The sequence below is a fragment of the Ochotona curzoniae genome, unplaced genomic scaffold (genome assembly GCF_017591425.1).
Source record: "Ochotona curzoniae isolate NIBS_2020 unplaced genomic scaffold, NIBS_Ocur_1.0 contig_4792, whole genome shotgun sequence".
Taxonomy (NCBI): domain Eukaryota; kingdom Metazoa; phylum Chordata; class Mammalia; order Lagomorpha; family Ochotonidae; genus Ochotona; species Ochotona curzoniae.
The window spans coordinates 9,181,578-9,317,500 of NW_024466389.1; the positions used below are offsets into that span (position 1 = coordinate 9,181,578).

The 135,923-nt window shown below is 55.1% G+C and overlaps 6 protein-coding genes and 1 pseudogene across 16 annotated transcripts; 3 read left to right on the plus strand and 4 right to left on the minus strand.

Annotated features, from left to right (window-relative positions):
- Nucleotides 1-872: 872 nt before the first annotated feature.
- Nucleotides 873-32,176, minus strand: ZBTB17 (zinc finger and BTB domain containing 17). Of its 2 annotated transcripts, none has more exons than XM_040987959.1 (15): nt 32,094-32,176; nt 6,094-6,300; nt 5,437-5,625; nt 4,798-4,935; nt 4,442-4,567; nt 3,408-3,643; nt 3,182-3,324; nt 2,776-3,076; nt 2,615-2,687; nt 2,408-2,524; nt 2,190-2,310; nt 1,859-1,989; nt 1,527-1,736; nt 1,343-1,432; nt 873-1,262 (listed from the first exon to the last, which is right to left on the minus strand). In XM_040987959.1, exons 1-15 carry the CDS (start codon nt 32,098-32,100, stop codon nt 979-981), a joined length of 2,373 nt encoding a protein of 790 aa, XP_040843893.1. In that variant the 5' UTR covers nt 32,101-32,176; the 3' UTR covers nt 873-978. The 2 variants fall into 2 exon arrangements, with proteins under 2 accessions (XP_040843893.1, XP_040843892.1); XM_040987958.1 differs by having other exon boundaries at nt 2,615-2,702.
- Nucleotides 32,177-41,941: 9,765 nt separating this feature from the next.
- On the minus strand, nt 41,942-50,761 carry LOC121161310 (annotated as a pseudogene).
- A 291-nt stretch (nt 50,762-51,052) lies between these two features.
- Nucleotides 51,053-56,731, plus strand: LOC121161311 (steroid receptor associated and regulated protein). The gene is made up of 3 exons (XM_040987617.1): nt 51,053-51,134; nt 56,313-56,488; nt 56,723-56,731. The coding sequence occupies exons 1-3, from the start codon at nt 51,053-51,055 to the stop codon at nt 56,729-56,731; spliced, it is 267 nt and encodes an 88-aa protein (XP_040843551.1).
- Nucleotides 56,732-63,470: 6,739 nt separating this feature from the next.
- Nucleotides 63,471-65,496, minus strand: HSPB7 (heat shock protein family B (small) member 7). Of its 6 annotated transcripts, none has more exons than XM_040987684.1 (3): nt 65,298-65,496; nt 64,709-64,824; nt 63,471-63,650 (listed from the first exon to the last, which is right to left on the minus strand). In XM_040987684.1, the coding sequence occupies exons 1-3, from the start codon at nt 65,494-65,496 to the stop codon at nt 63,471-63,473; spliced, it is 495 nt and encodes a 164-aa protein (XP_040843618.1). The 6 variants fall into 6 exon arrangements, with proteins under 6 accessions (XP_040843618.1, XP_040843617.1, XP_040843619.1 ...); XM_040987683.1 differs by having other exon boundaries at nt 64,724-64,842; XM_040987685.1 differs by having other exon boundaries at nt 63,471-63,608; nt 64,709-64,842.
- A 4,955-nt stretch (nt 65,497-70,451) lies between these two features.
- LOC121161370 (chloride channel protein ClC-Ka-like) lies at nt 70,452-83,970 on the plus strand. Of its 3 annotated transcripts, XM_040987686.1 has the most exons (19): nt 70,452-70,551; nt 71,088-71,216; nt 71,643-71,771; nt 74,120-74,259; nt 74,599-74,676; nt 74,762-74,840; nt 75,390-75,515; nt 75,888-75,972; nt 76,062-76,163; nt 76,697-76,781; nt 76,999-77,172; nt 77,464-77,533; nt 77,616-77,726; nt 78,001-78,214; nt 79,017-79,150; nt 82,370-82,458; nt 82,567-82,650; nt 83,287-83,373; nt 83,923-83,970. In XM_040987686.1, exons 1-19 carry the CDS (start codon nt 70,452-70,454, stop codon nt 83,968-83,970), a joined length of 2,064 nt encoding a protein of 687 aa, XP_040843620.1. The 3 variants fall into 3 exon arrangements, with proteins under 3 accessions (XP_040843620.1, XP_040843621.1, XP_040843622.1); XM_040987687.1 differs by lacking the exon at nt 71,643-71,771; XM_040987688.1 differs by lacking the exon at nt 71,643-71,771 and having other exon boundaries at nt 74,156-74,259.
- Nucleotides 83,971-88,705: 4,735 nt separating this feature from the next.
- Nucleotides 88,706-97,297, plus strand: LOC121161372 (chloride channel protein ClC-Ka). 3 transcript variants are annotated; one of them, XM_040987689.1, is made up of 19 exons: nt 88,706-88,805; nt 89,302-89,430; nt 90,121-90,249; nt 90,983-91,122; nt 91,462-91,539; nt 91,625-91,703; nt 92,113-92,238; nt 92,626-92,710; nt 92,800-92,901; nt 93,444-93,528; nt 93,743-93,916; nt 94,208-94,277; nt 94,360-94,470; nt 94,745-94,958; nt 95,456-95,589; nt 95,714-95,802; nt 95,909-95,992; nt 96,617-96,703; nt 97,250-97,297. In XM_040987689.1, the coding sequence occupies exons 1-19, from the start codon at nt 88,706-88,708 to the stop codon at nt 97,295-97,297; spliced, it is 2,064 nt and encodes a 687-aa protein (XP_040843623.1). The 3 variants fall into 3 exon arrangements, with proteins under 3 accessions (XP_040843623.1, XP_040843624.1, XP_040843625.1); XM_040987690.1 differs by lacking the exon at nt 90,121-90,249; XM_040987691.1 differs by lacking the exon at nt 90,121-90,249 and having other exon boundaries at nt 91,019-91,122.
- A 1,871-nt stretch (nt 97,298-99,168) lies between these two features.
- On the minus strand, nt 99,169-112,809 carry FAM131C (family with sequence similarity 131 member C). Its single transcript, XM_040987618.1, has 7 exons — nt 112,788-112,809; nt 101,663-101,775; nt 101,533-101,568; nt 101,182-101,275; nt 100,220-100,402; nt 99,963-100,085; nt 99,169-99,431 (listed from the first exon to the last, which is right to left on the minus strand). Exons 1-7 carry the CDS (start codon nt 112,807-112,809, stop codon nt 99,169-99,171), a joined length of 834 nt encoding a protein of 277 aa, XP_040843552.1.
- Nucleotides 112,810-135,923: the final 23,114 nt, after the last annotated feature.

Here is a 135,923-nt window from a genome sequence, read left to right on the forward strand (position 1 = left end):
AGTTAGCTCAGAAACCGCAGCAGGCCCCAGGTCTCCTCTCTGACACCTTTCCTCCCTCTGGGCGAGGACTGAACCTGGTGTTGGTCCCTGGGGCACAGCTTGGTCCTTGCTCCTGGCAGGAGGGGGTGGACTCAACATGAGACGGGGAGCACAGAGCTGGTGGTCTCATGTGCCGAGTGTCACGGGGGCTTTGGATCTGAGATGACATAGACAGGTGGCTGTGTACACACTCCCTCCTGCACGTGCAGAGCTGATTCCGCTGCCTGGGGCCCCTGCCGCCAGCCCCAACACCACATCCAGGCTCTTAGCTGGCCTGCTGCTGGAGACTCATTTGGTTGCAAGAAAGCTAACATTCTTTAGAGCTAGCATGGACTGACCTTGGTTCTTGGGCCAATGATCACTGGTGAGGCAAGCATCCTGCTCTCCTGATTGCCCAGACTTAACAGAGCCCAGCAGGTAGCCGGCTGGCCCTAGCATGCTCTCCTTTCTACCTTGCTGCTCCTCTGAAGGAGACGTGACTTCTGGGACAGAGCCACTGTGGCTTGGGTTGGCTCCGAGGGGGCTGGGCTCTCTGGGCCAGCCCCTACAACTCCTCCCCCGCTTTTGAGTACACTGGACAGAAGAGGGCAAAGTCACTGTTGGGATGGGGGTCTGCCCTGATTGCAGCGGGTGACAGAGAACTCTCGCTACACCCTGACTCAGCAAAGCGGGCAGCTTGGTCCTAGATGGTCCTGGGGTTCCGGTGTCACTTTGAAGGAGGACTGGCCTGACGATCCCAAGAAGGCCAGTCCGTGGGTGGAGCAGCCCTGGCGTCAGCCATAGCTGCTGTATGTCTACGTCCCCATCCTCCCACAGGGACCTACAAGCAACAATTAGAAAATAATCAAATTTATTCTCTCTAGGGAATGGGGCCACCCTTCTCAGTTGTGGGGCGCCATCCATCCTTAAATAAACAGGAGAAGGGCTGGGGCTGTCGGTTCACTCCGCAGGCGGTGGACACTCGGGTGCGGTTGGTGGTGTCCCCACCAGTGCAGGATGGCCCTCAGCCCCATCCCGAGAGCGGAAGACCAGCTCCCCGGCCTGCAGCACTGGCCCGGCTGGCCATGTGCTGCCCGGGCCGTACTGCTGGTAGATTTCCGCATCTGTCTGGAACATGACCAGGGCCTGGGCTGTGTGGATGCGCACGTGCTGTGCCAAGCTGTTGGCATCCAGGAACTTGTCCCCACAGGAGTCACAGGCATAGAGGATGTGGGTGTTGGGGTCTGTGGAGGTGGGAGCTGCAGTCAGAGTCGGCAGGGCCCTCGGGGCCACCAGCAGTTCACACCCCGGGCTGCCCCCTCACCTTCTTCCTGCACTTGTTTCACGGCTTTGCTGATCTCGGCTTTCAGGACTTCTGTTTCATCTGCGGTCACTGCGGCCCCCACTGGTACTACTGTGGGCAGAACAACAGGGCAGATGCCATGGGTGCCTATCCCATCTCTGTCAGCCCAAAGGTAAGGCGTATGGCCTGCCTCTGCCACCCGTACCTGTGAGCTGAGTGACGGCCGTGGCTGCCAGTGCCTCCGTGGCCAGTGTGACCATGTCGTCCACAGTGACCACGCTCACCTCCCCGCCCTCATCCGGCTCCAGGATCTTGATGCCCGCCTTGCCCTGGTGCACCGTCTTCACGTGGGAGCGCAGGTTATCCACCCGGTTGAAGCCACGCCCACATTTGTCACACAGGTAAGGCTTCTCTCCTGGAGAGAAGGCAGGGATCTCAGCTGCCTTGGGGAAGGGACGGCCTGGAGGGGGGCAGGGGTGCCAGCCAAGCTAAGGGCCACCTGCAGCAGGGGCCATGGGCAGGTGGCTGCATGCTCACCCGTGTGGATGATGATGTGCTTGGACAGGTCCCCCACGTTCACAAAAGCCTTGCTACACACGCTGCATTTGTGTGGGCGGATATTGTCATGGTGGCGGATGTGATTGGCCAGCTGGCTGGACTGGACGAATCTGCAGGGCCAAAAGGAGGCAGGGCTCTCATCAAACTGCGCAAGGCCAGGACCGGGGGAGCTGGGTTGGAGCCTCCCAACTCTAGGAGCCTGGGGAAGGCTGGGTTGGGACAGCAAGCTGCCAGGTTTCCAACCAAGCCTGTTTTCCGGGGACCCCACAACACCCAAGGCACAGGAGGGGAGAGCCAGGGCAGCAGGCACCTCTTGCCACAGCGCTCGCAGACGTAGGGCTTCTCGCCAGTGTGCTGGCGCACATGGGCAATGAGGGAGCTGGCCTGGGTGAAGGCCTTGCCACACATCAGACACTGGCAGGGCTTCTCACCTGGGGACAGATGGGACAGGAGCAGGGGCTGGTACCCAGCTCTCACGCCCCACGACCCTTCCCCAGCCCCGAGGTGATGCGGGGCCTGCTCACCCACCAGTGTGGATCCGGACGTGCCGCTGCAGCGCCCCTGGGTCGGCAAACTGCCGCTGACAGTGGATGCACACGTAGGGCTTCTCCCCGCTGTGGATGCGCAGGTGCCGCTTGAGGTTCCCTGTGGGGAGAGAGAGGGCGGGCCTGGCATGGGAGCCCCGAGGTGGCCAGGAACAGGCCAGCTGGGCAGCATGGACAGTCGCATGCCTACCTGAGGTGGTGAACTGCTTCCCGCACTCTCGGCACTTGAGGGGCCCATCCGCAATGTGGATCTTTAGGTGGGCCTTCAGGTTCCCCACCTGTGTGCAGTACGGGGTCAGGCCAGCGCAGAGGGGCAGCCCCCCACACCCAGGGCGGGGGCAGTCTGCGCACCTGGTTGAACTTCTTGTCGCAGTGCGGGCACTTGTGCTCCTTGTCGGTGTCGTGTGTCTCCAGGTGGCGCATCTTGGATGTGGGGTCGGAGAAGGAGCGGCCGCAGTAGTCGCACTGGTAGGGCTTTTCGCCGCTGTGCACCAGCTGGTGCCGCTTGAGGTTGCCGGAGGTGGTGAAGAGCTTGCCGCAATCCTCGCAGCGGTAGCGCGCCTCGCCCGAGTGCCGCTTCTTGTGCAGGTTGAGCAGGCTGACGAGCCGGTAGCTCTTGCCGCACTCATCGCAGCCATAGGGCTTCAGCGGGCTGCTTGGTCAGAAGGAGACGGAGAGAGGAGGGCTCACCGGGCTGCCAGGGCACCAGGGTGGCGGGGTGATGCCCGCAGGGCGAGGTGGCTGCCGGGGCAGGTACCTGTGTGTCTTCTCGTGTGCCTTGCAGGCAGCAGGGTCCGAGAAAGCCTTGCTGCACTCCTGGCACGAGAAGGGCTTCTCGCCGGTATGGATGCGGATGTGGCGCTTGAAGTTGCCCGTGTGCGTGAACTCCTTGCCACAGTCCTGTGGGTGCAGCGGAGGAGGGGCATGAGGGCGCGGGGCACAGGGGCTGGGTGGGGAGGGCCGGTGCTGCCCGCGGCCCGCACCTCACACTTGTGGATGACCGAGCCGTAGGCCTTGGACTCGGTGCGGTCGCCATAGGAGCTCGTGCGCAGACTTCGAGCCTCAGTGCCAAGTTCCTGCCCAGAGTCGGTGCCTGCCGACTCGCTCTCTTCAGGGGCCTCCCCATTCTCCAGCGGGACTCCTTCTTCCTTGACCGCAGTAGGCCCTGCCGCCTCCTCCTCTCCTTCTTCCCCCTTCCTGGCTGGCTCTACCTCCATTTCTGCCAAGAGAAGGACAGGTGGTGGTGAGGAATCTGGGAGGGTATGCCGTGATCTCCACAGAGACTGAGCTCAAAACACCCAGACACTGGGGCCTGGTGTTCCAGGTAGGCAGGGGCTGTGGCAGCATCTGGGTGTGGGGAGTGGATGGTATTTGGCATTGCCCAGGGACAACAAGCTGGGGATCTGTGTCCTGGCATGTGTCACTCAGGGGATGTAGAGACAGGGCCTTGGTCAGCCAGACAGGCACTGCTGGCCAACAGGCCCTGGGAGGCGTTGTGGCACACCAGCAGGTGCACCTACACTGGCAGAAACATGACCATGACGGGTGACCAAGACACGGTTCCTCAGATGCAATAAGAATGAGTCTGTTCGGGCCTGGTGGCGTGGCCTAGCAGCTAAAGTCCTCGCCTTGAACGTGCTGGGATCCCATATGGTCGCCAGTTCTAATCCCGACAGCTCCATTTCCCATCCAGCTCCCTGCTTGTGACCTGGGAAAGTAGTCGAGGATGGCCCAAAGCCTTGGGACCCTGCACCTGTGTGGGGTATACCCGGAAGAGGTTCCTGGATCCTGGCTTCGGATCGGCATAGCATCGGCCGTTGCGGCTCACTTGGGGAGTGAATCATCGGACGGAAGATCTTCCTCTCTGTCTCTCCTCCTCTCTGTATATCTGACTTTCCAATGAATAAATAAATCTTAAAAGAAAAAAAAGAATGAGTCTGTTCAAAAAGGGAGGTGGACGCAGGCAGCAGAGGCTGGTTGGAGGACATGCGGGAGGAGGGCCTGCTCTGGCCACTACCTTGCTCGGAGCTCTTGGACAAAGCAGCTTCTGCTTCGGCGGCAGCCATGCCGCTCGTGGGATCTGGCTTGAGCTCCACAGGCGGCGGTTCCCGGGGGGCATCGGCCTTTTCTGTCGGCTCTGCACCTGGAGGGAGGTTAGAGGCATGATTGGAACTCTCTGTGGATGGACCAGTCCACTCTCCTGCGCTAGTCAGACCCCTAGTGGGGGCTGTGGCCCTTCTGGAAGCAGCCCCTTGCTACACTAGAGCCTAAGGTGACAGCAGGTGACAGCAGGTGCCAGGCCAGGCCTTGTGACTTTCTGCTGCCACTTCCCCCATTCAGGGTGGCTTGCGGGGTCTCAGTGTCACAACTCACCACTGGCTGCACTCTCGGCCTGGCCTCCTCGCTCCTCCTTCAGCTCCCGGCCTGGGCCGGAGGGCGGGCCGCTTCCAGCCTGGTCCAGCCTGCTCAGCATGGCAGTGGCAGTTTTCTCTTTTGCTCTCTTTTCCCCTCCTGGAGGTGGAACAGGACAGACCTGCCATTTCCCATCAAGTGCCCATTACTTGGAAGGCCGAGGCAGCCCAGAACCTGCTAGCTCTTCAGGATCTTCCCAGGGCTAGAGCTAAGGCACCTGCTCTAACAGCAACAGTCCCCACATCCTGGAAGTGACATGGATGCAAATCAGAGGACAGAGCTTGGAGGGAGAGGACCAGTCCCCTGAGGTGAAGAGGAGGAACCTGGCCCCAGCGGGTAGGCCCAGGAACAGCAGAGGGTACAGGAGCAGGTCTATCCTTGTGCACAGCCCTGAGCCAGCACCACCAACGACCTCGGGGAGGGGCAGGCGAAGGAGGCTCTTCCAGCCTCTGGCTAACCCCACCAGTACCCCACCCCAAGTCAGGGCCAGCTGAGGACATGGACCCAAAGGAGGGACCCCCAACAGTCAGGCACAGGTTCATCAGCCAGAGCCGGACTTCTCTGGTCGCCTGCTTGGGAGCAGCCCACCAGCCACCTTACCTTCCATGAGGGAGGCCTCCGTGCGCTCCCCAGGGCTGCTGGCTGGCTCAGCAAGTGACTTGAGTGCGTGGCAGGCTGTTATGATGTCCTGCATCTGGAGGAAGCTGGCCACAGCCAGCACGTCATCCACATTCTCAGGGCTGAGGTTCAGCTTGGCCGTGTACATGAACTCTAGCACCTGCCCCAGGCCTGCCAACAACAGGGCACCCGTCCCCATCAGCAGCAGGGGGAGATCAGCACACATTTAGCAATAGCTCAGCCTCCTGTTTCCCTTTGCCTTCTCCTGCACGCAGGTCCTCAGCCCCTCCACAGCCTGAGAGGGTGTGCGAGTCTACCCGTGGGACCAGGGATGAGAGTGCCTGCGCTACACAGATGATGGTGCTGGGAACACCCGTGGTGCACACCCTGCCCCGCGCCCTGCCTCAGTCACCTGACACATGTCAGTTTCTGCATTTACCAATGGGAGGAACTCCCGCCCTGGCCTGTCAGCACCATCATGGCCGGGGCCTTCTGGAATGCCTCCTACTGGTTCTCCCAGTCAAAGCAGATCCCAGGCTTGGGCTGAGACCTGGTGCACCCCGCCCCCGCAGGTGCCACCCCAGGAGGGCTTGTGCAGCACTTGGCCCCCGACCAGCTGGCCCGGCCCCACCGGGGTACCTGCTGCATTACTGATGTCCAGGTGGACCACGTCCTTCTGGTCCACGAAGAGCATCTTGAAGTATTCGCTGCAGGCTGCCAGCACCGCCTTGTGGGCTTTAAAGTCTACCCCGTCCACCACGAAGGTGCAGTCACACAGCAGGCCCAGCTGCCGCTGTTGGTTCAGCTGTGCCAAGACGTGCTGGCTGTGCTGGGGGAAATCCATGGCTGCGGAGAACACAAGGCCCTGGGGTCAGCCCGCAGAGGGAACACCAGGCAGTCCTGACAGCCCACCCCAAAGATCCAGCAGACACTTCAGTCCCAAAAGGGCTGCTAACTCCAGACACACACTACAAGCCAGACCAACCGGGAGCTCCCACTGTTGGAGCCTAACCGCCAAAGCCAAATGCTCAGAGACCAGCATGAGATGGGTATGGTAACAGCATTTGAAAGTCATGCATCCCATATGTTGCTGGCATCCCATATGGACACTGCCCATTTGAGTCCCAGCTGCTCCACTTTCAATCCAGCTGCTTATGGCCTGGGAAGGCAGCAGAGAATGGTTCAAGTTCTTGAGTCCCTGCTCCTACGTGGAAGACCTGGAGGAAGCTTCATGCTCCTGGCATCACATCAGTCAGTTCCAGCTGTCGAGGCCATTTGGGAAATGAATTAATGAATGGGAGATCTCTGTCCATCCTTCTCTCTAACTCTGCCCTTCAAAAAATAATCCTTAAAAAAAAAAAGTCAAGAAACCAAGAAGAAAATACCAATTACTATAGTCACTTCATGTAGGAAAAGATATGTTCAGTTCAATGTTATTTTGCAAAGCATATCACAAAATCTTAGGATAAGGAACAGATGTTTTAATGGGACATATTTGGCTGGTTTTTTTCTTAAGAAGTATGACATTTAGAGTTTTATTTATTTGAAAGGCAGAGGTGACAAGTGCCCTCAACAGTCAAGGGCAAAGCTGGGAACCTCACAGAGGCTGGCACCTGCTGCCTCCTGCGGTGAGCATGAGGGCTGCGTCACAAATGGAGGAAGGACTGGAGCCAACACACAGCCCCAGGGACCGGTGGCCCTGAGTGGACACCTCCACCAGCCCTCCACGCAGCCAGGCATGCTGGGCTACGAAGAAACCTTTCTTCTTCTTCTTTTTTTTTTTTTGTGTGTGTGTTTTTAAAGATTTGTTTTATTTTTTTTTATTGGAAAGGCAGATTTATTGAGAAAAGGAGATACAGAGAGACAGATCTGTCCACTGGTTTACTCCCCAGTGTAAGCCAGTAGCCACAAACACCAGTGCTGCGCTGATCCGAAGCCAGAGCCAGGAGCTTCTTCCAGGTCTCCCACACGGGTGCAGGGTCCCAAGGCTTTGGGCCATCCTCGACTGCTTTCCCAGGCCACAAGCAGGGAGCTGGATGGGAAGTGGAGCAGCCAGGACATGAACAAGCGCTCAAGCAGGATCCCAGCACGTTCAAGGGAAGGATGTAGCCACTGAACAATTTCTCATTTGGGCACAGACTGGGAGCAGGGAGGGCAGGAGAGAAATGCTGGGGAAGACAACACAGAACCAACCCCTCTCCCTGCACCCGCAGGCTCTGGGCCAAGTTCATGTATCCCCACAAAGCCTTTCTCTTATTCATGCTCTGGAACTATAGGGAACTGGAGTCCTTTCTGCAGGACACTCAGGCTGCCAGGCCACGTTCCTCTGCCGAGGGCAGCCCTTACTGCTGGAAACCCCACAGCTCACATCTGTGCCCAGTGAACATGCTCAGGAAGATTTCCGGCCGAGAACCAGCTGCCCCAGAGCCGCCCGACACTCCGTGAGCATCCACGCAGCCTCCCAACTGCCCTGCCACGTGACCTCAAAACAGTAATTTTCCAGGGAAAACAAGCAAGCCCTTCTTGTCAGAAAACCAATTTCATAATGTTCCAAAACAAAATCCAGCACCCCTATCAGAGGGCATACTGCATGTGCAGTCGGACCTGCAGCTGTGAGGCGCTCTCTGCCAGCTGCCTGGAACCTGGTCCCAACCCTTCCCCGAGGCCAGGTGGGCCTGAGCCACCCAGGCTGCAGCAGGACAGGTGACAGGAACTGGCTGGTGCTCCCCACTCCTCGCCCCGCCTCCCTGGCAGCTCTCAGCAGCCCCTCCCTGGCTCTGACTGCCTCCCTATTACATCAGCCTCCAGGGAGTGAGTCACGGGCTGCCCGGAGCTGCAGTGACCATGTATGGCAGTCTGGCTTGTGATGAGCTGTGGTGAGGGCCACGCCCCCTGTGCGCCAGGACAGGTCAGCTCTGAAGGATGCCAAGTCTAGCCACAGCACTGTGTCTGGAAACTTCATAAGTAGCAGCTACTCTTTTCCTGAGCTTGGGGAAGTCACCCACAAGCTTAGGGACTGTGGCTGTGGTGACAGGCCCTCTCAGCAGCAAGCTAGCCTCTAGCTCAAAGTCCAGAGCAGCGACCCAGAAACACTTCCCCAGTTCCACACCCTCTGAGCGGCCCACACAGAGGGAGGGCTTCTCCGTTCTGATCCTACTCCCTGTGCTGCCTGAGCATGCCACGGCTCTCCAGCCATGCGCTCTGAAGTCTACACAGATGAGATGCTAGCCTGCAAGTGGCAGGCCCTCCCTGTCCCTGGAAGTCCCTGTTCAGAGCCAAGCCCGCTGTATAGCACAGGCCACTGCCACAGAGGCTGCGACTGACATAGGACCCTTCACAGGGCCTTCAGCGCTGTGTGTCTTCAGGCACTGGGAAAAGGAAGTTCCCACATGTGATGCCACAACAATCCTGCACACCTGACCCGAGAGGACCCCATGTCCAGTCCACAGGGCAAACACCTGCACCAGGGTGTCTGGACCCAGGGTCCAAAGAGCATACACACCAGCCCAGAGGCAGAAGGCAAGGGAGGCCCAAGGCAAACCCATGGAAAAGGCAAGCAAGCAAACAACCAGTATGCCCAGGCAAGGAGTGTGTCCAGCCTTTGTTCCCAGTCGTGCTCTCTACCCTTGGGCTTCAGTGAGCACATCTCCCAGTGTAAAAGGAAACACCTTTTTAACTGTGTAAAAGGTAAGCTCACCAGTGTAAAAGGACAGACTCCTGAGGGAGCATGTTCAGAACTTCCAGCACAGGCCCAGGTCCCTTGCTGCCCGAGGCTGAGTTGGGAGGGTGACAACCCAGGGAGCATCAGCCCTCCCAGGTGTCTCTGGTGGAGCCTGTTCAAAGCAGATCCCTCTAGCAGAAAAACCTGATTTGCCAGACACAAGTAAGAGATTTCCACCAACAAGGACTCCAAGAACAGGTTACATGACCTCGCCTGGGACCCACAGCCTGACAAGACTTCCGGAGATGGCAAAGCTGAGCCACACAGCTGTCTCAGTGCTGGACACTGCAGAAAGGGGATCCGCATTGCTAGAGGCCTTGGGTTCATAAGAACAGCGAAGGCCCAAGGGACAGGTAGATAGCAGTTGGGTCCCCCAGCCACCCTCACCCTCTACCCTTCCATGTCCAAGAGAGCAGCTGTGTGCCTAGAGTGTTCTACCGATTGCTGGATGCTGGCCTAGCAGAGGCTCCTGCCCACCCGTGGGTGCTGGGAGAAAACTAGCAGCCCCTGGAATTCCAACAAGGAACACACCTAGAAGAGTATCTGCCTCAAGAGAACGGCTAAGAGGGAAGGAGGCAGCAAGATGGGCAGGGAACAGGAAGGGAAGAGGCAGAGAGGAAGGCACAGGAAGACAAGAAAAAACAGCCCTGTCCCCAGATGGGCCAGCAGTTGCTCCAGCATAGCCCCCAGCAGGTTTGAAAGCAGCTTTAGGGGTCAGGAGCAGGCGGTTTCACCTACAGAAACAGGGGTAGGTGGAGCTCGAGGTGGCCCCGGCTGCTCTTCAGCTCTTGGGCACCAGCTGGCTGCCTGCTGGATGGCTCTACAGGCCCCTACCTGCCCAAGGTCATGTGCTAAGCTGCAGCTAGCAACACCACACCTCCAAACCTCAGCAAAAAACCCTCAAGTGGCCACTGAACTTTACCCCATAGTGACGGGAACCGAGCATGTGGCCTGGCTTAGAGGGGTGCAGGCAGAGTGGCCAATGTGGAAGGTGTGGAAGGGGGCTGGCTAGCCTGAGCCTCAAAGTGGAGAGGCCTGTGCTGGAGCAGGGCCAACAGGCAGAGAGCCCCGTGGGCAGGCTGCTCCCATCGGCCACCCACACTCAGGCACACAGGTGGGGATCCCTTCATCTTCAGCTTGGCAGGTGATAAACAGATGTAGGTACCAGTAACTACATCTAAGAAACACCCTAAAGACAAGGACCACAGAGAAGCTGATCTGAACAAGGCCACAGAGCCCAACAAACCCCAGGGCCTTGTTTTATTTATTTTGTATGTTTTATTTGTTTGAAAAGGCAGAGAGAGAGAGATCCTCGATCTGCTGGTTCACTCCCCAAGAGCCTGCAACAGCTGGAGCTGGGCCAGGCTGAAGGCAAAGCTCACCAACTCCAGCTGGCCACCCTGTGGGAGGCAGAGCCAAGGACCTGAGCTCACTGCTGCATCCCAGGGTGTGCCTCAGCAGCAAACTGGATTGCAAGCAGGGGAGCTGGGACTCAAACGGGCACTCCAGTGTGGGATGTAGGCACCCCAGCAGTGAGGTAGCCTCTGTGCCAAATGCCCATCACAGGAGTTCTCGTGTTAGATGCAGAAACCCTTCATGAGCATGTGATCCCAGCAGTGGCTTGGTTTTCATCCTTGATTGCTGGGCCAGGAGCCTGCCTGCATCCAGCCCAGGCCCGCCTCAAAGGAAGTCACTGGGGAATGAGAAAAGGCACTGGGGGCTTGGGGGTGAGGGAAGAGGTCCCTTGCAGGGTGACAGATGTCACACACGGGGCCCAGACTCTAAGCCGCCAGCAGGCTCCTCCCTCCACCCAGCACCCACCGCACTCCTGATGGTCAAATCTGGAAGGGCCAGCAGCATGTGTGGCCAGTACGTGTCAGTGACTCCACACCAGTTCTAGACCGACACCTAAGGAAACTTGGAAGTTTCAGCGACAAAAACCATAAGCCATCCCCACTGTGCTGCAGGCCCTGAGAAAGGGCTCTCCTTGGGATGTAAGTCCCAGTTGGCCCAATCCAGCAAGTTCCCAGGACCAACAAAATGGCACTGAGAGTCTCTTCAATATGCCAAGCCATTCGGTGCCTGGCTGGGCTCCCTCTAGGCACAAGGCACTATTTCCACAGTGTCAGACAGTGGGACTTGAGGGCAGCTTAGCCCCACAGAGGCAGTAGAACATCTGGGGGGCCATGCGGGACCTGCCAGCAGGGAAGCCCCAGAAAAGCTTCTCCCCTAGCAAACACAGGCAACGATGCAACTCCCAGGCAGTCCCTGTTCAGTGCCTGGCAGGGCCTGGCATGCTGTTGGTACCCAGCACCTGCTCTTAGCAGGAAGCAAAGATTCTCATTATAACTCTTTTTAGGTCAAAGAACTTATCAGATGATCTCTATCCACCCTTTTATCCTGGGTACACTGGGAACCCGCAATAAGTATTTGGTGGCTTGACCTGTTAAGACGTTGTAATCATAACCCATTATTCCTTCTAAATGCAATCAGGAAACACCCCTGAGCACAATTAGCAAGGAGCAGGGAGGAGGCAGCAGCAGCTGCAGGTGGAGCAGCGAGCACAGAGCCCCTCAGGGCACTGTTTCACCAGGGAGGTGCTCACGGGAAAACCTAGGTGGGCTCTGGGAAAAGCTGGGGTGCTTGCCCAAGCACCAAGGGCCCCCAGAGCCCAGCTCCTTCTGCAGTCAGACAGGCACCTTCCAGTCAGACTCTCAGCAGGCACAGAATGCAAGTGGCTTCTCTGACAACTGCTCACAGGGCAGCGGGGAGCCAGGAGACAGCTGGTCCACCCCGGAGAGCGGCCACATCCAGCTCCAGGCCCTGCCCCGACACCAACCACCCTGGGGTGCCTAAGGAATGCAAGAGCAGGTGGGATAGAGCAGCACCGGCTACTAGCTGCACGGTGTTCCTCATTTTGGAAACATACCAGGGCCTCAGCAGGCAACAACACAGGGCAAGGAGATAGGAGCTCACAGTGGACCTGCCCCCTCATCCCCATCCCAGCTGACAACATGCCCCTGGAGTGCACCCTAGAAACGCAAAACCTGCAGACACTCTCCTGGCCTGGAAAATTCTTCCTACAAGAGGATTGTGTTTTTTCAAGTTGAAAATCAAACTGAAAATTCTCACACTTCATCTACTTGTCAGAGTCCACCTTGACCTCCAACATCTTCCACCCGCTGCATCACTCCCCAAAAGGCCACAATGGCCAGAGCTGAAGCCAGGAGCTTCTTGGGTCTCCCATGCAGGTACAGGGTCCCAGACTCTAAGGTAGACCATGTCACCTAGTGGATTCTGGAGAAATTTCATAGAATAGTGATACTGGCACCAATTCAGAACTGTTGTACTATCAAAACCTCTTGAGCAGTGTCCTCAGAGCATGCCCCATGTCAGGGACACTGGGATGGGTAGGGCTTCTCCCTTTATCTCCCCCCTCACCCCGACACACACACACACAGAATGTGAAAACAATAGTCTTACCACTTTCTGTAGCTTCCTGAAGAAGCTCCTGGCTCCTGGCTCCTGGCTCTGGCCCGACCCCAGCCATGGTGGCCAGTCAGAGACTGAGCCAGCAGATGGGAGAGCTTTGTCTTTCCCTCTCTCTATGTAACATTGCCTTTCAAATAAATAAGATTAATCTTTAAGAAAAAAAAAAAGGCAAAGAAGAAAGGAGAAAGGCCCTCTTTCTGCCAAGGACCTACTTAAGATTCAACTGTGCCATGTTTGGCTCCCCTGCCTCCCGCAGGGCAGCCTACAGCAGCATGGGAAGGCATGTTTATTCCCTCGAGTCTCTGCTTAGTATTTCTCTCTGCTGAAGACAGGAACCTGGCTGAAAAGTTAACAGATCCACTGCCCACATCCTAACGGTGAGCCAGCCTGCAGTGTGCAACCCAAAATGGCAGTGGGTCAGTAATCTTGATTGCAGTCTTCACATATTTCAGGAATACAGCCTGCTCAGTTTAAAGGGCTCCCTCCCTCTGTTTCCCCAAGGTGTGAGCTTTGTTCCGGGGCTCAGCTGGAGGCTGGGGCTGGAAACCATGGAAATCCTGGGTGACGACGGCTCCTCACCTACTGTGGCTGGAGACACTGTGCTGCAGTGTGTACCTTTCTGAGGCAATGCAGTTTGTGCAGCTACTGTGTGGTGTGGGACAGCCCTGTTCTCAACAGACAACACGTGCCTGCCCTGGCTATGGCCTCTGTATTGTCTTCTACTCGCCGCATGGCTCCCTGCCTCTCCCCTTTGCTTACTGGAACGGGAAGGGCGAAGGGTCATTTCCCCTTATCTAGTTATTACTAGTTTTATTATCTAGTATTACTAGATAAGGGGGTGGGACTTTCTATCTGGAATAGAGAAGTGGGGCTCTCCCTTTCCAATGCCAGCCCTGTTGAGTGGCAGCCAGACTACTTATAGTCTAGTTAGGGCTTGATAACACTGCAACTCCTCTGCTCTAGGGTGACTGCAGGGTGCAGGGAAAGCCAGGTTTAAAATGTGGCTGGCTTTTGGTTTCTGGGTATGAATGTGTTTCTGCTTGCCAAATGGGAACCAAGAGCTTCCATGCGGTCAAACCTCCTCCCTCACTGTGAGGCAGGCCTCGGAAAACACGAGCCCTGGGATTTCTCAGTCCTGACATCTGAAGATGCTGGACCTCACCGCGGAGCATACAATCCAGGTGTGGCACTCAAGTACCCAGGTGCCCTGTAAGCCCACAGCAGTTCTTGGGATGCTGGGCTGGAGAGCTGAAGAGAAACTTTCCACAGGAGCTTACCGGCCAGGCAAGGAGGTACAGTGCCCCCTAGAGGTCGATCTATAGCCTCCAAGCTTATTTGGGGTGCTGGGAACATGCCCCAATCATACAGGTAACTTCACTCTCTGATGTGCTAGCATCTTAGCAACAATGACAGTGCCTCCTCGCGGCCAGTTACCCTAGATGCGGAGGTAAGGGAAATGCAAGAGGCAGTGGGTGATAGAATCCCAGAACCAGATTCACCTGAAGGGGAACCACCACCTGGCAAAGCAGGCCGGACAGGAATCCAGTCTTGGGATGCAAAAGCAAAAAGATTCTAAGGCACTAAGTTGCATCTGCTACAAGGGACTCAAGCCACACGCCTAGGCCTCACTGAACTTAAAGCCACCATGTCAACCTCTGTCTTTTCCAGTTCTACAGACTTTAAGCTGCAAGTTCTGTATTCATTCTTGTGGGCTCACTCCTAAGGGTACAGTTTCAGAACCTCTTCATGGGACCCCAAAATCCCATGAGCCAGATGATAAAAAGTAAAACTTAAGGTGTTTAATAATATACCCATGGTTGCAGGAGAGAGTACTCCAGCATGGGAGATAGCCGATCAGACAGCAGACTCACCAAGAAGCATCCGCTTTAAACAACATCCAGAGACCTCAGAATCAGCCCAGCAGGCAGAAACCCGGGTCTGCTTGAAAAGCCCCCAAGACTGAGGTTCAGGTGTGGAAAGCCAGGATGGTAAGCAGCAGTGTCCCTCCATGAAGGACCTCTGTGGTCCAGACACGACCCAGAGCAAGAGAAGCTGTCACTGAAAAGGGGGATCTCCCTGTCCCTGAAGGGAAGAGAAAGTTTCCACTTGCTCAGGGCCTTCTCTGAAGACTGGTGGGCCCGTGGATCTTCCACAGAGCTGGCATCGCAGGCCAGAGGCCTTGGGTGAGGGCTGACATCAGGAGGACGGCTGCTAATTTGTTTGGCTGACAGTACAAGTCACTCTGCTAACTTCCCGGGCAGGATCCCAAACCTCAGAGTTGTATTATTAACGGGGTTGACGGTGAATCTGTCTAGGAAACTTACCTTGCTGTTTATCTCTCACTAGTTCTTGGTGATACCTGTATATCTAACTTCTTTGTTTAGAGATTTGCTGTTTTCCATCAAGTTAAAAAAAGTTTAACTTAGTTCCAATTAAATAATGGGGTAGTTGTACAATATACAGACGATGTTCTCATTGCAGCACACCTCAGAGGAGTCTCACTTGAAAACAAAAGCTCAGATTTTGAACAAGATATAAACAAACTACTAGGATCTATTCTGACCCTAGGAAGGTATGCTCTCCCACTGAAGAGAAAGGCAGCTAAGGATATTCTTAGGAATGGCGGGCTTTTGTAGGATACTGATCCCAGGATATGGGCTGGTAGCCACACCCTTATGTGAGCCTTCCAGGAATGAAGAGCTATTAACAGAAGTTCCAACACTGGGAATCTCTACCTTGCACGAGCCAATCAGTCTGCTTGTAGCTGAGAAACAGGGAGTAACTCTAGGTACACTGACTCAGGAACCGATCCCACTTCACTCCGTGGCCAGTTTTTCTAAACAGCTGGACTCAGCAGCTGCAGCATGGCTTGCATGGTTAAGGGTTGCTGCAAGAGTGCTCTCGGTATAGCAAACCTCGCTGACTTTGGGCCAGCCACCTGAATTTCAAACTCCACACCAGGTGCAAGGATTCCTAGAAATGAAAGCTCATCGACAGCTAAAATGTGGATGCCTCACAAAACATCAGGGTCTTTGGTGATTGAAGTCAGCTGAGGTATCTCTTGGGCATGCCAAGTCTCCATTGAGCTACTCTACCTACCATTTCAATGTCCGCGTGCAGGCACGGAGCACATCTATTCTAACAGGCCTGACTTAGGAGATGAACCTCTGGGGAACCCAGACTCCATGGGTTTGCTAATGGCAGTAGCTTCGTGAAGGAAGGGGTTAGCAAGACAGGATAAGCCACAGTGGATCTGACATACATGACAGGAACTAATGTGTTGCCACCTAACACTTCAACTCAAAAGGCTGAACTTACTGCCTTGACTAGAAAAGACCAACAGGTTAATATTTATACAGATTCCAAATATGTTTTCCTTGTGTTAACATGTACAATGCAGCATTTTGGAAAGACACCTACTGACTCCAAGTAACATTTCCATTAAATGTGGAAAAGAGATATTAGCTGTTCCTGAGGGAGAACTGGAACTTTTACAAGTAGCTGTCACTCACTGCAAGGGACACCAGAAGAAAGACAGTAACATTAACAAAGGAAATACATTAGAGATAAAGTAGCAAAAATAGCTGCTACGTAGGAGATTCTAGAAATGGCTTTAGCACTTCAGCCATTAAAGGTAACTAAAAAATCCCAACTGTACTGACCCTGATATAGAACGAGCTCAACAACAAGGCTACACTAAAGATGCCAGTGGGTGGCGAACCTTAGACCATAAGGTCATGTTCCTAATGGTCTCTTAGTGGAAGATGATTCAGGAAGTGGATGATTACCCATCTAGGAAGAAGCATCCCAATGATAATATTCTCCAGTATTTGGAGGGAAAGAACTGCATACCGTTACCAGAGAAATAACTCGTTCCTGTCTCATTTGTAACATAATCCTGGTGGTCACATCAAATCGCCTCCTTTGCTCACTCCTATGCAAAAGAAAGGAATACATCTAGATGAAGATTGACCGACCTTACTAGCACAGCTTTAGCAAATAATGACAAATGTCTCAGTAGATACTTTATCGATTCTTTCACAGGCTGGAGAGAAGCTTTTTCCAAGTGGAACAGAAAAGGTGCAAGTATCCAAAAGTCCTATTAAAGAAAGTAATTTCCCCTGTGGCCTTCCAAGGTCTCTCCAGAGAGCCCACGGAAACCTCATTTGTGTCCCTTCTGCTCTAGGATTTCCTAACATCTCCACACCCCATGGAGCCCTTGGTCACCAGGTGAAATCAGAAGGAAATCTTGAGTAAGCCTTGCCAAGGGGACCCCGAAACATGGCACGAACGGTACCTACTGCCCCTTCTGGATGAGGACGGTACCTAAGGCCGCCTAAATGCCATCTGCAGGATCCTTCCTGCCTTCTGACTTCCTCTTTGATTTGAAACTCAAGATCACATAAGGTAATATTATTAATTCCGGTCAGGTACAAAAAGCTCTGATGGGATATGGCAAGAGAATTCTCTCAGGGTCACAACACAGTATTCAACCTGTAGCTACTGAGTCTTCTGGGAGCACACAGCAGATGCCTGCCTATCCTGGTAAACCGGCTGAAGAAATCAAACACCTCTTCAAAAGGCAAAGCAGATCAGCAAAATCTTCCTTTTGTCATATCAAGATTATTGTACTCTGTGGCACATATGTTTTACACACCTCTTGATTCCCTCAGGAAGCTGCAATCAGCAGAAAACTCCTTAGAGAGGCCTATCATCATAGCACAAGGTCCTGATACACTTCATGAAATCTTTTTTTTTTTTTTAATCTGCCTACTGCTTGGGGAACTGGTTGATACTTCAGGCCAGCTTTGACAGCCAAGTACCCAAGTCTTCAGATGCTCTAAGGTAGTCATGAACAACCAACATGGGCAGAGCAAGGAGAAGCATGGGCCCTGAACATATGTATTCTAACAACAGTATGTTCACTGAAAAAGCTACTGTGAATCTTCATGTCCAGGATATATGATTTTATAATTTGCTCAGAGGCAGCCTGCCTTGGGCTAAGCATCGGAGAACAGGTCCAGCTAATCCAATTGGGCCGGCCGAGGTCGCTAGGGGCGTGGCTAGACCCAGGCACGGGCCAGGAAGAGAGGCGGAGCTAACGCCCGGGGCGTTCCCCAGGCCCAGCCGCTTCTTGGACTGGTAAGCAACCAAGCAGTCTCCACGCTCACTCGGGGGACTGCTACGGGCGGCCAGTGTGCCAGTTGGCGCCAGGCTTTGCCTGCTGGCCGCCCGGCCAGGGAGCCCTGAGAACTTGGTTCTCTGTATGCTGCTCAGACAGCTCCATGCCGAAAGTGCGGTGTTTTGGGGACACCAAGCAACCCCAAAGATTTGCAATGACTGTAAATCTTCCTCAGACGAACCTGCAGCTAATATGGTCTCACCCCATATGTTCTGAATGACTGTAATTCCCAATATAATGCCAATTCCTTACGATACACAGTAACTGGGTGGGAACATAGAGAAATCTCTCATCTCCTTTGAAAAAGTTAGGAATCCGTGTAGTGTAACCTACAGGAACTGGATAGGTATCTTAAAGTTGATAGATCCAGATCAGCATTAGACAATAGCAAAAACTACAATGACACACAGGGGGAATTAGGAACGACCCAAACAGTCTATTAACAGGTGGTCATATGCACAGAATAGGGGAGAACCCCAGAGCGGAACAGCGGGACAGGAGGAGGCTTATCCCCCACCCACAAGGACTCCTGGACTCCCACCAAGGTGTACCAGAACGGACACAAGAACGTCATCACAACTGCCAAAGAGAACACGGGGATCTGGAATGCCTCTGGATGCTGAGAACCCAGAGGACAGACATCCCCCCTCTTTGGACAAACTACACGAGATGGAAGAAGCCTGAGTCCTTCCACATAGGAACTAACGACATCAGAACAACAGCCAGGAACCACGATCGGTCATCAGAACCAGAAGATCAATAAACTTCCTGCGGGACAATGGGAGAGGAACCTTCTCCAGTCCTTACCTAGTTCCAGCTCTGGGCCTCCACCCTCTATAATGACCAACAAGGTTCCTCCTAAACCCCCTCCCCCCATACACACACACACACACTCATATACACACACTAATAGGATGAGATAAGCAAAGAACAATAAAGAAAGATAGGTCATCAAGGACTCACATATGTCCTATTAGATGGAACACAAAGAACAAGTACCCATCAGCAAGGTATGAGAGATTTCTTTGCAACACCCCCCAAACTCGTTGCGCAACTCAATTGATGAGGTGTCATTGAAATAGTTGCAGGAGGTTGTCAAGAACTTACATGTAATTTTAACATATTGTCTACTCAATACTATGTCAGATACCACAAGTTTGCCTTGATTTAACCTGTAATTTTTGCTTGGTTGTTTGTTATTTTTTTAACCTGTCATTGATACTGTCTCAACCCAGATGTTTTGAAGAATTGAACTTGCATTATTTTTTAACATATTGTTTACTCAATACTATGTCAATTAATTCCAAAACGTTGTATATTGATGCTGATGTTTTGTAGGGGATTTTAACTGACCGGAACTTTACTCTGTTAGCTCTACCTTCAGACCAGAGAAGGTCTCCCCAAGAGGCCACTGAACTTATCTGGACAATAAGATGCTGGACTTTATGCTAGGTATATGCTTGCAATGAAGGAATCTCAACTGAACTTGAGCTGCGGTTATGCAGCAAGGTGGAGGAATCCACTATGGGAGGAGGGGTGGGGGGGAATCCCCAGTGCCTATAAAACTGTATCACATAATACAATGTTAATAACAATAAAAAAAATGATTTGCTCAGAGATAACTAATCAGTACCTACAATTTGAGAAATAGCATATATTTTCCTTTCTTAAAGGGGATAAATCCACCAAGATTCATCTTTCTCCAACTATGCTCACAGTGATTGACAAATCTGTTTCGAAATTTAGCACCTGCTCAAAGTAATGATGACCTTGTGTGTGCATGGGTGGGGTGGGGTGGAGCACAGCCATTTAGAAATGAAAATCCCCTGGCTCATGAGATAGACCCTTTAGGGGAGACAGAGATTTCTGAACCCTGGGTAGACAAGGTGGACACCCCTGACCAGCAGGAAGTAGATACAGAAGATGCAGCTTCATTCCTCAGCAGTCCTAAGGAATCTGTGAGGGTGGGATAATGTGGGATAAATGGGCAGGTGACTAGCTGAGTTCATAGAGTCCTACATTATAGCCTGCTGCCACACCCTACCCCATCTGTGAGTCAAAATGTCCACTCTCCCTTAATGCCCCTGTTACAACCAAGACCTGCATGCAGGGGAGATAAAAGGAGCGAAGATGGGAGAGCAGTCCTCTTTGCTGTGTGGACCTCCCTCAAAGGCACTGAGTCCCTCCTCCAGCACCCGCCTTTGCAACAGGCACATGAAGTGGTTCTGCTCTCCCTGTTTAGCGAATGGCCCCTTCCCATCACAGATACCGTTTTTGCTTCCTTTTCCTCCCTGGTCTGTGGGAAGCTCTCTGAGCCACTCACACCGGTCTGTGGGCAGCTGAGCCACTCGCACTGGTCTGTGGACAGTTCTCTGTCCCACTAACACCAATCTGTGGGCAGCTGAGCCACTCACACTGGACTGTGGGCAGCTGTCCGACCCACTCACTTTGTTGCTCTCTGTTAGGACATCCACATTTGTGTCTGAATGTATATTTCTTCCCTTGCTGCCAAATAAATTCTATTCCTATTGGCAGACAACACCAACTTCCACTTAGTATTTCTATCTCTGTGGGAGACAGAAATCTGGATAAAAAATAATTAATAAATTCAATGCCCACATCAGAAGGAAAAAGTGGAGGAAAACGCAGCTGGAGTACCAGGCTGGGCCAGGGATGTGGTGCTGTGGCACCACATCCGAACTTGGCATCCATCCTGGAGTTTCACCAAGACAGGGCCACATTCAACTCACAACTCTTGGTGGTCACCCTGACTGCAGAGCAGAGATGAAAGGCTGCGAGGGGAGAGCAGAAGCAGAAACTTGAGTAGGAAAGGCGTAGTTCTGGACCCTCAGGGGGTGAAAGAGGGGACAGTGTCAACCTGAGCTGGCACTGAGAAGGAAGGGGTTCAGCTGGTGTCCAGAATCTCACTCACATTTACAGGAGTTTTCTGCAAGTGGCCCTCTCACCAAACATTACAAAACTTGGGAGGTTTTAAGCACCTCTTCCCAAGTGTTCCAAGTCCCTTAACAACATTTATTAGTAATTCATCCCAGCAGAAGCTGGGCCTATGCTATCTGCCCAAAACTGTAAACCCAGGCACAAATGTGTATTACCTAATGACATTCAGGACACAATGACATTTAAGACAACAGGCTCTCCTCTCTGTAGCTGATGTAGAGGGGGCAGGGGTGGGGGAAAGGACTCCACTTTGCGCCACACTTCTGCTCTGTATGTCTGCTAAAAGCAATTAGAAGTAGTATCTATTTAAACTGAAAAAGGTAAAAAAAAAAAAAGAGAGAGAGAGAAAATGGAGGAAGGTAAGGTAGGGGGTGGCAGTGGGGAGAAGAGAGAATGAGTGAATGCCCAGGGAGTCTGTGATCTTAGCTTTTCACTTTCATCTACTATAAAACCTTAAAGACATTTCTTACACGATCTGGTGACTGAAAACTTCTCAACAGGAAAACATTTCTCAAAAAGGAAGTGGAAAATTTCAGTAATTTGCACAGAGACTGTCATTCAGAAAAGCTTTCTGAGCAGAAATCCCTTCGGGGGCTTGCCCAAAGCAGCCACCACCACCCGCATTTCCAGACAGAGATGAGGCACACAGCTCAGAGGGCAGCAGCTGGCAGCACGCCATGGCCCCAAACCCCGTCTCAGCCACTGCCGTGGGACTCAGCCAAGCCAGGAGAGGGCCATGGGCAGGAGTGCTGTACTCTCACACCATTCCTTGCCATAAATGTGGGGATGGTAATAAAAGCTCTTACTTCACAGAGCTGCTGTTGGCTATCACCACTCAGGACCACATTCAAACTCATGCCAGTCAAGTACAGAAAAGAAAGAACTGCCTAAAAACATATCCCACCTTCTAAAAACAGCCTGAGAGATCCATGCACCCAGCAATGGGAAGACTCCATCTGGAAAAAGACCAGGGAAAAACCCCAGAACTGCAAGGTACACTCCTCAAGAATGTAACCAGAACAGAAGGCCTAAGTGCCTAATATCTGAGGGCAAAGGCCACCTTCTTTCTACAAAGTGCATGACTTTGTAGAAGAAAATAAAAAAGGCTTTCATGATCATTCTAAGGAAGGATTAGTCATCCCGAGGTACTCTAAGATGAAGAGTCCCGGGCCCGGCGCGGTGGCGCAAGTGGTTAAAGGTCCTCGCCTTGCATGCCCGGGATCCCATATGGGCGCCGGTTCTAATCCCGGCAGCCCCGCTTCCCTTCCAGCTCCCTGCCTGTGGCCTGGGAAGGCAGTCAAGGACGGCCCAAAGCTTTGGGAACCTGCACCCGTGTGGGAGACCCGGAGGAGGCTCCTGGCTTCGGATCCACATAGTATCGGCCCGTTGCGCTCACTTGGGGAGTGAATCATCGGACGGAAGATCTTCCTTTCTGTCTCTCCTCTCTGTATATCCGCCTTTCCAATGAAAAAATAATAAAAATAAATCTTAAAAAAAAAAAAAAAAGATGAAGAGTCTGGGCCTAGCACAATGGCTCAACTGGCTAAGCTCCCCCTAGCAAGGGCCAGCATCCCATATGGTTGTCAGTTCACGTCCTGGTTGTTCTACTTCCCATCCAGCTTCCTGCTCGTGGCCTTGGAAAGCAGCAGAAGATGGCCTAAAACCTTGGGACCCAGCCCCCACATGGGAGACTTGGAAGAAGCTCCTGGCTCCTGGCTCCGGCTGGGGTGTGAACCAGTGGATGGAAAATCTTTGGGACGGAAGGTCTTTCTTCTGTCTCTCCTTCTCAATGTAAATCTGTCTTTCCTATAAAATTAAATAAATCATTTTTTAAAGGTACTCTTTGGACAGTGGCCTGCCACTACTGATGCAAATTCTGAATGCATTCATTAGTTGGATAACAATGAACACTTGGGGGCTCAGGGTGGTAGCCTAGTGACTAAAGTCCTTGCTTTGCACATGCCAGGATCCCATATGGGTGCTGGTTCAAGTTCCAGAGGCCCAGCTTCGCACCCAGCTCCCTGTTTGAGACCTAGGAACGCAGTCAAGGACGGCCCAAAGCCTTGGGAACCTACACCCATGTGGGAGACCAGGAGGAAGCTACTGGCTTCTGATTGGCTCAACTCCGGTTGTTGCGGCTACTTGGGGAGTGAATCAGTGGACAGGAGATCTTTCTCTCTGCATATCTGCCTTTCCAATAAAAATAAACAAATCTTAAAACAAACAAAAAAAGAATACTTGATGCAGATAGTCAATTAAGGATCCCATGCTGTGATTTCTCAAACCGACAGGAACCTCCCAGCCAGGTGACAGACAGTGGAGTACTGCTGGCAAGGGCCTGAGGGTACAGCTGCCCCTGGTGACAGAGACGACAGTGGAGTACTGCTGGCAGGGGACTGCGGGTGGAGCTGCTCCAGGAAAGCAGTCTTACTGAGCACAAGCTCTCACACTAAGCACTAAAGGGAGACTAAAGGGTGCATGGAGAGGGAGTGACTACAACCACTGCCAAAGTGACCCACCTGAAAAGTGTCACCTGCACATATGTGACACCTTAGCAGCCCTTCTGATCAACGGGAGAGGGGCTGTTAAAAGGATCACTGGAGAGGTCAGGTGACAAGGTCAAGCATCATATTCTAAAACCTGTGTTCTTTCCAATATGGACAAGAACAAAGGCTTTATGGACAGACAGCGTATTAAACAGACCCTTAGTCTGCCCCCAAAGACCAAAATTCCCTGTCATGAATAGGTGTTCAGCAGCCCTTTTCCTCACGCTACTGAGTGTCAGGAAACATGAAATCCCAGAGTCAACATTACTAAGCCTTAGTCCTAATATTCCAAGTTTGCTGCTGCCAGATAAAATACAAAAGTAACACTATGAAACACTTCAATTTCTGGAAGCTGAGCACACCAGGTGTCCTGGGGCTAATGCTGCACTTCAAACAATTACAAACACTGAAGAAAAAACGGTAAGACACCTTTGAAGCTGAATCAAAAGAGTGACAGGGGCTCAAGCAAGACAGAGAGGTCAGAACAGAGCCAAGTCGGGGCGGGAAGCGAGTGAGCTGGTTGGGTAGGAGCATCTACAGGCCTGTGTGTTAGAGCCAAAGTCCCCAGGGTGCCCCACCGAGAGGGGACTGAGCCTGGTGCTGGGAGGTCCTAAGGTCAAGAAGTCAGTCACCTGACTTCCTGATTCTCCCGAGAGGGTTGTTAGAAAAAGTCCAGTATGGGCCCACCTGCTCTAGTTCACGGCACAGAAAGGAAAGAATCCACAATGAGACCTACATATTTATGATATTTGAAGACTGGGAACATCACAGAGCCATATGAAAAGGCTGCAGTTAGGGTAAAAGGTCAAATAATAAGCGGTTTGGAAGATAATATGTAATAGTAAATATGTGCAATTATTTTTAATTTAAAACAAAAAAAAGTGGTGGTATGGTGGCTCATAAGGCTATTCCTCTGCCTGTAATACCGTCACCCCATATGGCACCGGGAAGTCTAGTCCTGGCTACTCCACTTCTGATCCAGCTCCCTGCTTGGGAAAGCAGCAGACATGTCTCAAGTTCTTTGGTCCTTGCATCCATATGGGAGATTCGTATGAAGCTCCTGGCTCCTGGCTAGCCGACCACTGTGGCCTTTTAGGGAATGAATCAGCGGATGGAAGACCTTCTTTTTCTATCTCCCCTTCTTTCTCTAAACATGCCTTTCAAATAAAAATAAATATTTTTTAAAAAGTAAAATAAAATACACTCTTATATCTGGGGATATGTTTATACATCTGAACTGGGAAGGAAGTTCTTAAAAAGAACAAATGTGCTAACAAAAAAAGGAAAAACATTTTGATGAACTGCATCAAAATTACCTATTTCCCTTTTTTTTTTTTTTAAGATTTTATTTTTATTGGAAAGGCAGATTTACAGAGAGGAGAGAAAGAGGAATATCTTCCATCCATTGATTAATCTCCCAAGTGGCAACAACAGCCGGAGTGACCTGATCTGGAGCCAAAAGCCAGGAGCTTCCTTCAGGTCTCCTATGTGGGTGCAGGGTCCCAAGGCTTTGGGCTGTCATCTACTATTTTCCCAGACCACAAGCAGGGAGCTGGAAGGGAAGTGGGACAGCAAGGACACGAACCAGTGCCCATATGGGGCCCCAGCCCTTGCAAGGAGAGGATTTTACCATGAGCCTACTGTGCCAGGCCCACCTATTTCCTTTTTTTTTTTTTTAAGATTTATGCAGTTACTACTTGAAAAGCAGAGTTACAGAGAGGGAGAGAAAGCTCTTCCATCTGCTGATTCACTCCCCAAGTGGCTAAGCCAGGCTGAAGCCAGGGCCTGTAGCTCCATCCAGGTCTTAAACATGAGTGCGGGGCCCATGCACTTGGGCCATTCCCACTACTTCCCCAAGAGCATTAGCAAGGATGTGGACCAGAAGTGGAGCAGTCAGGACTCGAACCAATGCCCATATGGGATGCTGGCATTGCAGGTGGCAGCATAATTCAGTGACCCAAAATTAACTATTTCTATTAACCAACAAAACAAGAGAGAAAAGACGAGTCACAAACTATAAGTTAGAAAAGATTAATATCTAAAATAAAAAAAATAAAAGTTTATATATATATAAGACAAAAGACCTACTAAGAAATGAACAAAAATTTTTGAAAAGTTTCAGAAAAGCTGAAACCCTTATGACTAATAACTACAAGAAAAGATTTTTCTTATAACTGATAGCCAGGAAAATGCAAACTAAAACTACATGACACTGCTGTCCCATCAGTTTAGTAAAAACGTTTAATGCGGTGGAGGGGCAAAAGGGGAGTTAAAGGGGAAATCCCCAAGCCTATGGAACTGTATCATGAAGACTACAATTAAAAAAAAAAAGTTTTAACATGGCAGCCACTGTTGGAAGAGCGCCCCATGCAGTAGTCTAGCGGCTAAAGTCCTTGCCTTGAAATGTGCCAGGATCCCATACAGGCACCAGTTCTAATCCTGGCGGACCTGCATTCCATCCCACTCCCTGCTTGTGGCCTGGGAAAGCAGTCGAGGAGGGCCCAAAGCCTTGGGACTCTGCACCCATGTGGCAGACTGGAAGAAGCTCCTGGCTCCTAGCTTCGGATTGGCTCAGCCATTATGGTCACTTGGAGAGTGAATCAGTGGACGTAAGATCTTCCTCTCATCTCTCCTCATCTTTGTACATCTGACTTTCCAATAAAATCTTTTTTTTTAAAAGAAAGAATTTGGCATTAGTTGATAAATGAAGATGCACACACCCATGCCACGGTACTACTGGCAGTGCTGCAGCCTGGGGAGGCTCCCCACATAGCTCCCAATAAGGGGTACAGTGCACCGTCTCAGGAAATACTTGGAACAACCCAATCATGCACGGATGAGAAAAGAGATAAATGGAACGTATCTGCAACATCTGTAACATGGATTAATCTCACAAATACACATAAAACGAAAAACTTCAGTCACCAAGGAAAAAATTAAATTAAGCTTAAAAAACATTTATGTTTAACAATGCAAATATCTGATAAAACCATCCAGAGAGGCAGGCATCTGGTCTACCAGTTAGGAGCCCTACATTTCACATCTTGGTTCCCAACTCCAAGCTTCCTGCTCCCACAGTCCGTGGGAGGCAGGGATGATGGCTCCAGTGACTGAGTTCCCGCCACCCATGCCGGAGACTGGATTGGGGTTCCTGGCACCCAGAGTCTGCCACTCCCCCAGTCACAGAAGGAATGGACAGATGAGGGCTGGTTGTTCCCCTCCACCTATCTGCCTGTCTCTCTCTTCCCTCCCTGTGCTTCTCAAAACAAATAAACTAACAGTTTAAAAAGCTTATCAAAAGTTTCAGAGCTAATAGGTGGTGGGACGTGTTGGGTGGGACACAAAGATAATGTACTTTGTGAACTGGGAGGAGGGCAGACAGATGTTCCTTATATCCTTGCACTTTATTCCTGAAGCGCTCTTGAATCTACCCAGGATTTAACAAAAACAATTACAAAATACACCAGTGTTTCATGTGCACTTTAAGCTGTGCCCCGAGCCGGAAGGGGCGCTGGGTTACAGTGAAGCAGGAAAGTCCCTGACAGGGCCCGTACACCCCAGACTACTGAAATGAGAACAGTACTGCTCCACTGGGCAGAACGGCAAGACAAGAACAGAATCCGCCACGGGAAGTGACTGCTTGGAGTACTGACTCCAGCCCAGGAAGTGGTTGCATGGGGAGAACCTTTGATAACCAGAGCTGAGCAGGTTCCTGACGTTACAAAGTAACCACCGCCTGCTTTCTGGCCTGCTGCCCACTCTGAGCCCCAGGCTCACCCCGAGATTTCCACAGGAGCGAACCCTCAATTCTGACTAGACCCTTTGCTTCCTTCCCTCCCAGTACTGGTCCTGAAGATCATCTGTCTCCCATTCACAACAAGCACACGTGAATACAAGAGCCCAAGCCCTGGGGTAGCCTGAAGACATTATCTAGGTCAGCCTTCATTCACTCTGGGACACTCAGGAGGAGTGCCCATGCTGAGGGCGCAGCTCACACACTCGCAGTAAATGCTGAGGTCACCTTGTGCCAACATGCTTATTACTTGTTTCTATTATTTCAATTGCTTTAGCTTGTGGCCAGCAAAAAGAAAAGAAGAAAGTGAGAGAAAGGGAAAGAAGGATGGATTATGGGTACGCAGGATAATAGCTTTGGGCACAAAATGTATCCAGACTTCTTGTTAAAGTTGGGGTCCCTCTCTGAACACCATGTCACAACACCACATCCACGTACTTCTGTGTTACTCACACGGGCACCATCCCTTGAAGAATTCCAGCACTGCTGGGAGAGGGCCACCTGCTCTTTCTCCAGGCACACAGAATTCTGGCGCTGCCCTTCCTGTGTTCTAAACAGGAACATCCAGGCCAAGGACTCGCCAGGCCTGTAGACCTCTGTGTGCAACAAATCTGAGCCACCAACTCCAAACAAAGTCCCCTCTACACAGGCCTGCATGCAGACCCATGTCCTGAACTCCGCGAGGGCATCCAGCATGAAATACCTCAGTGGGATGATGACTTACCTTCTGATGTTTCTATCCTAGGCATAGATACTATACTGAACATGGTTTTCTTCCTCAATTTCACCTTCTCTTTGTTGATCCTCTCAAGGGTGTTGTTCACTTAACACATAATACTGCCAATCACTTCATATACATGCCTCATTAACAATTCCATCCAATGACATGATGTGCAAGGTGACCACTGCACCCATTTTACAATGATCTTCTGCTGCAGGTCAAGAAATTGAGGCTTCTAGAGGTCTAATACTTACCCAAAGGCATACGGTCAGTCAATACTGATAAGAACCAGTTAAGAGCCCAGGGGGATTTGGCCTAGGCATTCCCAGCTTTAAATCACTTTCCCAAAGTCCTTGCTGAAGGCAAAGACACTGAGCAATGTCTGCAGACATTTCTGATTGTGACAGTTAGGAATGTGATTGCTACTGGCACCCCTACTTAGGGATCTGAAGCACTACAGAAAAATGTGCACAATAATGACACTGGTCCAATGTCAGGTTGCAAAGGTAAGGGCAAGGCTGAAAATCCCTGCTCTGATAGACAGAAAAAGAAACAGTCTTCTGACCAAAACTCTCCTTTTAGGCCATAGTTCACCATCTCTATTTCCCATGCCTACAGCCAAACAACCAGTAAACCCCAGCTTTCCCTCACTTTCACTGTAGCAGGCTTTACCCCTTGGCCCCCAAAGTCCTTGTCAATCCCTACTTCCAGTTCCTTTTCAGTCAATCCCAGCTGATTATCCACCTATCCACCAACACACACCCTGTCCCTCACCCTCCATGCTGGTCTACTGTCGGCGGGGATGGGTGGGAGGAGGGGGTGAGGAGAGAGCAGACAGATCAGGAAATTGAGGATTATAATCCAGTTGATGAAAATGGCTCAACAGAGATTGGTAAGGGATGCAGAGAAGTCAGAGGAGGGTTAGTGGGGCTGGCCGGGTTCAGGGCAGCCTCCTAGGAACACATGAACTTAAGGCATTATGCAAGTCCTTCTCAAAGACCCCTCACCAGTTCTCCAATGCATATGGAGGATGGCCTCTAAGGAGCCAGGGAGGCCTTTCATGAGAAGACCCAGGGCATCCTGGGAAACACAGAGCTGTCCTGGCCTCTGTGCCTCACCTAGACAGTCTCTGGCTCGGGTAAGGGTGGCACATGGACTGCTCTGAAGGGTGGGGCCACGTGTCACTGCAACCCTGGCAGGCCTCTCTGGCTTGAACCACCCTGCACCTCTGCAGCAAAAGGTCAATGACATTTAGGAAGCGCTCCACACACATAGCAGACCTTACAGAATGTACAGAACAACTCTATGAAGGATATGTCGTCACCCCAGTTCACAGATGAGAACACCAAGCCTCAATGAGGCCATGACCCTCCCCACCCCCGGGACATACAGCCAGGGAAGAGAGGAACCTGGACTCACAGTTAGATCAAGTCCTCACTACCACTTCAACCCCTCCCTGAGAGGCACTCTACAGTCACTGGAGGTGGGGTCTGGCACAGCAGCCAGCAGGCCACTTGGGATGCCCTGGTCCCATAGCCGAGGGAGGGCCTGGGGTTGAGTCCTGGACTTGCTTATGGTCCAGCTTCCTGCTAACTAATGTACACCCCGAGAGGTGACTGGGCAATTCTTAGTTCTCTCTACCACCTACACAGCTGAACCTACACAGGATTCAGTTCTGGGCTTCTGACTTTGGTATGGTCCTGTGCCGGTTACTATGGGCATTTTAGGTAGTGAACAATTTCTCTTTCTCTGACTTTTAAATACATAAAAACAAAAAATAAAAACAACACAAAAAAATTTCAGGTCATTGACCCAGAACCTTCTTCACCTCAGTTAAGGCCTTGCCCTCCAGGCAGTCCTCCAGGGGTGAGCCCCACCTCTCCTGACCAATGCCCTGCAGCGCCTCACACGGCTGTGATGAAACTTCTGAGTGAGTCAGGGACAAAACCGGTCTGCTTAATCCCTTCTGCCTCCAGCATGGGTACAGACATGACTCATTCTGGGGTAACACACCAGATGCAGCAGCTGGCTTAGGTGTGGAGACCTTGCTGTACAAAAATCACATCTCTTCAAACATGAGGATTTCAGAAGAACTGAGTCCACTCTCTGCTCCATCCTTCCCTTTTTCCCAGCTGGAGTTCACACACAACGGCAGGGACTCGGGCAGCCAGGCAGGACCATGAGACGGAAGCCGAGGTTTGAGCAGGGAGAGCCAGATGATCCCAGGAGCCTTGTTTCCAGAGGACTCCACAGGATACAGCAAGCTGTCCTACCAGCATTGGATGGGAAGTACACTCTCAGACTGCCACAGGGTGAGGAAGAAAGTTCTATTTCGTTCCAGTCACTGCACTTCCAGACTGCTTTGATGGGACATTTCCCACTGCACCACTGTTTTAAACTACTTGTTAAAACAAGGTATGAGCATGGCGATTAACACACTCCAATCTTTGTTGGATAAAACAGTAGTTAAGAGCAACAACGCACCAAACAGAACAATCAGGATTCTGTCGTTATTGCCTCATTTTGAAGAAAAAGCTACCTCAAACGGCTGATTAAAATCACTATGAGCCAGCAAGAAGGGGAGACAAAATGACCTCCCATCCCCATTTGGTTCATCTTAGAGCCCCTGGGGACACCTCCAAGTCCCACAGAGCCCAGGTGACTTTAGCAATGTGCCCCTCTCACAGCTCGCTCCCAGAGGCAGTGACGTCGGAGAAACCTGCTGAGAACCAGAGGGGGCCTGTTAGCACCCCCTGACTCATCCACGGAAGCCAGGCAGGGCTGGGGTGCAGAGTGAAAGCTCCACGAATGGCGCACTGGGTCACCACTGCCTGCCAGGCGCTGGACATCTGGACATCAGCCCCCACTGCGTAGCCCCCACTGACACACAAGGCCAAGGCTAAACTCGGGTCCTACTGTGGCACAGCAGCCCTCAAGAGGTCCTGAGCACCCTGCTGGGTACTGCCTGCCCTAGTCCTACGAGAGCAGGACCCCTCCTGCAACTTCAGAGACTGCAGCACCCTCAGACAGCTCCACTGCGTGTCTGCCAGGCGTTGGACACCAACATGTTCAAGCTTAAATCTGCCTCCTCTCCCTCAGACCTGCTCACTGTCCTGTGGCTTCCCCCAGTGCTTCGCATTCCCACCAGTGAAAATCTTGGGGTCAGCCCCAAGTCCCTCATCCAAGCAATCACCAAGCTGTGTCAACCCTAGATCCAAAAACCATCACTCCCCACCCTCTGCCTCCAACCTAACCGCAGGCCACCCTCTCTCTCCAGGATTGTTCCAGCAACCTCTTAACTGCCCTTCATCCTCTGCCTAGAATCCCTTTCTTCACCCACAAATAGCTCTAGAATGCCTTCCCAGTCACCAAGCACGCCTCCCTAGCCTTCTGTCATCTCTCTCTAGAGACTGCTTATTTCCCCCTGAGAACAAGCCCCCTTGGCCTGCTCTCTACCCTATACGGGCTGTGGGTCCCAGCTTGCTGGGAAACATTCCTCAATTCACCCAGAAGGAGTGTTCCAAGTACTTTACACCTGCTGCCCCAGGCAATCTGCATCACTCCCTTGGGGAGTAGATGTTAACATCATCTCTGAGGAAACTGAAGCGCAGAGAAGGAAACTGAGGCGCCTAAGGCCACAGCGTGCAATGGGGTTCAAACCCCCAACCCGGCCCCACCGTCCACACTCCTAACCCTGCTCTGAGGGAGACCCGGTCTGTGGGCAACCCCTGCCGCATCCTCAGAACCTGACAGGAGCCGAGCAGTCCTCTAAGGAACGAATGAATGAAGGCAATCATGAGTGCCCGGCACTCCCCAGGTAGGCCCCGGCCGGCGGACTTGCATTGCCCAGGCACCTCGCCCCCTCGCGGCCGCCGCATGCCCACCCGCCGCGGCGCGCGGGGTCAAGGGGCGGTGACAGCCGGCAGGCGGGGGCGGAGATGCCGCCAGCTGGGGTGTCACCGAGCTCGGGAGGCGACTCGCGCCCCCTCGCAGGGGCGGCTGCTCCGCCCACCCACTCCCCACCCCCGCTCGCCCGGCGGCGCCCCTCTTCTCAGTGCCCGGCGGCCGCTGTCCCAGCGCGTCCCCTCAGCCCCGGCTCCCGTCCCACTCCACTTCCTTCCCCTCCCCCACACAACCGTCCCCAGCTTCCCCCCGCGCCCCACCCTCCGCCGCCTCTGTTCGGGCTGCCTGGACTCCCCAGGCCCCCGGCGCTTGCCGGTCCTCACCTGCCATGTCCCGAACCCCACCGCAAAGGGAGGTGCATCACGGCCGCGAGAAGGCCGGGGACGGCACTTCAGAGCAGACAAAGGGCGCCGCCATGATAGAGTCGGGCGGAACCGACCTCGCCGGCTTCCCGGCTGCAACCTTCGGCGCATGCGCAGCGCCCACGCTAGCTGCGCGACCGTGACATGCGCATGCGCCTAGCTGTCCAAAAGTTACACAGTACAGCACTTCTGCCCTGTCGTGGGACAGGTCTTGTACCCGCCTTAGTTGTCTGTTCCAAATACAGCAGGATCAGCTTCCGCGTGTTCGCGCTTACGGTGTGTTAAAGCTTTTATGTGCGTTGTCTCAAACTTTCTCCTTCTTTCACTTCTGATCTTTATCTTCCATGAGCCTTAATTTTTGATAACACTCTCACCACCACCTATTAACGGATGGATTTGGTGAGATCCCCAAACCTGGTGGGCCCAACCGCCCCATTTCTCTTTGCCTGCATCCCAAGAGCCACGCACAGCTGGACAAAGTAAAGGGGCAAACCGTTCCCTCAGAATTTGTGGCCACTAGTCATGAGACAACAGGTAATAACCTAGTCAGTTCCTGCTCCTGTGTTTTTCTTCCATTATTTTTTCTTTTTTAGATTATATTTCTCACCATCTTTATATAGTTAATTAGTGCATAAAAGTTCAAGGGCTACAGGAAAGTGGGTAAGACTATCATTTCCACACATTTTTTTTTCTATATCTGGGGTAAAGGGGAAGGTAAAGGGAGAAGCCCCACCCAGTCTCCCCCCATCCCAGTCCCCGATGTGGGGCATGCTCCGAGAGCTTGTTCAAGTGGTTTTGATAGTTCAACAGTTATGAGTTGCTATGAATCTCTCCAGTCCAAGCACGAAGAAATCACTGCAGAATGCACTGGCTGACATAGTCCATCTTAGAGTCTCCGTTTGCCCTGTTTTTCACTGCCAACATATGGCTGAGGTGGTTGATTGACTTGTTCTGTCCTCTGTCTTTTCATGGTTAGGGATCTGAGTCCGGCATTCCAATTGAGAAGATCCCTAAAGAAACTTTGTCTGAGGTGAACCCAGACCAGGTTCTTGTGTGTACTTGCAAGTATGGGGCCGGGTACAGTCCATTGCCTCAATCAGCTGGTGGTTGCAATTGCTGGGTCGGTTCTGTCCTCAAGCCCCAACTTCCACCGGAACCAATGGTTGTTGCAGTCCAGCCTGGTTCTGCCCAGCACACACTCAGCCCACACACAAACCAGTGGGAGCTGAAGCCTAGTCAGAGCGACCCACAATATCCCCCACCAGGCCCGCCCCCATCCTGGTTTCTGTGCTTGCCATTATATGTAGCAGACTAGTCCAGTCTGTCCCATATCCCATTCAGTTCTCATACATGTCAATGGGCATTGAAGCCTAGTTCAACCCAACCAGTTCCACTATCTAGCCTGCACACATGCTGTTGGGTGCCCTTCTGTCTAGCCACCCCTGCACCTGTCCTGGCTTTCGTGCCCTCCAGTGGGAGTGGTAACCCGGGGGGGAGGAACCCACCATTTCCCTCCCAGTCCACTCCCACTCCTGGATTATGCACTCTCCAGGTGATTCTGTGGTTTGACTTGACAGAATTAGCCCCCAGTGCCAGCTTCTGCCAGCTGATGCTGCGGCTAAGCCCAAACAACCCTCACCCACTCTATTTTATGCTTGCACCAGTAGGAACAATCAGCCCAGCCTGACTTTTTCCAGGTCTAGTCCACATGAAGCCCACGAGTATTGCAGCCCTGCCTAGTCTGGTCTAACCCCTTCCTAGCTCATGCTCTCCAGTGGGAGTAGCTGTCCAGCAGGGAAGCATCCCCATATTCCCACTGCCGGCTCCAGCCCTCCCTTCCTGGTTCTCAGGTGTGCTATTGGGCACTGTGTCCACATGTGGTACAGGTCACCTCACCTTGGCATTCTGTCGCAACCGAACCTGGCTCAACCCACACTCAGTTCTGGTGCTCGGATTCAGTTCTGGTGCAGGGTGATGTGCCCTGCACCCACGTGGGAGACCTGGAGGAAGTTCCTGGCTCCTGGCTTTGGATCAGCTCAGCACTGGCCATTGCGGTCACTTGGGGAGTGAATCATGAGATGGAAGATCTTGTTCTCTGTCTCTCTTCCTCTCTGTATATCTGACTTTGAAATAAAAATAAAATCTTTAAAAAAAAAAAAGAAAATGTGTATATTAACAAAAACTAAAAATAAAAAAGGTTGTATTGGGTCCGGCGCGATAGTGTAATGGTTAAGGTCCTCGCCTTGAACATGCCAGGATCCCATATGGGCACCAGGTCTAATACTGGCAGCTCTACTTCCCATCCAACTCCCTGCTTGTAGTCTGGGAAAGCAGTCAAGGGCGACCCAGAGCCTTGGGACCCTGTACCCATGTGGGAGACCTGGAAAAGGAGTTCTGCCTCCTGGCTTCAGATTGTTGCATCCACTTGGGGAGTGAATCATCGACAGAAGAACTTCCTCTCTGTCCTCTCTGTATGTCTGCCTTTCCAATAAAATAAATAAATCTCTTTTTTTAAGATTTATTTTTATTTTCATTGGAAAGGCAGATATACAGAGAGGAGAGACAGAGAGGAAGATCTTCCGTCCGATGATTCACTCCCCAAGTGAGCGCAACGGCCAATGCTATGCCGATCCAAAGCCAGGAGCCTCTTCCGGGTCTCCCACGCAGGTGCAGGGTCCCAAAGCTTTGGGCTGTCCTCGACTGCTTTCCCGGGCTACAGGCAGGGAGCTGGATGGGAAGCGGGGCCACCAGGATTAGAACTGGCGCCCATATGGGATCCTGGGCGTGCAAGGCAAGGACCTCAACTACTGCGCCATAGCGCCGGGCCCAAATAATTCTTTTTATTTTTAATTTTTTAAAAGAAGGTTTTATTTGCGAGAGGATGTCTAGTTAGGGTCTAATGAGGGTGAAATCCTGTCCTTTGCAGCAACACACATGAACCTGGAGGAGCCCAACGCTCAGTAACAAGAGCCAGGCTCACATTGACAAATACTGTGTGACTTCTTTCATATGTAGAGTCGGAAAAAGCTGAGCTGGTGGATGCAGAGGCTAGGGAGGGAAGAATGGGGAAGAGGAGAGAGGTTAATGGGTACAAAGTCACAGCCAGCTGGAGGAATGAGTGCTATTTCTGGCACCTGGAAAGGTGGTTATGATTACTAAAGTTGGGTAATTCAAAATGTCAAGAAGAGAGGATTTTGAGTGTTCCCAACACAAAGAAACATGGGGTGAGATTCTGACTCCAGCTTCCTGCTGCCGTGCACCACTGGAGGCAGTAGGTGATTGCTCAAGGAGCTAGACTCCAGCCATGCCCTTGGGAGACCCAGGTTGAATTCCCAGCTCTTGGCCTCATCAGTGTGGCTCAACTTTGGCCCTTGTGTGCATTTGGGGAGCAACCCAGAAATGGATGGAGCACTCTCTGTCATCTCTGTTGGCCTCTGCCTCTCTCATTCTTGAATTTAAAAAGAAAGTATAAAGATTTATTTTATTTTATTGGAAAGGCAGAGTTTACAGGGAGGAGAGACAGAGAAGAGAAGGACTTCCATCTCCTGCCCCAAATGTAGGTTCCACTGCAGCTTCTGAGGTCTCCATTGAGACCATCCAGGTCTGCTGAGGTTCTGGCCACACCTTCAGGTGGGCGATACAAGCCCACTCATTTCCTAATTGGCTAAGAGACCACCAATGGGAAACATCTTACCTGTAGATTCCTTCTCAGCAAGGAGAAATCAGGGAAGGTTTAAAAGACCAAGACTCTTCCTCAAACCTTTGAGGTCTCTCCCTCTCCCCTTCCAAGGGGCATCCCACCTCCCGGCTTTCTCTCAGGAGGTGCTTGCCCCTTCCCTCTTCTTTGCCTGCCCACCAGGTCTCTTTGCAAATAAACTGGTTCCTGATTTGTTATTTCTATAATAAGTTGAGGAAATAACCCACCAGGTTTTTCTGGTAACATCCGTTTACGAAGTGACCAAGCCCTTAGGTGATGCCACTTTGTGGGGGCGGGGGGAAAGTGCAGGTTGCTCACGTGTGATAATAACTGAGCTCTCGGAAGGGATGAGGATGACAGGTGACTGAGGCGTAGCATGAAGATTTTGGTAAAGGTCCTGTGTATCATTTTGACAGCTGAGTGGAGGTGAAATCAGAGGACAGAAACTCGGGGCTTGGGACTTGGATGGCAACATACTGAAGCAAGGACCCCTAACAAATAACCAACCAAGGCATAATCATTCACTCAATCTACTTGTCTTCTTACTTCTGTCTTATTCCAACAATCTAGTTCAAAATCTTCCTTTTTTAGAGAGATTTCATTTTTTTAAAGGTTTATTTATTTTTATTGGAAAGGCAGATATACAGAGGGGAGGAGTGATGTAGAGGAAGATCTTCTGTCTGATGGTTCACTCCCCAAGCGGCCGCAACAGCTGGAGCTGAGCTGATCTGAAGCCAGGAGCCAGGAACTTCTTCCAGGTCTCCCAAACAGGTGCAGGGTCCCAAGGCTTTGGGCCATCTTCGACTGCTTTCCCAGGCCACAAGCAGGGAGCTGGATGGGAAGGGTGGTTGCTGGGATTAGAACTGACGCCCATATGGGATCCCGGCATTCAAGGCAAGGACTTAAGCCCCTAGGTCACCGTGCTGGGCCCCAAACTTTCCTTTTGAAACTTATTTATCGGGACCCAGCCCTGCTTCCCATCCAGCTCCCTGCTTGTGGCCTGGGAACACAGTTGAGTATGGCCCAAAGCTTTGGGACCCTGCACCCATGTGGGAGACCTGGAAGAAGCTCCTGGCTCCTTGTTTCGGATTGGCTCAGTTCCAGCCATGCGGCTACTTGGCGAGTGAATCATTGGATAGAAGATCTTCCTCTCTGTCTCTCCTGCTCTCTCTATATCTGACTTTCCAATAAAAATAAAATCAATCTTAAAATAATTATTTATTGGGCCCAGCGCGGTAGCCTAGCAGCTAAAATCCTTGGCTTGAATGCACCTGGATCCCATATGGGCACTGGTTCTAATCCTGGCAGCCCTACTTCCCATCCAGCTCCCTGCTTGTGGCCTGGGAAAGCAGTCGAGGATGACCCAAAGCCTTGGGACCATGCATCCGTGATGGTGACCCGGAAGAAGTTCCTGGCTCCTGACTTCAGATCAGCTCAGCTCCAGCTGTTGCAGCTGCTTGGGGAGTGAATCATCAGATGGAAGATCTTCCTCTCTGTCTCTTCTCCTCTCTGTATATCTGCTTTTCCAATAAATTAAAATAAATCTTTACAAAAATAAATCTTTGGGCCCGGCGCGGTGGCGCAAGTGGTTAAGTCCTCGCCTTGCAACCCCGGGATCCCATATGGGCGCCGGTTCTAATCCCGGCAGCCCCGCTTCCCTTCCAGCTCCCTGCTTGTGGCCTGGGAAAGCAGTGGAGGACGGCCCAAGGCTTTGGGAACCTGCACCCGTGCGGGAGACCCGGAAGAGGCTCCTGGCTTCGGATCGGCATAGTATCGGCCCGTTGCGCTCACTTGGGGAGTGAATCATCGGACGGAAGATCTTCCTCTCTCTCTCTCCTCTCTCTGTACATCCGCCTTTCCAATGAAAAAAATAATAAAAATAAATCTTTAAAAAAAAAATAAATCTTTTAAAAAGCAAATGCATCTTTAAAAAGATTTTTAAAAATGATACGCTTGTGATTCTATCATTCTCCCACACATATTAGTTGGAAATCTGTAAACAACAATTTTCCTGGGGTTAATATCATGGCACAGTGGGTTAAGCCACCATTTGTCGTGTCAATATCCCATATCTGGCTACATCTTCCAATCCTAGCTCCTCCACTGTCCCTCTGTCTTCCTGTTAATAGGTCTTAGAGGGCAGCAGAAGATGGGGCCAAATTCTTGAACTCCTGTAACCCATATGCAATGCCAGTAGGGAGTTTAAGGCCCCTACCTTTGGCTTAGCCGAGCCCTGGCTGTTGCACTCATTTGAAGGGTGAACCAGCAAATGGAACAGTTCTCTCATGTTCTACTTTCCAAATAAATAAATGCATAGAGCTTAAAAGAAAAGAAGATAATTTTTCCCCATCAGCTAGTGCCATATGATTACCAGAATGATTTCCATTTGAAAAGACATAATAGTGTCGTTTTCTTTAAGACTTATTTAATTCACTTGAAAGTCAGAGTTATAGAAAGAATGAGAGATGGACAGGGATCTTACTGGTTCACTTCTCAAACAATCTCAATGGGCAGAACAGGACCAGTCTGAAACTAGGAGCAAGGAGCATCTTCTGGGTCTACACATGAGTGTAGGGGCTCAAAGTCTTGAGCTCTGTTGCTTTCCCAGGCCATAAACAGCGAGCTGGATTAGAAGCGGAGCAGCTGGGACTAGAACTAGTGCCCACACAGGATGCATATGTACTGCAGGCAGAGGATTAACTTACCATGCCATCATGCAGGCCTTTATTTCCTTTTTTTAAAGAATTAAGTTTTGGCCCGGAGCGGTGGCCTAGTGGCTAAAGTCCTCGCCTTGAAATGTGCCAGGATCCCATATGGGTGCAAGTTCTAATCCGGCAGCCCCACTTCCCATCCAGCTCCCTGCTTGTGCCCTGGGAAAGCAGTCGAGGATGGCCCAAAGCCTTGGGACCCTGCACCTGTTTGGGAGACCTGGAAGAAGCTCCTGGTTCCTGGCTTCGGGTTGGCTCAGTTCCAGCCATTTTGACCACTTGAGGAGTGAACCATCGGATGGAAGATCTTCTTCTCTATATATCCGCCAATGAAAATAAATAAATCTTTTTTTCAAAAAAAAGAATTAAACTTTAGGGGCTGGTGCCATGGCATTCTAGGTCAAACTTGCACCTGCAGCACTTCTATATGCAGCACATATGGATGCCAATCCTAGTCCACACTACTCCACTTCAGATCCAGCTCTCTGCTTGTGGCCTGAAGAAAGCAGTGGAGGATGGCTCAAGTCATTAGGCGCCTGCACCCATGGGGACACCTACAAGAAGCTCCTGGCTCCTGACTTCAGATTGGCTCAGCTCTGACTGCTGCAGCCATTGGGGAGAAAAACAGAAGATGATGAAAGATTTTTCTTCCTCTATCTCTACTCCTCTCTGTGTTTTAGGTAATAATACAACTTAAAAAAAAAAGATTTATTTAGTTTTTATTGCAAAGTCAGATATACAGAGAGGGAGAGACAGAGAGGAAGATCTTCCGTCCAATGATTCACTCCCCAAGTGAGCCGCAATGGCCGGTACTGCGCTGATCTGAAGCCAGGAGTCAAGAGTCTCTCAAGCAAGTGCAGGGTCCCAAGGCTTTGGGCCATCCTCGACTGCTTTCCCAGGACACAAGCAGGGAGCTGGACTGGAAGCAGGGCTGCTGGGATTAGAACCAGCACCCATATGGGATCCTGGCACATGCAAGGTGAGGACTTTAGCTGCAAGGCCACCACGCCAGGCTCAAAACTTTTTTCTTTAGGGGCTAGTTCTGTGGTAAAGCCAGCAAAGCTGCTACTTTAGGTACTGGCATCCCATATGGGTGCTTGTTCAAGTCTTGGCTGCTTCATTTCCAGTCCAGCTCCCTGCTAATGTGCCTGGGAGAACAGTAGAAGTTGGCCGAAGTTCTTGGGTCCCTGCACCTACATGGGCCACCCAGAAGTTGCTGACTCATTGCTTTGGACGGGCTGCGTTCTGATTGTTGTGGTCATTTTGGGAAGTGAACCAGCATGTGGAAGATCTGTGTCTGTCTTTCCACCCACCCCTCTGCCTTTCAGCTGAATAAATCAATGTTGTTTTTTTTTTTTTAAATAAAACTTTGTTGAAATAGAATTCACATACCACACAAATATTTTAAGGTGTGCAGTTCCGGGGGTGGGGTTTAATATCAGTCATTATCTCCATCTAATTCAGAGCATTTTCATTACCCCAGGAGGATGTCTGAACCCACTAACAGGCGTTCCCTGCCCCACCTCCCCACCAGCTCCCAACAATTCAACCTAATCTCCTGTAAATGGATTTGCCTGCTTAGGGGATTGCATTCAAATGGATTCACACAGCCTGTGGTCATTTGTGACTGGCCTCATCCCTGGTTTTCAAGCCATGTCCATGCCGTCGTGTGTGCCGCCACTTCCCTATTTTGTGTTTATAAATATGTTTACACTTACATGTATAAGTAGCATCCCACTGTAGGAATCCCGTGTGCTGTACCCATCCATCTGCTGGAGATGTTTGGTTTGCTTCCACTAGTGCAGTGGGGAAATAAGGCTGCTAGGGACATTCCTGGACAGGTTTTTGTGTAGAAACAGGTTTTCCTCTCCTCAGGGCATACACTAGAGTGGAATAAAACTCAGGGTGAGGTACTTACTTTGTCTTTAGTAACTTGGAGAACTGACAAACTGGTTTTGCAAAGTACTACCCCAATTTACATTCCCACCACAAATTGTGGGGTTTCAGCTTCTCACTTTTGTTAATATTTATTAGTGTCTTTTATTTGTTTGTTTGTTGTGAAGGTACAGTTTTTCTTTATAGGCATATAATAAAACTTCACAGCACTATAAAAATACAAGACTTTTCTGACAAGTTGACAGTGGTTCCTGGTATTGGAGGAAAGGAGTCAATTAAATAAAACAGCCATTGATAATTAAAAGCTAATTAGACAACTTACAGTATCATCCTTCAGATTAAAATGCTCTGACACAGCCGATGCTGGCGGCCAGCGTCACCCTGGGGTGGGATTCCTGCTGCCCACCAGCCTGCCCCGGACCATAACCCCACACGAGAAGGCTTGGAAGAGTCCCACCTGCCCATGCCCTTGGCCCTGTGAAGGTCCCCCAGATGGAGGTCAAAGGTCGCTGTGACCCTCCTGCCTTCCAGGACGGTGCAACAGTTCTCATGCGGTCACCTCTACAATCTGAACCTGGGCTGAGAGTTAAGGCAGCAGTTGGCTCCAAGTTCAACCCCGAACCACACACAGGCTGCCTGCCCTTCTCAACACTGGGGGAGAGGGTGGGGGCAGCCAGCAGACAAAGCAGCAAGTGTCAAGGGGAGGGCTCACCTGCTGCTCCTCCAGGCTTCCCAGGAGGGCAGTGGTGTGGGCCTCCTCGTGGCCAGGGAGGGGCTGTGTGTGTTACGGAGGGGGGCAGGGGATGAGCCCCATGGCAGCATTGCAAGCCCTGTGTCGGGGCCCAAGGCCAACGTTGCCCCTGCACAGCTAACAGGCCGCTTCACCATAACGCACGGTGATCCTGTCCCACTTCCTGCCACCCCCAAAACTCCTCTTCCCATGGCCACCTAGGAAACCGCAAGCCGGGCAAAGGCACAGACGACAGTGGCAGAACTCTACACCTGTGAGTGCTGCTGCTCCAGGAGGTGGCTGGCACTGCCTCCCCCAGCCAAGGCACTGAACGAGGTGGGGCAACCCTCCTGACCCCAGGCAAAGGCCTCTGTGGTAGCAAAAAACCCAACATCGAGAGAGAGTGTGTGTGCATGTGTGTGTGTGTGTGTGTGACAGCACCAACAGCGTAGGCCTTCCCAGTTCACCCTGATTAGAAAAATCCCTGGATTACAGAGAAGAGCCGGGGAACACAGTCCAGCCAGCAGGGGGCTCTCGTGCCCAGTCTCTGGCTCAGATCGGATCTTCTGACCCAGTGTCTGATGGACATAAATCATTGACAGCTGAGCTTTAAAAGGCACAGTGGCATGGGAGGGTGAATCCCCAGGAATGTTACAGTAGAAGACTTTGTGGAAATAATGAACCTGGCTTCCAGTGGTAGCACCAACCACTCGCTGTGGAGGTGGAGATGTGGAGCACGCAGCCGGGGACGCAGTCACACGGCCTTGCCGGCGTTGGGTCACATCTTGCCGGCCTTCCGACCAGCTGGGGTCAGGATGCGGAGGATGTTGGGGGTCTCCTCCATGACCCTGACCAGCAGGTTATCGATGCAGTCCTCCAGCTCGCGCACCTGCAGCTCCTTCTTGCTTATGGCTTCCTTCTGCTTGAGAACCAGCTGGACCAGCTCGTCATGGGTGAGCTGTGCGTAGGCAGACGCAGGGTCTGAGGGGTTGTACTTCTTCATCATGGCTTCGTTGATCAGGTTCTCACTGATGATGGTGGCAGTCCCCAAGTTGGAGGTGGTGCCCTTGGGGACCGTCGTGTTCATTGCCTTTACAGGATGAAGTCCTGAAGCTTGACGGCTTTGGTCTGGGGAACCCTTGGCGTGGGCACAGGTGCCTTCGGGCCAAGCTTGACCTCGGGGTCAGCTTCTGGTTCCGTGATGGGCACATCTTCAAAGCGGCTGGAGGAGACGCCAGGCGCGTCCTTCTCAGCTCTCCGTCCAAGGTCTTCCCCGGGCCCCGCCTTGCTTTCCTTGTCCCGGGCCGGCCCGGCTGCAGCATTCCTACCCTCACCGCTTTTGGCCACTTCCTTCTTCCTGGTCACCAGAGACAGCAAGGAGGACTTCTTGTTTTCCTGCTTTTTGGTCTCCTGGTTTTCTCTGGCAGCCTCCGTGGCGGCCGGAGCCCTCTCTTCCCAGGAATCCCCACTGGCCTGATAAGACGGCAGGGACATGGACTTGCTGGGGTCCTTGGTGGCGGGATCAGCAAGCCACCTGTCGCCCCCGTCCATCGGCTCCTTCCAGGGCCGTGAGGCCAGGTTCTCAGTGGATGAGAACAGGTGCTTCTTCCGGAAGCTCTGGGGGGACGGTGAGGACGACGCGCTGCTATCCTTGGTCTCGCTCCTGGCTTCCGGCTGCTCCAGGTACACCTGGCTCCCGTTGATGCAGACGTTGGAGCAGGACAGGGAGTCGTGTTTGGGCCGAAGGCCACCCAGGAAGGACAGGCCTTCCTTCTTGGGGAGGCTGAAGCTGATCTGGCTCAGCTGCTTCAGATCCCCACTTGCTGTTCTCTTGTGAGATGTGACATCCGACGTGGAGGAGGCCTCATCTTTGTCCTCATTGTTCTCCCAGCGGGACCGCAAGTCTCCGGGCCGCAGCAGCATCTTGTCGGTCTTCGTGGTGGGCAGGACCAACATGGACTGTGAGAGTGGTGTTCTCTGCAGGTTGGACTTGGAAAACAAGGTCTTGATCATCGACCGCTTCTTGTCTTTCGTGGGAGTCTCGCCTTCGTTGTCGCTGTCCACAGAGGGTGTAGCGCTGGGCACGAAGGCCGAACTGGTGTCTGAGGCGCTGTCCTTATTCTTGCTCTTGAGTTTGTCCTTGAGCTTCCCGAACGGGTTCCGGGACTTGTTCTTGGTGGAGAGGTCGAACATGCTGGCCGTCATGTTGTTCCTCATGAACTGGATGTCCACCTCGATGTCGCCTCGCTCCTTGTCCTTCTTGCCTGGCTTGGACTTCAAGGGGTACCACTACGTCTTGCGGCGGCCCTGGTTCTGGCCCTGGTTCAGATCCACCTCTGCGCGGCCCAGGAACCGAGCAGCGCGCGGTGCAGCACGGTGAGCTGCAAGGTGGCGGCGGCCGCGGGCGCAGCCCTGGAGGCCAGATGCGGCGGCAGCTCGGAAGGTGGCCTCCTCCCGCAACACCAGCGCGCCCAGGTTGCTCCGATACCGACGTGGCGTACTTCTCCTTGCCCACCTGGATCACCACGTCGCTCGTGCCCCTGGGGCCCTTGGCCCGCAGGCCTCGAGCCTGCAGCACCATCACCTGTACGTGAGTGGGGGACCACAAGGCCCTCGGCCGGCCCTGCCGAGGCTGCCAGGGACAAGGTGATGACGCGGCACCGAGCTGGGGGTGGGTGTGGGGTAATTGGGGATGTGGGGACGCCCGACGCAGTCCGCCAGCCAAGCTGGCCGCTCACAGAGGCCTCTCCTTTATTTCATTTTAATCTGCAACCTTCAGGGTGAGAAGGCTCCAGTTACCCTCCCTGTTCGTCAGTGACAGTCCTCTCCTACTCACTCTTTGCAAACTATATATATATGTAAACGTGGTATTAAAGACTTACTTATTTTTATTGGAAAGGCAGATTTACAGAGAGAAGGAAAGAAAGTTCTGCTTCCTACTGGTTCACTCCCCAAATGGCAGCAATCGTTGGAACTGAGCAAATTCAAAGCCAGGAACCAGGAGATTCTTCCAGGTCTCCCACATGGGTGCAGAGTTCTAAAGACTTCAGCTGGTTCGGTCCTTGGGCTCTGGGGCAACTGACGCTCCCTGCAGTGTGGCGACTGTGGGGGGTGCCCCTGCCGGGTCGGACCCAATGCGGGGGACTCACGCCAAAGACGCTGCCACAAGGCAGTGAAAGAGTCCTCGGCCTCCCCCAGGACCCAAGAGAGCTCTTCCCTCAGGGTAAGTCCGCCATGAGGGAACTTGGGAACTGGGTGGAAATTCCTAGCTCCGCCCTGCCGCTAAGACCATGCGGCTGGGGGAGTTTGGGAGGAGTTCGGTCCTTGGGCTCTGGGGCAACTGACGCTCCCTGCAGTGTGGCGACTGTGGGGGGTGCCCCTGCCGGGTCGGACCCAATGCGGGGGACTCACGCCAAAGACGCTGCCACAAGGCAGTGAAAGAGTCCTCGGCCTCCCCCAGGACCCAAGAGAGCTCTTCCCTCAGGGTAAGTCCGCCATGAGGGAACTTGGGAACTGGGTGGAAATTCCTAGCTCCGCCCTGCCGCTAAGACCATGTGGCTGGGGGAGTTTGGGAGGAGCCAAAGACGCTGCCACAAGGCAGTGAAAGAGTCCTCGGCCTCCCCCAGGACCCAAGAGAGCTCTTCCCTCAGGGTAAGTCCGCCATGAGGGAACTTGGGAACTGGGTGGAAATTCCTAGCTCCACCCTGCCGCTAAGACCATGTGGCTGGGGGAGTTTGGGAGGAGTTTGGTCCTTGGGCTCTGGGGCAACTGACGCTCCCTGCAGTGTGGCGACTGTGGGGGGTGCCCCTGCCGGGTCGGACCCAATGCGGGGGACTCACGCCAAAGACGCTGCCACAAGGCAGTGAAAGAGTCCTCGGCCTCCCCCAGGACCCAAGAGAGCTCTTCCCTCAGGGTAAGTCCGCCATGAGGGAACTTGGGAACTGGGTGGAAATTCCTAGCTCCGCCCTGCCGCTAAGACCATGCAGCTGGGGGAGTTTGGGAGGAGCCAAAGACGCTGCCACAAGGCAGTGAAAGAGTCCTCGGCCTCCCCCAGGGCGGTCAGTGCACCAAATGGTGCCAGGCATTGCCTGCTGGCCGCCCGGAAGGGCGAACTCTGGGGTTTTCAAGATATGTAGTTGCTGCCTGGGGTCACTCATGACTAAGACTAGGTTGAGTGTAGGTGCAAAGTGAATTTTCGGGTATTCTCAGTGACAGGGTCATGAAAGATTTAAGCAGGCAAGGGGACCAAGACTTAGTGGTTTGGGGGAAGTGTCCAGAAGATAATTTTAGTAAGACAGATGCAACAGCTCAATTATGAATACAGAGATGGGATATTAGTATAGAACATCACTGATCACCACATACTAGCCCACACTGAAGCTATGGATGGGGGCCTCTTTGGCAGTGTTGGGTACCATTGCCCTACTGAGTGTTGGAGTTGTGGAGTGGTCACATTTGGCAGGATCAAGACACTATCCAGCACACAAGAGAACTTGGGCTGGGGGTAGGCTCTGTGGGGTTGTGTGGGCCCAACCCTTTGGAATACAAATCCCCCGGGTTAGTTCCCAAGCTGGGGTTGCAATGGTCTAAGCTAGGTGTGACCACGCCATCTGCCATCACTCATGGGTAAAGGAATCCACAACAGTCAGGGTAGGTCAAGGCAGCAGCACCCAAATGTGCATCTTTAAATAGGATGTGGGGTGGGCCGGGCTGCCACTGGAAGGGGGCAGAATGGGCAGGGCTGAACAAACCTTAACTCACAAGAAACAACAGAAATCAGGTTGGAGCACAGCTCATGCCAGGTAGGTCCTTGCACATACTGATCCGTGTGAGGCAGAGGCACTAAGCCACAGCATCCAAGGGGCCAGGACAAGTGAGGGGCTCTGCCAAGCGGAGACAGACCAACCACCGGCCTACACCTGCTCTATGGCAGGGCAGAGGCCCGGTTGGGGAAATAACAGGACACCCTAGCTGGGTTGAGTTTCCCACCAAGGAGCGCATGGGCTGGAACTGAGGCTACATTCTGATCAGGATACAATCATAATCTCACTTGGCACAATTGTGGACTGGGATGGGAACCACCAAGCCAGGCCAAATTCCAACACCATCTGGTGCTCTGGAGGACCGGGGAGGGTTGTGTGACAGACTAGGTTAGGTCTCAGCCCTTACTGAACCATGTGTGAGCTGGGTAGGGGTATGGAAGAGCCATGGCTGGGTTGAAATATCCAACAACAAGAACCAGCTTGGGTCGGAGGCCAGGCAGGAAAAGCCACTGTTCCTCCTAGGATAGCAGGCGAACTGAGTAGTGCTGGCTCATGGACCCACTGGTATGCGCCAAAAACTGGCAGTGGGAGAGGTTCTGGTGGAGAAGCCTGGGCAACTTCTCTGGCAGGACACAGTCCCATGCAGGTAAGCGCAAGAAGCACAATAGGGAACAACCCAGAACAGGCAATGAAAATTATCCCACTGGCATACACATGGCATGGGTTGGGGGCAGACCAGCCTGAATCTGTTCACATTACCTTCTAGTGAATCCGAGCACCAGAACAGAGTGTGGGTCGAGCCGGGTTCGGTTGCAACACATACCAGTACACAACAAGTAATGCCAAGGTGAGATGAGCCATACCAGATGTGGCTGCAGCACACAAACAGCACATGTGACAATCAGGGAGGAGGCAAAGCCAACAGGGGAACGTGGGCACCCCTGCTGGATAACTACTTCCATTGGAAAGTGTGAATATGGATGGGGGCAGTTCAGACTAGGCAGGGCTATAGCACCTGTGGGCCTCACGGTGAGCTGACTGTTCTGACTGGTGCAAGTTAAAATTAGAGTGGGTTGAGGGGTGTTTGGGCTTAGCCACAGTGTTAGCTGTCAGAGGCTGGTACTAGGAGCTAATTCTGTCAAGTCAAATGCCAAAACCACCTGGAGACTGCATACTCTGGGAGTGGGTGTGGCCTAGTAGGGAAATAGTGGGCACCTCCCTCAGGGTTACCACCCTCACTGGACAGCACGAAACCCAGGCTAGGAGCAGGGGTGGCTTGACAGAAAGGCACCTGCCAGTAGGTGTATGGGCTGGATAATAGGTTGGTTGGGTTGAACTAGGCTTCAATGTCCATTGACGTGTGCGAGAGCTAATTGGGATGTGGTACAGACTGGACAAGCCTGCAGTGCATACTGGCAAGCATGGGAACCAGGGTAGGGGGCAGAACTGGTAGGGGTTTTGGGGAGTCGCCCCAACTAGGCTGCAGCTCCAACTGGTTTGCGTAAAGACCGAGTATGAAGTGGGTAGAATCGAGCTGGACTACAACACCCATTGGTTCACAAGGAAGACAGGGCTGGAAGCCGAACGGACCCAGCAATCGCAACGACCAGCATATGCATAAGCTGATTGGTGTGACGAACAGTGTTGGAGTCTGTACTAGCAAACTCACTCAAGAATCGGATCTGGGATCAACTCAGATGAAGTTTCTTTGGATATTTCTCGAACTGAACTGCTGATCTTGGAACCCCAACCATCAAGAGACTGTCAGCCAGTGGACTCTGAATAGGTTTCATTACGGTTGGGACGGAGAGATTGGCAGCAATCCAGCACTGATGAACTATCAAAACTCTATGAGCAGGACCCTTGGAGCGCGCCTCATGCTGGGGATCGGGGATGGGTGGGAGGTAGGGTGGGGCTTTCCCCTTTGTTACTCCCCTAACCCTAGATACAGGGCAAAATGATTATATTAATGTGGAAACAATGATATTACCCACTTTCACCCTGTAGCCCGTGACCCTTTGTACCCTAATAAACTAAGATTATTTAAAAAAAAAAAAAAGACTTCAGCTGTCCTCCACTACTTAACCAGGTTGTAAGCAGGGAGCTGGATGGGAAGTGGAGCAGTATCCATATGCCATCCTGGCACTTGCAGGTGGAGGTTGTTAAGCTCCTGTTGTTAAGCTGTTGAACCACCACACTGGCCTCCTATTTTTTAAAAAAATGTATTTATTATTTGAAAAGCAGAAGGATATTGAGAGGAAGAATCGGGTCAGGCAGGAACAAGGAGGCAGAGACTCCACCAACAGAGGCCTAAATATTTGGACAACCCTCTTCTGCTTTCCTACTTATGCATTCGTAGGGAACTGGATTGGAAGCAGAGTAGCTGAGGCTCAAACAGGCATTCATATGGGATGCCATGTCATAGGCATAGGCAGTACCTCACTCCCTGTGCCACCACACTGCTGCGGGCCCCGTTTGCTCCCCTCCTTTCTTAGTTTCTGGAGGAAGCCTACATTTCTTGCCTTCATATCTTTGATGTCATGAAATTTTTTTTGTTGTTGTTTTCATGCACAGTTTGTGGCTCTATGGTTAAAATATTTGGTCTTCTTATTTATTTTCATTCTATTTGGAAGGCAGAGAGAAGAGTAAGCTAGACAGATTTTCCACCTGCTGGCTTATCCCCAGTTGAGGCTAGACTAAGCCAAACCTAGGAGGTCTGAACTGCATCCAGGTCTCTCCTGTGGGTGGCAGGTGCCCATCATCTTCTGCATCCCAAGGTACTCATGAGCAGGAACCAGGATTAGTACAGGGACTGGAACTGAACTAGACACTCCTAGTTGTGGGCATCCAGGGCAGTGACTTAACTGCTATGCCAAGTACCTGTCCCGGTATTCAGCCATTTGTCTTTGGTTCTGACAGCAGCTTTGGAATGATGAATGAGAAAGAGTCTTTTGCTATGTTGGGGGCTTTAGGACTTGCAACGTCTTTGCATTCTTCCACATGCTTCTTTTTCACCTTCAGTGGGCCACAGGCACTACAGTTTGTCTTTTCCAAAGCGGATCATAGAAACTAAACATGCACGCCTACCACCCTCCACCTTTCTGACTCGGAGCTAGCCATCAGGAAATTCTCTGCTGGTAGATGACAGGATGCCCACTTCAGCAGGGGTCCATCGTGCCCCTACCCAGGGGAAAGGAATGTCCAGGACATGAGTCCTTCAGTCGGCAAACGGGGCAGTCCCTTAGGAGAGAAGCAGACTTTCTGTCCAGTCACATTCCCTCTGGTTGTCCAGGTTGCAATGATGCTTACACACTGAAGTCTCCACAAAGCTCCCAGGGAACAGAAGTTGGGGTAGTTGAATCATAAAGGCCCCTGGAGAAGCACAGAGCTGCCACTGCCCTCTCTGTAGGCCAGCCACAAAGCCCTGTCCAGCCCAAAGGCTGTAGGAGGCTGTAAGATCATTTGATCTGGCCAAAAGTCTGTGACTCCATAGCAGGCTAAAGATGGATGATTTAGCTATTGAGCTATCACACTGGACCCCTGGGCTATTTTTTCTTTTACAATTTACTTCTTTTTATTGCAAAGTTAGATATACAGAGAGGAGGAGAGACAGAGAGGGGAGATCTTCCATCCGATGATTCACTCCCCAAGTGGCTACAACAGCCAGAGCTAAGCCGATCCAAAGCCAAGAGCCAGGAACTTCTTTCCGGGTCTCCCATGCGAGTACAGGGTCCCAAGGCTTTGGGCCGTCCTCGACTGCTTTCTCAGGCCACAAACAGGCAGCTGGATGGGAAGTGGGGCCGCCAGAACAGGAACCAGTTGTGTGCAAGTTGTGTGGGATCCCAGCGTGTGCAAGAAGAGGACTTTATTTATTTATTTATTTACTTTATTCTTTTTTTTTTTTTTTTTTTTGGAGAGGACTTTACTGGTAGGCTACTGTACTAGGCTCCCCTGGGCTAATTTTTAAGTTGATGGTTTTGAATGACCCATGGATGAAACAGGTTCCCTACCCCCAGCACCTTGCTCCACATGCGACTGCACTTGTGTTCCTGGTGGTGCCTGTATACAAAATCAGCCAGCAAAGCAGAGAACTCTTCCCCAAGTTCTGTGTGTCCCTGCAGTGAGGGGTCAGATCTGAGGAGGGGCTGTGGGAGCTGCGTGCACTTCCAACTTGTGGGTGCCACATGTAGTGGGGACAGTGATGGAAGACTGAGCCTGCAGCCTGGGGCATCCACGTGCAGAGGGTCTGAGTTGAAATGGGCTGGGGGCACCTATCTGGTACCCTAGTGGGTATGGGAGGGAGCTGCATTTCTGCTGTCAGAAGGGATCTGTTTTGAAGGTATCATTGGAGAGGCTGAGCCCAAGCGCTGAGTCCTCTTGCTCCTGCCTTCTTCCCTGGCTAATCCAACCAGGAAAGGTTTACTGACTGAAGGACTCAGGTGCTGACACTCAGCTTCCCCACATGACCAGGGTAATCCCTTCAGCTCAAAGTCTCTTTCTGTAGCTTCATCTGCACAGTCCTTTGTGACCCCTGCCCAGGTGCACAGGCTCTGAGGTTTATGGGGGTGTACATGTTGGGGGGATCACGACTCTGCCTACTGTGCATAGTTATACCTCTTTCTGGGAGCAACATTGTTTCTACCATGCCAAGTTTCCCTGCAAAGCTCTTTCCTTTTCTAATGAAGTCAGCTGGCTTAAGGGACATGTTGGGCAAGCAGCATTCACCCAGTTTTCAGATAGGAGGCAAGCACAGAAGCTGCAGACGTGGCCCGATAGAGACTGAGATTTGGGAAACTGAGGGGTGCATGAGAAGAAGGTTCCAAAAACCTACCCATGTAACCCAAGCCAGGAAGCACTGACGTTGGAAGAAACCGTTTCTGTTTAGTAGGAGGCGGCCCTTCCAGCTACTCAACAATAATCCTGTTGACATAACCAAGTTGATCAAAGCAATCCCTTGCCGCCCCAGGCCAGTTCCCGTGGCTCTTTGGTGGAACTCAGCAGATCCGGATCTGGTTCCGGTAAATATAATAAAAGGCCCAGTTCCAGGGTGGGAGAGCCACATCCTGCAAGAGGCAGGCAAGAGTGCTTTCCTTGCTGCCAGAGCGACGCTGCTGCCGTCCCATCACATGGCTCCCTCTGAAGACTCCAGAGACTGGAGAGCTAACCTCAGAGACCCCAGCATTGGGACACACTTGGAGACCAGCTGTGGTAAGAGGGTCCAGAAGGGAGCCCACACTTAGAGAGAGGCAGGGCAGGGGATATGTGGAGTACTGGGGATCTTGTGGCAGACCCCCAATCCTCTTGGGGCAGCTAGGGTGTGGTCCCGTTATTGCCGTGTTTCACAGCCCCAGCAGCACACAAACCCCACTGAGCCTGTGTCCTGGTTCACAGCACCAAGTACAAGGGCAAACATGTGTAGCACTCCAGTGAGCTAGCAAGTCACTCTTTTTTTTTTTTTTAAAGATTTATTTTTATTGGAAAGTCAGATATACAGAGAGGAGGAGAAACAGAGAGGAAGGTCTTCCGTCCGATGACTCACTCCCCAAGTGAGCGCAACAGCCTGGTGCTATGCTGATCCGAAGCCAGGAGCCTCTTCTGGGTCTCCCACGCGGGTGCAGGGTCCCAAAGCTTTTGGGCCATCCTCGACTGCTTTCCCGGGCCACAAGCAGGGAGCTGGATGGGAAGTGGGGCTGCCGGGATTAGAACCGGCGCCCATATGGGATCCCGGGGGTGCAAAGCGAGGACCTTAACCATTGCACCACCGCGCCGGGCCCAGCAAGTCACTCTTAAGAGCACAGGCTTTGGGCCATAACAATGGCTCAGTACTTAAATCCTCACCTTGCAAGTGCTGAGATCCTATATGGGTACTGGTTCATGTTCTAGAGGATGGCCCAAAGCTTTTGGACCCTGCACCTGCGTGGGAAACCCAGAAGAAATTCCTGGTTCCTGGCTTTAAATCAGCTCAGCTCCACCTGTTGTAGCCATTTAGGAATGAATCAGTAGAGAGAAAATCTTTCTCTCTCTCTGTCTCTCTTCTCCATCAATTTGACCTGTCTTTCTAATAAAAGTAAATAAATCTTAAAAAAAAAAAAAAAAGAAAAAAAGAAAAAAGAGAGAGAGAGTGAGACAGATTTTACATTCAGGTGGATGGCTCTGCCCCTTCTTCCATGGATAAACCGCCCCAGGGCTGGCATCTGAACTGAGTAGTGGGTTCCACCAGCTGCACAGAGAGAGGGTCCCAGGGCCCATGGCGGACCCTTGTTGGGATTCTACCAGGCTTGGGACCACATTGTGTGGGGCAGGAATAGTGGCTTACTGAACGTCCATCCCCATGCGAAGTGGGGCCTTGGTTGACTCCTTTTATCTTTAAAGATTTGTTATTTACTTATTTGAAAGGTAGAGTGACAGAGAGAGACACAGAGATCTTCCATCTGTCAGTTCCCTCCTCAAATGGTCACAACAGCTAGGTCTGGGCCAGGCTGAAGCCAGGCCTCGGGAACTCCATCCTATTTCCAACTGGCATGGCAAGATCCTAAGAACTTACACGTGCACGCGGTGCATGCTCAGATCCCTGACTCCAGCCATAGTGTGCACAAACGGCCATCCTCTTGGGTTGTGGACCTTGCTGCCCACAGTATGGTGCCATGGACCTGCAAAAGTGCCATCCTTGGGAGCCAGTTAGACAAAGCCAGACTCAGGCCTGGCACAGTAGCCTAGTGGCAAAAGTCTTGGCCTTGAAAATGCCAGGATCCCATATGGATGCCAGGTCTAATCCTGGCAGCTATACTTTAATCCAGCTCCCTCCTTGTGACCTGGGAAAGCAGTTGAGGACAGCCCAAAGTACTGGGACCCTGCACCTGTGTGGGAAACCCAGAGAGGCTCTTGGCTTTGGATCAGCTCAGCTCCGGCTGTTGTGGCTGCTTGGGAAATGAATCATCGGACAGAAGATAATCCTCTCTGTTTCTCCTCCTCTCTGTATTTCTGACTTTGCATAAAATAAATAAATAAATCTTTAAGTTAAAAACAAAGAAAGGCAGACTCATAGACCCCATTCTAGACTTGATTTCTCTCTCTCTATCTATCTCTGTTTTTAAGTTTACTAACTTGAAAGGCAGAATTACAGAGAGAGGGAAATACAGCAAAGAGAGGTCTTCCATTCTCTGGTTCACTCTCCAAACAGCCAGGAGCTTCTTCTGGGTTTCGCACAAGGATGGTAGGGGTCTAAGCATTTGAGCCATCTTCCACTGCTTTCTGAGGTGCATTAGCAGGGAGCTGGATTGGAAATACAGCAGCCAGGACTCAAACTGGTGCCCCTATGGGATGCCAGAGCTACAGGCTGTAGCCTAATTTGCTATGCCACAAAACTACCCTCCTCCCCAACACCAACTTGATTTTTAAAAAAGATTTATTTATTTTTATTGCAAAGTCAGATATATACAGAGAGGAGGAGAGACAGAAATAATCTTCCGTCTGATGATTCACTCCCCAAGTGAGCACAATGGCCAGCACTGCACCAATCTGAAGCCAAGAGCCCAGATCCTCTTCCGGGTCTCCCATATGGGTGCAGGGTCCCAAAGCTTTGGGTTATCCTTAGCTGCTATCCCAGGCTGCTGGTGGGTCTCAGGCTAGGTCAGATCCTTGTCTCCAGCCACCACGTGCATGTGGTCAACTGTCCCCGGGCCTACCTGGGCTCCAGGGGCTGCTCCCTTCGGGGTGAGTACACCGAGTGGGGGAATCTCGGGGCCCAGGCGGGCACAGGGCCCACCCGCCACCATCATTGGGTGGGGGATGGGATTGGGGAATGCGACCTTGTGCTGGGGGCTGAAACTTCCAGCTCTGCCTGCTGGCTGCCTGGCCATGAGCTCTGGGGTTTTGGTTCTTTGAATCACTGCTTATGTAGCTCCATGTTGAACCCACTGTGCTTCTGGGATATGAGTCAATCCTATAGATTCCCAACAACAGAGTAACTTTTCCTTTGAAGAACTTGTAATCACTGAACAATGCTGACTACCGAACACCAGTCCATGCAAAAGCTAAGGTTCAGGACTTGTCTAGCAGGAACATATCCTATTACCTGACATGATAATGGATCAGGAGACAGGTCACATTAGGCAGGGTGAACTGAGTAGGGCTGGCTCATGAACCCCCTGGTATGTGCGAAATCTGGCATTGGGAGAGGTTCTGATGGAGGAGTCTGGGAAACTCCTCTGGCAGGACACAGTCCCTGCAGGTAAGCACAAGAAGCATGTTAGGAAACAGCCCAGAACAGGCCATGGAAAGTTTCCCACTGGCATGCATTTGGCATGGGTCGGGGGCAGACCAGGCTGAATCAGTTCACATCACCCACTGGAGAATCCTAGCACCAGAACAGAGTATGGGTCGGGCCAGGTTTGGTCACAACAAAAAAACAGTGCACATTATGGAATGCCAAGGTGAGGTTGCCTGTACTGGATGTGACTGCAGCGTCCAACCAGCACACATGAGAACCAGGAAGGGAGGGGGTGGAGCCGGCAGGGGAAATATGGGGGTTCTTCCCTGCTGGACAGCAACTCCCACTGGAGAGCATGAGCTGGAATGGGTGCAGTCCAGACTAAGCAGTCTTTTCCCTGGTCTAGTCCACATGAGGCCCACAGGTGTTATAGCCCTGCCTAGTCTGGTCTGCTCCCATCCCAGCTCATGCTCTCCAGTGGGAACCCCACTTATTCCGCCTGCCAGCTCTGCTCCTTCCCTTCCTGGTTCTCATGAGAGCTGGTTGGGTGCTGCGGTCACATCCAGTACAGGCAACCTCACCTTGGCATGCCGTAATGTGCACTGGTTTTTGCCACGACCAATCTTGGCTCGACCAACACTCTATTCTGGTGCTAGGATTCTCCAGTGGATGATGTGAACTGATTCAGCCTGGGGGTTCATGAGCCAGCCCTACTCAGTTCACCTCCTGTCCTAGCAGGAACAGTGGCTTTTCCTGACTGACCTTCAACCCAATCTGGTTCTTGCTGTTGGATGTTTCAGCCCAGCCACGGCTCGTCCATACCCACATATAACTTACACATGGCTTGGTAGGGGCTGAGACCTAGCCTAGTCCATCCCACATCTACCCTGATCCTCCAGAGCACCAGATAGTGTTGGAGTCTAGCCCAGCTTGTTGTGTCCAGTCCCAGTCCACACTTGTGCTAAGTGAGACTACAACCGTATCCTGATCCGAACGCAGCCCCCATTCCAGCCCATGCGCCCTTTGGTGGGAACCTCAACCTAGCTAGGGTGTCTCCTTAGCTCCCCAACTGGGCCTGTTCCCAGCCATAGATCACACGCATGCCAGTGGTTGCTCTGACTCAGATTGGCACAGCCATTCACCTGTCCTGACCCCTGTCTTAGACACTGTGGCTTAGCGTCCCTGGCTCATGTAGACTAGTAGGTGCAAGAGCCTAGCTCGGCATGAGCTGTGCACCATCCTGGTTTCTAATTTTGCTTGTAGGCTAAGGTTTGCTCAGTTCTGCCTGGGCCACTCCTTTCCATTACCAATTCACATATTAGCCAGCCATTGGAGCTACTTTGCCCAGCTTGTCCAACCCCCAGGTCTGGACCACGTGTTCACCAGCAGGAGCTATGACTCGCCAGGGGAGTTTCCCAAGTTCTTCCACTTGATCCACTTCCAGATCCAGTTCTCATACATGCTATTGGGTTTTAGGCCAGTGCCCAGCGAAGTCTGGCCTTCCATTTGGACTTGTATGAGCTGGCAAATGTTGCAGCCCAGCCCACCCCACACCCTACTCAGGATGCATATTCAGGTGCTACTGCCTTGACCAGCCCAGACTGTTTTAAGTTCCTTAACCTGTGATTGATGGCAGGATCCTTAATCATACCTAGCTTGGTCCATCACCACCCCAACTCTTGAAACAACCAGTGGGGCTAGAATTTCCACAGGGTTTGGCCCACACATCCCCCACATAATCTACCCCCAGATATGGTTCTCTCGTGTGCTAGTTAATGTCATGGCCTTGCCAAATGTGACCCGTCTGCTGATCCATCATCATGTCAGGTAATAGGATATCCTGCTAGACAAGTCCCAAGTCTTAGGTTTTGCATGGACTGGTGTTCGGTGGTCAGCATTGTTCAGTGATAACAAGTATTACAGAGGATTTAAAGGAGTTTGGTATGTCAGTCTTATCCATAAAGATCATCTGGTCCCTCTCCTCCAACCTTCCAGGTCTCATTACCCTCACTTACCTTCAAAGGAAAAGTTCAAACAAACAAACAAACCCAAGTGTCTTCCTGTCTTTGTATCAACCCATACTCTCTAACCCCTATAAAGTGAATGAACAGTCAGAGGGAGGGAAACTTGTCTCTTGCCTTTACCAATGCAAATCTTGGTCTTTTTCTTCCTTCCAGGAGAGAAGCTGATTCGCTCTCAGAAGGCCATCCCTAAAGCTCATGTGACCTTCCTCGTTGACTGCACTCGAGGGGAACGGCTCTTGTTGCCAGCCTCTCCCATGGCGCATGGAGGCTGGAGGCCCCCACAAAGCCCTGCTATACTACCAATGAAGACCTACATGGTGTTCTGTGGGGTGAGCACAGCTCAGAAGATGCTCCTGGAGAGTGGATTCCGGGCCCAGGCCGGCTACCCTCATTTGTCGTGCAAAGGGGTTAAGACCCCAGATTCCTCTGCAGTTGGCTCACTCTGTCCCCAGGAGGTTTCAAGAGTGAAGGGGAGCCCCTCTAAGGGTGGGCCTGCCAGGTCTTCAACTTGGGGCACAGTCAAGGGCTCGCTCAAAGCCCTCTCTTCCTGTGTCTGCGGGCAGGCAGATTAGTGGGAAGGGCCAGGCCGTGGAAAGTGGGCTGTCATCACCAGGACCCACCTACACTTCCCCAGTCAAGCCAGTCTTGTGTCCGAGCCAGAAAAGGACCCTAGAAACAACCTTTAGGGAGTGGTCCTACTTCCACTCTCATACCAGCACCTCCAGCTTGGCAGGGATTAATCCATTCCTGCAGCAAATATGACCAGCATCTTCCCCCACGCCAGGCCCTGCCTGGGGAGCATATGCTATACAGCTTTCTTGGCAGTAGAAGAAGGGGGGAAGGACAACAGGAAACACCCATTAAGATGATGTTGAACAGTGATGGATGCTGTTGGATCTGACACAAGTCAGATGCTGCGATGGAACATGCCTGGGGGAAGAACTTTGTGACTGGAATCTGTGAAGAGTGTCTCTGAGCAGGGAATAAAGCTCAGGGAATAACCTATGAGGGGCAGGTGTTTGCGTAGCCATCAAGATGCCCTTTGGAACACCCACATAACAGAGTGCCTGGATTTGGTTTCCTCGCTTGGTTCTAGATTCAAGCTTTCTGCTGATGTGCATCCTCGGAGATAGTGGGAGAGAACACAAGTACTTGGGGCACAGACTAGGGCTCACTCAAAGCCCGTGTGGGAGGCTTGGGTAGAGTGCAGGGTTCCTGGCTTCAGCCTAGCCCCAGCTGTTGTGGGCATTTGGGGATTGAACCAGCAAAGGGAATGGGAAATCTCTAACTTTTTTGAATAAAAATTTAATTTAAAAAAATGAAAAGGAGCCAGTCCCTTAAAAATCCACCCTCCTCTGGCCCCTCATTTCCAGAGCTTGCAAGAGCAGGTGGTCAGGATTCCCCAGGGTGCTAAACGGGTGATATGCTGTTTGCTGTCACCTTGGTTCCTCATGCAAGTGTGGACATCACCAGCAGGGCATAGGACATCAAAGAGGGTGATTCGCCAGCCTGGCAGTGGTATGATGTCCAGAGATGCTGGCATCTCACAGGAGAACTCAGGAGGGCCCTGGTGTCCCAAAGTAGGAAATAGGGGGAGCTCTTCTCTCAGGGAGGATAATGTTCAGAAAAAAAAGGGAGTATTAATTCCACATAATGGAAATAAGAGTAATAATTGTTTACCTATTGCATGCCAGGCCTACACTGTCCCCAGTGGGTACAGAAAATCAGGGAAGGAGGGGTTGGTCTGGTTCCTGCATTCCTGAGCAGAAGTTGGGTCACTGGCATGGCTGTGAGGCTGTACACACGTCTTAGATGAACAGCCCTAACTCCACCTGTGCAGGGAAGGGACTCAATGGCGATTTCATAGGTCTTCACAAAATCTAGTGACCCAGATGCATCGATCGCTTGCTTACTCTGCCAGCAAAATGCCACCCCCACAGGCCTACTGTGGGGGGAGAAAAAAACCCTCTGGCTCCTGTGCGTGGGCTTTAACAAGCACAGGAGGCTGACCTTCATCTAGGCAAAGGGGAGTGTGGGTGTGACTGCAGACACCATGATTGTATGTTGGCGATGTACGCACAGATGGAGTCCTCCCCTCTCCTTACCCCAAGCCCGAATGCTGCCCAGGGATTATGACCCTCCAGAAAAAGGGAGGCCCATGGCTGCACACCCTGCTCAGCAACAGCAGGTGTCGCTCTGCCACCACACTGGACAGCCCCGGGTCCAGTGTTGGAATCTGTGACCAAGTCAGGTACTTATGGACCTGCCATTTCAGAATGTAACCGCGGGGGTCCTGATGAGGCTTTAGCAGGGGTCGGGGAGAATCAGACACTTCGTTCTTGCTACCCTTGGTCGGACATCCTTATAGATACCACGGCTAGTTTCCCGTCCTGGGAGGTGAGCTGCAGAAACAGGTACCAGGAGAGAAATACTTTGCCCAAGGTCACTGAGCAAAGGTCACTGAGCAAATTCACAGCCTGGGCAGGGTGGCTGCACACCCTGGCTCCTGCTGTGCCCTGTACATGGTTGATCAATGAACAAATGAGGATAAAAGAGTGCTTTTTAGTGCCCCAGGAAAGTGGTGACTGGGAGAGTGATATAGAAGTTGGGGGGATATCATTACACAACAGGGTTAGACAGGAACAGGCATATGTGCAGTCCCCTGGGACATGTCGGCAAGAAGTTGGCAGGTGGTCCTGAGGGTGCCCCTCCCCCGATTCTGGGTGGCATTAGTGGTTTTGCAGAAAGACACTGCACTGGGACACAGCAGCAGGCAGGCCCTCCTCTGGTGTCCAGCAGAGACCTATTGCACCTCATTGCACTCCCAGGTTTTCAGGACGGTAGGCCAGGTCAGCTTCCAGTCTCCACATGTGACCTGATCTCTTTGTGTTTTGTTAAAACACACTGTGAAGGAGGGAGAGGGTGAGGCTGTTGCTTTGACTGTGCACATCACGCACTGGAGTGCCAGCCCAAGTCTGGCTGCTCTGCTTCCTGCAGCTCTGCCCAGGTCCTTGGATCCCTGCCCACCCAGGTGGGAGATCCAGATGGAGTTATGGGCTTTGTTCTGGCCCAGTTTGGGTCACTACAACATTTGGAAAGAACTTGGGAGTGAGCCAGTAGATAGATCTTTCCTTCTCTCTCTCTCTCTGTTTCTATGTTACTCTGCCTTTCAAGTAGAAAACACAAACATGATTTTTTTTTTTTTAAGGAACCAAGACACAGGATTGCTTTAGCTGTTAGAAAAAAAAAATGTTCCGGAATTGGAGAACGGTTATGGCTGTATGACCTTGGGAGTGTTCTCAGCGCCACTGAAGCATACACTAGAAAATGATTAATTTTTACCTTGTGTGAATTTTCCCTCTATGCTAGTAATAAAATCTCTTTAACCCTGACCTGTTTCCTATTTGTATGAAAGCCATGATTTCACTCCTTGTCTTTAAGCACTTTTAACAAAGAAAAGAAATGGGAATAGAGGCAGGAACAGTCTGGGAGGTAGAGAAAAACCACAGGAAAAACACAGCTGGAAGGGGACAGTGAAGGAATGGCTGTTGTGGACACAAAGCCCTGTGGGCAGTGAAGTGGAGAGTGGCGAGAGCTGGCTGCCAGTGTCCCTCGGGCACCAGGCATCGTGCTGAGGCCCCCACAGACCACGTGACTGGCTTAGCCAGTGGCAGATCAGGCTTGGGACAGAGACTTTCCTGGCTGTCTCCGGTCCGTCCCCCTCCGTCTCGTCCCTTCCCCTGCCCTGGCACCCCCCATCCTGCTGCCATGGCAGGAGATGTGCCCCTTCTAGTTCGCTTCCCCTGCACTCCCACTCCCGTTCCTACCCCGTTGGAATAAAAGGACCTCCTGAGCACCTTTCTGGGTCTGGGGTTTTGGCTTGTGGCAAACTAATTGTGAAAAGAGGACTTGGCAGTGGGAATTAGCTGTGCGTAACTGTAAGAACTTTAAGTGCATTTAAAACCTAACAGTTACCATCAGAGAGCTCACTGAACTGGCAAATGTCCTGCCCGATTGTACAGAGACCGTGCAAAGCACAGTGAAGGGACGTTCCCTGCTTAGAGCCACACAGCACAGACGCAGCCCCAGCTTTGACCGGAGGCGGCCAGGCTTCAGACACTCTGCCCCTCCACTCTGCACCAGGCTGGCTGGCTTGGCTTTGGAACCAGGAGGGGCAGGAGAAGGTACCAGCCAAATACAGAGAAAGTATTCCTGACAACCTGGGGAGCCTGTGAGCTGGGATTTGGGAAGCCACGCGGGATGTGGGATTTGCAGAGTGGGGTTGGTACAGGGAAGCAGCTCTGGTGTGAGGCTATGGAGTCCGGGGTCTTCACTCTTCTGGAGGAAGTAGAGGAGGAGTGGCCTGTACAATGAGAGAACCTCAAAGACCCTCTGTGCCGCTCAGGGCATCCTGCCCCCCTGGTCCCCTGCTCAACCAGACCCTCCCAAAAGTCTTCAGCCTCAAAAATCCTCAGTCACTTAAATTTCCTCTGGAAAAAAATTAAAAATAAATAAATAAATACATAAATTTCTTCTGGCTCCTTTCCAGGTCCACCCCAAAAGCTGCAAAGCTGCAAGTACCCCTCCCTCCATATAAAGGCTGGGGAGGAGGGGATGCGAAGCTGTGCTGTCTCAACTCCATGGCAAGCTGACTTGGACAAACGTTCGAATCCCAGCCTTTCCACTTCTGAGCCAGCTGGCCTTGGCCCAGCTACTTGCCCTCCAGGATCTGGGCACCCTTCTGCGGAGAACAGCAGCCCTCCATAGCAGGACTGAGGTGGGGCGGGCAGCGCGCCTCTGGGCACACACTAGGCATGATGAATGGAGCCTTAGGACTCACTCTTCGTGGGCTGGGGATAGGGAGCACGGCGCAGGGCCAGTGGCCAGGCCTAAATTTAGCCTCAAAGGAGTGGGGAGCACACCCTCCCCGCCCCAGACAAAGCACGCTGGCGCCCGGGGGCGGAGCCGACGACAGGTGGGGCCATGTTTCCCCTTCGCACCCCGCCGCGGGGTCACCTTGGCAGTTGGCTTTCTTTATCTAATTGTGGGGTCCTCCCCTCCCCGCACAGCCCTCATTTCCTCCTCCAGTGCGGCCGGCAAAGGAGATTGTTGGGACCAAGGTCGGGTTGTTCCTCCCCCCACAAACACAAAACGCCTCTTCTTTTCCAGCCCGGATGCCAGCGGCCCAGGACAGGGGCGCCGCATTGGGGTCAGGACGCATTGGGGTCAGAAGCCTAACTGGGGATGAAGGGCGTAGGGGAGACACTGCCTCTCTCCCACCCCTGCTGGGGTAGTCGATGAGTGTCGGGCTGCAAATAGCCTGTGGAATCAGTGAGTCATGGAGCCTGGAAATACCGCACCCCGTTACCCCCACCCAGACTGGTAGGGGGGTTGGAGCGTCTGCATCTCAGATTTCAGTACTGCTGAGGGTGTGCAGGGCGTGTTCCCCCTACCCCCAAACAGTGAGCACCCCTCCCCTGGTGCCACTGGGGCCCCAGGAGGCTGCCCCCTTGGGTGCTCAGCCTCTGTGAGTCCCAGAACTCTAGTTCCATACAAGAAAGACTTCCAGAGGGAAGGGACCTGGTGTAGCTTGGCTGCCCTTGCAGCTGGTGCCTGGCACCATGCCTGGCACACTGTAGCCAGACAATACATGTCTCAGGAGTGAATGGATGGCAAGGCAGGTGAGAGAGAGGGACTGCAAAGTTTCTTACCACTGCCATCCTGGCGTTCCTGCCCAGGTGGGTCAGGGGAGCCATAGGCACATACAGTTTCTGAGAGGGCTTAGCTGGAGCTAGAGTCCCCCCTCCTCCTCCCAGACCCCAAATCCCAGCAAGGGTGCGGCTCTTTATCTTGGAGTTTCCCAGCCCAGCTGTCTCCAGCCCTGTCCCAAGTAGAGTCTTCAGCCAGTGATCCCAGGAGACTGGGACCATCCTTTATTGTGTGTACAGGTTACGGCACACCCCTGTCCTCCCCCACCCCCAAGGGCCCCAGAGTGGCCAGAATGAATGGTGTAGAAGGCGGAGGCTGGCCCTGCTACTTGGGACCTTAGCCACCTGGGAGACATCCTCTTCACCCTGCATCTGTATGTGGGAGGCTGAGCACTGGGCTCAGCCAGGGCTCCACAGGGTTAAGATTGACCTGGAGGGGGAGGGTGGTCAGGGAGATTATTTGGGACACTTCCTGTGTTCCCCATGTCCCCCCAACAGGACTGCATGGGGCAGAGTGAGGAGAGAGAATTCTCTCAGGGCATATAGGCAGGGGTATGGACAGCTAGTGTCCTGGGTTCAGGTCCAGCCTTAAGTGACAAGACCTAGGGTCCCCACTGACAACAGTGGATGGTAAATATGCTTGTAGGATGCCCTGGCCTTGACCGACAGCAAGCTAACATCTGAAGGGCAACAGTAGGTATGTGTGATGCGTATACCAAACCTACAGACATGGGTCAGGAAAGGAGAAGGGTGGTGGCCCAGAGAAGACTACATAAAAGGGGTTCCCATCATGAGACCCCAAAGTCCTGTCCTGGGCTTGAGGCTACCTTTGATGATACATCTGTAGGGGGAACCGCCACAGGAATGCTAGGCTATGGCTGCAAGTACCCAGCTTTGCCCTGGCCTGGTCTGGAGGCACATCAGGCAGCCCACATCAGCAGTCTTGCACATCCTGTCAAGAATCTGTTATGCCAGGGAAAGCCTGGCTAGGCAGAGGTGTGGCATGGCCCTACCTTGGCACAGCTGGCTGACTGGCCTGGGGCACAGGATGGCACATAGCCTGCTGGTAGGTCGGGGACTTGGCGGCCGAGGAAGTTTTAAATCATGAGTGGTTTCTCCTCCTAGTCTCTCTGAGGCATCCCACTTAGATCTGTCTCTGTCCATGACCCTCTGCCTCTTCTGCTCCCCTTGGTCGGAGTGTCCCAGTCCCCAATCCCCAATCCCCCGCCCCTGCCCTGCAAAGACCACCCCCTCAGATAATAAGATTTGTCTGTCCTGCAGATTCTAGGCCCCTAACGCATTCCCCAAAGTAGCATCTTTGGAATTCCTTTTCCCCACTGCAAGCCCTCTAACCTGGATGAGGGAGGATGGCCACACTTGGAACCTGGGTGCCCTAAGCGAGGCAAAGTGGAGGACCCTAGTCTGGGGGGATGACCCACCTGGGGTCTGGGGGTATCAGGGGCCAGACCCTGGGCTGAGCTGTCCTGGGAGCTCAGTGAAGGGGTCAGGCTGCTGTCCCCACCCACCCCTGCCACTGGTGCCGCTGGTGACTCAGACGGTGGCAGGTCAGTGGGGAAGGAGCAGTGGGGAGGGAAGGACACTGTCAGATCTTAATCTCTGTCCGGAAGGTCTGCTGGACATGCTGCGTGTGTGGGTGACGTCGGGCCCGGATGGTGAGGCTGCCATCTTCCCGCAGGGCAGAGGTCACCGATGTGGGGTCCACGTCATCTGGCAGCTGGCACTTGTGAGCAAAGGTGTTCATGACGGTGCCATCTGCCGCCAGCTGGGGAAGGGGCCACACACAGGTCAGGGAGGATGCCCCAGCTCCTTATCGAGCCACAGCCCCTCCCTCTCCATTCTGTCCCCATCTGGGCACCTCCAGCCATCAGGTGCACAGGAGGTGAGCAAAGGGGGCTCCAGGGATTCCCAGAAATGGCCAAGGGACTTAGGCTGTGTCTGAAGGTAGGCGGGGGCTCTGAGCCTGGCCTCCTCAGCTATGCGGGAGATGATGGCGCAGGGGACAGCTGTGCCTTCTTGGCTGCCCAGGCCCATTGTTGTCTACTCTTGGCCAGGCCGGTGGCTCCTGCTGTGCAGGTCCAGCCAGCACACAGTGTCCAGAGGGGACAGGATGGCTGAGTCACTGTCACGGTGGCAGAACTGACACGTGCTACCCTTGGACCTGAGGGCCCACAGTCCTTGACATCCCTGGCAGAGGTGCCCAGCATGCTAGCCTTGCATGCTCTGGGGATAAAAGCTAGGTCCTGAGGGAATGGGGGCAGGGTCCTTGGGTAGGATGCCCTGGGGAATGCCAGAGGTAGCGGTGGCTACAGCCACCTGGGACAACAGCCCTGGCAGCATCTTCCTCCCAAATGGATGCCCAGTGCCTCCCACCCAGTAGCACAGGCCAATAAGTGTATGTATGTGTGTGTGTCCCCAACTGCAGGCTTCTGCCTGGCCCCTAAGTCAGGGTCCAGGACGGGGCTGGCTGAGGCCTGGAGGTGGGGCGTGTGGGAAACTCCTCCCACTGTTGGCAGTTGAGTCCCCATCTACCCACCTCACTCCACACCACCACCTCCCATCCTCCTGCTGTGGCCCCTCTGCTTCTATGCCCCCACCTCTCCCTATTCTCCAGGTTCCCACTATTGCCCAGGACTCCTGGCTCTGGCTCCCTGGGAGGCAGAGGGAGGCACTAGGAGGTTACTGTCCTTGGCCTACGGGAACAGGTCTCTAACCTCAGGGAGTGGAGCAGGCATTCCAGGATGCAAGATAGGGGAGGGAGACACGGAGGGCTGGGGGCACAGGAGTGACTCCGGGGGTAGGGGTGGGAGGGGCCAGGCTTACCTTCTCAGCTCGCACCTCAATGTGGTTGTTGGAGGTAGTGACGATGATGTCTTCCGGTGAGAAGTCCCTCACATCCACTGCAAACTCATAGGCATCTCCGAGGGTCTTGATGTTCCCTGGACCCGCTGAACGGGCTGCAGGAAAGGCCCTCCCATGAGCCGGGCATGGGGCAAGGCGGGCCTCCAGGACTTGCTGGCCTCCTCCTCATTTGTTGCTCACATCCCCCTCCTCTCCAGTGCAGCCCACCTTTGCTGTGGTGGGTGTGGGGCAGTGCCCAGCCATCCCTCTTAGCCTGGAGGTGGGGCGTATCTCCCACCCCCAACCCACACCTCCAATGTTCCATCTGGGATCTGGCCAGTCACAGGCCTTGTGTGACCCCGAGAGCGAGTGGCTCAGCCCTAGAGCCATAACCATTCATCGGGAGCCCACCTGTTTCCATGACCACATCTACCTCTGTAACCACACGTGACTCAGACGGTGCAGTCCCTGTCCCCAGAAGGTGGGCAACCACAGTGCACATCTGGCAGTGTCCTGGAGCCAGTGCCCCCTCCCCATGTGTTTCCCACCCCTTCAAAGCCTGAGCACTTGCCTGGAAAGGCCAGGGCCTCCGAGTGGGGCCTCATGAAGCTGCCAAAGTCCTCAGAAAACATGCTCAGTGCCTTCTCCATGGGTGGGTCCTGGGCTGGGAGGGCACGGGAGGCCGCGGAGGAAGAGGAGGAAGAGGAGGAGGAGGAAGAGGAGTGAAAACTTCTCTCCGCTCTGAAGGAGGAGGAGGTTCTGTGGCTCATCCACGGGCGATGTGGGCCCTGTCCTGGCGGGCAGGGGCTGCACAGGAGTACCGAGTGGGTGCAGGCCTCTGGCAAAGCCTGCCGGGGGCCCTGGTTGTCCGCGCTTTATAAGGCTCTACTGGCCCTGGGCTCACTGCCAGCCCCTTGTCTCCCAGCTAAATTTAGGCCTCTCCGTGGCCGTAGGGGACTGGAAATCTTCTCCCGTGAGCCAGCCTTGCTGACAGCCGAGCACACGCAGGCCACAGGCCGGAGAGCTGAGCTCACAGCCTAACATTCCAGACCCATTGCTCCAGCCCCAGGGCGCCCAACACTGCAGGGCTGGGGGTGGGGCAGGGGTCGGAGTGCTGACCCCTGGCCACCCAGACTGCCCCTACCCCGTGCCTTGCTTGCCCTAAGCCCTTGCAGGAAGGTGTGTGTGTGGGAGGGGGTTATCTGGTGGTCCCTCCTTCAGCCTGGAGCCTCTCAGGGGATTCAGACCCTGGTTCTGCAAGGGCTGAGCCCCCACCCCCAACCAGCTGGCAAACTCCAGGGTGGTAGAAGACCACCCCTCCACCCCATAACCGGACCACTCTGTGCAGTGAAGCCCATGGCATGGGATGTCTCCAGCCCATTTCTTAGTATAGCCTCACAGCCACCTGGGTTGGGGGCAGGAGGTAGGTGGGCAGCTGCCTCTCGCCAGCCAGCTCTCATGGATCCCTGTTTCCACCCGACCCCCCACCTCCAGGTCTCACAAGCACACTCTCTCTCTCACTTTCACACACACACTCTCTCTCTCTCTGTCTCTCTCTCTCTCTCTTAGGGACCCAAGAGAAGAGAGCTGCAGCCTGAGGCAGGGCCCGGGGCAGATCACTGGCTTGTCTGGGAATTGTCTGGGAGGTGCTGGTAGGTCACCTTCCCAAACACTTGATCTCGATTCCATGGGGTTGCCCTGAATCTCACCCTGCTGTGTGATTTCCTTTGCAGGTGAAGGAGCATTCCGGAAGCAAACTTTTCTAGCTCCAACTTCCAGGCTGCTTTGTGAACACAGCTTCTGGCCAGGAGCTGCCCAGCATGGCCAGACAGGTGGGGTGGGGGCGCTGCTGTTAAGCTCATTTTATAGATAGGGCCATCCAGGCAGGGAAGGGCTTACCTTTATGGACAGGGGCAGAGCTGAGATTCAAACCCAAAGGTGCCTGATCTGGCCCCCTGTCCAGCTGCCCCCGTCACTTGACCTTCTATGTCTGGTGACCGACTGGCTGGGGTGAGCCCAGGAAGCCCTCAGCTGCCCATCCATTGCTCCATAAAACCAGATTCACACCGTGCCAGTCTTGGGGGACAAAAGCCAGAGGAAGGATCTCCAGGGAGGAGGGCAAGGCCCTCGACCCTGATCAGGTGGCAGTGTGTGTGGCCCCTTCTCTGAGGATCCCCCCTTTCTTTCCCGGACCAGCTTAGGTTCCCCCCCAACCTCCACCAAGGAGGCTTCTTGGATTGCTCCACCCTGCACAGGAGCCATCCAGATGCCCACAGCACAGCTGGTCATGGTAACCACCAGACGTGGCACTGTGTGGAGGTGCCCTGTATTCTGCGCTGCCCTTTCCCCCTACCCAACTGTCATTCTGCCCCCACCCTCTGGCAGAAGTCCACCTGTTTGCCCGATAGACTGGGGGCTCCCACAGCTGGAACTGTTTTTTTCTGTGGCTTCCACAAACCCAGTCTGGAGACTCCTCTCTGTGGGGCTCTGTCTTAAGGGAAGTGGGAGTAGGGAGGGCATGGGGCAGGGAGACAAGAGCTGCTGAGAAATCATTAGTACCAAAGCGAGATGGAGAGAGGGTAGGGGCAGATGGGGGGCCCAGAGGGCCACTGCCCGCCAGGGACACAGGAGCCAGCAGCTAAATGCAGACACAGTGTCATGGTGCTGAGCGCCTGAGTCACTGCTCCTGGATGCCTCAACTCTTACCCACCCCTCAGCCCCGCCTCCCGGGCCGAGGCGTCGCCCACACAAATACTGGCTCCTCCAGCTTCAGTGGTCAGGAGACACTTGGAAAGGTCACCAGGGCCAGCCCCCCTGTCTCCAGGCATGCGTCTCCCTTCAGTTCACACACACACATACGGAGGGCCTGGCAGCCAACCTGCTGGGACCGTGCCACCCTCCAGGGGAACCTTAGCCCCGGGTTCCTGATGTGAGTCCTGGAGGTGACTGGGGACCTGCTCTGTGTGCTCTGCAGAGCAGCCCTGAGACCCACGTGTGCAAACCACTTCCCGGGCCTGGCTGTGTGTGTGCTGGGCTCTGTCCCAGACTCAGGACACAGCAGGACGAGGCCCACCCAGGCGCCTTGCACAGAGAGGAGCTGGATGCTCTGGGCAGGGGCCGGGGGCAGGAGTAGCATAGGGTTGGTGCTGTGCTGGCCTTGAACTTACCCTCGCCCCACCCAAGAAGGAGGAGCTAGGAGTGGCAGGCAGGGGGCGGTGACAGCTTAGTAGGGGGGTCTCGCCCTGGGCACTGTGAGCCCCACTTCCCCTCTTCTCAGCTTCCTGGGGCTCAGGAGGTGAGGGTGTGGTCACATAGGGCAGCCTGAGGACTGTGGCCAACAGCTGCCTGTGCCCGGAGCCTGGAGTTTGAAGTGTCAACAGAGCTGGGGACTCAGTGCACAAGACTATTGCCTGGGGTAGGAAAGGTGAAATGCGTGTCCCCTCCACCTGCTGCTATTTGAATTCTTCATTCTTCATTTCATTTGAAATAAAGCACAAATGGATCACCCGTCTGCTGGTTCACTTCCCAAATGCCCACACCGCCAGGGCTGAGCCAGGATGAAACCCAGGGATAGGAATACATTCTGTGTCCTCCATGTGGGTGGCAGGGTTCTTCTGCCCAAGGTGGCATCTCAACAGCTGTCTGCTCCTGCGTTCAATTGGATTGGCCTTCTCATCACATGACCTTACTCCACCCCGGTGCTGATGTAGTTTGACAGCAAGAAGTAGTTCCCTCCCTTTCCCCTGCTGTGGGGGGAAAAATTGGAATACTTGTCCCAACCGCCTACCTCCGTGCCTCCACCCTCCCTACCTTAATCTTGGACCACATGAGTGTACATCTCAACTATTTAAAAGCAACTTGGGGGCCCGGCGCGGTGGCGCAAGTGGTTAAAGGTCCTCGCCTTGCACGCCCGGGATCCCATATGGGCGCCAGTTCTAATCCCGGCAGCCCCGCTTCCCTTCCAGCTCCCTGCCTGTGGCCTGGGAAAGCAGTCGAGGACAGCCCAAAGCTTTGGGAACCTGCACCCGCGTGGGAGACCCCGGAAGAGGCTCCTGGCTTCGGATCCACATAGTATCGGCCTGTTGCACTCACTTGGGGAGTGAATCATCGGACGGAAGATCTTTCTCTCTGTCTCTCCTCTCTGTATATCCGCCTTTCCAATGAAAAAATAACAAAAATAAATCTTTAAAAAAAAAAAAAGCAACTTAGTAAAAATAACATTGGAAATTATTTAAATATTAGACTATTAAAAGTTTTCTAGGTGATCAGCATTTTCTTTTTTTTAGGTATATTTAGGAAAGTATTCAGGGAATTCTATTGTTTGATCTGAGAGGGTACTGTCTGGTGTGGCAACTATTAAAATTCTGATTTAATATTAAAAATAATATTAAAAATGAGTCGGTGTGGTCTGACTTCTGGGACAGAGTGTTGCTTAGGGTCCAAGGTTAGAATATGTCAGTCCGTGGCCACCATGACTTACAAGGGTGGCATCGTCTAGGGCATGGGGGAGGGTGATGTACTATTTCTCTTGCCCTCATATCGCAGAAATGACCTCGGGCGCAAGCCCTCTGCTGTGCCCAGACCATTGCCCTGTGAGGCCTTGGCGGTCAGGGAGCTTCTGGCAGTGGGCGGGGGCACATAGGCAAAGACCTGCTCCAGCCCCTGCTGTGTGACCCTGATGACTGTCTGCCCCTCTCTGGTCCTCCATGCATCCCTGAGAGGTGTTGATGCTGTCCCTGGCTCACAGAGGGAAGGGAGGGGGAAGGGAGGGGCAGATGTAGAGGTCTGCAGGCAGCTGGCCCCCAGAACTCACATGTGCCTTCACCATATGCCCATCTCCTGCCCGCTGTGGGTGTGAGACTGAGTCCATGGCCTTTAACCAGTGGCCCTTGGGCATAGCCCCACAGTGGACTCCTCCCTCTTCTGTTGAGTGCCCCAACCTCCCAGGCAAAGGAACCTCCCTCTGTGCTGTCTTGCAGGTGGGGGAAGCCCCTGCTCCCCTCTCATCTCTCCTGGCAGTCTGGCCTGCAAAGCTGGTCTGTTCTGGGCAGTTCTGCTTGGCTTACAAGGACATTTTTAATGACCAAGGAAAGTTAGGGCAGGGTGGGGGAGGGGCAGGTTTTGATTGGTGTAATACACTCCTTCCAGGATCTCCTGACTGGGAAGCAGAGAGTTGGGTCAGATTCTGGCCAAGCTGGGCTCACAGCAGAAAGCGCTGGCAGGTAAGGGGTCTGGGTATGGTCGAGATGAAGGCTTGTGAACATGGATGGGCCTGGAGCACATAGAGAGGGAGGAAGGCAGGGGCAGGAGCTGGCCCTGCACTTGACCCTCCAGGGGTCTCCTTCTGACTCCAGAGTCACGCCTCTGTGGCCAGAGGGGGCATGGGCTTGGTGGGGGCATGGGCACCAGACTTGCCCATGGGAACCACAGGGACAGTGACATTCCTGGGGTGAGAGCAGAACCCACAGAATGGGGCAGGTGGCTCTGAGAGAGGAGCGCAGGACACAGAGGTGGCACTGTGAGGTACACACTCCTACCTCACACAGGCACATGCGTGCCAGCCTCTCAGTGCTGAGGACACCCCCAGGCCTGCGTCCCCCGACTGCACGCGGTCACCACAGCACATAACAGGGACGAAAGGAGGGAGTGGGACAGGCAGCAGGTGGGACAGGCTCTGTAGTGGCTGACTGCGGTTCATCTGTCCTTCTGCCTCACCAGGAAGCCCATGGATGAGCTGGTGGGGCTGCGTGAGGGCTCCCCGGGGAACCCCGTGGCTCTGCAGGAGCTCTGGGGCCCGTGTCCCCGCCTGCGCCGGGGCATCCGAGGTGAGACCTGGGCCCTCACACCCCCACTTGGGCTATCTGCCCTGCCCAGCCCCACCTGGATGTGCGGGAATGGTCTCCTCCTTCCATGTGCCCCTGGGACATCGCCACCCCAGTCTCTGAGTGGTTGTGAGGGGAGGGATCTGCCAGGCTGTCCATCTGCCAGGGTCAGGTATGCCCAGCATGTCCCCTCTGCCTTAAAGATTCATCCCTGCTCACGAGCCTAAGTGGGGTCCGAGGCCAACGCCAGCATTGCTGGATCCACAGCAGGTGTCCAGGGAGCTGTAGACCCAACACCTTTCCTAGGAGTCCCAAGTGCAATGTTGACCTTGAGACCTGACTGTCCCTCACAAGGGGGCAGAGATGGCGGGCCCCCTTAGACACACCTCCGCCCAATGGGTTAAGGATGTAGACGGTGCTCCTGGAGAGGTATAAAGGTATAATACAGAGAGGGCAAAGGCCTTAGAGCACCAAGTCTGGTTCCCTTGGTGCCCCGCTGCACCAGCCACATCTTCTCTGTGCCCGATGTCCCTGTCCAGGTGGCCTGGAGTGGCTGAAGCAGAAGCTGTTCCGTGTGGGTGAGGACTGGTACTTCCTGCTGGTCCTGGGGGTGCTCATGGCGCTCATCAGCTATGCCATGGATCTTGCTGTTGGGAGTGTGGTGCGAGGTATCCCCCTCCAGACACACAGATCCTGCTTGGGGACGAGGGTTCCCAGACACACTCTCGGGATGCCTGTGGGCTGCCACGTGCCGTGGGGTGGGGAGGGTGGGGTGGCGACAAGTGTGAGTGTGGTTGTGATTCAGTTCCTGAAAGCTGTGTGACCCTGAGTAGGCTCCTGCCCCTCTCTGTGCTCCAGTCAGATCTTCCACGCAAAGACAAGTGCAAACCCTCCATGTGTTCTCAAGTCCTGGCTTCTCTGAGAGTGAGATGCTGGCCCCAGATTAGGAAGCAGTAGGGATCTGGACCCCCGAGCTGCACCCCTAACCTCTTCTTGGCATCTGGGTGCCCCTAGCCATATTCCCTGGGACCCCAGGATCTGACCCGAGGGCTGCTGGATCCCAGGGTGATTCCTTGATGCCTCATTGCCCCCAGCACACAAGTGGCTATACCGGGAGATTGGGGACAGCCACCTGCTCTGCTACCTCTCCTGGGCCGTGTACCCGATGGCCCTGGTCTCCTTCTCCTCCGGTTTCTCCCAGAGCATCACACCCTCCTCAGGAGGTGAGTTTGCGCCACCATGCTATGCGCCAGGGTCTGAGTCTGTGGTCCCCACTGCTAATCCTTCTCATGTGCCCAGGGCCTGTGGGGGCAGGGGAGGTGGGGAGCAGCCACCCTGCTCAGGCTGAGGACAGGGGAGCTGGGAAGACCAGGGGACCTGGGGAGGGGGCTGCTGCTGACTCCTGGGTCCCCGTGTGCCCTGTGTGCTGAGGGCTGAGATGGGAGGGCTGAGCCAGGTTTGATATAGGGGCCCTAGCTCCCATGGTTCCTCAGAAGCCTCCCCCCCCCCAGCTCCAGACAGACAAGGGAATGCGTGGTGGGTGTCCAGAGGGCCCTGGCCATTTGTCCTGGGATTCTTGTCCTTCCCTTGGGTGCCCCAGGCTCAGCAGGGGTCACGGACCCCACATCCCCTTCTGCACGAGGAGGCGGCAACTCCTGACCCCTCAGGGCTGTGTGGCTCTAGCTGCACCCCAAAGAGAGTCCTGTGTACGGGTGGTGGCTTCAGGGAGCTTTCTGTTTTGTTGTTAAGTAATTTACTGGAAAGGCACAGCATCAGAGAAGGAGGAGGAGAGAAGGAAGGAGAAATCTTCCATCTGTTGTTTCATTCCTTAAATGCCCACACCAGCTGGGGTGGGCCAGGCAACGCCAGAGCCAGCAGCCTAGGGCTCTCGGGTGGGTGCTGGCTCCCGAACACCCGGAGCATCTTCTGTTACTTTGCCAGATGCGTTCAGAAGAAGCCAGAAAAGTGGTAGATTAGTCACGATTGGAACCGGTGCTCCAATATGGGATAAGAATGTGGCAGCAGGTGGCTTAACCCACTGTGTCACATCAGCCATGTAAAAGTTTTGCCTTGTTTTTTTTTTTTTTTCCTTTTAATTATTTACTTATTGACTTATTGGTTAATCAGTATGTAGTGATGGAGTGGTCACGGTCCCCACATCTCCTTCTGCATGGGGAGGAAAGTGAGTCCCAACTCCAAAGGCTGGGAGGCTCTGAGTGTACCCCCAAGGAGTTCCCCGTGTGTGGGAGGTAGCCTCAGGGCTCATATTGTTTTTGTTTTGTTTTTAATAATTTATTTGAAAGACACAGCAATACAGAGATGGAAAAACAGATCTTCCATCTGCTGTCTCACTTTCCAGCCGGGAGCCTAGTGGCCAGGAACTTGAGCTCTGTCCAGTTCACTTCTGAGTGGCACGGGCCAAGCACTGAGGGTGTCTTCCACGGCCTTGCCAGACGTGATGCAGGCGGCTGGGCCAGAAGCACAGCAGCCTGGAATGGAACCAGCGGTGCTGACACGTGGTGGGAAGGGGGCAGGCAACGGCCCTCTGCTAGGCCACACCAGCCAGGAGGGGTTTTGCTTCTTCGTTTTCTTCTTCTCATTTCCTCATCCTCCCCTCCTCTTCCTCCTTCTTTTAAAGATTTACTTTCTTGGTTTCCTAAAATGGCTCATCCTCCACTTGACTAAGCATCCTACTGGGAGCCAGTTTGTGTCCTGGCGGCTGAATTTCTCATCCAGCTCACTGCCAGTGGTCTGGGAAAGCAGTAGAGAATGGCTCAAAGCCTTGAGATCCTGTACTCACTTGGGAGATCCGGAGGAAGCTTCTGGCTCCTGGCTTCAGATCAGCTCAGCTCTGGCCCTTGCAACCATCTGGAGAATCAATCAGTGGATGGAGGATTTTCTCTGTCTCTCCTCTATGTAAATCTACCTTTCCAATGAAAGCAAATAAATCTTTAAAAAAGTGGTTACTTATGGGCTTGGCTCAGTAGCCTAGTGGCTGAAGTCCTCACCTTGCACGAGCCAGGATCCCAAATATGGGTGCCAGTTCTAATCCTGGCAGCCCCGCTTCACATCCAGCTCCCAGCTTATGGCCTGGGAAAGCAGTCGAGGACAGCCCAAAGCCTTGGGACCCTGCACCCACGTGGGCGTCCTAGAGGCAGCTCCAGGCTCCTGGTTTTGGATCAGCTCAGCTCCGGACATTGTGGTCACTCGGGTAGTGAATCAATGGACAGAAGAACTTTCTTCTTTGTCTTTCCTCTTCTCTCTATATCTGACTTTCCAATAAAAAAATCAATCTTAAATCTTAAAAATTGCTTATTTATTTGAAAGATAGAGTCACAAAGAGAGGGAGAAGTAGAGAGAGAAAGAGATCTTCCATCTACTGGTTCACTCTCCAAATGGCTGCAACAGCCAAGGCTGTTCAGATTAAAGGGGAATGCTGGGAACAAGCTGGGACGTAAACTGGGGCTCATATGGAATGCAACATTGCAAGCAACCACTAAACATCTTGTGCCATAATCCCAGCCCTCTCCTGGGAGCTCTAATCCAGAGCTTCCTCCGGCTCTTCCCCCAGGCTCTGGGATCCCAGAGGTGAAGACCATCTTGTCAGGGGTGATCCTGGAGGACTACCTGGACATCAAGAACTTTGGGGCCAAGGTGGCCGGCCTCTGCTGCACCTTGGCCGCAGGCAGCACCATCTTCCTAGGCAAAGTGGTATGGACTGGTGTCTGCACCCTCACTCCCTCCCTGCCCAGCTCCATGGATGTGACAGAAGGGCTCAGCCAGTTCTTGCCTCAGGGAGCTCAGAGTTTGGGGGACAAGGCTGTGGAGGCCCCAGAGGGGACAAAAGCCATGCCAGACCTCCCTGGCTGTGGGAGAGACAGAGCAGGAGGGGCACATGGCAAGCTGCCCCCAGTGTGAAGGGGCCCTCTCTGCTGCCCTCTGCCTGGGCCCAGAGACAGACGAGGGGGTGGAGACAGGCAGCTGAGGGCTGGCAGAGGTACGGGCTGCCTCTGTGCCCTCTGCCCTGTGTCCACACCTTGCCCCACACAGGGCCCCTTCACCCATCTGAGCGTGATGATCGCCGCCTACCTGGGGCGCCTGCGCACCAAGACCCTCGGGGAGGCAGAGGTAGGGGCTGGGGGAGGTCCCAGCCTGGAGGAATGGGTGAGGGCAGGAGGGGCCGGCTCTAAGCCCTGGGTCTCCACTCTGGCAGAACAAGAGCAAGCAACATGAGATGCTGGTGGCGGGGGCGGCGGTGGGCGTGGCCACGGTGTTTGCAGCCCCCTTCAGCGGTGAGACCCTCTTCCTGCCTTTGCCCCCGGGGCCTCCACCAGCCCTGCCCTCTTCAGTGTCAGCTGCCCGCCAGAGGGACCAGCGGCACTGGGCTTTGCCTGGTTCTCCCTGTTGTCCTGCTTGGCCAGCCACCTTCCATACTACATTAAAAAGAACGGGGTAGTGGAGGTGGGATCAATTCAGTTAGTATTTGTGGCCCTGGCCAGGAGACCTGGCTGTGTAATCTATAGGAGTAGATGGTCACAGTCCGCACCCAGTGTGTGAGATTTGCACTTACACGCGCACACACGCGTGGTATCACAGATTATGCATACCCACATAGAATACCATACATGTGCACACACATGCACACTCACACACAGGGTTCAAGTAGGGTCAGAAGGGGCGGTCCTCTACTCACCTGCAGCCCAGGTCCCAGGAAAGCTGGTGACCCCATCTATCCAGGCTGCTGGACACCAGGACAGGCGGCGGCCAAAGAGGAGAGATCTGGAAGCTGTGGGACCCAGGGTTGGTGGAGCAGGTGCTTTGAGTTCGGTGCTCCTCCCCAGGCATCCTGTTCAGCATCGAGGTCATGTCTTCCCATTTCACTGTCTGGGATTACTGGAGGGGCTTCTTTGCCGCCACCTGCGGGGCCTTCATGTTCCGCCTCCTGGCCGTCTTCAACAGCGAGCAGGGTGAGCCATGCTGGGCACCTGCACAGGGAGGGCAAACTCCTCCTTCCCTCCTTCCTTCCTTCCTTCCCCCTCACCTTCCCTGCCCTCCCTCTGTCCTCTCCTCCAGTGTGTCCCCTCCCCCCTCCTCCCTCTCCCCTGTTCCTCACCCACCTGCCTCTCCTAGGGAGGAAACAGAGCTGTGCTGGATTTGTGGGTTCCTAGGATAGAGAGGGTCGCACTGGCTGGAGGCAGGGGAGGGCTGGGGGCACAGAGTGTCATAAGCAGGGGACTGGGATGGGCTTGGCAGCAGCACCCCAGCCTCTGGTGGTCCTGATAGGCTTGTGTGGGGGTGGGCTGGGGGGCTCAGAGCAGCCTTGGATCTCTGCTCCCCAGAGACCATCACCTCCCTCTACAAGACCAGCTTCCGGGTGGACGTCCCCTTCGACCTGCCTGAGATCTTCTTTTTTGTGGCACTGGGGTGAGCAGGTTCCTGGGCTCCTGAGAGCACCCCGGGGGTCTCCTTACCTGGGCCACGTGGAGCTGAGGCCTCACTGTGCCCGCCCCCAGGGCCATCTGTGGCGTGGCAAGCTGTGCCTACCTCTTCTGCCAGCGCACCTTCCTGGCCTTCACCAGGACCAACCGGGTCATCTCCAAGCTGCTGGCCACCAGGTGGGCTGAGGGGATGGAGGTTGGCCGGCCTTCCGGGAGGCCCAGGCAGACTCCTGACTCATCCAGACAGGCCAGCCCCTGGCTGAAGCCCTGTCCAGACTCTCCCATGTTGGAGTTTGGCCCCTCCCTCTCTCCCCCTGCCCTGCACTCACTAGGACCTGCCCTGCCTCTTACCAGGACCCCACCCCAGTGTTTGTCTGCCCCTGGCCTTGACATTGGCCAGCTTAGCTTCTGCCCTAGGTTAGTGACTCATGTGCCAGTGTGGCCTGACCAGCTCTGTCCTTCTTGCCAGCCTGATTCTTCCCCTAACTTCATCAGCCCTTTCCTGATTACAGGGAGCAGTGGCCTGTCACCTTGTGTCTTCCGTGGAGACTTTTGGTTATAGGTCACTACCATCCTTCATTTTCCCTCAAGGTGGCAGGGGTGCTATAGCTGAGACCTCCCCAACCTAACTCCCTTGTCCATGCAGTGGGGAAGGTGGGGGTCAGCCACCTTGCTACTCTCAGACCCTCCATTCTCGCCCCCCCCCCCAGCAAGCCCCTGTACTCAGCTCTGGCAGCCCTGCTCTTGGCCTCCCTCACCTACCCTCCTGGCGTGGGTCGCTTCATGGCTTCTCGGGTGAGCTGAGTTGGCGTGTGAGGACTGGAGATCCCATTAGTTGCCCCTTAAGTGCCCTCTATGTCTAAATGCCTAGGCAGCAGGTACAGGAGTTGGGGCAGACAGGAGTTCCTGATTTCCAGCTACCCACTTGAGGAGGGCTCAGTGGGACTGGAGGCGGCCCCTCCCCTTGCTGGGTGGGGGTCTGCTAGGCCTCACGTGCAGACCCCTCCCCCAGCTCTCCATGAAGGAACATCTGGACTCACTCTTCGATAACCGCTCCTGGGCGCTGCTGACCCGCAACGCGTCCCCACCCTGGCCCAAGGAACTTGACCCCCAGAACCTATGGCTCGAATGGTACCACCCACGCTTCACCATCTTCGGGACCCTCGCCTTCTTCCTGGTGATGAAGGTGGGCACCCAGGGCCACCAGGGCCACAGCTGACACCTGCTCTCCTTTCAAATGGGGTGGCTCTTAGTCCTAAGGGAAGGCTAAGAGGAAGACGGCATAGCCAGCCCAGCTTCTGCCCTCGATACCAGCCACACACAGTGGGCACATTGTTGAGGGAGAGGGGTTCTGGCCCTGGCCCCTGGGTCCCTGACCCCAACACTGGTGGTGGGCACATGGCTGGCCTGCCCTGGTCTCCTCACACCTGTGCCTGGCCGGCTGCCTCTCACTGCTGCCCTGGCCCCACCCCTGCAGTTCTGGATGCTGATCCTGGCTACCACCATCCCCATGCCCGCTGGCTACTTCCTGCCCATCTTCATCTATGGTGAGTCTGGGGTTCTGGGAGTCTGGGAGGGGCAGAACTCGGTCAGTCTGCGGCCCCCTCCTCAGCCTCAGCCTGTGTCCAGGAGCGGCTATCGGACGCCTCTTGGGCGAGGCCCTCTCTCTCGCCTTCCCTGAGGGCATCGTGGCTGGGGGCATCACCAACCCCATCATGCCCGGCGGCTATGCCCTGGCAGGTGAGTGGGTCAGCTGCCTGCTGTGTGGGCTGCATCTGAGAATACGCTGACAGTGAAGCAAGGCACAGAGGGGCCATGGAGATATCTGTCTGTTCCCACCACTCCCTGAGAACCTGACACCCCTCAGCTCTTGTTCTGTCCCCAGTTCCCTGTCCCCTGCCTTCTCTCTCCCCTCAGCCAGACGCCTTGCATGATTCTCACCTGAGCCCGTGACCTTGGCCGTGCCGGGATGCTGAGCTCTGGCCTGAGCCTCCTGCCTGTGCTGTCCCTGCAGGGGCGGCAGCCTTCTCGGGGGCAGTGACCCACTCCATCTCCACGGCGCTGCTGGCCTTTGAGCTGACCGGGCAGATTGTGCACGCCCTGCCCGTGCTCATGGCGGTGCTGGTGGCCAATGCCATTGCCCAGAGCTGCCAGCCCTCCTTCTATGATGGCACCATCATTGTGAAGAAGCTGCCTTACCTGCCATGGATCCGGGGTCGCCCCATCGGGTGAGAGTGCTCACTGTGGCCCCTGGATATGAACAGCAATAGGGTTAGGGGCTAGGGTGCAGGGCCCCCAGACGCCCTCTCCTGCCCCAGCAAAGCTTGGCGAATGGGCAGGGGAAGACTCTCTGGTGTCTGCTCTGCCTATACCCGCTGTTGTTGCATGAGGAAACTGGGGCACAAGCAGTGGTCAGGGCTTGCTCCGGGTCCCATTGGGCATGAGCCCTAGCCCCAAGGGGCCCTGGCCTGTGCTACCCCTGTTGTTTTCCTTGCTGGGACCAGAGGAGCAGGAGGCACAGCTGAAGGGAACCAGCTTTGAGTACCTCCCCAGACCCAGGTGGGCCAGACTGCTGCCATTGGCCCAAAGTACAGGGTTGAGAGGCTGAGCCGGGTCCTTAGCCAGGCTTAGCTCTAGCAACTGGCAAGCTGCCAATTTGCCTCAAAGCTCAGCATTCCCACCTGTAAAATGGGCTGGTTATTGTAGTGCATTTGTAACCTTGAAGGTTTTTGTTCTTTCATCTATCTTTTCCTGAAATGGAATTCTCAGGGAATGCTTCCCTATGAATGTGAACATGACGAGGTTCACGTGGCGTGACTGCACTGGGATTCAGGTCTGGGGGTTTTGTGAGATGACCCCAGCTACCTCTCTCCCCGCACACCCAGTGGGGCTCCTGGTTGGTTCATTCCAAGAAGGTGTCTGTCCACGCTGGAGTACTAAGACCCTGTCTGTGCCAGTCACCTCCCAGGGGCCCCTGCTTCGTCCTGGGGTCTAACTCTGGGGCCTGATGGGCACTCCTTCTGCCCCCAGCTCCCATCGCGTGACCGTGGAGAGCTTCATGAACCACACCATCACCACACTGGCCAGGGACGCACCACTGGAACACGTGGTCAAGGTTGTGACCTCCACGGATGTGGCCGAGTACCCTGTGGTGGAGAGCCGAGGTACCGAGCAGGGAGGGTGGCAGCCAGGGCTCCCTCTGCCCTCTCTCTTCCCCCACCCAGACTTCAGAGGGTCAGGCCCAGGAAAAGCAAGTCCAGTGAAAGGCTTGTCTGCGTTTGGATGTGTCATCTAATAGCCATGTGAGCCTGGGCAAGCCCCTGTCCTCCTCCAGCTCAGGTTTTCTAACAGTAATATGGCACTATTAACTGCCTATCTTAGCATGGATGATACGGCTACCCCGAGGTGGCTGTGGGCTGTCTGGTCCACGCCTGCCATTCTGCTTATGCTGGTATCAGTAGGGTCTTCACGAGTTTTTTGTTCGTTTTTTAAAAGAAGATGTATTTATTTTCATGTGAGATGGCAGAGAGAGAAGAGATAGATCTTCCATCTGCTGCTTCACTCCCCACATGGCACAATGGTCAGGGCTGAGCTGATCCAAAGCCAGGAGTCTGGAGATTTTTCTGGGTCTCCCACGTGGGTGCAGGTGCCCAAGGACTTGGCAGGGAGCTGGATCAAAAGTGGAGTATCCGGGACATGAACCAGCATCCATATGAAATGACAGTGCTACAGGCGGAGGATTGGTCTGTTAATCCATCATGCCAGCCCCTTCTTGAGCTTCCTGCAGCCAATGCCTGGGAGGGGTCACACCCATGGCCATCCCATGAGGGACAGAGTCACTCAGTGAGCTGAAGATCTGCAGATTTCTCACCTTGCAAACAGGGATCCTCTTCTGTTAGGTTACCCAAGGGTCTCACAAGGCCCTCTTGTGGGCCTCCCCCACATATCACACCCACGGCAGAGTTCTCATTGTCCTTGGGAACTTTCCTGTGAGTGGGCGAGCTGCCAAGAGCTCTTGGTCCTGGACAAAGCAGGGATTGTCCTCATGGTCAAAGCTGTCTTCTCCCTGAGCTAGAGCTCCATGCAGCACAGGCCAGGGCTGGGGGACCCCACTGCCCACACAGCCACAGCTCTCTCCATTTCACTGATTTACTTGTTGATCTATTAAGGGCCATCATCTATCTGTCTATCTATCTATCTATCTATCTATCTATCTATCTATCTATCTATCTACCATCTATCTAAAATGAAAGAATTACAGACAAATAGAGAGGAAGAGAGGGAGGGACAAATAGACTGAGAATCTTCCCTTGGGTTGGTCATTTCCCAAATGGACCCAGGGACCCAGACTGGGCCAGGCTGAAGCCAGAGGCCAGGAACAAGCAATTCCATCCAGGTCTATCCTGAGAGTGACCAGGACCCAAGCACTTGGGCCAGCTCTGCACTGCCTTCCCAGGCCATTAGCAGGAGCTGATCGGAAGGGGAGGAGCTGGGATTGGATAAGCTCTCATAAGGGATCCCCAGCAAGCTTGGTTTAACCCTTTGCACCATAAGGCTGGCATTCAATTTGTTTATTTTATTTTATTTTTTAAAAATTTATTTGTTTTTATTGGAAAGTCAGATATACAGAGAGGAGACGAGACAGAGAGGAAGATCTTCCGTCCGATGATTCACTCCCCAAGTGACCGCAATGGCCAGTACTGCTCTGATCCGAAGCCAGGAGCCAGGAACTTCCTCCAGGTCTCCCATGCAGGTGCAGGGTCCCAAAGCATTGGGCCATCCTCGACTGCATTCCCAGGCCACAGGCAGGGAGCTGGATGGGAAGTGGAGCTGCCGGGATTAGAACTGGTGCCTATATGGGATCCCGGGCGTACAAGGCAAGGACTTTAGCCACTAGACCATGACACTGAGCCCAATTTGTTTATTTTAAAAGAGGAAAAATGTGGGACTATTGCTGTGGCATTTCTGGTTATGTTACTCTGTGTAACATCAGCATCCCATGTGAGATATGGTTTCTATGAGGCTGCTCCACCTCCAGTCCAGCTTCCTGCTAATGTGCTTGGAAAATCAACAAGAGATTGCACAAGTGCCTGGGTCTCTGTACCCACATGAGAGACTCAGAATAAATTCATCGGGTCTGGCGCCATGGCCTAGCGGCTAAAGTCTTCACCTTGAAAGTGCCAGGATCCCATATGGGCGCCGGTTCTAATCCCAGCAGTCCTGCTTCCCATCCACCTACCTGCCTGTGGCCTGGGAAAGCAGTGGAGGATGGCCCAAAATCTTGGGACCCTGCACCCGCGTGGGAGACCTGGAGGAAGCTCCTGGCTCCTGGCTTCGGACCAGTGCAGAACCGGCCATTGTGGTCACTTTGTGAGTGAATCATCAGACGGAAGATCTTCCTCTCTGTCTCTCCTCCTCTCCCCAGAGAAGAAAGATCTTCTGTCCATTGATTCACTACCAAGTGATCACAATGTCCAGAGCTGCACCCATCACCACCACACTGGGCCCTAATAAATCTTCAGTAAAAACCCCAAAAGTTCATGGTTCCTGACTTCAGTGAGCCCTGGCTTTTGAGACTGTCTAGGGTGTGTACCAATGGATGAAATATCTCCTCTTTCTTCCTCTCTTTGTAACTCTGCTTCTCAAATCAATCATTATATTTTTTGGAAGTAAAAGTGGAAGGGGGACTTACGTATCTGTCTTGTCACATTTTTATTGTACAGTGTGGAAAGTAAAAATACCCGGCTGGCAGTCAGCCTCCTTGTCTGCCAGCTCCGCTCCTGCCAGTTCAGCCCATCCCGAGTCCAACGCATTGGGAAAAGGGCTGCGTCTGGGCTGAGCGAGTCCAGATTCCTGCCATCTGCATCCTTTAATAAGACGGTTCAGCAACAACAGAGCACCTGCACTGCAGGAGGTCACACAGAAACGCCAGCAGGCAGAGTGTGCACACGTTCCTGACAGCCCCTGCGGCGTTGATGCTCAGAGTCCGAGCACCAGTGCCTTGGGGGTCCAGGTGGTCCTAGGCAGAGCCTTCTAGATGCTCAGGACAGAAGCTGACCCGCTGGGCATATAGAGTCTCACCAGGCCCCAGCTCACCAGAGGATCCCTGAGCCAGTCATCGTGCGGGTGGCCCCAACTGGCCACTGCCTCAAGGCCTTGCAGCAAGGACCAGCTCCCTACCCCTGCTCTGTACCACCTGCAGCACCTCCACACTGGAAGCTGGGTGACTTTGAGTGTGGCGCTCAGCGGTTCTGGGCCTGAGAGCTCACCGCCAGCCAGACAGGAAAAGCCCAGCACACAGGTTCTTGGCACATAGTAGGTGTTCAGTACAGGTGAGTTCCTTCTTCATAATTGCTTCTCTACCCTCCCTGTGCACCTGCTAGAGTCCCAGATCCTGGTGGGCACCGTGCAAAGGGCCCAGTTGGTGCAAGCCCTCCAGGCCGAGCCACCTGCCTGGGCTTCAGGACAACAGGTGTGTGTGGCGGGGAGGGGTGGGCAGCAGGGAGCTGATGGGAGTGGTGGTCAGGCAGGGCAGCCTGAGGAGGGGTACAGGACCATGTGCCCATCACCCTGTCCCCAGCACTATCTCCAGGACATCTTGGTTGGAGGTTGCTCCCTGGAGCCAGCGACCCTGATGCTGTCCCCTGAGACCTCACTTCACCAGGTAATGAGGAGCAGTGGGGAAGAGGAGAATTTGGGGGTCAGCGTGGGCCCTGGGACAGAAGGGAAGCCCCAGCAGGGAATGAGGCTCCAGGCTCCCCGACTGAGCCGTGCTGCTCTGTCCTCCCGGCCTGCTCCTCACTGTTGAATGGACACAGCGGTGCCTGCCCTGTCCCCTGACCTCAGTTGGGGTTGGGGTGACCCAGAAACTTGAGTGAAGCCTTTGGGGGTGGGGTAAAGTGCTGGAAAATGAGACAATGTGGGTATGGGGGATGAGGTGGGAAGAGGGATATAGAGGGAGGAGCAAGACCCTGGGCACAGTGTTGCATCACTGCACATGGGATGTCCTTCCCTTGCATGTCAGCACTCTCTTGTGACCAGGCATGGTTTCCAACCTGCACAGCCAGAATCCAACTCTCAGGTGGGCAAGACCAGAAACGCTCAGGGAAGCTGGCAGTGATCACTCATGATTTGCCGCTAGGTTCCTTGTACTGCTCTTGTGTGAGCTCCATATGCCCCCTAGTGGCATTAGTGAAAAGTGCAGTCATATTCCAGGTTCCTGTTGAGATTTAGAGTAGCAGGCCAGAGGGGTGGGCCGGGGGCCCTGACTTTCCGGTGTTTCCCTACAAAATCCCTGCAGGCACACAATCTCTTTGAACTGTTGAACCTTCAGTTGCTCTTCGTGACGTCCAAGGGCAGAGCTGTAGGCTCTGTGACGTGGGTGGAGGTACCAGGGACCCCCGGGAGCAGGGTGGTGGGGGCCATAGAGAATTCCTTCCTGCTTTTGTTCTGATTTATTTATCGACACGCTTGAGCAACAAAGAAAGAGGGAAGGAAACGGGAGACAGAGAGAGAGCTTCCATCCACTAGCTGCAACAATCAAGGCTAAGTCAGCCGGTAGCTAGGAGCCAGAAGGCCACCTGGAATTTCCATAAGGGTGGGCAGGTCCTCAAGCACTTGGGCAACCTGCTGCTTCCCAAGCACATCCACAGGAAGCTAGACGTTAAGTGGCTCCAACCAGCACTGTGATTCTAGTCACAACAAGTGCTCCACTGCTCCTCCCACGGGCTCCACTTCCTGGCCAGGGGACTCCTGGGCTTGACTGCCCCTGCCCTGTTTCTGTGGCCAGCAATCCTGAGCTCCTCCCATCAGTGCAATGGGGAGGCACAGCTCCAGCAGTCACAGGGACCCCCACCCACATCCAGGCAAGCTATGACAAAGCCCACTCTCACCAACCCTCCTTCTCCCTCCCGGGATCCCCTTTATTCTGTTCCAGTTGGAGAAAGCCATTTCCACATTGACCAACCCTCCGGCCGCCAAGTGAGTCACCTATGGAGGGACAGGACACCTCGCTGCCCGGTGACCACAGGGCCTCAGGCCCCAGCCTTTCCCACCGCTCCATCACCACCCCAGCATGGCAGGCCTCCCTAACCCAGCCCAAGATGATTCCCGCATTGACCCCAAGCCATCGTCAGGCTCACCAGCTACGGCAGCAGGGCAGGTGTGCGAGCCAGCAGGAGGCCCATCCATGGGTGCCTGGGAACCATCCCTCGGCTCATAGCAGAAGACAGGGGCATCCACCTTACCCACGACAGGCCCAGAAGCCCTCTGGGGTTGTCTGATCCTAGCCACAGGTACCTGCACAATAAAGCTGACCCCTTCCCAGCTGTCAGGTCGTGCCTGGGCTGAGGCCAGTCAAGGTCACGGTGTGAGCAGGAGCTGGGCCCAGAAAGCCTCACCTCAGTTATAGAAAACCTCATCTTCCTCTTCCGAGAGGGAGCCGCTGTCCACTGAGGGCAGGGAGCCCTGCGGGCAGCCCCCCACCTCAGGCCCCAGCCCCCCAGGTAGCCGCTGCCGGGGCTGCTGCTCAGGGCTAGGGGGCTGCGGGCAGGCAGCTGCTTTGGGGTCAGGGGAGGGCCAGCCATCAGGGGAGAGGCCAGGAGAGGAGAAGGCCAGGAGGCTGTCATCCCGCGAGGGGCCGCTGGGGAAGCTGTCCTGCAGGCCTGGAAGCAGAGGGGGGCACATGTATCCGGGTCCTGCCCATCACTGCCCCCACCCCTGCCCCAAAGCACCTGCCCCATGCCCCAGTGCAGCTGCTGAGCTGTGTGACCTGACCAGGGCCCAGAAGCCTGCCGTGTCATCTCTTCTCTGCCACTCTGGGGGACTGTAGTGTTCTAGCAAGTGCTTGGCTGTGCCTGGTGCCAAGTTTGACACCCTGCTCTGACGTTTCTGGTGGGGTGACAGGGGTGCATTCCTACGCCCTGTGCCTCCATTTCTTTGTTGTAATGAGGAGACTCAAGACCCCCTCCTCCTCTCAGTGAGGGAATCGCGCCCAGCACACAATTGGTGCACAATTCCATTTCCTGACGCAGCTTCCTGTTGACACGCACTCGGGGAGGCAGCCGCGAAGTGTTGCCACCACAGGGGAGTCCGGCCTGAGCTCCAGGCTCCCCATTTCAGCCTGGCTCACCCCCAAGCTGTTGTGGTCACTGGGGAGTGAAGTGGCCGATGGGAGATCTTAATCTGTGTGTTTCAAATTAAAAAAGAAGAAAATATTGATCTCAGAAGCCGCTCAACTTGCTGCTGCCTGGCTGTGTGGACGCGGCCCACTTCCTGGTCAGAATCCAACCTGTGGGCTATTGTAGCTCTGGGTCTAAGGACCCAACTGACCTCGCACTAAGGTGGTGACCACCATCTCAGGCAGGTGCTGCCAGGGACCCTTGTCCGTTCCCAGGAGGACACACCCAGACCCACTGCTGTCCTTCTAGGGCCGCCTGCAGGTCAGCACGGCCCTAGTCCCTGCTGAGTGCCTCTGCTCATCTCAGTCTGAGTCTGGAAGCCTCTGGGAGGTCCCAGCCTGGCCTCCCACATCGCTCCTACCTGCCCCAGGACCCACTTTCCCTCCTGTGAGTGGTGGGGAGCTACTCCTTGCACCTCAGGCCTCTGTCCTAGAAGAAGTAGGGGGCAGGGCAGAGCACAGATGGGGAGCAGGAGAGGCTTGCCACCCCCAGGAGGGGTGGGGAAGATCCCCCTGGCCAGGGAGTTCCACCAGGCTGTGAGAAAGTCACCGGTACTGAGGTACCAGGAAAGACAGTGACCCAAGAGGAGCCCTGAGGCCGCCGGAGACACAAGAGCAGAGACATGCTCACGTGTCCGGGGCCTGAGGCACTGCTCCTGCCTGATGCCTTACCCACCCCACCACAGCTCCACCCCCTTTTGTCTCCGAGGCGTCGCCCACACAAATACTGGCTCCTCCAGCTTCAGTGGTCAGGAGGCACTTGGAAAGGTCACCAGGGCCAGCCCCCCTGTCTCCAGGCATGCGTCTCCCTTCAGTTCACACACACACATACGGAGGGCCTGGCAGCCAACCTGCTGGGACCGTGCCACCCTCCAGGGGAACCTTAGCCCCGGGTTCCTGATGTGAGTCCTGGAGGTGACTGGGGACCTGCTCTGTGTGCTCTGCAGAGCAGCCCTGAGACCACGTGTGCAAACCACTTCCCGGGCCTGGCTGTGTGTGTGCTGGGCTCTGTCCCAGACTCAGGACCCAGCAGGACGAGGCCCACCCAGGCGCCTTGCACAGAGAGGAGCTGGATGCTCTGGGCGGGAGGTGGGGGGAGAGGCGGGGGCAGGAGTAGCATAGGGTCGGTGCTGTGCTGGCCTTGAACTTACCCTCGCCCCACCCAAGAAGGAGGAGCTGGGACTGGCAGGTGAGGAGTGATGTAGGGGGGTCTCGCCCTGGGCACTGTGAGCCCCACTTCCCCTCTTCTCAGCTTCCTGGGGCTCAGGAGGTGAGGGTGTGGTCACATAGGGCAGCCTGAGGACTGTGGCCAACAGCTGCCTGTGCCCGGAGCCTGGAGTTTGAAGTGTCAACAGAGCCGGGGACTCAGTGCACGAGGCAGCGAGCGGTAGGGTGACAGCAGCTGGGTGTCCCCACACCGCCCACACCTGTTCTTCCTGCACATCATGTATTTGTTTAAATATCCACTTTAGCTCAGAGGCAGAGAGGCAGAAACACATCTTCGTGTCCACTTACCAAATGCCCACAAAGACCTGCCGTGGGTCAGCCCAGAGCCAGGACACTGCAGCTCCCTCTGAGTCCCCCATGTGGACAGCAGGGACCCCAGGACTTGAGGAGGACCTGCGGCCCCCCAATGAGCACATTAGCTGGAAGCTACATCAGATGCAGAACCAGGACTTGAACCCAGGACGCTGATAAGGCATACGGTTTAACTGCTGCACCAAGGGCCTGCCCCTGCTCCTGTGTTACATTGGCTCACGGTCCCAGTTGGAACCAGTCTGTCCAGGGCCACAATGACTTGCAAAGGTGGTCTCTGGTATGGGGGAGGGTGATATACTATTTCACATCTCACAGAAGCGACCTCAGGCACAAGCCCTCTGCTGTGCCCAGACCATTGCCCTGTGAGGCCTTGGCGGTCAGGGAGCTTCTGGCAGTGGGCCGGGGCACATAGGCAAAGACCTGCTCCAGCCCCTGCTGTGTGACCCTGATGACTGTCTGCCCCTCTCTGGTCCTCCGTGCATCCCTGAGAGGTATTGATGCTGTCCCTGGTTCACAGAGGGAAGGGAGGGGGAAGGGAGGGGCAGATGTAGAGGTCTACAGGCAGCTGGCCCCCAGAACTCACATGTGCCTTCACCATATGCCCATCTCCTGCCCGCTATGGGTGTGAGACTGAGTCCATGGCCTTTAACCAGTGGCCCTTGGGCAGAGCTGCTGCTCCTTAGATGCCATGGGTTGGACACAGCTTTCCCAGCAGAGATGCCCAGACTCAAAAACCATGCCTGTGCTCCTGGCCAGGATCTGGAGGCCTCTGGCTGTCCCAGGTCACTGCCACGTTGTCCTCCTCACCACTCAACAATATGCATACTCCTCCCTTGGACTTGGGGTACAGGTGGGGCAGAGCAGGGCAAGATCCTGGCACTGCCTTACGCAGCTGGAATCTTGGGCCAGCAGCCTTGCCTTTACCAATGCCATTTTCTAAAATGGGCTCATTTGGGGGCTGTTACTGTGGCGTAGCAGGAATGCCTCTGCCTTTTGGCACCAGTATCCCATATCGGGTGCCAGTTGGAATCCTGGTTACTCCACTTCAGATCCAGCTCTCTGTTCATGTACCTACCTGCAAAAGCCGTAGAAAATGACCCAAATGCTTGAGCCCCTGTGCAGCTCCTTGTTTTTGACTTCAGACTTGCCAGCTCTGGCTGTTGTAGGCATTTGGGGAGTGAATCAGAGGATGAAACACTTTCACTCTCTTATCTCTGCTTTTCAAATAAGTGAATAAAATCTTAGAACCAAGGAACGCAGGAGCTGCGGTGCCTGCGGCAGGATGAGCGCCTTCCTTTGAAGGTGCTGCACCTGAGGGAACCTGCTCTGTGCCTGCAGTCCTGCGCAGTTCTGCTTGCTTGGCCAGGACGTTCTAATTGGCTCAGGCCCAGGCTGGGAGAGGGGAATGTTGATAGGTGGAGTAGACACCTGTCCAGGTGCATTTGAACTGGAGGCGAAGAGGCTTAGCCGAGGTGGAGCAGCCGGGCTCACAGCAGAAAGCGCTGACAGGTAAGGGGTCTGGGTATGGTCGAGATGAAGGCTTGTGAACATGGATGGGCCTGGAGCACATAGAGAGGGAGGAAGGCAGGGGCAGGAGCTGGCCCTGCACTTGACCCTCCAGGGATCTCCTTCTGACTCCAGAGTCACGCCTCTGTGGCCAGAGGGGGCATGGGCTTGGGGAGTCAGACTTGCCCATGGGAACCACAGGGACAGTGACATTCCTGGGGTGAGAGCAGAACCCACAGAACGGGGCAGGTGGCTCTGAGAGAGGAGCGCAGGACACAGAGGTGGCACTGTGAGGTACACACTCCTACCTCACACAGGCACATGCGTGCCAGCCTCTCAGTGCTGAGGACACCCCCAGGCCTGCGTCCCCCGACTGCACGCGGTCACCACAGCACATAACAGGGACGAAAGGGGGGAATGGGACAGGCAGCAGGTGGGACAGGCTCTGTAGTGGCTGACTGCGGTTCATCTGTCCTTCTGCCTCACCAGGAAGCCCATGGATGAGCTGGTGGGGCTGCGTGAGGGCTCCCCGGGGAACCCCGTGGCTCTGCAGGAGCTCTGGGGCCCGTGTCCCCGCCTGCGCCGGGGCATCCGAGGTGAGACCTGGGCCCTCACACCCCCACTTGGGCTATCTGCCCTGCCCAGCTCCACCTGGATGTGTGGGAATGGTCTCCTCCTTCCATGTGCCCCTGGGGACATCGCCACCCCAGTCTCTGAGTGGTTGTGAGGGGAGGGATCTGCCAGGCTGTCCATCTGCCAGGGTCAGGTATGCCCAGCATGTCCCCTCTGCCTTAAAGATTCATCCCTGCTCACGAGCCTAAGTGGGGTCCGAGGCCAACGCCAGCATTGCTGGATCCACAGCAGGTGTCCAGGGAGCTGTAGACCCAACACCTTTCCTAGGAGTCCCAAGTGCAATGTTGACCTTGAGACCTGACTGTCCCTCACAAGGGGGCAGAGATGGCGGGCACCCTTCGACAGAGGGTGCCTGGCCTCTCTGGCCACTGCCCTCCTCTGGGAGCCCATGCAGCCCTGCAGCTGTGGGGCTGCCCCGTCACCTGCCCCAACTGCTCTGTGCCCGATGTCCCTGTCCAGGTGGCCTGGAGTGGCTGAAGCAGAAGCTGTTCCATGTGGGTGAGGACTGGTGCTTCCTGCTGGTCCTGGGGGTGCTCATGGCACTCATCAGCTATGCCATGAATTTTGCCATCGGGCGTGTGGTGCGAGGTAACCCTTCCCAGGCACGCTCTCGGGATGCCTGTGGGCTGCCACGTGCAGTGGGGTGGAGAGGGCTGCGGAGCACTGCGGTGGGTGACTCAGTTCCTAATGACTGCTCCTGAGCAGGCTCCTGCCCCTCTCTGAGCTTCAGTCAGATCACCCAAACAAAGAAAAAGCAAACGCACGCTGTGTCCCCGAGTCCTGGCTCCTCTGAGCTCGAGCCCCTTGCTTGTGCACCCCAGCACACATTCCTTCTGTCGCATCCTGTTAGCTCTGTCACCCTGAGGGGAAAGGGCTTGTGCCAACCACCAAGCAGAGTGGTCTTCCGTAACCTTCAGCAGGTCTCCACCCTGAGGCCTCCATGGAGGACAGGGCAGGCTCAAGGAGACTAAGCCACTTTCCCTTGTGTTGGCCTGAAGAAGTCTAACAGCTTGTCTGGCTTTCTTCTCATGGGTCTCTCTGAGCCCTCACTGACCTTGTCTCTGGCCCATTTGACAGACAGGGAAACTGAGGCTCAGTGTGAGATGCTGGCCCTAGGTCATACCGGATAAGGAAGCAGTTGGGGTCTGGACCCCCGAGCTGCACCCCTAACCTCTTCTTGGCATCTGGGTGCCCCTAGCCATATTCCCTGGGACCCCAGGGTCTGACCCGAGGGCTGCTGGATCCCAGGGTGATTCCTTGATGCCTCATTGCCCCCAGCACACAAGTGGCTATATCGGGAGATTGGGGACAGCCACCTGCTCTGCTACCTCTCCTGGGCCGTGTACCCGGTGGCCCTGGTCTCCTTCTCCTCCGGTTTCTCCCAGAGCATCACACCCTTCTCAGGAGGTGAGTTTGCGCTGCCATGCTATGCGCCAGGGTCTGGGTCTGAGTCTGTGGTCCCCACTGCTAGTCCTTCTCATGTGCCCAGGGCCTGTGGGGGCAGGGGAGGTGGGGAGCAGCCACCCTTCTCAGGCTGAGGACAGGGGAGCTGGGAAGACCAGGGGACCTGGGGAGGGGGCTGCTGCTGACTCCTGGGTCCCCGTGTGCCCTGTGTGCTGTGGGCTGAGATGGGAGGGCTGAGCCAGGTTTGATGTGGGGGCCCTAGTTCCCATGGTTCCTCAGAAGCACCCCCCTCCCCATCCCAGCTCCAGACAGACAAGGGAATGCGTGGTGGGTGTCCAGAGGGCCCTGGCCATCTGTCCTGGGATTCTTGTCCTTCCCTTGGGTGCCCCAGGCTCAGCAGGGGTCATGGGCCCCACATCCCCTTCTGCACGAGGAGGCGGCAAATCCTGACCCTTTTGTTTCTGTTTTCCCTTTTAAAGATTTACTTATTAATGTATTTGAAAGGCAGACTCACAGAGAAAATTAGAAACACAGAGAGAGAGAGATTGATTTCATGGTTGGGTTCACTCCCTAAATGGTAGCAGCAGCCAAGGCTAAGCCAGACTGAAGCCAGAAGCCGAGTCAGAAGTGGAACTGGTGCTCAGAAAGAGCATTGCAGGTGGTGGCTTAACCTCCTGAGCTAGAACACCTGCTTCTCGGAGCGCTAATCTAGAGATTCCTTCGGCTCTTTGTCCAGGTTCTGGGATTCCAGAGCTGAAGACCATCTTGTCAGGGGTGATCCTGGAGGACTACCTGGACATCAAGAACTTTGGGGCCAAGGTGGTCGGCCTCTCCTGCACCCTAGCCACGGGCAGTACCCTCTTCCTAGGCAAAGTGGTATGGACTGGTGTCTGCACCCTCACTCCCTCCCTGCCCAGCTCCATGGATGTGACAGAAGGGCTCAGCCAGTTCTTGCCTCAGGAAGCTCAGAGTTGGGGGACAAGGCTGTGGAGGCCCCAGAGGGGACAAAAGCCATGCCAGACCTCCCTGGCCTGTGGGAAAGACAGAGCAGGAGGGGCACGTGGCAAGCTGCCCCCAGTGTGAAGGGGCCCTCTCTGCTGCCCTCTGCCTGGGCCCAGAGACAGACGAGGGGGTGGAGACAGGCAGCTGAGGGCTGGCAGAGGTACGGGCTGCCTCTTTGCCCTCTGCCCTATGTCCACACCTTGCCCCACACAGGGCCCCTTCGTGCACCTGAGCGTGATGATCGCCGCCTACCTGGGGCGCCTGCGCACCAAGACCCTTGGGGAGGCAGAGGTAGGGGCTGGGGGAGGTCCCAGCCTGGAGGAATGGGTGAGGGCAGGAGGGGCCGGCTCTAAGCCCTGGGTCTCCACTCTGGCAGAACAAGAGCAAGCAACATGAGATGCTGGTGGCGGGGGCGGCGGTGGGCGTGGCCACGGTGTTTGCAGCCCCCTTCAGTGGTGAGACCCTCTTCCTGCCTTTGCCCCCTGGGCCTCCACCAGCCCTGTCCTCTTCAGTGTCAGCTGCCCAGCAAGAGTCCTGGGGGCAGTGGGGGGTATCTCTCACCTCGCATTGGCAGAAAACTCCAGGAGACCTATACCCGGTGTACAGTCGCGAACACCAGGCGTAGGCACACATAGCACATACATACTTACACATTAGGTCCAGGTGGGTCAGCTGCCTACTGGTGGAGACCTCTCTAATCTCCTTTAGGTCAGGAGTGGGTGAACTACCTGTCCAGGCTGCTGGAGAACAGGACAGGGGGCCCAGGAGGTGGGCTTCCACCCTACCACCATTAGCAGTGAGCTGTGCCTGCCTATGATCTTAGGTGGGTAGGCAGGGTCCCCTGAGCTCGGTGTTCCTCCCCAGGCATCCTGTTCTGTATTGAAGTCATATACTCCCACTTCTCTGTCTGGGATTACTGGAGGGGCTTCTTTGCCGCCACCTGCGGGGCCTTCATGTTCCGCCTCCTGGCCGTCTTCAACAGCGAGCAGGGTGAGCCATGCTGGGCACCTGCACAGGGAGGGCAAACTCCTCCTTCCCTCCTTCCCTCCTTCCCTCCTTCCTTCCTTCCTTCCCCCTCACCTTCCCTGCCCTCCCTCTGTCCCCTCCTCCAGTGTGTCCCCTCCCCCTCCTCCCTCTCCCCTGTTCCTCACCCACCTGCCTCTCCTAGGGAGGAAACAGAGCTGTGCTGGATTTGTGGGTTCCTAGGATAGAGAGGGCCGCACTGGCTGGAGGCAGGGGAGGGCTGGGGGCACAGAGTGTCATGAGCAGGGGACTGGGATGGGCTTGGCAGCAGCACCCCAGCCTCTGGTGGTCCTGATAGGCTTGTGTGGGGGTGGGCTGGGGGGCTCAGAGCAGCCTTGGATCTCTGCTCCCCAGAGACCATCACCTCCCTCTACAAGACCAGCTTCCGGGTGGACGTCCCCTTCGACCTGCCTGAGATCTTCTTTTTTGTGGCACTGGGGTGAGCAGGTTCCTGGGTTCCTGAGAGCACCCCGGGGGTCTCCTTACCTGGGCCACGTGGAGCTGAGGCCTCACTGTGCCCGCCCCCAGGGCCATCTGTGGCGTGGCAAGCTGTGCCTACCTCTTCTGCCAGCGCACCTTCCTGGCCTTCATCAGGACCAACCGGGTCATCTCCAAGCTGCTGGCCACCAGGTGGGCTGAGGGGATGGAGGTTGGCCGGCCTTCCGGGAGGCCCAGGCAGACTCCTGACTCATCCAGACAGGCCAGCCCCTGGCTGAAGCCCTGCCCAGACTCTCCCATGTTGGAGTTTGGCCCCCCCTCACTCCCCCTGCCCTGCACTTACTAGGACCTGCCCTGCCTCTTACCAGGACCCCACCCCAGTGTTTGTCTGCCCCTGGCCTTGACATTGGCCAGCTTAGCTTCTGCCCTAGGTTAGTGACTCATGTGCCAGTGTGGCCTGACCAGCTCTGTCCTTCTTGCCAGCCTGATTCTTCCCTCAACTCCATCAGCCCTTTCCCCATTACAGGGAGCAGTGGCCTGTCACCTTGCCTCTTCCTTAAAGGTGACTTGTCTATGTCTCCCTCCAGTCCTGCCTCCTCCCCACACCTGGCCTGAGCATCAGCACCCAGGGTGATGGGGTCTGCTCTGTCTGGGTCTGCCCCACCCCATTTTCCCTGTGCATGAAGTTGGGGGAGGTGGAGGTCAGCCCTGGATCTCTAACATTTCCCCCACAGCAAGCCTGTGTACGCAGCCCTGGCAACCCTGGTTCTGGCCTCCATCACCTACCCTCCTGGCGTGGGTCGCTTCATGGCTTCTCGGGTGAGCACAGCTGGGGCAGGGGAGACCATTCTTCATGGTCGGTTTGTGGCTAGCTGGAAGATATCAGAGTCATACTGCAGGGGAGGAAAGGATTAGAGTTTAGGGTACCCAGGGTTAGGGTACCCAGTTGAGGAGGGCTCAGTGGGACTGGAAGCGGCCCCTCCCCTTGCTGGGTGGGGGTCTGCTAGGCCTCATGTGCAGACCCCTCCCCCAGCTCTCCATGAAGGAACATCTGGACTCACTCTTCGATAACCGCTCCTGGGCGCTGCTGACCCGCAATGCGTCCCCACCCTGGCCCAAGGAACTTGACCCCCAGAACCTATGGCTCGAATGGTACCACCCACGCTTCACCATCTTCGGGACCCTCGCCTTCTTCCTGGTGATGAAGGTGGGCACCCAGGGCCACCAGGGCCACAGCTGACACCTGCTCTCCTTTCAAATGGGGTGGCTCTTAGTCCTAAGGGAAGGCTAAGAGGAAGACGGCATAGCCAGCCCAGCTTCTGCCCTCGATACCAGCCACACACAGTGGGCACATTGTTGAGGGAGAGGGGTTCTGGCCCTGGCCCCTGGGTCCCTGACCCCAACACTGGTGGTGGGCACATGGCTGGCCTGCCCTGGTCTCCTCACACCTGTGCCTGGCCGGCTGCCTCTCACTGCTGCCCTGGCCCCACCCCTCCAGTTCTGGATGCTGATCCTGGCTACCACCATCCCCATGCCCGCTGGCTACTTCCTGCCCATCTTCATCTATGGTGAGTCTGGGGTTCTGGGAGTCTGGGAGGGGCAGAACTCGGTCAGTCTGCGGCCCCCTCCTCAGCCTCAGCCTGTGTCCAGGAGCGGCTATCGGACGCCTCTTGGGCGAGGCCCTCTCTCTCGCCTTCCCTGAGGGCATCGTGGCTGGGGGCATCACCAACCCCATCATGCCCGGCGGCTATGCCCTGGCAGGTGAGTGGGTCAGCTCCCTGCTGTGTGGGTTGCATCTGAGAATGCACTGACAGTGAAGCAAGGCACAGAGGGGCCATGGAGATATCTGTCTGTTCCCACCACTCCCCGAGAACCTGACACCCCTCAGCTCTTGTTCTGTCCCCAGTTCCCTGTCCCCTGCCTTCTCTCTCCCCTCAGCCACAGGCCTTGCATGATTCTCACCTGAGCCCGTGACCTTGGCCGTGCCGGGATGCTGAGCTCTGGCCTGAGCCTCCTGCCTGTGCTGTCCCTGCAGGGGCGGCAGCCTTCTCGGGGGCAGTGACCCACTCCATCTCCACGGCGCTGCTGGCCTTTGAGCTGACAGGGCAGATTGTGCACGCCCTGCCCGTGCTCATGGCGGTGCTGGCGGCCAATGCCATCGCCCAGAGCTGCCAGCCCTCCTTCTATGATGGCACCATCATTGTGAAGAAGCTGCCTTACCTGCCATGGATCCGGGGTCGCCCCATCGGGTGAGAGTGCTCACTTCTAGTCCCTGGGGGTGAATAGTGGGTCCCTAGATGGGCTGGAGTGCAGGGCCCCCAGACCTCCCCAGCAAAGCTTGGCAAACGGGCCCTGGAAGGACGGCCAGCCACTCCTCTCTGATCTGTTCTGTCTGTACCATACTTGTTACTTGAGGAAACGGCACAGGCAGTGGTCAGGGCTTGCTCCAGGTCCCAAGCCTGAGTGGCAGAAGCAAGCTGTTACCCTCACTGGCATCAAAGGACCAGGAAGCAGAGCTGAAGGAATTTAATCAGGACCGAGCTGCTTCCGGCTCAAATCACGGGCCTTACGCAGAGCCAGGTCCTGGCCAGGTCCAGCCCTAGAGTCTGGAAAGGCACCACCTTGCTGTCTGCCCACCCTTGAGAGCAAGGACCCTGTGCTTGTCACCTCCCTGGACCTGCCCACCTGCCCTCAGCTTCGTCCTGGGGTCTAATCTGGGGCCTGATGGGCACTCCTTCGCCCCCAGCTCGCACCGTGTGTCCGTGGAGAACTTCATGAACCACACCATCACCACACTGGCCAGGGACGCACCACTGGAGCACGTGGTCAAGGTTGTGACCTCCACGGATGTGGCCGAGTACCCTGTGGTGGAGAGCCGAGGTACCTAGCAGGGAGTGTGGGACAAAGGTGTCGAGCACACAGGTTCTTGGCACATAGTAGGTGTTCAGTACAGGTGAGTTCCTTCTTCATAATTGCTTCTCTACCCTCCCTGTGCACCTGCTAGAGTCCCAGATCCTGGTGGGCACCGTGCAAAGGGCCCAGTTGGTGCAAGCCCTCCAGGCCGAGCCACCTACCTGGGCTTCAGGACAACAGGTGTGTGTGGGGGAGAGGTGGGCAGCAGGGAGCTGATGGGAGTGGTGGTCAGGCAGGGCAGCCTGAGGAGGGGTGCAGGACCATGTGCCCATCACCCTGTCCCCAGCACTATCTCCAGGACATCTTGGTTGGAGGTTGCTCCCTGGAGCCAGTGACTCTGATGCTGTCCCCTGAGACCTCACTTCACCAGGTAATGAGCAGCAGTGGGGAAGAGGAGAATTTGGGGGTCAGCGTGGGCCCTGGGACAGAAGGGAAGCCCCCAGCAGGGAATGAGGCTTCAGGCTCCCCAACTGAGCTGTGCTGCTCTGTCCTCCCGGCCTGCTCCTCACTGTTGAATGGACACAGCGGTGCCTGCCCTGTCCCCTGACCTCAGTTGGGGTTGGGGTGACCCAGAAACTTGAGCGAAGCCTTTGGGGGTGGGGTAAAGTGTTGGAAAATGAGACAATGTAGGCATGGGGGATGGGGTGGCAGGAGGGAGCTGGTGGAAGGGAGGGAGATGCCAGTTACTAGCATGGGGTCTTCGCACCCAGGGTGCCCCTTTTTGGTCTGCTACCTTCTGCCTGAGTGATCTCGGGCACATTCTTCAAGCTGTGAGGTCGGAGCTCAGCACTCCAGTGGGGAGATGGGGGGAGGGGGGCGGGACAGAAACAAATCCTGGACCTGCCCACCTGCCCTCAGTGCCAACTCTGCTGCCCTCTCTTGGTGACAGTGGACACTGCAGGTCAGGTGTTACTGGTCTTCCACCAGATGCAAGATGAATCCGGGGAGGGACAGAGGCGGGGCTGACTCTCTTGTTTCCCCAACTCCCCTACAGGCACACAACCTCTTTAAGCTGTTGAACCTTCAGTCGCTCTTCGTGACGTCCAAGGGCAGAGCTGTGGGCTCTGTGACCTGGATGGAGGTACTAGAGACCCCTAGGTGGTGGGGGACATTAAGAACCCTTTAAAATGTTTATTTATGTGTTTGAAAGGCAGACTGACAGAGAAAGAGAGGGACAGACACAAGGGGACAAAGAAAGATAATCAATGCAGTCACTCCCCCGATGGCCCCACCAGCTGGGTCTGGGCCAAGCTGAAGCCAGGACCCAATCCCCTCCACCTGATTCTTGCACATGAGTGGCAAGGACTCCAGGACATGAGCCACCATCCACTGCTTCCCTGACACACAGGCAGGAAGCTGAATGGCAAGCATAGCAGTTACTCCTGGTGCCAGCATCGATGGCTCACACCCACAGGATGTTACTGCCTCCACTTCCTGGCCAGGGGATTCCTGGGCTTGACTGCCCCTGCCCTGGTTCTGTGGCCAGCAGTCCTGCAGCCTTCTCATCAGTGCAATGGGGAGGCACAGCTCCAGCAGTCACAGGGACCCCCACCCACATCCAGGGAAGCCTTGACGCAGCCCACTCTCACCACCCCACCCTCCCGGGATCCCCTTTGCTCTGTTCCAGTTGAAGAAAGCCATCTCTGCCCTGACCAACCCCTCAGCCACCAAGTGAGCCACCTTCAGAGGGGATAGGACACCTCGCTGTCTTGTGACCATGGGGGCCAGGAGCTGGCTTCTCTCCTCTTATCACAGACCTCCCTACCACTCCATCACCTCCTCGGCATGGCAGGCAGCCCTAACCCAGCCCAAGATGATCACCCTAAACCATCATTATGTTCACCAGCTACAGGACAGATGTGTGAGCCAGCAGGAAGCCTGTCACTCAGCCAGTGACCAAGGATACAAGTGTCTCCTGTCACCAGGGCAGGCTCAGAGGCCATCTGGGGTCATCTGATCCTGAGCAATAAAGCTGACCCCTCCTGGACCATAGCTCCTCCTTCACTTCCACTCCCTGGGCACCTACTGGCCCCTCAGCCACTCACCTGTGCTGGACCAGAGTTCTTGGGGCTACTGGCAGTTCTGGATACACTGCAACCTGGGGCCCTTGTCCCCACCCCATGTCCTGCTTCCGGGATGGAGCCAGGATCCCCACAGTCTCAGGACATTCTCTCTCTCTGGATTCCATCCTTCCAGCCCGCATCTCGCAAGCTGAGCCCCAGCTGGCAAAGGCGGTCTTGAGTGTGTCCCTCTGAGACATCCCTGATGCTTGGGGGTGTCTTCCAGGTCAGGATTAGCTAGGTCATTGGGGTACACATGGTCAACTCCACACCTGGTAAAATTAGGCACAAACAACAAAACTCTAAGGAACAACTAGTGTGTCATCTCCTGAGAACGTGCCAGCTTCGCTCTGACCTTCACAGGCTTTTGACAGGTGTGTGAGTTGCTAAGACCACGCGGATGTTCACTGCTGACTCCCACAGTCCCAGCCAAGGGGGACTTTAGCTTTTCCCGGCCCATGTACAGCGGTGGACATAGGCCCCCACAGGAAGACAAGGTCCCTTCCCAGGCAAGGAGTGTCAAAAAGGATGTCCACACTGCAGGGTGGGTGGGGTGGCTAACGTTTCCCTTCAGATCCCTGCCCTCCCCACACACACCTGCTGTCCATGGGCCCAAATCCTACTGTACCTTCACATGCTGGCCTTGCTACAAGACAAGCCTTTCCTATTTGACCAGTTGTCTCCATACCTTCCCAGACCAGTACTTTAAACCCAGCACTCCATGCAATCTGTCCTGACTAGGCTGCAGCAGGTGCAATAGGTGTGTGTGTGTGTGTGTGTGTGTGTGTGTGTGTGTGTGTGTGTGTGCATGTTTATGTGCACGCACACTGGGGGACAGGGACCCTCCTCTCTTACCCTCTAGTACCTTCTGCCCAGGGGCCCAAGACCCCGCCTTTCCCAGCAGAGACCAGACCACATTCATGCAGGGTGAACCCACCACTTTAATACCAGGGCACCATGAGGAAGATGGGATGGGAGTTAGGTCACCAAGGAGCAGATTCAGAGGGGACAGACGGGTACTCCAACCACACAGATGCCCTGAAGGATGCCACAGAGCAGGGGCTGTGCTACCAAGGAGATGACGCCATTGTCATAGAGGGCAGGTGCACAGAGGGAGGAAAGGACTGAACTTAGAGACAAGAAAGGGTCCCCAGCTCCACTCCTGGTGGATGCCCTAGGGGTCCTGGCAGCAGCGCCTCTGGGGTCTGCGGCCCAGATATGCCTGTATCCTTGAGGTCCTTGCAGGAGGCAATGTCCCCCTGAGCCAACTAAACAGGAGTAGGGGAGCTCTGGCCACCTCTGAAGTGCTGGTCCACAGAGGCACAGAGACCTGCAGGAGTGCCAACCCCATTTCTGCCCCCTCCACACTAGGCCTGACAGCAGAGATCAAGAGATGGCCAGCTGTGGCCCTAGAGTCCAGATGTGCCTGGGCTGAGGCCAGTCAAGGTCACGGTGTGAGCAGGAGCTGGGCCCAGAAAGCCTCACCTCAGTTATAGAAAACCTCATCTTCCTCTTCCGAGAGGGAGCCGCTGTCCACTGAGGGCAGGGAGCCCTGCGGGCAGCCCCCCACCTCAGGCCCCAGCCCCCCAGGTAGCCGCTGCCGGGGCTGCTGCTCAGGGCTAGGGGGCTGCGGGCAGGCAGCTGCTTTGGGGTCAGGGGAGGGCCAGCCATCAGGGGAGAGACCAGGAGAGGAGAAGGCCAGGAGGCTGTCATCCCGCGAGGGGCCGCTGGGGAAGCTGTCCTGCAGGCCTGGAAGCAGAGGGGGGCACATGTATCCGGGTCCTGCCCATCACTGCCCCCACCCCTGCCCCAAAGCACCTGCCTGCCCCATGCCCCAGTGCAGCTGCTGAGCTGTGTGACCTGACCAGGGCCCAGAAGCCTGCCATGTCATCTCTTCTCTGCCACTCTGGGGGACTGTAGTGTTGTAGCAGGTACTTGGCTGTGCCTGGTGCCAAGTTTGACACCCTGCTCTGACGTTTCTGGTGGGGTGACTGGGGTGCGTTCCTACGCCCTGTGCCTTCATTTCTTTATTTTTAACCTGGGGACTGCAGGATCTGCCCTCTCAGTGCTGCGAGGGCATGAGCGAATCACACCCAGCATGGGGCCTGGCAGAATTCTTTCATTGTTTATGGTGCGTCCAGAGCCTAGGGCCCCTTCTACAGATGAAGACATTGAGGGGAAGAAGGGACTTGCCCAAGTCACGCTGCCTGGCATGGCCACAGCGTCCAGCCTGAGCTCAGCATTGCTCCCACCCTCAGCCCAGCGCCTATCCCACTGTACCCTGGAGCTGATCGGTGTCTTGGGGGCTGAGGCCAGCAGGCAGCTCATCGTCCAGCTCCTCGTCATCCAGCGAGGACCAGGCACTCAGTGTGGCCTCTGTGATGGCAAACTGCTCGGCGACCCCTGAGTGGATAGTGGGGGAAGGGGGTTGGGGAGGGCTGCCATCACACCCTAGCCACCTCTGCCCACACTGTGTCCATGCATGCTTCTAGGTCCCAAGGCCCAGATTCACCCCACTCCTTCCCATCCCTGCTGACCTGCGGCGAAGCGGGCCTCCCGTAGCTCATCTGAGAGACAGCAGTAACGCTCGTCCTCGCCTGGGGACACCTCCCAGCCTGATCGCTGGGCGCTCCAGCCCTTCCACTCGATGAGGTGGGCCACGCGGCCCCGAGCCATGGCCGTGGGCTTTGTCATGTGGTCTTTGATGCTCTGCACCACGCCTGTGGGCACCGAGGGTATCTTGGGGGGAGGGTGGTCCTGGCACTGCTCAGGCCTCACTCCCACCTCCCTACCTGGCAGTCATTCCTCAGGTCCTTTGGGTATCCCACAGCCCAGTGCATGCTATGCCCAGGTGCTGCTGCCTTGCGCTCCCTGTATCCCACAGGACTCCATGGCCTGTCCTTTCCCTCCCCCAACTCCCTGCCAAGTGCATCCCCAAGATGCAAGGCCACACTTGACTCCCTCTCCTACAACTCCATGTCCACTTTCTCCAGACTGGCATGCCCCTCTCTCCTTTCTGGCCAAATTCAAAAACTCCACCCCAGCCTTCCCTCCCTGCATTAACAATTGCTTTCTCAGGTTCCGCTTCTGGGGACCACCACCCAAGGGGATGTGAGTGGCAGAGGGCAGGCAGACAAGACCTAGCCACACCTGGACGATCCAGGTTATCCCACCAGTCTCACACAGAGCTCGTAGTAGAAAACATTGACTTGAATCGGAGGTAGCTGTCTGGCTCAGGGACTCAGACCCTCCTGAGGCACCCACGAGTCACATCAAGTGCCCGGATCTCAGTCTGGCTGTCTTTCCCATCATAGCTTCCTACTGGTGCACACTCCAGGCAGTTGGGAAACCTCTGCCGCCACTTGGGAGACTGGCCTGAGCAAATGTGGATTCCAACTTGGCGCATACCTCCCAGCTGTCATTCCATGTCCTGCCCTCCTCCCCCGGGCTCAGTGCACTCAGCCAACTCCAAGGGCAGGAAGAGGCCACAGCAACCTACCCACAAGCGACGAGGTGGCCAGGGCAGCCACGTTGTAGTTGCTGGCACAGGATCTGGAGTCGCAGAGATGGCCGTTGGTGGTCTGGAAGCACCTCTGCTGGGGCGGGGAGCGCATGGAGGTCAGCAGGAGGTGTTAGGGGGAAGCTGTGCGACATCTCCCACCATGGCCACCACCATTGCCCAGCCCCACTACCCGTGCCTCTGGGCGGTGGGCAAGAAAGTGGGGGTAAGGCCAAGCGTTTCCCTCCCACTCCCACAGGACCACTACCTCTCCTGGGCTGAGCTCAGCAGAGGGAGGGGCAATGGGGTAAGCAGCAGGTGGCTAGACCAGGGCACAGTGAGGGCACTGACCTGCCAAGGATCCCAACAGAAATCCATCTGTTTGTCCTGCAAATGAGATGAGAGACGTCAGGCTTGGCCTGTTAACAACAGCCAGGAATCCGAGCACAGCCAGGTGGGAGCAGGAAGGAGAGGGGGTTACCTTGCCAGTGACATGGTCCGCAGCAGGGGTGACATGGCCTGATGGCAGATGTGGGCTGAGGGCACCCATGCCTTGGGGCATAGGGCAGTCGTGGTGGGCACTTGTGAAGAGGTCTGCAAGTGAGAAGGGTGGGAGCAACTCAGGGCAGCCAAGACCTCCTCCACCAGCAAAGCATGTTGGAGGCAGACTGTGAGATGACCTTGGCATTATTGCCCAAGGTCATGTCATAGAAAGCTGACCCCAGACCACAGAAGGGCAGGTGCCCAGTTTGGGCCCCTCTGGGGGGATCCCTGGGCCCCATTTTTCTCTCTCTGAGTCTGGAACCCCTTCCAGCATCATTATGAAAACCCATGGTCTATCACCAGGTCGCATAGTCGCCGCCTTCCCCTGCCTCTTGCCTCTAATACTGCCTGGCACATCCCACTCCTGCTCCAGCGCTCTCCTGCACACACTCTGACACTGGTTTGACTCTAACCCTTGGCCTGCTCCATGCCTGGGTCTGAGGATGGAACCTGGCTGGGTATGGTCGCCAGCCTCATACTAAGATGGTGCCCGTAGGCATGGGGTTTGACCCGTCTCCACTTCCTGCTAGGTTCACCCAGGCATGCTGTCGCTTCTTCTCAGGTCTCTGGCAACTGTCACCATGGCCCTGGATCCTGCTTCAGGCCTCTTCCTGACTCGTCCTGGGTCCAGAAGCTTTGGAAGGCCCCACCCAGGCCTTTCCTCTCACGCCTCGTCTGCCTGACCCTCGAGCCCACGTCGCTCCCTCAAGTCCCTCCCGTGAGAGGGGAGGAACTGCCTCTGTGCTCAAGCTGAGTGGAACTCACCGGGGCTGGTCCCTCCTGCTTCGCTCAGGGGCTTTGTCTCCTCTCCTGGGCTGTGGGGTACAGAGGCACCTGCCAGTTTCACACAGACCCTGACGCCCATCCACGAGCCGGACGGGCTCTCCCCCAAGGGCACCCAACCAATCAGCGAGCCGGACGGGCTCCTCCCCCAAGGGCACCCAACCAATCAGCGCGTCTGACAGGCTCCTCCCCCAAGGGCACCCAACCAATCAGCAAGCCGGACTGGCTCCTCACAAGGGCACCCAACCAATCAGCGAGTCGGACGGGCTCCTCACAAGGGCACCCAACCAATCAGCGAGTCTGGCGGGCTCCTCCTCCTGACTCACCTGTTGCTCACGCTGGGCCCCTGACATGGTCACTGCGCTCTGGTTATCAGCAGCTCCTGTGTCCCCTGCCACCCCACAGAACAAGCCAAGCTGGGACTCTGAGCTTGGAGAACAGTGTGGGAGCTCCGCCCAGGCAGGGGAGTCTGCGCTTCAGCTTTTGCTCCTCCATTCTGATTGGCTTCCACAGGTGGAACCGTGGCTGTGTCTGGGAGGGCTGCCCTGAGTTTGTGCTAAAAATACAGGCAGAGGGGCTTAGCAGGGGCTGAGCCTGGGAGGAGCGTCACTAGGGATTTTATCGGCGTCTACCCCCACGGCGTGCCCAGATACGCACCTAACAAATAGGGCTTGGCCACACACTTAGGACATGAAGGGCAGAGCAGGGGCAACTGTTACACAACTGCAAGTAGTTGAGTAGCTGCACAGGCAAAGACAGAAAAGGCCCAGTAATAACACAATAGGAAAGCTTTTAAAATGGTTGTGGCATAGCAAATTAAATTGCTGCGGGGTCACCAGCATTCCACATGGGAGCACCAGTTCAAGTGCCAGCTCCTCTGCTTCCTGTCTAGCTTCTTGCTGATGTGGCAGGGAAGAAGCAGAGATGGCCAGAATACTTGAGTTCCTGCCACCCACACAGGAAACCAGGATCTGACTCCTGACTTCCGGCTGGCCCAGCTGGCCCCAGCCACTGTGGCCATCTAGAAACTGAACCAGCAAATGTAACACCTCTCTCTCCCATAACTCTCTCTTGCTCAGTCACTCTACTTTTCAAATAGGTCAATGAACAAATAATAGATATTTAAAAAAAAAAAAACTCAGATAAAAACTTTTTAATAATAAAATGCTCCATGTGTAGCGGCTCCATGTGGAGCTGGCGGGCCTGCACATGGCCCGGGGTTTGGGAGGGAATGAGGAGTGAATAAAACAGAAGTCATGGTTCTCCCCTCCATTCTCCAAGACAATGTGCACGGGGGCCACACCTAAGACTTGTTGTTTCCTTTTTTTAATTTCTTTTGGAGTGAGCATGGGGTACAGTGTTCTAAACTGCCATTCAGGACAGCCACAGCCCCGTCAGGGTGCCCTGCTTCCAACACAGTTCCCTGCTAACGAGCACCCCAGGAAGCTACAGATGATGGCCCAAATCCTTGGGTCTCTGCCACCCACATGGGAGAGCCAGAAGAAGCTCCTGACCCCTAGCTTCAAACTGACCCAACTCTGGCCCTTGCCACCATCTGGGGAGTAAACCAGCAGACAGAAGCACCTCTCTCTCTCTCTCCTCTCTGTAATCCTGCCTGTCAAATAAAAATAAATAGCTCTTTTTAAAAAGTACAGTTTGTGAAGCTATGCAAAAGTTTTTTTAAAATGCAATCTGCTAAACTTCCTGGATTTTTAAAAAAATTTATTTATTCTCATTGCGAAGGCAAATTTACAGCCAGAAGGAGAGAGAGAGAAAAAAAGATCTTCCATTCACTGTTTCACTTCCCACATGGCCATAATGGCTGGAGCTGAGCTGATCTTAAGCCAGGAGCCAGAAGCTTCATCCTGGTCTCCCACACGGGTGTGGAGTTCCAAGAATTTGGCCCGTTCTCCACTGCCCTCCCAGGTCATAAGCAGAGAGCTGGATGGGAAGTGCAGCAGCCAAGACATGAACCAGTGCCCATATGGGATACCGACACTTGCAGGTGAAGGATTAGCCTGTTAAGCCATCATGTTAGCCTCACAAAAGTATTTTTATTTCTTTTTTACAAAGCTTTAAAAAAAGGTTTACTTCTTATTTCCAAGGCAGAGAGAGATCTTCTTTCCGTTCGCTTGTTCACCCTCTCCAAATAGCCACAACAGCTGGAGCTGGGCTGGTAGCAAGCCAGCAGGTAGGAACCTCTTCCAGCTCTCCCATGTGGCCACAGGGATCCAAGTATTTAGATCATCCTGCCTTGCCTTTCTGGGCTCATTTCTGGAAATGGAGCAGCTGGGATACTGCACCCACACAGGATGTGGCAGTGGCTTTACCTGCCACTCCATAGAGCAGCCCCCAGCTTTTTTTATGTGTAAGATGTTCTATGTAGCATTGGACATAGCAAGTTAAGCTGCTACGTGCAGCACTGGCATTACAATTCTTATCCCAGCCACTCTACTTCCCATCCAGCTCCTGGTTAGCACCCTGGAAAACAGTGCAAGTTGTTCCAAGTACCTGGGACCCTGCCACTCGCATGGGAGGCCTGGATAAAGCGTGGGGCTCCTGGCTTTGACCTGGCCCAGCCCTGGCTGGTGTAGCCATTTAGGGATCAAACCAGTGATGAATCAGCTGTCTCTCTGTGTGTTTGTATGTGTGTCTCTTCTCTGGGGTTCTACCTTTCAGATAAATAAAATTTAAGAAAAAAAAATGTTTAGGGGCCCGGCGCTATGGCATAGTGGTTAAGGTCCTCGCCTTGCACGCCCAGGATCCCATATGGGCACCAGTTCTAATCCCGGCGGCCCGCTTCCCATCCAGCTCCCTGCCTGTGGCCCGGGAAAGCAGTCGAGGACGGTCCAAAGCTTTGGGACCCTGCACCCACGTGGGAGACCCGGAAGAGGCTCCTGGCTTCAGATCGGCATAGCACCGGCCATTGCGCTCACTTGGGGAGTGAATCATTGGACGGAAGATCTTCCTCTCTGTCTCTCCTCCTCTCTGTATTTCTGACTTTCCAATAAATAAATAAATCTTTAAAAAAATGTTTAGTTTTTAATTTTTACACTCTTTGGTTTAAAAAGTAAGTTAAAGGTCAATCCACCACCTCAGCTATATCTTGGCAGCGAAATACTGGGCAAATGGAGACTCTATGATGGACTATGTCAATCAGTGGATTCTTCAACAACCTCATCGTGCCTGGAATGGCGAGAATGGCAGCGATTCATAACTGGTAAACTATCTAGGCCACCTGAGCAAGGATCTCAGAGCATGCCCCACATCGGGGACCTGGGATGGGTGGGAGACTGGGTGGGGCTTCTCCCTCAATATTCCCTTTACCTTAGATAAATGAATAAAATTTAAAAAAAAAAAAAGAGGTAAGTTAAGACACAAAACGCCTGTGAGCCTGGACCCACCAGGGCTCAGCATCGTCAATATCAACATCTCCTACCTCTGTCCCATGTCCCAGTGCAGGAACAGTGACAGGGAGCTGTCCTCTGCTGTGACAACAACACCATCTTAAGGACAGTGTTTAAGCAATCGCGTAACTGTGCGTGCTATGCTGTTAACACGCCTGGCAGCACCTAAGTGTGTTCACACATAGAAGCAGCATGGTGACTTTATGCCAGCTCTAATGTGGTGCCAGTATGCTGTCACCAGCAAGTCATTTTCAGCCTATCGTGTGACTGCACTTGAACCTTGTGGTGCCTTCACTTAGAGCAGCCCTTAGCCAATGGCTGGCAGATGCAGGACCCCGACTTGCCTGTGCCCTGTGGGACCGGGCTGAGGGCCTTGCCTGGAGTGCACCATGCTGGGCTACGTCTCCTGCAGCCTGTCAGGTGCACCCCATGCCTTCCAAGCCAACGGCGGAAGGATCTGAAGACACTGTGCCCAGGTCTTGTCCCCACATGGCTCATTATGACTTTGGAGGGAGAGCGAGAGACTTATCCCCTTGAAGCCTCAGCATCATCATCTGTCAAATGGACAGCTTGGTTAGGAAAGCCCCAGTCCTGTCCAAGGTGCTGAAAAAGGCTCTGTGTGCCAACAATGTGCCTCACAGACTACCCATCTCTCCCATGTTTCCAAATGGCCACATGCAGAGGGCAGCCCCTAGGCAGAAGTCTGCACAACGTGGGCCACTCGGTAGGGCTGGGTAAGCCAGGAGGAGGGGGTCAGCTGGCTCTCCTGCCTCTGATATAGCCAAGTTTGTGAGTTTTCCAAAGGTCAAGTGGGGAGGAAGTTAACATGTGAGGGTCTTGCTGGTACCTCCCTCCAACAGAAAGGCTGCCTGCAGTGCAAAAGGACCCCAGGAAAGGGGGGTAGATCTCTCAAGACAGAGTTCTAGAATGAATGGCCTCCAACCAAGGTTTCTAAAGAACTCAATCAACCATGGCAACCCAGAAGATGGTCCCACTGTATCTCCTGCCATGTTTGCCCTCTCCAGACTAGCCATCCTCACTGCTCCGTTGGGTGTGCTCACTGCCAGCACAGTCCTGCCCTAGGGCCATCACACCATCTATCCCTTCCCTCCTTCCAGAACTTTCTCTGCTGAGATAACCACAGGGTCCAACCCTCACTCCACTCAGCTCAAACACTGCGACTTCAGCACAGCTTCCCCCCATCCTGCCACTTATGACACCTGTGCCTTCCCCCCCTCCTCCTGTCTTTCCCTTCCCACTGTTCACCCAGTGTGTCTGTCTCCTTGGTCACTGCCCCGTACCAGCACACTGGCTCTAGAAGAGCTGGGATCTTATCAGCTGTGTTCTCTAGGGCAGCTCCCTGCACCTGCCACAGGATGTCCCTGAATAATTACTGGGAGAAGGAAGGCATGACTGGATGCCAACCACACCAAGGCACCAACAATGAGCCCATGTGAACAAATGCACCCAGACGTCCTGGGCCCTTTTCCCAAACTCCTCAAGCAGAACTCATCCTTGAGGAGAGGGAACCCAGCAGGGGAAGAGGCCAGCAGGATGAGGAGCTGAGAGCAGTCCTCAGGCTACAAAAGAAGGGACACACCAGGCTGGAGGCCAGAGGACAGTTGGCGGCCCAAATGGACCATATCTAGCTGCAAGATCTGCCCAAAGGCTGAGGAGAGTAGGATGAGCCTGTGGGGAGCATGAAGAAAGGTGGGCATGACTCACAGCCCCTCCCCCAATGACCCAGGTGTGGGGAGGTCAGAGCCACGAGGGCAAACACAGCACCGCAAAGGCGGAGCCGTGCACCTGCACACCGCGGGGGCCCAGCACGGCTTGCTCCCAATCCCCGGCTCCAGCAGGGCCCCCCTGAGCTGGGATTCAGAGTCTCCAAATGGCAAAGCTGAATGGCAGGGAAGCCTCGCTTGGTGGGTCCTGTGGAGTCACCATCTAAGAAATGAAACAGAGTGGAGTGCAGACTTCCCAAGGCGAGGTTGCTGCCAGCCCAAAGACTGCTTCCTGAAGCTTCTGTCTGGATGACACGGCAATCATGTGGGCATGAATCTTCTGTGTGCGCATCCTGGGTCACGAGGCAAAGCCTGTATACTCTTGTGAGCACAAACACATCTAGAAGTCGTCACTTCGAACACTCTGGAGGTTCTGCATGCCAAGCACAAGCTGGGCCTTGTCAAGGTGCCAGCTGCAGGCTCCCTGGGGCAGGCTGAGAAGGGCTGGCATGGTCCTGTGGTCCCAGGTGGTCCTTGAAGCTGTTGTCCAAGTCCCCAGCTGCATGCCAGGGAGTGAGGGGGAGGGGACCACAGAGCAGACTCAGGGGAGTCATGACTCAAACAAGGTCAGCCAGTGAGGTGGCAGTGGGAATGGGAACTCCTGGCTCCACGTCCCCCGAGCCTGCCTCTCACCTTAGTTGGGGTGCAAGCACCTAGGCCCAAGCTACCGGCTCCCCTTGAGGACGTTGACTCCCTGATGTCACAGGCAGGTTGCCGCGGAGATGTCAGGTAATGAAGTGAGGCTGCTCCTAGCCCAGGGGGACCCAGCCACGTCACCACAGCCAACTAGAAAAACAGTTCTGGGGATGAGGCAGTCCCGGGAGACCCTCAGCTCCTGCCCAAAGGAGCTGGGAAGGACGCCCCTTTGCTTTCCCAGCCCACGAACCCTCCCTCCACCTTAAGATCAGCAGCCCCTGGTCAGACCAGCCTCACTGTGGCTGCCACGTGGGTCTTACATGGCTATTTCCATGGGGGTGCTATTTACATCTTCCAAAGAGAGGAGTGTCATCCAGACCCCCCTCCACCCAAGCCTCTGCTCATCAAGGATGAAGTCTGCCTGCCCATACCAGCCCCACTATAGTGCCCAAGCCACCCAGACAGTCTCTCCTGTCATCTAACCCAATCCCCAGTTGCTGCAAAGCTCCCCTGAGGTCTTCTTGACTCACCCAGCTCCCTTTGCTGTTCTTTAAGGTTCCAAGTACCAGCCCATTGGTCACCATGGTGACATCTGCTCCTACCTGCCCCTCCCCAAGGAGGTCTCTCCCAGGGCTCCAGGTCCCAAGGATGGCAGGGAAGCCTCATGTTTAACCCTGCTCTTCCTCAGCAACCCAGAGAAGTCACATGTCATCTTGAAATCACACAGTCAGGAAGCAATGACCTGGCAACCCCCACTGAGCTGCTTTTCCCAGACCAGCTGCTTCTGCTGTTGGCATCTCGGGCACCTGTGACCAAATGCTGCTGAGCCACAGGTGTGCAACTTCACCCCTGGGAGCCTCAGCCTTTCATTTGGAAGATGGGACAGTGAGTGTGCACTCAGCAAGGCTGGCGGGAGGAAGAGGCACCTGCCACGGCCGTGCCCCACCCCTTTCCATCAACCACTCTTCTGCTTCTGTCCCTCGGCTGGTGTTCAGCTCGGAGGCACCACAGAAGGAGACATTAAGGGGCAGTCTGGGCCTCTGCCCAGTCCCTGCCACAGGAAAGGGCCATGGAGTTGGCAGGGGCTGTGCCCATTGCTCCCAGGATGCTGGTTTTCAGGTCATCTGGGCATAGCCCAGGATTGGTACAGCTTTGAGCTGCCATGGACAGTCTCTCTATCCCCTCCAAGGATGGAGAGAACAGGTACCTCTCTAAGGCTTCTCGCACTCAGCTCCTTCCCATTTTGTCTGCCACACTGTGGCTCAGCCTCTTTGAACGCCCCACTTTGTCCTCACCTCCTCCAAGCAGCCTGCCCAGATAGGTCATGCTGTATTACGTGACGCTTTCACCAGTGGCCATCTACGCAGTGTCAGATAGTGTCCACCGTCTGTTGAACTGTTCTCCCGACCCAGCTAGGTAGGAAATAGTATGCCCACTCTGCCAATGGGAAGACTGAGGCTCGGAGAGGTTCAATCACGGGTGTAAGACCATTAACAATGGGGACAGGTACAGCTCTCAGCCAATCTGAAACCCCAAAACTCTGCCCTGACATCTTGTGCCAGTTGCTGGAGAGGGACTTTGGGCAGTTTGCCAAGCGTGTGTCTGTTCTTGCTAACTGTGTCCCTCCAAGGGCGAAACCATGTCTCCCTCCGCAGCCTAGGCCTACCCTAAAAGCCAACATCTCGCCTGCCCTTCCCCCCTTGTCGCAGGATGCCCAGTCTGAGTCTGCACTCTGGCCTTCCAGAAGCAAATGCTTGGGTCCCAGTCCTTGCTCTCACAGTTCCCAGTGCTCAGTGCACAGTGACTTCAGGGCTGGTCTGATGGAGAGGGCTGGTGGCAGGGGCAGTTCCTCTCTGCTCCCTACAGATGGACGCTGGTGGAGAAGGCCAGCCCCGGGCAGGCAGGACCCATCTGACGGGTCCCGGTAGCTCTGGGGTCACCCGGACCCCTGGCTCTGAGCCCCACTTCCGCTGTGCAGGCTGAGTGAGAGCTATCTAGGTCAGGAGAGCCAAGGCTCAACCCGGCTCAGCCAAAGCACCCAACAAACGGTGACTTAAAAATAGACGGTGAACACAAAACAGCTCCCAGAGACAGTGGGCATCGCCTTCATCTGATCCCAATCCCTTCCCCAATGTCTCCGGGACCTCAAGTGCCTTTTCACAGGAGGCAGGATGGGCCCTGGGGCCTCTGTAGCATCCCCTTGTCCAGCCAAGAAGATCTGGGCTAGCCATCTGCATGGAGGGGGTCAAGACAGAGGGCCACAGTGTGGGCACCAACAAAGCCCTCTGGGTGCTTGCTACACAGCTGGTACTGGTCTGGGTGCTGTGCAGGAACCAGACCATGTCACTGATATTGTTAGGCTTCCCATTTTAAAGGTGAGAACCTTGAGATACAAGCACAGGATTGAGGAAGTGGTGAAGGGTGGGACTCTCCCAGCTGTAGCCTGGACCCAGGGCGTGGCCAGACAGCCTCAGCTAGGCCCAAGCATGGAGCTCTCAGCACATCAGGGGGCTCACAGCCCTGATTTGGCCTTCAGACAGCACACCTGGTCCAAGGAAACACTTGGCGCAGGTGCAGGGACCAGGTAGGGGGTTTTGAGGGCCCATGGGAGCCAGCAGCTCCAGGGCAGGGAGAAGCACAGCTGCAGGGTTGTGGGGTATAGATGAAAGATCCAGGCTCTGATGTCTGTGTGACAGACTTCATGTCCAGCTTTGCTATGTCCCAGCTGTGTGACCCCCAGGACAGGTCACTCTACTGCCCCCTGCTTCATGTACAAATGAGGACCAAGGTGGCAAATAGCCTCACTTAGCTGTTGACTCTACAGCTTTCAAACTGATACCTGGCGAGCTGTGAGCTTTCCCATAGGACCCGTGGCAAGCAGAGGGACAAGGAGCTTTCGCTGTGTGGACAGCGCCCCTGCTCTGCCCTCCGAAGCGCCCAGACCTCGTGCCCCTGCAACCGGCAGACACTTGGACACTCAGGAGCAAGGCAGGATAGGAATGCATGACCAGAAGTGCCCAGACTGTGGAAATCTGGGTGCAGACAACACGGCCGTGCCAGGGTGGCTGCAGATGGCCCTGACAGAGGATGCCACAGAGGGAGCACCAGGGACCTGGGGCCCTAGCCTTCCCATGTGACCTTAGCAAGTGTCTTTCCTTCTTTGCCTCTGTCCTGTGCCTGCTCTCAGCTCTCAGGCCAGCGCACCTGGGGCTGGGTCCCCATACGGCATGATGGCCGAGGCTTGGAGAAGGGGCATCACTGAGAAAACTCTTGACCACTGTCCCCACCTCCCACCTGCTCCGTCCCCCCCACCATCGCCCTGAGACTGCGCAGAGTCTGGGGTCTGGGAGAACCTATCACAACACAGGGGCCCTTCAACTCTTTGCTCTTCCCACTTCTCAGGAGCCAGAGCCGGCACACGTGGGTGTCATGTCACCCACAGCCAAGCGGCTGGACATGCAAAGGAGCCTCCCAGACCGGATCCTGGTGCTTTCCCTCCCCACCTTGACCCCGCCCCCTGACACACCTTCCCAACTCAGCCCCAACACCCCCAGGAAGGCCCCAGGACTGCAGGGGTGTTAGGCTCTCTCCTCAACATCACTCCCCCCGCCCCCCGCCCAGGCCCTTCCCCAAGGCCAGCATAGCCCTGCGCACCTGAACAAGACCTTGGGAGTGACCGGTGGGAGAGCAGCTCCCTTCCCCCACTCTGCAGACGGGCTCAGCGTGCAAAGCCAGATTCAAGCCCAAAGTCCTGCGCTCTCCCACTCCTGGCCCCTGCTTCACTGGGAGTCCCCAGGGGCGGGGGTCCCGGGCCCACCCCCTCTCCTGAGAAGCTGCTCAGCATCCTCCTGGGCAGCAGGTGGAACCCTGCCCTCTGCCCCACCCCCACCCGCAGACCGACAGGAGGAGGGCGGGCAAGGGCAGATTGCTCCCAGCTCCGCCAAGTGCGGGCCTGGGGAGGAGGAGGGGCCAGGTCAGACACGGAGACAGGCCCAGGGTTCCAAGGAATGTCAATGTCCTCTGTCCCTTCCGGTCCCCTGATCTTGGAGGGGGTGGGGCTGACGGTGGGGGAGGGGGCCTTCTTCATAACACCACCACAGTCCTTCCTGCCGCGGGAAAGAGGGTTGAGGGGCGAAGAGGAGCTTGGGGGGCAGGTGATAGAGGCCCGTGTCTTGGGGGGCTGGGGCGGAGGGTGTCTCCCCAGCCCCTCCAGAGAAACTGGCTAGAACACGAAGCTCCCTCCCTCCCAGGCACACGGCCGGGGCTGCGTGGCCGCTGGGGTGCCAGGCGCGGCCACGACGCGGTGGCCGCCGCACGTTCTCTCTGCGCTGTCTCCTTCACCGTCATCCCACCCCGTCCCCTCGGGGCACCGTGGTCCCCAGAGATGCGTGGCTTGCTCCGGCAGTGCGGATCTCCGCCCCCAGCCCCAGATGCGTCCTAGTGGTCCCCTCACCTCGCGACACGCAGGAGCCCATCACGGGGCCGCGGGGCCGGGCCGCTGCGCCTCGGGTGCGTCGGGCCGCGGGGCGCTCATGTCTCCGGGGGCCGGGGCTGCACGCACGGCAGGCGCGTCGCGGGCGAGCGGGCGCGCGGGGACAGGGCTTCAGGCTCCGCTCGCCTCGGTCTCCGCTGCCGCCGCGCCCCGCTGGCCTCGCGCCGCCGCAGCTGCCGCCGCCCGTGCCGCGCCCGCAGCTGCCAGAGGCGGGCGGCACCGCCGGGCGCGGAGCGCGGGGCTGGGGGTGCGGCCCGAGAGCGCCCCGCCCACGCCCCGCCCCATGCACCTGTTCGGCGGATCCGGCCTCCCGCGGGCAGGGTCTGCTTGGTGGCCGAAGCTAGGGGTCAGGGAAGGGGCAGTGGGAACAGGGAGACTCCTGCCACTCGGGTCACAACACGAGCAACCATCGAGGACACACCGCATCCAGGGTCATGATGCGGCACCCGGCAGGGTGAAATGGGGCACAGTAACTTCCATTGTGTCCATTTTGCAGAGGGAAAAACTAAGGCTTCCGGACGTCAGACATCTGCATTTATAGGCTGATTTGAAAGACAGAGAAACAGTGATCTTCCATGAGCTGGTCCAATCCTCAAATGTCCCAAATAACTGGAACTACACCAGACAAAAACCAGAAACCTGGAACTCCCTCGGGGTCTCCCAAGCCGGTGGCAGCGACTCCAGTCCTTGAGCCATCCTCTGCCGCCTTTCCAGGCACGTTAGCAGGAAGCTGGGTCAGAAATAGAACAGCTGTGAATTGAAGCGGCGCTCTGCTGGTAACACAAGCACCCATCAAACCCACAGCGCCACGACTGAGCCCCGGAAGTCACCAGTGAGGCTCAAGGACTGGTGAGTATCAGCTGCTGACTTGGCAAACGCTGGCCCAGGGTGGGCACAGTGTTCTGGTGGCCTTGAACTCGCTGCTAGACATGGGTCTTGGACAATACTGGTGGGGGAGGGAGAAGGTGGCAAGGCTGCCGCTCAAAGTTTATCCTGGATAGAATAAACTGGGGCAGGGTCCTTCTTGGACCCCTGGGCTGGCCTCCGTAAAAGAGCAGCAGTGGCCAGCTCCAAGTACTCACAAGCATACCCATGTGTGTGTCCCCCCCACTCAGACGCAGGCACACACTCATGCCAGCTGGTACTGAGCCTCACTCACTTTGGCTCCTGGGGAGAGCAGCTGGGGGGGTCTCTCAGGCAACCTCCCCACGGGTGCAGCACTTGATGCCTGGGGCACTCACTTTGGCACACCCCATCTCACCCTGTCCTTGTACAGACCTGTTCCCCAGGCGGGCCGGGGACCAGAATGCCCGGTTTGCCAGGTGAAGACGGCTTCACCAGAGATGGCTGTGCAGGTTTTGAAGAATAAGTCAGATTTGAGGCGGGCAAGGGGTGAGGCTGGTTGCCTCTCTCAGGGCAGCACTGGGGCCTGGGTGGCCTGGGTGGTGGGCAGTCAGGTGAGGAATAGGGAGGGTGCATGTTGACCACTCTCTCTAGGGTGGGTGTTCTCTGCCCAACGAGTTCAAGTGCATGGTGACCTTGTGCCTGCCACGTGACTCTGGCCAAGCTGCTTCACCTTCCTGAACCTTGGTTTTTCCATCTGTTAATTGGGTGCAAACTGCTTGGCATCTCTGTGAAGCCTAATGAAATGGTATGTGCCAAAGACTGGTGCACAGCAGGTGTTTGGGCAGCCCTCTATAAACATGATTCCACATCCACATTCAACCAGCTGTGGACAGAAAACATTTACAACAGAGAAAATGTGCAGCTGTATGGAACTTAGACAAGGTTTAATTTTTTCTCATTGTGACTTCCTAGATGGAAGAGGAAGGCTTTGTTTGACATTGGATATTTATAACATCATTTGCCACACAAAATTATCAGCTTACAAAGCATCCTGCTGGACCGGTGCGATGGTTCGGTGGCTAAATCCTTGCCTTGCATGCATGGAGATCCCATGTGGGCACCGACTGGTTCATGTCCCAGCTGCTCTACTTCCCATTCAGCTCCCTGCTTATGGCCTGGAAAAACACAGAGAATGGAAACCCTGTGATGGGGCTGGCATTGTGGTGTAGCAGCTTGAAGTCACCTCTTATGAAGCCGGCATCCCATGTGGGTGCTAGTTCATGTCCCAGCTGCTCCACTTCTAATCCAGCTTCCTGCCTATGGCCTGGGAAAAGCAGTGGAACATGGCCCAAGTGCACATATGTGGGGAGACCTGAAAGAAGCTGCTGGCTCCTGGCTTCAGTCTGGCCCAGCCCCAGGCCACTGTGGTCATCTGGGAAGTGAAGCCGTGGATAGATGCTCTCTCTGTGTGTTTCTTGCTTTCTCGCACACTCTCTGTAACTGCCATGCAAATGAATAAATCTGGGATGGGGACGGGGTTGTGGGGGTATCCTGCTATAGATGTTTCATTTGGCAGGGCCAGACCCGACTGCACTGTGCACCTGTTCCCATAGCGTGCATCCTGCGTTCAGTGCCAAAATCATCTAAAGAGGATTAAAGGTGCAGAAGGATATGCAAATCCCACAGCCTTGTATGGAGGACCCCAGCACCCTCAGGGGACCCTAGGACCAGTCCTCCCACGTCACAGAGACAGCTGTAACAGTGGCAGCAATCCAGGTGCTGCTTGTCCACCTCCCCCATCCCCCCAACAGCTGCCGCACACCCAGGAAAAGTGGGAGGAGCCTCTGACGGCTTAGCATGAAGCCCCTACTGTGTCCCCTTGTGCACAGGGCAGGGGTTTGGGGGCTAGCCTTGAGCTGGTACTGTGTTCAGTCATGGGCTCAGAGCCTCCAGCTTTGACCTCAGGAGGGAGAGTGGCTGTGGAGGGACAGCATTTTACCACCATGCATGCCCCCAGACCTCGCTCAGCGTCAAGTTCTGGGTCCTGAGTGGTTGAGGAAATAGAAGGCAGAGATGTCCTTTGCCTCCTCCAGGCACTTGAGTCACTGAATCAGGCTTGGAGGGGAGAGCTCTGACTCACTGTGACGCAGATGCACCTGCTAGGTCACAGCTCCAAGTGGCTGATGCTCCAGCTGGCAGCCCGCTACCTCTGGGGCAGAGAGGACAGCGGGAGACCCCTGTGGAGAGGTCAGGGCTGCTCACAGGGGACCTCATCCCCACACATCAGCCTCAGGGGCCTGCTGGCCAGCTCAAGGGCACGGCTGGCCGAGTACAGTTGGGGGGAACAGGTGCTGGCCAATCCAGGTCATGGGACTGGAATTGGTCAGCTCCCCGTCGACTCAGCTCGGTGGCCAAGTCCCTGCCCTGCTACCCAGCAAGTGGTTCGCACAGCAGATCCATAACAGACCCCCTCCCCTCTGGCAGCCCGCCCCTGGCACCATCCTAAGGTTGGCCCAGGCGGGGGAGGGCAGCTCTTCCTGGCTCGTCCACGTTCACCTTCAAAGACCTTGGAAAGCAGCCACAGCGGCCTCTGTGCAGACAGCTCCAGACGTGGCCTGCCCCCCTCTCCCAACCTAGACAGGCCCCTTCCCAGCTCACCCCACAGCCCTGTGGCCTGCCCCTGCCTGCCCCCAGTGGCCCAGTGCCCTGTGCATCTGTCCTGGTAGGGGCAGGGGTGGAAAATGGACAGGGACCAGAAGAAGGAGTGTCCTTCACCCCCACATCTCTGTTGCCTGCCATGACTTTGGGCGACCAAGCACTCCACTCTCCTTTGTTGCTGTATAGTGGTGGCCACTCACCAGCGCAGAGTGCCTGCCCTGCTGTGGGCATCAGAGCATGGCTGGACTGAGAACAATTAATCAACGGAGCCACTTCAGCGATGACTCAGAACCAGCCCCTGCTCGGCAGTCCTGGGGGTGGGGTGGGCGTGGGGGCAGGGATGCTGTGGGGCTCAGGCTGTGTGTCCGTCACTCAGGGCAGGGCGGCCAGTGCTGCGTCCCAGGCGTGTGCCAACAAGGAAATGGGGACGCCTCTCAGGCTGGCAGCAGATGCAGGCTGAGGCTTTGGAAGCCCGGCAGATCTGAATTGGAATCCTCACGGGCCCACACCATGCAGAAAAGACGCGTGTACGAAATGAACACGAGAAGGTGAGAGCTGCCCCAAATCCCCCCAACGGGAAGCGGCTCCAGCCAGGCGGTTTCACGAGCTCATTCATCCAGCCTACGTTCCAGAGCGCCTCTCGTGCGCCCTCTGCTGCTGCGACCGCGGCATGGCTGACACTGGCGGGTTCCTGCCAGCTGTGGCTCACCCCAACATCTGGAATTTCAGCCCCTGCAGAGGGAAAGGGTGAGGAGGACGAACCAGGTCAGACCTCAGGCGTGGAGGATACAATCCAGGGAAGTGACAGAGCCCACCCTGAGGGACAAATGGGAGCTGTCTGGGGGCAAAGAGACTGACCTCCGAGGCAGGGCACATGGCCAAGCTGGAGGCTGGAGGTGGAGTGAGACCATTCCAGAGCAGGGGAGCTGTGTGAGAGCGGCCTCTCTCAGTCCCAGGCTCGGGCCAAGGGGCTGACAGCGAGAGGTGGGCGTCACGTTCCCCCATGTTCCCTGGGCATCGCTGGCCTAGGTGGAACCGGGACACAGGGAGACGGCTAAGCGCGGCCCAATGGTGGAGGCAGAGCCTTCCAGGAGCTCCAAGTCTGATGATCATAATGGCTCATAATGGGATTCTGGGATGCCAGCAGGCCCCCTCCCCAGGGGAGCTTTCGGTCTGGGGTGCATCGATTTGTTTCTGAAATGCTTGCCTCAGGACCGTCCACAGGAGCTGCTTTGCGATGGGCTCCAGGGTGCTGGAAGTCCCAGCGGCGCGGAGGAGGCCAGGCAGCTGGGACCAGGGCACACCTGACAGGTTCACCTGGGCAGGGTGTCATGCGGCAGGGCGCCACCAGGGGGCAGCCTGAGACGGCATCATTTTAACGGCTGCTGTTTCTCCATCTGGCCTTGGCCAACTGACCCAGAAAGGCACCTCAGTAGGTCTTGAGCCTTCGCGAAGGTGGCAGCTGAGGAGGAGGGGACTGAAGCGCGGCCCACACTGGCCCTGTCTGCCCTGGACTGGCCTGCTGTGTTCACTGCGGGAGGGCTGCCCTTTCCTGCTCGATATAAAATTGTATTTATTCACTTTTTAAAAAAGATTTATTTATTTATTGGAAAGGCGGATATACAGAGAGGAGGAGAGACACAGAGGAAGATCATCCGTCCGATGATTCACTCCCCAAGTGACCACAATGGCCGGTGCTGCGCCGATCCGAGGCCAAGAACCAGGAATCTCTTCCGGGTCTTCCACATGGCTGCAGGGTCCCAATGCTCTGGGCCATTCTCGATGACTTTCCCAGGTCACAAGCAGGGAGCTGGATGGGAAGTGCAGCTGCCAGGATTAGAACCAGCACCCATATGGGATCCCGGCTTATTCAAGGCAAGGACTTTAACCACTAGGCCACGCTGTCTGGCCTGCATTTATTCACTTTTATTTGAATAAGAGAGATCTGCTCAAAGGCTCACTCCCTCAAATATGTGCAATAAACAGGACAAGGCCAGATTGAAAGCCAAGAGCCAGGAGCTCCACCGAGGTCTCCCATGTGGGTAGCAGGCACCCACGGGCTTTGACCAGCTGCTTCCTGGGATGCACGTGGGAATGCAGGCACCCTAGAGTGGGCTGTGGATGTCCCAGCAGCAACTTCACTGCTGTGCCGAACACCTGCCCCAACAGCAGCCTTTCACCACTGTGCACGGAGTTGCTGAACAGAGAGGGACACCTCCGGGCACAGCCATCTCTGGCTCCCAACCCCTACTGGCTAGCCAGGAGCAGAGCGGGCGCTGGACCCCACAGCCCATGCACTCCCTGTTCCCATCAGGAGGGTTCTGGCATCCAGAGCTGCTTCTACAGGCACTCCACCCCCTTCTTCTTCTTCTTCTTTTTTTTTTCACTTTTTTTAATTTTTATTGATTACATTGCATTATGTGACACAGTTTTATAGGCACTGGAATTCCCCCCACCCCTCCCCAAACCACCTCCCCCCTGCCATGGTGGATTCCTCAACCTTGTACAGTTCAAATTCAGTTGCGATTCTTTCATTGCAAGCATCTACCAAGTATAAAGTCCAGCGTCTCATTGTCCAAATAAATTCAACAGTTTCTTGGGGAGACCATCTCTGGTCTGAAGGTAGAACCGGCAGAGTATCATCCCGATCAATTAAGAGCCCCGACATTACATCAGTAACAATTTATAATGTACCAGAATTAGTTGACATGGCATTAAGTAACCAATATGTTAAGAGACAAAAAAAAAAAACCCAAAGAATGCAAGTTCTGAACCACATCCTGTGACTTCTACATTGACATTACAATTATTAGTTTATATACAACTGGTTTCTATACACCTTAAAATGGCTATAGATTACTATTCAGCTGTCTCATGTCTATTTTAATTTTAGTATTTAGCAGTTTATAGCGTTGAAGCATGATTTTGCTGAACCTGGCTGTTTTTTGGGTAGTCTAACTCTATAACTCTAACAAGATATATGTCAACAGTTTTAGGAGGGGTGTGCACAGAAGAATTGGACAGAATAGTGAGGAGTAACTAATCTTTGTGTCCCACCCAGTGAGTTATAAGTGTGTCCCCGCTGACCATTTCCTGTCTGTTTCTAAGCTTTCCTTGTTGTTCACTACCTATTCTAGTTTTTTGTTTTTGTTTTTGTTTTGTTTATTTGTTTGTTAGTTTTGAGGGGTTTCTGGAGTGATCCTGATGGTCATTACGAGAGAGGGTGGGGACCCAAAGTCGGAACCAGGCAAGGACCAGAGAAAGCTCCTCTCCCTAGTCCCGAAGGAAATCTACTGTTCTTCTGTTTCTGCTGACCACTCAGTGCTCCTGGTTGTCGTTCCGATGACCTTGGATCCCACAAGGCAGGATTTGGACTTCTTCCATCCCAAGTGGTAGATCCAAATGGGGGTGGGTGACCTCAGAGTTCTTGGCCTCCGAAGGCACTCCATTTCCCCGTGGTCTCCTTGGTGGTTGGGATGTAGTCCTCGGTGCTTGTACTGACAGTCCTTGGTGATGATCTGGGAGTCTTCAGGGTTGGGATACATTCCTCTTCCTGTCCGCCTGCTCCACTCTGGGGTCCCCCCCGTTCTATGCATATGGCTTCCTGTTAAGAGGTTGTCAGGATCGCTCCTGATTCCCCCATATGCCTTTGTAGTTTTGCTATTGTCTAACGCTGATTCGAGTCTGTTGTCTATGAGTTACCAGTTATGGTCTTGATAGGTTATACTTCCTGTCTTCCTCACACCTTCTTGGGTGATGGAAGATTTCTCTGCTCTCCTTCCCCATTTCCGAGTAGCATAGGGCCTTGCAAGTGTGTTAGGTTTTACAGTTCTTTGGTGTAGATCAGAAGCAGCCTGACTCATATCGATTGTTGGTTCACTGGTTACCGCACAATATCTTATTGCATGAGATACAGGCTGTTTGGGGTTGAAATAATATTACTGTTTTTTCGGATTAACATCATTTCATAACAGCCCCATCAATAACAACAACAACAACAGCATCAACAACAAATTATAGCACCCTGAAAAAAATAACGTGCCACTGAGTCACCAACACATGTGACGGCCCTCCCTTCTTTTAAAAAAGATTTTTTGAGGCCGGTGTAATGGCTCAATTGGCTAATCCTCTACCTGCAAGCGCCAGCATTCCATCGGCTGCTGGTTTATATCCCCGCTGCTCCACTTCTGATCCAGATCTCTGCTTGTAGCCTGGGAAAGCAGGGGAGGGTGATTTAAGCCCTACCCAGAGGAAGCTATTGGCTCCTGACTTCAAATCCAACCATCGCAGCCATTTGGGGAGTGGACCAGCAGATGGAAGATCTTTCTCTCTTGGTCTCTCCTTCTGGCTGCAACTCTACCCTCTCAATAAAAAATGAACTTTTTAAAAATTATTTCTTTGATGGGCCCGGCGCGGTGGCGCAAGTGGTTAAGGTCCTCGCCTTGCACGCCCGGGATCCCATATGGGTGCCGGTTCTAATCCCGGCAGCCCCGCTTCCCTTCCAGCTCTCTGCCTGTGGCCTGGGAAAGCAGTCAAGGACCGCCCAAAGCTTTGGGACCCTGCACCCGCGTGGGAGACCCGGAAGAGGCTCCTGGCTTCAGATCGGCATAGTATCGACCGTTGCGCTCACTTGGGGAGTGAATCATCGGATGGAAGATCTTCCTCTCTGTCTCTCCTCTCTGTATATCCGCCTTTCCAATAAAAAAATAATAAAAATAAATCTTTTTAAAAAATAAATAAAAAAAATAAAAATTATTTCTTTGAAAGCCAGAGTTACAGAGAGAAAGATCTTCCATCCTCTGGTTCACTCCCAAACCTGGAACAGTTTGAAGCCAGGAGCCAGGAACTCTTCCAGGTCCCCCATGTAGGTGCAGGGGCCCAAGACCCCGGGTCCTCCTCCATTGCTTTCCCAGGCAGCAAACAGGGAGCTGAATGGGAAATGGAGCAGCCGAGACGCAAACTGGCATCCATAGATGACGCTAGCACCACTCTGTACATCACCCAAGACCAAGTGCTTGGCACCCTACACCCACATTGGAGATCTGGAGGAAGTTCCAGTCTCCTGACTGTGGCCTGACCTAGCTCTGGTCATTACAGCCATTTGGGGAGTGAACCACTGGATGGAATATTCTCTCTCTCTCTCTCTCTCTCTCTGTATGTGCGTGTCCATATAACTCTACCTTTCAAATAAATAAATCTTTAACACACAAAAAAGAGCCATTGGAATAAATTGATGTGTGCTGGCACATGCCAGGAGGAGCATGGCAGGGATCCTGGGGTTCTATGGGTCACATTGCTCCTGGCCCCTCACCCTGGCCACCCCGGCCAGCTCACCTGGGCATGGGCATCATTCTAAAGGTAAAGCCTTGGACTGTGTGAGTGGGCATACCAGGCTGAGCTGGGGGACAGTGGTGCCAAAGCCAGCACCTCTTGTCCCCAATTCACCTGCCCCCTTCCCTCCCTGGCCCACAGGCCTTGGCAGCTGGGCAGCCACACGTGCCTCCATCCCCCTTCTCCTGGAGGCAGGTGGGGTGGGGGGGAGGGAGTACTGACCCTTTTACAAGTGGGATCACAGAAGCGGTCTGCATTTGGTGAGCGGGCCCAGGCTTCCCTCTGGGTCTCTGCGGGGGGGAAAGCCCTGAACTGTACTCAGGACACTGAGACACATCCAGGCAAGTCTGCTGCCCCACAGGCCTCTGTGCTGGTCTGTAACCCCAGGGTTGGATCAGTGAGTCTCTTAAGTTTTCCTGTGCACCCGTCAGTCACATGCCGGGGCTCGCCAGTCTCTCTCCAAGCCTCGATTTGCTGTCTGTAAAATGGGAAGATGAATGCGGGGCCCTCCTACACTCCTGCCTCTGGAGATCACAGATGGGAAAACACTTTGAGCCTTCTGGAAGAAAGCAACCTCATAAAGGCAGGGGGGGATTCCCACCATTCCGGATCAAACAGCAACTGCCAGCCCTGCGGCCCTGGCAGGGCTCGATCCGACCAGCAGGGGGCACTGTGGGGAAGCCCCCATTCCCAAGGGCCAGGCCTGGGGTGGAACCCAAGACACCCCAGTCTAGTGTGATCTGAGAGCCAACAGGCCCTACACAGAGGCCCCGGATGAGGTGGGAACTGTGGTGGGTGCTGGACAGGGATGGTGACCCTGTTTACCCTGGCCAGAGCCCTGGCTGGAGAGCCAGCAGGGTGACATGGAACATCAGGTGTGTGGCTCTGTTCTGGGCTGCCCAGATTCAAGCACCAGCTGTACCACCTGTGTGTACCACCTGTCACTTCTCTGGGCCTCCGGTTCCTGTCCCCTGTGCCATGAGAACAATAGCAGTGCTCACCCCCACCCCGACCCCCAAGCTGTTGTGAGGGTCCAGCTGGCTGGCCTTGGGCATCATCTCCGGGAACAGGAGTCTAACCCTAGCCCCAGTGTCGTGGCCAGAGGTCAGCAGTGTGGACACTGAGAGCGGCAGCCACGTGGGGTCGTGCCCAAGCCTGGTGATGGTGACACAGACGGGACTCAGGACGAGACCACCTGTGGCAGGGACAGGGGTACAGAGAGGCTGGAATGGGGGCTCGAAGGAGGAGCGGGCAGCCGAGCCCCCTGCATGCCCCCGAGCTCTGGCTAGCCCCTCTCAGCCCCTCTGTGGCTGCGTGTACTTGGGCTTCTCTGAACATCCACAGAAGCTTCCTCTGCTGTGACGTGGGAAGCAGTCCCCAGCGTGGGTACAGGTCCCCAAGACTCCCCAAGACAGGACACCCCCATACTATACACCCCAAAGGAATGTGGGGGACTGGTGCTGTGCCCCTAGCCTACAGGTCTTTTGTCTAGGAAACCAGTATATGAGGAAAACCCCTAGGCCCAGCCCAGCCCAGCCAGGCTGCCCTGCCCAGCCTTGCCCCACCTGGCTCGTTCCCACCTTCCCAGCCTGCGAAACTGCCAGAAACCAACGTGTGAAGGGCAGGGCGAGGGTGGTGGTGCACGATGGGAAACTGGGGCTCTGGGGGTGAACTTCTACCTGTCCCCCAATGGCAGTGGCAGAACAGGACTTGCCATGTCAGGGTTTGACGAGGCAGTGCAGGGGGAGGTGAGCAGGGGGCATGGCTCAGCCGTCCTCTGCCCAGGTCCCCACGTGTTGGACCCTGAGCTCAGAGTTCAGTCACTGATGATGTTGCAAGTGTCCTGCCTGGGACAGGATGGGAGTTGAGGCTGAGCAGGGACAGGGACCTGGGGTCCTGGAAGGCTCAGGGTGGCCAGTGTCAAGTGAGCCCCTTATGCCATGCTCTGAGGGAGGCCATCATGTGGGGACCCCCCTTTCTGGGGAAGCAGCTATGCAGGGTGGTTTTGGGGAGGGACCTCCCCAATCCCCTACCACCAGGAGAGTGTGGGCTTCAGGCCCCAACCTGTCATGTAGAGATGTTAAAAGTGGTCCAGGCTAAGGCAGTGGCATCGTAGAGGGGAGACAGCCTAGGAGGCAACAACAGAACTTGGGGAGGCCCTAGACCCCAGCCTCGGAAATCCACTGCTGGGAGGCCTGTCCACGTGATTCTTGGCCCCCGCTCTGGCTGGCTCCCTTCCTGGTGCCTGAGAACTGATCTTAGCTGAGCAGCTCTTTCCTTCCATCCCATTCCCAATGCTTAGGCCCTTTCCCCACCACTCCTGCCCTCCTCCTCCAACAGCCAGGCGGCTGCACCTTGCACCTCCTTCCTCTTTGCATCTCCATCCCAGAACACGTGCACCACCTGCGAGAAGGAGGGAAGGCCACTGTTGATAGAAAAGGGAACCTGGGTTGTGGCCAAGTGAGCGGAGTGCCCTGTGTCTCCAGTTCCTTGCAGGTGGCAGTGAAGGCATGGGGACGCCTGGCAAGGCCTTGGTGCCCAAGCAAAGTTTGCCACTGTCATGGTAGGAGGAGGGTGGCCTTACGTGACCTTGTCTTGGCCCCTCACTTCTCAGGAGGAAACCCCAGGCTTAGCGCAGGCGTGGGCCCTGTCCCAGGTCACACAGCACTAAGATTCAGGCCTGGAGCCTCCCCAGGGTGGGTCCCGTGGGGCAGGCCCCATTGTGCTTCCCCAGCAGGAAACCGCTGGCCTCAGCAGCCTGGGCCCAGGGAGAGGCCGAACGAGTTTGGCTACGTGACTGGCTGGTCCTGGAAGCTGAGCCAGGCCCGGTGCTGGGGAAAACAACCCACTGGGTGGGCACTGGGTGGAGACCTCGCTGTCTGCAGGGGGAAGTGGCTGAGTGGGGCTGGGAGGAGGTCTCCAGGCCCAGGAGGGGCAGCTCTCTGCTTACCCAACAGATGCCTGCAGTTCTGGGGAAGCAATGGGCATGAAAGTGGGCAGTGGGATCAATGGGCACCTGGGAGTGGTATGTGTAAGACACCCACCTGTGGGTTGGCTCTGGCATTTGCAGCCTTGGGTGGGCAGGCTGGGCAGGAGAGGGTTCATCCCTGCCCACGGGCCACCTGGGAACAAGATGGAGGGAGGGGGCTGGGCTGCTACAGAAGTGCTGGCTGCTATGCTCATGAGAAGGCAGAGTCCTTCCTGGGGTCTGTGCACCCCCTGGGGACCTCTGCCTGCAGGGTGGATGCTTCAGCTGTGAGAAGGCGATAAGGTGCTACAGGCCAGGGCACTCGCAGCTTGGCCACAACCCCAGGAGAAGGCCCTGAATGCCAGGCCCACCCCCAATGGACTGAAGCAGGAGGCCGAGGGGGAGCCACTGAAGGATGCGGCAGAGCAAAGGAGAGGAGAGGCACTCAGGGGAGTGGCCATCAGCAAGAAGAGGCCGATGGGGACGGGCAGGAGACTGCCGCAGAAAGAGAACGTGGGGCTGGCTGCCGCTCTGCCCAGTGGCATGTTAAATCACATCCATCCTGGAATAAAACACAACACCAGAAAGGTGGGACTGGGATGGGACGGAGAGCGTCCGAGGCTCCCCATCGCTCCGGCACCACTGTGATGCTGGGAGCAGCAACCATCGCTCCGGCACCACCGTGATGCTGGGAGCAGCGAGCAGCCACAGGCCTGGAAGCAGAACTTGGGTAGCAGCATGGCCAGCAGGGAAACAAGTGCCTGGGGCGCCAGGGCAGCACTGAAAGCCAGGCATGTTGGGCACTGGGTCCCAGCTGAGGGACCCAAGTACGCTGCCTTCGGCCATTGCTAAAGCAGGTAAAACCCAGAAATGTGATCCACTGAGGTCACATGACCGTGGTCCCAGGCTTGGGCGCGACGCTGCGGCCATAGTGTGGCCATGACTTGGTCTCACTCACTTTGCTCTGGGAGAGCAGGATGGGGAGGCTGTCACAGGAACTATCTTATGGCACTGATCTCCTTGTCTGTAAAATGGGGCTATAATGGGTCAGTGGGAAGAACAGGAGTGGGGGTGGCACCTTGCCACATCATCTGCCCATCACACAGAAGAGGAAAGTGAGGTGGGTAAGGCTCATCATCGCCCTGCAGTTTTCACTGGGCAGCTCCCAAGTCTGGCCCTTCTGCCAGATGCAAAGAAATGAACAGGTTGGCAGGTGGGCACAGAGCCACTTGGCCAGCAGGCACCCTTCCTGTCATCCCTCTCCGTACCCTAAAGCCAGCTCTGAGAGGGACCAGGTCAGGTCACAGCAGCCTGCTGGGATGAACTTGACCTGTCCATCTGGCAGCCCCCTCCGTGACAGCATGCTGACCCACCCACCCCTCCACCAATACACTGTCCTCTCCTGCCCACCCCACAGCCCTGCATGGTTGACCAGAGCTGTCCTTTTAGGTGCCAGGCCCCTGGTGCCCAAACCCAGCGGGGCATTGAATGCCCAGGGAAGCCAATCTGTCACACCTGGCAGCGGAGCAGGCAAGGAAGCCAGGGTCCTGCTCAGCATTTGGGTGTCAGCAGCAGCCCAGGGGGAAGCTGGCAGCTGCCTCCTGTGAGCCCCGCCCGGGGGCGGGAGGCCGCCCCAGTCCCAACTTGTCCGAGGAGTTTCCGCCCCACACCTGCACCCACGCCAGGTGTGTGTGTGTTGCGGGGGGTGGAGGATGGGAGACTGGCGGGACAATTTGTCTCATTTGCATCTCCTCTTGGTTGGACTAGGGGGGCAGCAGGGCACCCCATCATGTCCTGCCACCCAGTACCTTGGCCGGCCACTCCTAGGCAGCCAGGGAGTTGCACTGGGCCCAGAAGAAGCCCCTTAGCTCCCTGTTCCCACTCGCGGAAAGCTGGGTCCCTGGAGGTAAGACAGGCAGGTGCCCAGCCTCCAAAAGAACAGCTCTCCCCCAAGCACCGAGGCCCATACGCTGCCCCTTCCAACACCGCCCCATTTCAGAGAAGGGCAAACAGAGGGTGTGCTGCCAGCTGCAGGAGGATATGGGAGCCCTCTGACAAGCAGCTAGCTTTCCAGGGGTGCTTGGAGCATGCGTATGAGTGAGGCTCCAAGAGGGCCAGCGGCTTGACCAAGGCCCCAGAGCCACGAGGGCGCTCCAGTGAGACTCAGCCCACTCTGCTATCAGAGCCTGGCCCCTACACAAGCACACCGCACCTGTGGGGGTGCACCATGCACGCCTCTCTCAGCCATGGCAAAGCTTCCACCCGCCCACATAATGGGCCCTCTCCTCCCCCCGCTGCTGCCACCTCCGGCAGGTACACAAACTTCCTGCTGCCTGGGTCTCACGCCCTCCTCTGTCACCACCCCTCCCCCACGCCCACAGTTGGCAGGACAGCACTTGCCCTCCCCCACCCCCGCAGCCCGGGTGCCCTCTTGGCCTCTCTGGGCCCCAGTAGCTCCCCTGGCACCAAGACTGCCAGTAGAAGGCTGGGCAACCACCTCCACCCCACTCCCCTGCTTCCCAGCGGTCAAAGGGTCAAACTCACAACCAAGGCTGGGTGGGTGGCCCACAGGCAGTTCCAGGACTCTGGGCCCTCGCCCTCCTGGGTCCTGAGGCCCAGCCCGGGTGGGAGTGCAGAGCAATTGCTGCTTGTCTGTGGGTAAGCCCCTCCCTTGCCCCCACCTAGGCACAGGTGGTCAGGGAGCTCAGAGACCCCAAAAGTGTTCTGGATACTCAGTAGCCAACACTGACCTCCACCGTCCGCCAAAGACACAGATCAATGACCCTCAGGTCCCAACATCATTCCCATTATCCACAGGGATAAACTGAGTCCCGGGATATGAAGGCACCGGCCCAAGGTCCCTCATCTTTGGTTCATGGGGAGGGTCCCTCCATACTAGTTGAGAAAATGAAGCTGCAAAGGGGAGAGGCATTTGTCCACAGGAGAAGAATCAGGATTGAGCCCAAGCCTGCCATCAAAACCCTTGGCTCAGTGGCCCCGCAGGCCGGCTGTGGCTGGCAGCAGCCCCCCGCCATAGGCGCCCCCTGTCAGCTCGCTGGCGGAAGGAGCCGTCCCCGGAAGCTGGAGCCGGCCTGACTGTCCCCGAAGCCCTGATGTGACCCTGCAAAAGGAAGAATTTCACACATCACCAGCATCAGACAAGGCCACTCTGTGACCATGGGGCACCGAAGCACAAAACCAGGCCATGCCACAGTGGTCACGGCTGAGCAGAGACACACGTGAGCCAAACCACGTGACTGACCGTGTGTCCACCTCCCCCCGCAACTCCACCCCAAACTGGCTACTTGAGTGCAGTGGCATCTTCGCCATGGCGTCTGCTTCAACAATCCATTCTTTTCCCTGTGTAGACAAAATTCACCTAGACCCCAGGCCCAGGTCCACCTCCGCTCCGTGACAACTGTGGGGGATGAGGGTGGGGGTTGGAAAGGAAACCCGAACCTCTCCTCCCCCCAGCCTGGCCCAAGGCCAAGTTCAAGCCCTCCCAGGACTCCCTTCTCCACCCCCTGCAACCTGCTCACCCACATTTCCCCATGCCCGAGACCCCACCGCTTCCCAACACCAAAATCATGTCAGGCATGAGCCCCTGGTGCCCCGGCCAGGGGAGTGTCAGCTCTGTGATACACAACTGACCGATGAAGCCTTAGAGTCGGAGCCAGAGCCCACTGGGAGAGCTTAGCTCCTGGCTGGGCCTGCAGCACCTGCTGCCACCTCCACCGCAGGCGCACCTTCGCACATACACATCCATGCACACGTATGTACACACACACACACGCACAGCTGGCCATCAGACTCTTACCTGCATGCAAAGAGCACCGAGCTGGCAGGAAGGAGATTTGGCTTCTGCAGGTGGCCGAGCCTCAGTTTACCCATCTGGACAAGGGGATGGTTTAAACAAAGGCAGGTAGAATCCATCACTTGCCTCCCACCTGGAGATATCTCTGTGGTGAGGACATCTCCCGACAACCTCTGGCTCCTCCTTCTGACCTTGACTTTGGGGTGAGATGAGGAGGAGAGGGGGTGGACCCCCGGGAGGGTCCCATGTGTTCCCACACTAGACCCCTAGTGGGGACCAGGCCCGAGGGCTGTGGGTAGGGGATCCACATCCCTGTCGGCCTCTCCTCTTGTTCCCTGGATCAGGAACCAAATCCAAGCCAAACAGGACGCTGGGAGCGAGCCGGAGGTGCCCCAGGAAGAGCCCCAGGGCTGGTGCGAACAGGCTGCCCTGCCATCTCGGTGTCTGGGTGACAAGAGGACGTGGCATTCTCCATCCTGCCCCAGGCAGGAAGCCAGGAAGGAGATAGAAGCTGAGGGCTGGGCTCAGCTCGGCGACCTTTCTGGAAGGGCAGCCACGGTCTCCCATGAAGATGAGGCACTTGTCTTCGCAGCCCAATGGGGTCCTCCCCTCCTGCCAGCCTGGCTTTGGAAGGGCAGAGGGAGGAGGGGACGCCATCAAGCCGCTGCTCCACGTGGGCCCCATCTCTCCTCTGAGCCCCACATTCGCCTAGGACGCCCTTCCTTCTAACCTGCCTTTTAGCTTGTGATTGCTATGCACCTTTTAAACCTTAGCCTGAGTACCACTTCCTCCAGGAAGCCCTCCTGTTCCTCCCTGCCATTGAATCCTCTCGTAATGGGACCAACAGCTCTCTCTGCCTCCTCCTCCAACCTTGACCAAACTGGATGTCCTTGAAAGTAGAATGCAGCCTCTGACTGGTTCATAGTCTGGGGTGGGCCTGGCTGGTGCCAAGGGTGGCCCGGCATACTGTGGGGGCCACATAAATTTTGAAAGGGAATAAACACAGTGACGCAGACCCCAGGAGCTGAGAGAGGGGATCTTGAGTTGAGACGGCTGCTGGTGGCCTGAGACAGAGACGTCCCAGCCTAGGCTCACCTAGGCAAAGGGGATGAGACACCTGCAGAAGTTGGGCTTTGCATACGTTCCCTGCTTCAGTAATGGTCAAATGGGTCCTCAGGACCAACCGTCCTGCTGAGGACGGCTGCAAAATCCATGGATCCGATTTGTTCTAAGAATCATCTTCTTTTAAGACTGCCAGGATAAAAAATATACCAGCAAGGTAGCAAGAATTCCCCAGCCAGCCTCCAGGAAAAAAGCAAGAATCGAGAAAGTACAGCCGGTCCATTGCACTTTCCCCGAGGGCTTTGAACTTGAGCTGTGGTTTTGATCCTGGCAGGGATGAAAGGACAGCCTAGCTTTTACTCCAAAAAACAAAAAACAAAAAAAAGAAAAAGAAAAAAAGGAGTCTGATATCCCACAGCAACTTTAAGCTAAGACATTCCCAGGGCTGGTGGATGCCAGCATCCCCATAGGGGCACTAACTTGAGTCCCAGCTGCTCCACTTCCGACCCAGTTCCTTGCCAATGCACCTGGGGAAGCAGTGGGAACATGACCCTCTGCACCCACGTCAGGGATGTGGAGGACGCTCCAGGCTCCTGGCTTCTGCCCGGCCCAACACTGGCTGTTGCAGTCATTTTGGGGGAACGAACCAGTGAATGGAAGACTTGCTCTGTCTCTACTCTTTGTAACTCTGACTTCCAAATAAATAAGTAAATCTTTTTAAAAAAGGATTTATTTATTTTTATTGGAAAGGTAGATCAGATATTTTTTAAAATAACCTTATCTTCTTTTTTTTAAGATTTATTTACTTTTTACAAAGTCAGATATACAGAGAGAAGGAGAGACAGAGAGGAAGATCTTCTGTCTGATGATTCACTCTCCAAATTACTGCAACGGCCGGTGCTGCGCCAATCCGGAGCCAGGAGCCAGGAGCTCTTCCAGGTCTCCCACATGGGTATGGGGTCCCAAGGCTTTGGGCCATCCTCAACTGCTTTCCCAGGGCAAAAGCAGGGAGCTGGATGGAAAGCAGGGCAACTGGGATTAAAACTAATACCCATATGAGATCCCAGCGTGTTCAAGGTGAGGCCCACTAGGCTTTTGTGCTGGATCCTCATTTTTCTTTTCTTTTCTTTTTTTTTTTTTTAAAGCAACTACAGAAAAAAAAGGACTAAGTGAAAAATAGCCCTTATAGAAAGCCACCTGTTGAATATCCCATTTGTATGGAATGTCCACAATAAGCAAATCCCAGAGACAGAAAGTGGATGCTGGGAGTTGGGGAACAGAGAATAAAAACTAACAGGTGCAGGGTTTCCTTTCTGGGTGATGAGAATGTTCTGGAACCAGACCATGGTGATGACGATTGCTGGAACCTGTGAACATGACTAAAAAAGCTGGAGTGTATATTTCAGAAAGGGTGAGCATGCAGTTACGTGAATGTTATCTCAACTTTCAGAAATCCTCATGGATAATATTGGCTCATAACGGCGAGCATCGGGGGGCGGAGCTCGGGCCTGCTGATTGGGCACTGGCGTGACACCCATGTCCCACACCTCGTTGCCTGGGATCGATTCTGAACTCCAGCCCAGCTTTGGTTCCAGACTCTAGATTCCTGCTATAAGGGAGACCCTGAAAGGAAGCTCACATGACACAGAAGTGGGGTTCCTGTCACTCATGTCCAGTCCCAGATTTGGCCAAGGAGCCTCATGGGCGTGGAGTAAACCACTGGAAGGGAACTCCTGTTTCTCAATTTAAAAACAAAACAGAAAAACCAACTTATCTTTTCTTTTTAAAAGGAATACTGAGGGGCCAGTGTGGTGACTAATCCACTGCTCTGTGGTGCCAGGAACCCATACAGGCGTAGGTTCATGTCCCAGCTGCTCCACTTCCCATCCAGCTCCCTGCTTGTGGCCCTGGAGCACAGTGGAAGATGGCCCATGGCCTTGAGACCCTGCACACACGTGGGAGACCCAGAAGAAGTACTTGGCTCCTGGGTTTGGATCAGTTCAGTTCCAACTACTGCAGTCATTTGGAGAGTGAGCCAGCAGATGAAAGACCTTCTCTCTCTCTCTCTATAAAATCTGCCTTTCAAATAAAAACAGATTTTAAAAAAAAAGGATCCTGAGACACAGAGTGGAGACTTGCAGAGAGTCATTAGTAAGCAGCTTGCTGGAGACTTTCAGAACAGGTGCAGACGCCTCTCATGAAGCTTCAGGACATTTCTGCAAAGAACAAAAACAAGTGTTTGCACACTGGCATTGGGCATAGCAGATAAAGCCGTCTCCAGCAATGCCAGCACTGCAGAGAGGTGCCAGTTCCTGTCCCAGTGGCATCATGGTCATCCAGCTGCCTACCAAAGGCCTGGGAAGGATGGTCCAGGTGCTTGGGCTCCTGCCATGTGGGAGACCCAGAAGAAGCTGCTGGCTCCTGTCTTCACCCTGGTCCAGCCCTGGAGAGAATGAGCCAGCAAATGGAAGATTTCTCTGACTCTCCCTCTCTCTCTGTGACTCTGACTTTCAAATCAATACATGAATATTTTCAAAAAGCAAAGGAAACGGTAAGGAAGAGCTTGCTTGGGTTCAACACCTGCTCCAAGCTGAGCTTCGTGTTCAGCCCTCTAATGTGCCCCACCCCAGGACCTCCAAAGCCCCTGCTTATCTCCATCTTTATCTTGTCACAAAACTGGGACTCAAAGACATGAGCAGCCTTGTCCGGGGTCATGCAACACTGAGCCCCAAGGATCAAGCATCCCACGTTGACCATCACACTTGAAGCAATACATGGATGGATGAGAGGACGAGTGGGTGGGCAGATGGAGGGTGGGCGGATGGGTGGTGGATGGATGAGTAGGAGGCAGCAGTTCACTGACAGGTCCAGGCTCCGACCGTCATTTGTGGCACCAGGGAAGGGAAGGGAGTTTTGGGGGAGACAAGCAGGGCCCGGTGCTGGTTGGCAATCAAGGAAACAAAGGAGACCCAAGCAGAGGAAGGAGAGGTGGTCAGGGATGCCGGACGGCAAGGGCCTCCTGGCCGAGAGCCTGCAGGCAGCAGACAACTCCAGGTGCACTTTAGGCTGTCTCTCCTTCGCTGCTTCTCTAGGCCAGCGCTCCCAACTCACACCCATAGCTTCCTGGTATTCCTGCCATGACCCTATTTGGTCGCAAAACTTCATCAGGGACTCCGAAGGAGTTAGGAGGGAACTGCTTGCTAGCCACTTGAGGTGTCCAAGCAGGCTTTAGGGCTACCATCAGGCTTACCCAGCCCTCCTTACCTGGCAGGCAGAAGAAGTGGGTACTTTCAGAGCCCCAGAGCCCTGTCTAGCTCAGCTCTGGCTGTGCAGAAGGGTCAGGCTTGTCATGACTTGTACACCAGCCCCCTGGCCAGGGACAGTCGACAATGGTCTCAGTGCAACAGCTAAGACCTGGGTCTCTGAGTCCACCCATTGTAAGGAACAGCCAAGAAAGGACTCCTGTCCCCACTGGCCAGGAAAACAGGGGTCCCCTCCTTCCTTCTGGAAGCCACAGTTTTGCCCATAGCAACCCCCATACCTGGGAGAGGAAGAGACTGGGATCCTGGGTTGCTGGAACATGTTTCCTGATGGGCCTATGCTACAGCAGAGAGGGAGTGACGACTGACTTGCTATGTGTGTCTCTTTGGCCAAGTAACTGGATAGCTCTAAGCTTCAACTTCCCCATCTGTGAAATGGGCACAACCTTTGGGCCTGCTTCCCAGGCCTGAAATGAGTTAGCATGCAAATTACTCCAAGCAACCCTGGGAGCCATTCTGGGTGAACTCAGTATCCTACCACTCAGGCTTTGGCACCCAGCCTCACTGCCAGCTGAAGGGCAGACAAGTGACAAGTCAGGGCTCAGATGGACAAGATCCTCAGGATTGGGGGACAAGTGCTGGGAAAGAGATAATCAGAGGTTTGCAACACAGAGGGCAGGATGTGTCAGGAAAAACCGCTCTGAGCAGGGAGCATCTGAGAGGGATACAGTTATGTAACAAGGTGAGATGAGAGCAAAGACCCTGGGGCAGGAACCAGCATGGCTCCGGGGACGGAGGGGGTGAGCGTGCTGAGGGAGTGTCGGTTGCACAATGCTTACCTGCATTCTCAGCCTCACCTACTGGACACCTTAGCAGACCCCACCACCCTCCAACTCCGATAACCCTAATGCCACCAGCAGAGCCAGTGTTGCTGTGCCCTACAGTGGCAAAGTCACCCTGGGTCAGGTGGCCAGGGTACAGAGCCAATGATGCAATGGAAGGAATAGTGAGAGACGCGCAAGATCGTCCATTTGCCAGTTCGCCAAGATGGAGCCAGGCAAAGCGAGAAGCCATAACTCAGTCAGTGTCTCCTACCAGGGTGGCGGGGACCCAGGGGCTCGGGCTACCACCTGCGGCCTCTCTGGTGCACTGGCAGGAAGCACGCCGAGGTCTGAGCAGCACCCCAATATGGGCTGCAAACATCCCAAGCTGCAACTCCCACCCACAGTGGGACCTTGACAGGTGGCTGCTGGGACCGACACAGAGGCGTGGGTCGGGGCTGGGGAGAGAGCACAATTAGCCCTGGCCCAGCACGGCAACCCCTAGGCCTTTTCTACCTGACACCCCTCCAATTCTACAGAGGCAGCCTGGCCCCAGACCCTCCAGGAATGGCCTTGACCCCGAGTGACCTCAGAACCCTGGATCAGAAGGGAAAACAGCCACAAGGGGTTTCCCTCCACTCCATTCAGTGTCCACATCTCTGTGCTCTGGGTGCCTTCTTCTCAGACTCATCCTCCTTGGCCGACTGCTGGGCTTCTCCCCTCCCTTCCCCATCCCTGCCCCTCCCTTCCCTACCCCTGCCTGCCCCTCATCACTCAAGCCTGGTCCCCTCCCTCACTCCCCCCTCCGTTCCCACCTCCCAAGCGGTCGGTTACCCCGCCCTCCTCCCCACGTCTGCCTCTCTCTCCCGCGGTGGCTCCAGTGGTTTGGACCGGCCGGGCTTCCTTGCTGCCAGATGACCTCACTTCCCCACCGCACACGCACACACAGGCCCATCAGCACACACCGAGCCACACGGGTGTGAACTCAGGCCAATGCACAGGGGCACACTCACACTCCAGGACGCCCTTCCAGCTCCCCAGCACCAACCAGCACAGCCTGGGGCCTCTAGCCTCCAGATGGGAGCCCCTCCACTGCTCTCCCAATTTGCTGCCGCTGAAGGAAGGAGCAGATGCCCGGGTCAGGCCCCAGGTGGGCCAGCCACTTCCTCTGTCCCTCCCCGTCCCTCCCTGTATTCCAGGACCTGGGGTACATGCCTCAGTTCCATGCTCTGGGCTTGAGGCCTGCAAGGTCGTGGGCACACACATACACACACAACGGGCACTGGGTAGGGACAGTCCCAAGGGTCCCATGGGTGCCTCCCACCACCTTCTGACCTTTTGGGCCCCCCAGGCTGCGCCCCTCTCCTTTAGCCCCTCACTGGCTGCCTGTCTGCAGGAGAACTTCCCAGCAGACTTGGGGGGTCAGAGGCAAGGGGGAGCTGCCTGCTGCCTTCTAATTTAGATTCCTGGGTTTATGGCAGGAAGCGCAGAGAGACTGACGCTGTAATTACAGCGAATCCTGAGGCTGCAGGAGGAGGCAGGCAGAGGAGCCCACTGCAGCGCCGGCCCCTGCTTCCCTCACCCTCTGCCACAGCCCCAACCTCGGACCTCCACCAGGCTCCTCTACTTTAGTTCCACGGCTCAGGGGACTCCTTTTTTTTTTTTTTTTAATCCAGGAAACCAGAGAGGGCAGCTGTCTACTTGAGGTCGCACAGCACACTGGGGCCACACACCTGAGCCGCCCCTCGAGGCGTCCTTCTGGCAGCTGGAGTCCAGCTGGGGGTGCGGGGACAGTCCAAACACGTGGCTTCTTTGTTCTATGCACGCTGGACCCCAGGCCCCACCTCACTGTGTCCCCCTCCCCCTGCATTCCTGAGGTGTCTGGGCAGAAAAGCTTGGCCAGGGCCGTGGTGGGAGGGACAGATCCCACCAGGGGTCAAGACCAGGGCACCAGCTTGGTCCTCAGCACGCCTCCAGGGCCTGTCCCAGAAGATGCCCAGGCTGTGCTGGGCCAGTGGTGGCCAGGAGGAGACCAGGAGACACAATACCTCATTCACAGAGCCCCAGAGCTGGGTGAATCCCCCTGGGCCTCTCCCCTGGCAGCCTCGGTGTTCTTTTTTTTTTTTTTTTTTTAAGATTTATTTAATTTTTATTGGAAAGTCAGATTTACAGAGAGAAGGAGATACAGAGAAAAAGATCGTCTGTGTGCTGGTTCACTCCCCAAGTAGCCGCAACAGCCAGAGCTGAGCTGATCCAAAGTCAGGAACCAGGCACTTCTGGTCTCCCACGTCGGTACAGGATCCCAAAGCGTTGGGCCATCTTCAAGTGCTTTCCCAG

Bases quoted from the DNA above. Each gene is read 5' to 3' on its own strand.
- ZBTB17 (XM_040987958.1), bottom strand. The intron at 3,077-3,181 runs GTACCTGCCCCG...CTGACCAAGCAG, and splicing joins GCACACGAGAAGACACACAG to CCCGCTGAAGCCCTATGGCT. The intron at 2,525-2,614 runs GTAGGCATGCGA...CTCTCCCCACAG, and splicing joins GAAGCAGTTCACCACCTCAG to GGAACCTCAAGCGGCACCTG.
- FAM131C (XM_040987618.1), bottom strand. From the start codon at position 112,809: ATGGGCTCCTGCGTGTCGCGAG. The intron at 100,403-101,181 runs GTAGGTTGCTGT...CGGTGCCCACAG, and splicing joins GGCCACCTCGTCGCTTGTGG to GCGTGGTGCAGAGCATCAAA. The intron at 100,086-100,219 runs GTCAGCAGGGAT...CTATCCACTCAG, and splicing joins GGAGGCCCGCTTCGCCGCAG to GGGTCGCCGAGCAGTTTGCC.
- HSPB7 (XM_040987680.1), bottom strand. From the start codon at position 65,496: ATGAGCCACAGAACCTCCTCCTCCTTCAGAGCGGAGAGAAGTTTTCAC. The intron at 64,857-65,293 runs GTGCTCAGGCTT...GGCTCATGGGAG, and splicing joins GCCCTGGCCTTTCCAGGCAA to GGCCTTTCCTGCAGCCCGTT. The intron at 63,651-64,708 runs GTAAGCCTGGCC...CCCCTTCCCCAG, and splicing joins TTGAGGTGCGAGCTGAGAAG to CTGGCGGCAGATGGCACCGT.
- LOC121161372 (XM_040987689.1), top strand. From the start codon at position 88,706: ATGGATGAGCTGGTGGGGCTGCGTGAGGGCTCCCCGGGGAACCCCGTG. The intron at 93,529-93,742 runs GTGAGCACAGCT...CCCCTCCCCCAG, and splicing joins GTCGCTTCATGGCTTCTCGG to CTCTCCATGAAGGAACATCT. The intron at 95,993-96,616 runs GTAATGAGCAGC...ACTCCCCTACAG, and splicing joins CTGAGACCTCACTTCACCAG to GCACACAACCTCTTTAAGCT.
- LOC121161311 (XM_040987617.1), top strand. From the start codon at position 51,053: ATGGCTCCCTCTGAAGACTCCAGAGACTGGAGAGCTAACCTCAGAGAC. The intron at 51,135-56,312 runs GTAAGAGGGTCC...TCTTCCTTCCAG, and splicing joins ACACTTGGAGACCAGCTGTG to GAGAGAAGCTGATTCGCTCT.
- LOC121161370 (XM_040987686.1), top strand. From the start codon at position 70,452: ATGGATGAGCTGGTGGGGCTGCGTGAGGGCTCCCCGGGGAACCCCGTG. The intron at 76,164-76,696 runs GTGGGCTGAGGG...CCCCCCCCCCAG, and splicing joins TCCAAGCTGCTGGCCACCAG to CAAGCCCCTGTACTCAGCTC. The intron at 76,782-76,998 runs GTGAGCTGAGTT...CCCCTCCCCCAG, and splicing joins GTCGCTTCATGGCTTCTCGG to CTCTCCATGAAGGAACATCT.